The following is a 144,179-nucleotide window of genomic DNA, read 5'->3' as shown; positions in this document are numbered from 1 at the left end:
CTTAGAAAATTTTAGTTTTCATTGTTATTTTAGGAGTGTTTGTTTTTTAAGTCTGCAATAAGATTCAGTTCTGGAGATCAGAAATGAGATCTCTGCTCTCTCCTTCTACCCCTTTGGTGCTTGGCTTTTCTCTGAATATGCCAAAACTGGTTAGCTAGCTAGAGCCTGTGCTGGCCCTGCACAGGTTAGAAGTAGAAACCATGGTTTGGAAGTGGGGTTCTGGTTCTAGTTTAGAGAGCAAGGGCTTCTGGCCACAATTGGTCAGCTCTGTAATGGCTGACAAACTATGGTTAGCACAAAACACCTGATTGAGAAGAAAGCCATGGAAGAGAAGGGAGGCAGTAGTGCACAGGTCTGCAGTTCAACATACTCCTTCAAACCACAGTTTACAGAATTATCTGAGCGTCATAATGGAAAAGCATATGATCCTGAAAAGCCTAGTTGTCACTGATAAAAATGAAAGAATTGTGCTCTCAGCTATTTATTATTTTGCTACTGGCAACAGATTTTTTTTTGCAGTTGAAAATCTGTACAGCTTCTCAGTGTTATCCTGACATTTTTCACATGTAAAACCCCACGATGAAAAATATGTTTTAAAGTGTTTTTGTTTGCATGGAAGCCCTGTTTGGAAATGCAGCCATGAATGGTCCCTGCCTTGTTACCATAGTCTGCCAAAAAGGGGGTGGGGAATAAAAGGGTCAGTTCTTTCTGCTATGCACTGATTTATGGCCCTGGTGGACTTAACTACTTTTCAGTGTATAATGAGGGATTTGATACATTTGCAATGTGCCTTTATTTAGGGCAGTCCTTTACAGAAAGTTCCAGCTGAAGAAAACAAAGGGAGGTATTCAGAAAGTACAAAATCAGTTCATTTGGAGAGCTTAAGAACCGCACATGATTGCTAATAATTTTTCTTCCTCTGGTTAAACTGCCAGACTTGATGGATGTATGTATGTATGCATGTAAATATGTAAATAGGTAAATAAATGCCCATGTGTTGTATGAGGAAAATGAACTCGGGGTCAGAGTTAATGGGAAATAAAGTTTCCCTCTACTGCACCTTGTCAATTTCAGTATAATACATTTGTTGCTGTTTCTTCTGATTACAATATTGATAATGTAAGCATGTTTGGCTAGGATAAAGGCTTTAGCCATCAGTAACTTGGGGTCCAATCTCACATTCCACATCCACAAAATGAGTGTCACGGTCTGGTCGGCAGGCGGTTGAAGCCCTGGCTGAGGACGTCAGGACCAGAGGCAAGATGGTGCTGTAGAAGCAGGAACAGGTGCAGGGCTGAGGGTCCAGCAGCAGGCAGTCGCAGGATCAAGGAGCAAGGCAGAGGCGAAGGTCTGGGAGACAAGGATCAAGGCGTCGGCAAGGCGAAGGTTCAAGGATCAAGGCGTCAGCAAGGCGAGGGTCCAAGGAACAAGGCATCGGCAAGGCAAGGGTTCAAGGGTTGAGGATCAAGGCATCGGCAAGGCAAGGCAAGGGTCCTAGGGTCGAGGGTCAAGGCGTCAGCAAGGCAAGGGTCCAAGGAGCAAGGGGCCAGTTGCAACCAGGCACGGATAGCGTTGCTGTGGCCAAGAGCTGAAGAAAAATGCTGAGCTTTTATCCACCAGGTGCAGTGAGTTATCAAGTGTCCTCACCTGAGTGGCCACTCCTTGCTTCTCCAGCACAAGCTGAGGCAGGCCCCAGTCCTGCAAAGCACTACAAGCCTGATTCCTGCCCATACTCCTGACAATGAGGGTCTATTGAATTTGGTGGAAGCCCTACAATGCCAGTGAAATGCCAGCTATGCTACCAGCGTCGTGTAACTCTATACCAGCTCTAGATATAGGAACAAAGAATTTCAGTCCTCATTAACTTCAATAGTGGGAGGGAAATTTTAAAATAGCTGCCAACAAGTCAACAAGCTACTCTTTGATATCACCACAGCAGTAGGATACAGTTTAGCTCAGCAGCCAATCACAGCACACTACTGCCAGTGTATAAAATCCCACGCAGAGAGGCCACCGCTTAATGATAGAGCATGCAGCATGCAATGGTATCACTCTGACTTCATTTCACGCACACTAGTGTTCCCAATAGAGAACTGTGGTGAGGGAAAACTATGGGGACAGGCTGCTCAGTGCACAAAAAGGGAGCAACCTTTGAAAATAAGCCTGTCTTCAGAACAGGACCACCATTATGCAGAGCGAGGAAGCTGCCTCAGGCAGCAGATTTTGGGTGGCATGAACTTGTTCGTTTTTCATTCCTGTTGCATTTTTACTCCCAGGAGTTGTGAAATTTTGTGTCAGGTGTCAAAATAACTTGACCAGAGTTAGGTACCACCACATAAGGCATTTGCTGCACCACCTCAGGCAACAAAATGCCTTGGGCCAGCTCTCCTTCAGAACACATAGGAAGCTGCCTTCTGCTGAGTCAGGCCATTGGTCCATTTGGCTCAGTATTGCCTACATTGAATTGCAGTGGCTCTTCAGTGTTGCAGGCATATCTGGAGATGCTAGGGCAGGCTTCCTCAACCTTGGTCCTCCAGATGTTTTTCGCCTACAACTCCAGTTCTTCCCCAACCATACGCAGAGGAAACTTGAGCACAGTGCCAACATTTCTGTTCCTAGAACCCTGACAACTTGAGACTCTGCATACAAATGCCCAAGTCTATCCCACTCCAGCAACACATGTTGAACCATTCACAAGACCCTGCTACTTACAACTATGCAGTCAAGGTAAACACAAGAACTCACTTTGTGGTAGGAAGCGAATTTTTAGTTCTGTGAATACATCCAGTTCTATTTTGTAGCTCGAGGTGCTTTTCTTTAACCAGTACTACCACCCTTCATTTAAAAACAGAACGAGCCCTTTAATCTTGAGTTCAAGGCCACTTATCTCAATAATGACTAATTAAACCACTTTCTTTCCGGTGCTTAAAATGCAGCTGAAGCATTGTGACACTTGTTAACTGTTGACTGCTCTGTCAATTTCACGATGCCAGCAATTTTTAGCAACTATGCAATACGTCGATTCTTCCTGACAATTCACATGCAGGTTTTGGCTATGTCATTTAAAACACAAGTACATGTGTACATTAAATCCCACCAGCTTCTCGTGAATTTTCAGTGAGAAATAGATGCTTTTTTGGGGCAAATGTTATCCTAATAAAAGCTAGGAAGTCACTTGTGTCAATTGTGTAACAATTCGTGTATGGTCTGTCCTTGGGATCCAGTTCATTAACAAATGCACTGAGTTGTGTGTAAGATTCATCTACAAATAAACCATCTACCCTAGCCCAGTCCAGGAATACATTTTGCCCCGATTGTTTAATAATACTGACACCTATATGATTTGTTCTCTTGACCTCTGAATCTGCCAACACCAGCATTTTCAACTTCAGGCTGCAGACAATCTCATTGACATAGATTTAAGCCTGTGTTGTGTTTGCAGAAGAGGAGCCTGGGCAGGTTTTCTCCATGACAATTTTGAAAGGTCGCTCACCCCTGCCCTTTGACTTGCAATGAGGGGTGGTGAAGGACTAGGATGTTTACTCTGTCTCTCTTGGAAGAGGGTCACCTACATACTCAGTGAGTAATAAATTCTGTGTACATCATTTGACATGATCAATGGCTGCAGCCCAGTTTGTCTGAGGAGGAGGATGCCTTCACAAACGATTGATCTCTCATTCAATATGCAATAAAAAGTTTCCCTTTCCTTCTTCAGCCCTAGGGTCATATCCATGATTAATATTGATAGCTTGATTTCATATAAACTAGGAGACTTAATCCTGAGCTTTATTTATTTTTTCAAACTGGAAAATAGGTAGATATAATTTGACAATTTTCCAGGGTCTTGGCTTTGCATCAGCCTGTGCATTAGAGGAGAAAAAATAGTACAGGAAGTCCAATTCCTATCAGTGGAATTGCATAATCAGGAAAATGTAGCTCTCATCATTCCTGATCATTGACCACACTGACAGGGGCTGATGGACAAGCCAAATAACACAACAATTTAAACACAATGGTTTAAATGGTAACACAATTTTCTGTCATTCTTTCCAAATTTATGGCTTAAATATTAATTGACTTATTTTGTTTAAGGGACCATATATTAGAATCATTATATTTGTCCACACACAATCTATGTCTAAAAGCAATCTGTTCATATGTTGCAAGAGTAGTCATATCTTCTATCCATTGTTCAAAGGAGGCCGTGGTATTATCTTTCCAATGTATCAATAATCTTTTAGCAGAATTATGGGTGTGGAAAGTCCATTTACATTGAGCTGCTGTAAAACCACATATGGTTGGTATGTGATTTAGGAGAATATTATATCTGACAATTTTAATTCCCCCCCAAAGTAGTATTTATACATCTTAATACTTTTCTCCAAAAAAAGTGTAAGCATCAGACATTGCATAAACATGTTTCAAAAAAGTGTTTTCCTTATTACATCACCAGCCGCATGTTGTTGTAGATAGTCTCTTTTTGTACAAGCGTAGTAGAGTCCAATGTATTCTAAATACTATTTTTGTTGTATAATCTAATGACACATTACCTACCAAAGTTAAAACATTGTCCCACTGAACGGGTAAAATAGGAATCTCCGGTTCTCTATTCCATTCATTTCTTAGGTTTTGTACATCAAATTGATTAATTGAAACCAGATATCTATAATAAACAATCACTGGCTTTTTAGTCTCAATGGATTTAGCCAATCGTTCTAATATCTCCGCTAAAAGCTGCTGGTCCAAATAAAGATGTTAACATACATTGCAGCCGTAAATATTGCCGCTGGGTCAAATGCGATAACTGGTGTTGATCTATCAATTGGTCTAAAGTTAGTATACCTGCATTCATCCAATTCTTCCATACTACATCCACCGCCAACTTTTAAAGTAGGATTCCCCCAGCCTAGCATGGGGAATTTGGTCAAATACAATTTTATAAGACATAATGTTCTATATCTTTCTAACTGATGGAATTGTTTCAGGTGAACCCTGGGTTTTAAGGGATTTTGATCCCAATGCTGTCCATTTAAATAAAGGATACCCCAGGATACCCCAAAATTGCTGAGCTTTGTTAAGCTCAATTGACTTGCTCGATATGGCAGCCTTAGGATATATGTATATATGTATAATGATAATCTTGGAGTTAAAGAACCCCATAGGCATTTCATTAATAAGGAGTTTTCTTTTTGGAAATATGTTCTGGGAATATGAACTGGAATTCCTCTCAGAATATGGATCAATCTGGGAATCATATGCATGAAAATAAAAGAAAAAAGAAAATAACTACAAAAGGTGAAATCATAGATGTAAAAGCCACCTGTTGCTTACCAAATCCAGATTGAACTTTGCACACTGCTTTTTTTGGGGGGGAAGCGGGGGCGGTCCTGTTTGTTTTAAAGATGGTGAATTAATTTAAGTCAACCATACTGATACAGCATATTTTCCTTTGGGAACATTTCACATTTTCCTCTGAGAACATTTCCTCTAAATCTGTAGTTCTGATAATTACAATCTGGTCTATCGTTCTGTGATAAGCCTATAAAAAGCAACAGAGGAATTTCCAGGTGGTGAAGGTGTTGCTTGGAAGACTAAGGTTGCTCTCGCTTGCAGAAATTCTATGAAGGCATCATAGGAATGTCACTCCCCTTTAAAATCACCTACTCCAGGGTCAAGAAAACCCAGCCAACTCTGAAATGATTGCACCTAGTTCTGCTTGTTGCAGTGTGTATGAATTCTAGCCCTGATGGTCTATAACAGAATAAGGAACCTTTGCCCCTCCAGAAGCTACTGGACTGCTGCTTTCATCAACAGTGGCCATTGGCTATGCTGGCTGGGGCTGATAGGCTCTGGCGTTTAATAGCATCTGGAGGACAACAGATACCCAAGCCCTGGTTTAGAAGACAGTATACTCTGTCAGCATACTTTACATGGCTACTTCAACAAATTAGTGGCCTCCTTTGGAGCTATTGCAGCAAAGTGACCAAGAGTGTGAGCTGGGAAGTTCATAACTCAAATGTCATTGTAATAAAATGCATAGCTGCCAAGTTATCCCTTTTTTACAGGGATTTTCCCTTATGCTGAATAGGCTTCCTCGCGAGAAAAGTGAAAACTTGGCAGCTATGGTAAAATGAGATGGTGATGATTAATATAGTATGGTAACACCTTACAGGGGTGTTCATAGGGATGTGGAGCCCTTTTTGCAGCCCAGGGGCTACGTCTCCTCATGGGCAACCCTCCAAGCCTGTGGTGGGCAGGGCCAGAGGCAAAACCTTTGGACAATAGGCTCCATGCCAGCCAGTCAGAGGTTTCTACACAAACACACACATATAATTTTAACATCTATATGGAGCTGCTGGGAGAGATCATCAGGGGGTTTGGGCTGGGTGTTCATCAGTATGCTGATGATACCCAGCTCTACCTCTCTTTCAAATCAGAACCAGTGAAGGTGGTGAAGGTCCTGTGTGAGTGCCTGGAGGCGGTTGGAGGATGGATGGCGGCTAACAGATTGAGGTTGAATCCTGACAAGACAGAAGTACTGCTTGTGGGGGACAGGAGGTGGGCAGGTGTGGAGGACTCCCTGGTCCTGAATGGGGTAACTGTGCCCCTGAAGGACCAGGTGCGCAGCCTGGGGTCATTCTGGACTCACAGCTGTCCATGGAGGCACAGGTTAATTCTGTGTCCAGGGCGGCTGTCTGCCAGCTCCATCTGGTACGCAGACTGAGACCCTACCTGCCTGCAGACTGTCTCGCCAGAGTGGTACATGCTCTAGTTATCTCCTGCTTGGACTACTGCAATGCACTCTACGTGGGGCTATCTTTAAAGGTGACCCAGAAACTACAAGTAATCCAGAATGCGGCTGCTAGACTGGTGACTGGAAGCGGCCGCCCGAGACCACATAACACCGGTCTTGAAAGATATACATTGGCTCCCAGTACGTTTCCGAGCACAGTTCAAAGTATTGGTGCTGGCCTTTAAAGCCCTAAATGGCCTCGGTCCAGTATACCTGAAGGAACGTCTCCACCCCCATCATTCTGCCCGGACAATGAGGTCCAGTACCGAGGGCCTTCTGGCGGGAAGCCAAGTTGCAGGAAACCAGGCAGAGGGCCTTCTCGGTGGTGGCGCCCACCCTGTGGAACGCCCTCCCATCAGATGTCAAAGAGAAAAACAGCTACCTGATTTTTAGAAGGCATCTGAAGGCAGCCCTGTTTAGGGAGGCTTTTAATGTTTAATAGATGATTTTATTTCATTTTTCTGTTGGAAGCCACCCAGAGTGGCTGGGGAAACCCAGCCAGATGGGTGGGGTATAAATAATAATAATAATAATAATAATTATTATTATTATTATTATTATTATTATTATTATTATTATTATTATCATCATCTCCATCTTCCATTCAGGCAAGCAAGAAACATAATCACAGTTCAACAACACATTCCAGCCAGGCAAAAGCATTCAAGAAGAGCATAGGGAAGGGTTGGTGGGGTGTGTGGCCTAGGTTGTGACCTGGGGAAGGGCCTTTGAGTCAGGCCAGCAGGCATTTCGCCTCTGGGACTGAACTTTCCCATCACTGGTATACACCAATTGGTTTCAACAGCCTAAAATGCTGTATATAAAAGCTCAGTAAGGGAGAGACATAAAATCAACAGATGGCTTTTGTGTTTAGAGTGGTGGTGTATGCGGCCATTTTCGTCCTTTTGTATAAATGTTAGCAAAAGTAAACCAATGCACTGTGGGAGAGAATCAACAGCAGCACAAGAGGCTCTGCCTTTGCTGCAAAAGTTTTACAACGCTGGGATGAACTAGGATTAAACTTCTTGCTTTTACAGAGTGACAAGGAATAAGGGGTGCTGGAGAGAACATTGCTTGTGATGCAGCTGTTGCGTTGCTCTTCTAATCAAGCCGACATCCTTCAGCCTATTACTGAAAGCCTGCCACCTAAAAGTCAGATCTTCTGCAGCTCCAGAAAGGAGGCATTCATCCTTCCCTTCAAAAAAAGAATGAAGAGCACCCACCTTTTTTTTAACAGTCCTCCTTATCTGTGTATCAAATGCCATACTGAATAATGGAAAGTTTGTGCATGTTAGGTAGTGTATCATTCAGCCCTTCTCAAAATAAAGTGAAAGGATACTGTGCCATCTTTCTGGCCACTGACAGTGAGCAAAGACAAACAAAGTGAGACTTTGTGAAGCGGAATATTGCAGGACTGTTGCGGAAATACCCATGATAAGAATATGAAACTGAAGAAATGAATTCTGTTCTCCTCTTTCTCAGTGTTACCCACTATAGGGCACTCGCCCAAAGGTCATAATGCCCTGTCTAGGAAGCAAAATATGAGTCCAAACTTTGAAGGTCTTACTCAGATAACTACAGTATGCAGTGCTTGATTAGCTGAATATATATATTTATTTTAATTAATAAATAAGATGAAACCATGATCCCATTATGAAAGGAACCATAATAGCTCCTTATGGACCAAATTTTCCATAACAGGACAAGGCCCAAAGCACTAGATTTCTGTCGTCTCAAGACCTCTCTTGTTTCTTATTTTCAGACCAAACATGTATTGGGAACAACTTCTTCTGTTTTTTTTTTGTATAATATATTAGTATAGTGGTAGTGTTGCGACCCAATAATGCTTCTCAGCCCACCAGTTGAGGACCAATGGTGTAAAAATATTGCTTGCTGAAGCTAAACAAGTCTGCATCTGGTCAGTGCCTAGACAAGAGGCTGCCTGAGAATCCTCAGTAGAGTCGTACCTTGGTAGTCGAACGCCTTAGTCATAGAATCATAGAGTTGGAAGAGACCACAAGGGCCATCCAGTCCAACCCCCTGCCAAGCAGGAAACACCATCGAAGCATTCTTAGTTGTTGAACAAATTGGCTCCTGAATGTCACAAACCTGGAAGTGAGTGTTCCGGTTTGCAAATGTTTTTTGGAAGCAGCTCCCGGAACGGATTGGTGTATTTTCTGTGTATAACACGCCCCCATCTGTAAGACGACCCCTATTTTTTTGGACTGCAACAAAAAATTGAGGGGGGGGGGAAATTGCCCAGTTGTTGAGCTTTTCTTGGGGGGAGGTTGCCCAGATTTGTTGAGTTTTTTTTGGGGGGGGGGTGTCACTGCTGCCAATCGTTCTACAGCCTGCCCACCAATGAATTGTACGCATTGCTGCAGCCACCAATCGTCTGCATGCTTGCCACCAAAAGCCCACCTGCACACACAACACAATCACAGCTGATTGATTGCACGCCTCACCGCTGCCATAAATAGCCTGCCCAATTGCTGCAGCCGCAGCCAATCGTCAGCAGGCCTTGCCACAGCAACCAATCACATGCCCAATCACCGCTGCCAATCTCCTGCTGGCTGCTGCCACCAATCGCATGTCTCCCCTCTGCTATCCGTGTGTAAGACGACCCACAATTTTTGCCTATTATTTCTAAGGAAAAAAATATCATCTTATGCACGGAAAAATACGGTACATTTGAGAACCAAGGTACAACTGTATGCTGTAATAAAAGAAAGTTCATAGGTATCCGTCTTAGCAATAATGAACCAGTCCATACACATTGGTTAATAAACAAAGGCAACAGTATAAAGCACAATAGTTGTTTCAGTCCATCCAAGCTCTCCCTTTCCATGTTTAGGTTCCAGAATAATGAAGCCTCACAGTCACCAGGACATGTGCATCTTGTCTGTATCTTCTGTGTTTGCGTATGCAAGAGCACATGTTTGTGCAAGTGTGCAGCTCTGCATTCCAAATGAGTGCGATTTGATTCTGGATTTTTGACCAGATTTGTAGGGCATAGTTCCATGTGGTTGGGGAGAGTCTTTGGATCATTTGGGAGGTGCTGTGGATGTGCTGTTTAGTGCTGTGAACCATTGTTATGCAAAATATACGGGCTTTTCCAATACAGTGGTACCTCGGGTTAGGAACTTAATCCATTCCCGAGGTCCGTTCTTAACCTGAAACTGTTCTTAACCTGAAGCACCACTTTAGCTAATGGGGCTCCTGCTGCCGCCGCGCTGCCAGAGCAGGATTTCTGTTCTCATCCTGAAGCAAAGTTCTTAACCGGAGGTATTATTTCTGGGTTAGCAGAGTTTGTAACCTGAAGCGTTTGTAACCCGAGGTACCACTGTATGCTACTTCTGTGTGCTGGACTGCTTGCCTATGCCAGGTAGATCAGGCGTCGGTGCCAAACATTCAATATGTGCTGAAGCTGCAGAAAGCCTTTGAGGGCAAGAGAGCCTCAGGGTTATCACCACAGCCACAGGAAAATGAGGGTTGGAGGAAAGGCATGAACTCAACTTTGTGGTAAGAATCTTACAGCTAGGAAATGAGAGTATATCAAAGATGTGGCTCAAGATAAGGTCAAAAGGGCTCAGATTCTTTCCTATTCACCCCTTCTAACAATTGAAAAGGTACACCAGCTACCCCCACCAGCTACTCCCCCCCCAACTCGCCCACACCTTTCAGACTTGGGGAGAGATGTGTGGATTTTGTACTTAATTATCAGTGCTAGAGTATGAAGTGCAATGTAAAAATTGGCCAAGAGAGAAAACCGTGCTACTTTTGACCTAGCTTTCAGAAATGTATATCAACTGCACTGCCTATAGTGTTGCAGAAACGGCTTCATTTAGGAGAGTGAAATGAAAGCAGAGGGTTTTGTATACAGTGGAACCTCGGTTTATGAACACCTCGGTTTATGAATTTTCGGTTTATGAACGCCGTGGACCCATCTGGAACGGATTAATTCACTTTCCATTACTTTTAATGGGAAAGTTCGCTTCAGTTTATGAACGCTTCAGTTTATGAACAGACTTCCGGAACCAATTACACCCATGTTTCAGTTTATGAACGCTTCGGTTTAAGTACTTCGCGGACCCGTCTGGAACGGATTAATCCACTTTCCATTACTTTCAATGGAAAAGTTCGCTTCAGTTTATGAACGGTTACTCCGCGGACCGTCTGGAACGGATTAATCCACTTTCCATTACTTTCAATGGGAAAGTTCGCTTCAGTTTATGAACGCTTCAGTTTATGAACAGACTTCCGGAACCAATTGTGTTCATAAACCGAGGTACCACTGTATAAGAAATTATACCCAGGCAGGATCAATAAAATACTTCGGGTATTTTAATTGGGGTTTTTGATTAGGATTTCCTATTACTCTCGACTCTAATTTAAAATCTAAATGCTTCATGCCGGGTGAAAATTGCAAATGGAAATAATCTCCCTGTGATGTGACTATTATTTTAGTTTCTCAACAGAAAAGAGTGTTTGAGTCTAAAGTGACCGGGTGTCTTGCATGAATTGCTTTAATGCATGTAACTAGAATGGGAAATATCAAATACTCTGTGATAAGAGATGCAGCCTTAATATGCAGGGAACTTAAATATCTGTTGTTTTAAAGCCTGGGACCATCGGGTGCATTCTTCCCAAATGATGTGAGAGGTTGTGGAATGCCTGGGGTGAGTTTCTCATAGGCTTTGAAAAGTGTTGCAAAGAACCAAGTGTTACTTGAGAAGTGTTTTGAAATAACCAGGTGTTATCTGAAAAGTGTTTAGAAATAACCAAGTGTTGTTTGAAAAGGGATTTGGAAAGTGTTAGGAATAGCCTTATGGCTGCACGTTTTTTATTGTTTGAACAGCTATAGCACCCGCTGTATATACTGCACAAGCCCATGTACAGAGCACCAGCGAGTTGCTGGCGCACTGACCTTCATGTCATACCATTGGAGTCAATAGGATTATAGTAGCATCAATTACCATTTGTTTCCTCCCTACAGATCTTAGCTGTTGTTTTAAATAGAAACAAAATGTGCCAAAACCATTATGATTATTAGGTATGGACCAATGGGATAATGCCATTTGGCAAACAGCACGGATGGAAAAACTGACACAAAAATTAAAAGTAGCAAGAGGCCATAAGAAGCACGACAATTTTTATGTAGTCTAGTGTGAGTTTGTTGATTCTGCAAATAATGAGGCATAGGGGTGAAATAGTACCCATAGTTTGCAGCACAGTGTGGCGTGCATGGAGTACTTGTATTTTTGTTCTCCATCTACCCTCCCTCCCTGCTTCCTATAAATTCTAATTGTTATTGATACAAATTACTTTTTACTTATGGTCAGTGCTTTTTTTTTCTTTAAAAAATGTTTCGGGGTACTCTTGTTTTTGACTCAAGAAAATCATAATTGTATAGATTAAATTGGGGAAAATAAATACTGTACATGGACGAAAGTACAAAGATTCACAAAATGTTTGGGGGTGTGCTTACCCCTGTGTACCCCCAGAAAAAAGCACTGCTTATGGTGCACTTTGGCACAACTTTGATAATATATTTGGAATGGTTTATCTGAGTGTTTATTGTTGTTTTGATTTTGATTTTATGAAATTGTTGCATGCCATACGCTCTAATGTAAAAAAAAAAAAATCTCCATGCAACCATGTCAAACAGTTTAAAGATCACAGAATCATAGATAGAATTGCAGCTGGAGGGATGAAAAGGAATAAAAACTATGTGGCCGAAGAAAAAAAGAAAAGAAACAAAATGTGGCCAATTTAATTCTGAGAAAGAGGCCACAAACTCTATCCCAAATGCTAAAAGCTCTGAGGTGAAAGAATGCCTGGCTGAGGCAGCAACTTTGAGGCTCATGTTTTGACCCGGGTTACTGCTTTTTGTACAGTGCCCATGCAATGTCATAGGCACTGAAATGCCAGACTGTATCACCTCCTTTAATCCAGATTTACCCTTTTCCGGGGGAAATCCAATAAGTAAAAAACAAACATCCTGTTTGCAATATTCTAATGACTCGTTCGCAAACTAAGCCACTCATTGGCCTCTGTAAACACTCTTACTAATGCTTCCATGCCTTTCTTGTTTGCTGCACTCTCCCCCCCCCCTCTTCCACCTCCACAGTAACTGGGGATATTGCCACCAATGCTACAAACGTGTAGAAACTGAAGCACAGGATCATTGCAAGCCTTTATTAATTCTCCTGATTTGTTCAAGGCACCAAATGTGGATGCAAAAGATACACATCACATCATGACTAGCTAAAGCAGTCCCCCCCCCCCACACAAAAAATAAGGAGACTAAAAGAGTCATCTATTGTTTGCCAGGTTTAAGGCTGGCATACGTATAACAAAGTCAAGTTATTGTGCAAACCATACACAATAACTTGTCAGTCTTTCAAAAACATGAAAAGTAGAAGGTATGAAGCATGCAAGGATGTGGCCAGATTGTTTCTCACTCCAAATGAATGCTGAGTTTTTCACTACAAGAGGTTCCTTAGTGTTATTTGCAGCCATTTCCTTCCATACATAATGAGGAAATAATGAGCTGTTTTTCTAATGATGTACAAATGATGCTACCAGACCAGTTACGGATTTCAAGTTACCAAAGGGAATGAGAAATTTCCACAGCCCTTGTATCAACCCCTTTCTCTTGGTGGAACTGAAAACAAAAAATCCAGACGCGCACCTTGCATTTAGCGGCGCATCCATTATCACTCATTTTCATGTAAAATAATGAGGAAGAATTTTGACGCTGGCAATCATTTTCCAAAGTGGGAGGATTTGTGTCAATGATTCCCATTTTCTGAGTGGCTGTCTGTGGAGGACAGCCAGATGTGGCCCGTTCTGCACATGTGAAATGCATCTTTTAAAAGACCATGATTGGCCTTTTAGGTAGCCAATACAGTCTCACCACAGAGGCCCTACCCATGGCAAAACAACAAGAGGGGCAAGGCTGTCCTGTGCACGACAGCCCAGTGGGTAGGAGGAAGTCCAGCTGGTGCCAATGAGTGAAGACAACTGCAAGAACTAGGAAGTAGGGCAAAATATTCCAGTGCTGGCGAAGGAGGGGGAAGATTTTGATTGGAGACTGCAGCCTGGGGGGACAGGGACCAGGATTGGAAACAGAGGTTTCCTCCCAGAAAGAAGATCCGGCTAGGGTCTTCCCTAGCAGAGCTGAAGAAAGGCTTTACCTTCTCCAAAGTGTCACAGGAAGCGCCTTAACCCTTTCCAATGCAATCCCAAGCTGGAACCCAAGCTAGAAGGGTCAATTCCTCCCAGGGGACGGGACTGGATGAACTCCAAAACAAAAGCACACAAAAGCTCATACCAATGACAAACTTAGTTGGTGTCTAAGGTGCTACTGGAAGGATTTTTTGTTGTTGCTCCAAACAGAAAGGCATTCAGACACCATGTTGTCCCACTAGTGGAAGCCAGCCTACAACGTCCCAAGCCTTGAGACATACTTTGCTTGATCCAATGAGGCCACCATTGTTCACCCCTCACCTGGAAATGCTTCAGACTCTGAGGGCCTCTGTGGGAAGAAGACTAGTTGGAACTGAAGGAGAAGCAGATCCAACACCACTACGTGACCTGACTACAATGGATGCTTGATTTACCTTGATTTCCTTTAATGCCAATCCTGTTCTGCTCAAGATAGCAGTCCCTTGGGATCTTCGTAGCTTCTTTGCTGTAACAGTACCCTAACGAATGATGTATTTGAGCAAATCTGGGTTTCCTGGCCTTTGGGAGGGACACTTTTGGGGTTAACCATAGGTGCAACTCATGAATTAGAGCAGGGGTCCCCAAACTAAGGCCTGGGGGCCAGATGCGGCCCAATCATCTTCTAAATCTGGCCCGCGGATGGTCCGGGAATCAGCATGTTTTTACGTGAGTAGAATGTGTCCTTTTATTTAAAATGCATCTCTGGGTTATTTGTGGGGCCTGCCTGGTGTTTTTACATGAGTAGAATGTGTCCTTTTATTTAAAATGCATCTCTGGGTTATTTGTGGGGCATAGGAATTCGTTCATATTTTTCTTCAAAATATTGTCAGGCCCCAAACAAGGTCTGAGGGACAGTGGACCGGCCCCCTGCTGAAAAAGTTTGCTGACCCCTGAATTAGAGGCACTTGGCATGCATCTGCCCACAACCACCCAACATTTCCCAAACTTCAAGGGGGAAGAAGGACGGGAGGCACTAATGACTAGTTAATTTTCTAGATAATTGTGCAGATTTTTCCAACAAATTTCATTTTTTTTTACTTCGCGCTTGAAGGAGAGGGAATAGGTAGTTTTCCTATCTTTGCTTCATAATACTAAGAAGAGAAAGGAAACCTCCTGAAAAAGCCACTATCTTCTGCCAGAAGGGAAGACAATGTAGCACAATTAAGGAGTGGAGTGAACAAATTGCCTCTTGTTAGGAATTACATGTTCTCAAAAATTGTTGAGTGGGTTTATACCTCCTGATTGTTTTCCCTGCAGACAACCGCCTCCTCCACAGTGACATCTTTCAAAGTACACCCTCAAACTGGGCTGCAGTTATTAATTGTGCTTGAGAATACGACAACATCTAAAACCTTGCAACAATGGCAACACAGTCTCTTCCTTTTATATAGTTGCATGTCATCCACTGTTGTTTTTGCTTTTAACTACGTACTGGCATGTCTTACTGTTCCCTGACTTGAAGTATCTTCTGCAGTGACATCAGGCTGTTTCGGTGGTGTTGTGTTAGCATCACCACTGCTCAGCTCTTAATGATTTAGAACAGAGGTGGGGAACTTCTGGCCTTTCAGATGTTGTTGGAAACCAACTCTCATCAGCCCCAGCCACCATAGCCAGCGGATTATGGGAGCTGGAGTTCAACAACATCTTGGCGGGGGAGGAGGCACAGATTCCATATCCCTGATGCAGTCGTTTGCACGTTCCACTGAGCTTAATGAAATTTGGAGCAGAATAGAACAACACTGGCTGGAGCTCTCTCACTGAATAATCCACATGCAAGCAGTCCTATAGCTAAATACTGTATGCGATTGTCATTGAATGGCACCATCAAATGCACTTTCTTTTAATCCAATCTATTTATCAAGGACAGTCAAGGTGGGAAAATATAGCTTCTGCATAGCAATTTAGCTATAATATTGAAGAGTCGGGAGACTTAAAAGCTTTGCTTTCACAGCTGCATTCATTCAGCTACATTGTGTGCACTCTGACCTGCGTTATTTTTTTTATTTTTATTTTAAAAAGCACCTCTGTCAGAATTAATTGCAGCAACATGACCCTGGAGTGTTTTATCAGTGTATGCAATTTAAATGTAAATAACTACACTGCATTACACTGCATAATAATAATAATAATAATAATAATAATAATAATAATAATTTTATTTATATCCTGCCCTCCCCAGTCAACACCAGGCTCAGGGCGGCTAACACCAATACAATTACAATAAGACATAAAAGAAAAGAAAACAATTAATTAAAATACAGATTAAAATACAATATTAAAATTTAAAATGCAGCCTCATTTTAAGTAGTCCATAAATCCAAACCACGAGGGAGGAAAACATAGGGGTCAGACTGAGTCCAGCCCAAAGGGCAGGAGGAACAGCTCTGTCTTGCAGGCCCTGCGGAAAGATGACAAATCCCGCAGGGCCCTGGTCTCCTGTGAAAGAGCGTTCCACCAAGTTGGGGCCAATACTGATTTTGGGGGCAATACTGTTGATTTTCCCTAAGCATGTCCTATATTGGTTTGAGACTTGGTGGTCCACAGGAAACTTTCCCCTTAGACCACACGTGAACACCCTATATATAATATATTCATTTTCTCAACAATATTCTTTTACATTCAAATCATTTTCAGTTTCTATACATCTGGGATTACTTAGATCCTGGGACTTTCCCCCACCCCCACCCCCTGGTTTCCTTAAAAAAAAAATCATTCTAATTACATTTTTCTAATCCATTTTGTCTCCTTTTTTTTTACCTTAAATCATATTATAAGTGTTATAACAATCCTGCTAATGTTTTTTAAAACAGTGGTATTCTATAATTTCCCCCCACTCTTGACTAAATTTTTAATCGTCTTGGTGTCTGATCTTTACGGCCACCTTCGCCATTTTGGCATAACCCATCAGGAACAGTCATTCAGCCAAATGCACCTAAATGAGTTGTGTTCTGACCTATCAGGTATTTGTATACCAACCCAGGAAAAATAAGTTTATTTGTGGCTTTTCTCCCATTGTGGAGATGCTGCGAAATTAAGTGGGATGGAGGATGATCTGCCCTGAGCTCTGCATGAAGCAGGTGGATCTTCAATCCCAAACCCTTGAATGTTTCTCCTCTCTGGCAGCCACACTGACTGCCAACTGTGACCATTGCTGGGATGTGTTGGGTGGCAGTTACGATTGCTTTGTTTTCAGCAGCAGCAACAACAACAACAACAACAATACTTTAACCTACATTCCGTGCAAATAAATGTTTTCTATATGCAAACCATAGCTTTTTATGCAAAGAAATGCACCACGAGGGTGATTTTATTACTGAAAATGGCTAAATCTGAGGCAAGAGCCCAAAGGAGGGACATCACAGAAGAGGCAGTGTATAACAGACAGAGAATAATGGACATTGTCAGGAAACATAGGCAAACATGTGTTCTATTTATAGGAATTGATAATGCTTAAAAATAGTTTGAGAATCCCTCAAGTAACATTTACCAGGCCAATCCCCTCTCCATAGAGCTAAGAAAGAGACTTTGTGGATCTGATGTTGTACATTCTCATAAAAGAGGCTACCAGAGGAAAAACTCATAATGTTCCTTTCATTCCTATTTGTGTTTTCCCTCTGGGACTTCCTTGATAATCCAAGCAGGGCCTTTCATACTTAATTGGCATGTGACACCGACAGTTTCAATAAATTCCGTTGGTTCTTTCCCTAAGCCAGGAGGAAACCAGCTTGAAAAGGTTTCTGTCTCTTTTGTTCCATGGAATGCCCAGACTTATTCGTTTTCCATAACAAACTCCATAAATGCTCCCATTGTTCATTACAAGGCCTATTGGACAGGACTGATTCTGTAATGATATTAATATAATAATTGATGCTCACATTGCTGCAGATATGCAAGAACCTGACAAGAATCCTGCTGGATCTGACCAGAAACCTTTCTAGTCCCAGAATGGCCAACCAGATGCCTATGCTAATCCTCAGAAGTGGGACATGAGGACAATAGCACTCTCTTGCTCTGGTTGCCCAGCAAGGGATGGCAGAGGTAGGAGAGCATAGACATCAGGACTAGCACATGCATGCATACAATTTGCCTTTCTTGAGGTCATCTTAGTACTCTTCTAAAGTCTTGTGTGCTTCTATCCAAAGCAAGCTAAAAGAAAACAGGGACTTGTCAGCATACCGGACTACTGAGCCAGCTTTAACATCTACAAGTTAAATATCATTCTATTCTCCCAGCATTCACATACATAGCTGATACTCAGTCCTGGTTACTCAATTCTGCTCTATGCCTGAAACCTTCTAAAGCAGGCACCCCCAAACTCGGCCCTCCAGATGTTTTGGGACTACAACTCCCATCATCCCTACCTAACAGGACCAGTGGTCAGGGATGATGGGAATTGTAGTCCCAAAACATCTGGAGGGGCCAGGTTTGGGGGGGGGGGTGCCTGTTCTAAAGTGCAAAGATCAGAACTGCTCCTCACACCAGCTAGGTTACGAGAATTGCAAACTTCCCCCTGCAGGAAACACATATCTTTTCTGAGTGCAAGTTCACTTCTCTTCACAATTAATTTGATCCTATCTATCTCACACTTATATCCTATTCTGACGTGTTTCAGATTTAGGAAGAAGTGTATAAATGGTCATTCTGTAAATCACCATATTTCCTATCTCTTCTATTTTCTATGCACTTTTCACATTTTATGCATTACAGTACTAAAAATAGGGGTGCATCATTGAGCTAATAACATTTCAATATTCTGTCAGGTTTCCCCTTCCCCTAACAGTGAACAGATCAGCTTACAATGAGTGAAGTTCCTTTGAGACACAGAGCATGGGAGACTCAGGATATTTTGGCAACTACTTATTTATTTGCAAATATTTAGGCTAAGCGAGCGTAATGGAACTAAATTACCAAGCACACTGGCTTTGTAGCACCCTGAGCTAGAAAAATGCCTTCTTTTCAGAGAAATATTATGGCAGGACTAGGGACTGTGGCTTTCCAGAAGTTGACAGATTACAACTTCCATCAGCCCTGACCATTGGTCATGCTGGTTTGGGGCGATGGGATGGCTAGTGTTTGATTTCCTAGACTCAAACTAGAATGATGCAAGTTTTAAAAGTGTGTGAAGGACCACTGAAGAAGAAGGCTGTGATCCTAACTAACCATGTGAAAGCCAACCCAATGAAAACAGTGGCACTTACTTCTTAGTAAACATAGATATTATTATTATTTATTGAATTTATATACCACCCTATACCCGGGGGTCTCAGGGCGGTTCACAGAATAAAATCAAGATATAAAACCACAAAATACCTAATAAAAATAAAAACAATCACCCAATAGCCCCCCCCCCACAAAAACACATTTAAATCTGATCAACCATAGGCCTGGTTAAAAAGGAATGTTTTTACCTGGCGCCTAAAGGTGTATAATGAAGGCGCCAGGTGAACTTCCCTAGGGAGAGCATTCTACAGATGGGGAGCCACTGCAGAGAAGGCCTGTTCTTGTGTTGCCACCCTCCGGACCTATGGAGGATGAGGCACACAAAGAAGGGCCTCAGAAGATGATTTCAGGTAGGTTCATATGGAAAGAGGTGTCTGCAAGAGAAGATTAAGCTGCAAGAGAAGTAAATCATGCTGGCTGTCCCTTAAAGTTGTTTACAGGCAGCTGCCTTATGCAAGGTCCATACTGTTAGTCCAAGCCAGTATTGTCCACTCTGCTAGACTTGGGTCTTTCACTTCACCCGATATTTTTGACTGGAACGGCTAGGGATTGAGTCTGGGACTTCTCCTGTGTGGAAAGCATGTGCTCTGCCACTGAGGTATGTTGACGCAATACTAATATGACATCATTGCGAAAAAACTGGCATAAAATGGAAGTGGAGAGCATGCGTTGCTATGGGAACTTTATTTTGAAAAGCACTTCCCTCTACAATTTTTATACTTCAGAGCATGAAAACAGCTTTATTTTCCTGAGGTGGTGACGTTCTTGTCATTATCCACAAAGACATATCCATTTTTTGGGGTGGGTGGGTCGAAAAATAGCCCTGCATTGTCCTCTACAGTGATTAAAAGCTGAGCATAACACGTTGCCTTTTGTTATGGGTTTAACTTTGCTTCATAGTAATTTTGTCTGGTCAATCCACAGATGAATGAGAAAAAATAACACTTTGGTTGCTCAGAGACTCTGTCTCATGAGAAAAAATCTGTTACTTCCAGATGGCTTTCTTAGACAATATTTGAGCCTCTGGGGAGGCCTGTAAATAGCCAGCCTGATATTTCACAGGATCATCCTATCTGTCCTGTTATGTTTACAGTGACATACCAAAATCCTAGTGTTCAATGACACCAGTTCTGTCATGATGGAACCTGTGTGCATATGAGTCACTCACTTCAGTTCAACCCTAATATTTCAAATGAGGTTTTGTGAGAATAAGCTATTCCCTTAATATAGTCCCTTAGTGCTTCAGCAAGAAAGCAGCCTTCAGAATAACCTATCTATTTCCCAATAAATATTTTCCAAGAAATATCTCTATTTCCCATACTTATTTGGGGAGTACATCTCATTAGACCCAGGGCAGTTTCCCCACAGTGAACAGGAACACGCTGCATGGCTGGAATATTAGGCACATTTATTTGAGAGCAAGTCCTGTTTACAAACATGCTTAGGATTCTCTGGCCTGATTACCTTCAGACGATGGCAAGTTGATGAATTCTTGGTACTTCCATTTCCTGCATTTCCATTGTACAGTCTGAAGAGGAGCCCAAGCAGGTGCGCATGTACCTGGTTGTCATAGTGATGCACACCTGTGAGTCTCTCACAGAACCTCAAGGATGCACAGCCATTCATGAACTCAGCAGGGCACTGAGAAGAGAACAAAAGGAAACCATCTGCATACTCACTCAAGGTTGCTGTATCTTGCAATTAACTTGGTGCATCATTGATGGTAGAAATGTCAGTTGATGCAAGGTTTCTGGAATTTAATTTTGACAGATAAATATTACTAAAGAAACTAGTGTTTGCGGTCCAAAATTAATGCTACTGAATATTTTTGAAGCTACCAATGTAAATACAGTGTCAAAACAATTGGTTTTAAGTATGATATTGGCAGCATGAATAGTAATCCAGAATGTGGCAGCTAGACTGGTAACTGGGAGAGGCCGCCGAGACCATATAAAACTAGCCCTGAAAGACCTACATTGGCTCCCAGTATGTTTCTGAGCACAATTCAAAGTGTTGGTGCTGACCTTTAAAGCCCTAAACAGCCTCGGCACAATATACCTGAAGGAGCGTCTCCACCCCCATCACTGAGGTCCAGTGCCGAGGGCCTTCTGGTGATTCCCTCCTTGTGAGAAGTGAGGTTACAGGAAATTAGGCAGAGGGCCTTCTCAGTAGTGGCGCCCGCTCTGTGCAACACCCTCCCATCAGATGTCAAGGAAATAAATAACTACCTGAATTTTAGAAGACATCTGAAGGCAGCCCTGTTTAGGGAAGTTTTAATCTTTGATGTTTTATCAAACATCATCATTATTAATAACTAGTGTCATTCAGCCCGTTAAATAAACGGGCGCTAGAACATTCGGCCTCTTTCTGCGGTGGCGACGGCGCATGGGGGGGGCGGCTGGCCCCTCCCACAGCCGCCGCTTCGTCGGGGCACTCCGCTGAGCCCAGCTGGCCAGCGGGCGCCCAGGAGAAGGCCACGATTCAGCCTCTTTCTGTGGCGGCGCATGGGGGGCCGGCTAGCCCCTCCCACAGCTAGCCCCTCCCACGCTTCGTCAGGGTGCTCCGCTGAGGCCAGCTGGCCATCAGGCGCCCAGGAGAAGGCCGCGATTCAGCCTCTTTCTGCGGTGGCACGTGGGGGGGCCGGCTGGCCCCTCCCACGGCCGCCGCTTCGTTGGGGCGCTCCGCTTGCTGCTTGTCGTGGGGGGGGGAGCATAGGGGGGGAAGGAAAAGGAAGCAGACTCCTCCTCGCGCACAGCGGGAGCGGCGGTTGGCGGCGGCAGGTAGGCAGAGGGGTGGGGTGGGTGTGGGGAGAGCGTGTGTGTGTGTGTGTGTGTGCATGCAGTCTCTGCGTCCAATCCCTGTGTCCGTGGGGCACATGTGCAGTAGCGCGGACACAGGGACTTTATTATATAGGATATTCTGTTGGGAGCCGCCCAGAGTGGGCGGTGTGTGTGTGTGTGTGTGTGTGAAATTATGTAATTGCAATGCATTGGAAAACAGCCCAACACTGATGTTAATAATCTATTTCAGCTTCCAAAAGCTCTCAGCTAAAGGTCTTTCCAAGCCCAGCTTCCTGATTTCCTTCTAATATGAAATACCTGGGGCATTATCTATGCCTATGACGCAGCACGTGCTCTGCCATGGAGAAGGAACCAGGTGCCTGATCCCTGGATCACCTCTTTTTCAAAGCTAGTTTTTACTTCCTAAAGGACCAAGGGAAGTAAGATACTGTAGTGGTATAGAGCTTTGTCCTTGTTTGTAGCATGTGCTATGCAATTTCCGTTTGTAAAATCTTTTAAAATATGGGAGACCAGTTCAAGGTTGCATTAAACCTGGCATCCCCAAACTCGGCCCTCCAGCTGTTTTGGGACTACAATTCCCATCATCCCTGACCACTGGTCCTGTTAGCTAGGGATGATGGGAGTTGTAGTCCCAAAACATCTGGAGGGCTGAGTTTGGGGGTGCCTGCATTAAACCTTTTACACAATACAGTCAGTTTTATTCAACCTAGCACATAGTTTGAGGATAAAACCCTAGTGCTCTTCCCTAAGCACACAAAGCCCACCAGAGCTTTCTCTTCATTTCAATGGAGAGTACATATTCACCTGAGCATGAAGAAGAACTGCCCATTTCATGTGAAGGCAATGCGGATGTTCACCTGTGGATAAGGCCCAGCTACGTGAAATCACTTTATCCTTACCCTGCTTAAAAAGAATAGATTTTCAGTAAAATCCATTAAAGCAGACAGAACTGGAAGGACCATATAACTTAGCGCTAGATACTTTGTTTACACAAAGTCCCTAGATGAGTGATTAGTTTCAGTTACAAGGGATGTTGGGCACAAGGACTCAAAATATCTATTGTCTCTAACCGCGGAGAACTGTTACCATTCAGAGCAAGAGGAACTGGGCTGGCTGGATGAACAGTGTGGCTGCTGCTGATGTCCTTGGAGTCCTGCTCAAGGCCCTGACCACTAGAGGTCACTGAGTAAAATGGTGTTTAATTGGAAAGCATGAACCGGAAAGTAGCCATTGCATATGCCACCTACACCCACACAAGCATTACAGAGAAAACATGATAGTTATATACCCCTGTGTTTCATTTGTATCATTTTGCTCCCCAGACGCATGCAGTGGACCCCATGGAAGCACTTGCTGCCTGTGCATCACTGGCATGGAGATACCATATGCAACGGCAGTGACCACATATGTGATGGGTTTTCAGATGTTGACACCACCATATGGAAGTGCTATATGTTTGGTTGCTTCCACATGTAAGCCATAACATTTAAAATGTCTCTCAAAAGAGAGCAACATAAGAAAGCACATGAAGGCTGTTTTTTACGCTGGATAATGAATATATGTACAGTGGTGCCTCGCTAGACGAAATTAATTCGTTCCACGGGTCTTTTCTTATAGCGAAAAATTCGTCTAGTGAATCCCATAGGAATGCATTGATTTTTTTATATTTTTTTGCCCATAGGAACGCATTAATTGAATTTCAATGCATTCCTATGGGAAACCGTGATTCGCTAGACGAATTTTTCGTAAAACGCATTCGTCTAGCGAGGCAAGCTCCGCTCGAAAAATCCTTTCGTTAAGCGGAAATTTCGTTAAGCAGGGCATTCGTTAAGCGAGGCACCACTGTATATGGCTTCAATATGTAATCCACTCGCTTGTCATCTCTTGAGGAGCCCTTTGGGTTCCAATTACAGTCATTCCTCGGTTTAAGTACGCTTCGGTTTGGGTACTTTCAGTTTAAGTACTCCGTGGACCCGTCTGGAACAGATTAATCCACACTTCCCCAAACTTCGGCCCTCCAGATGTTTTGGACTACAATTCCCATCTTCCCCAACCATTGGTCCTGTTAGCTAGGGATCATGGGAGTTGTAGGCCAAAACATCTGGAGGGCCGCAGTTTGGGGATGCCTGAATTAATCCACTTTCCATTACTTTCAATGGGAAAGTTCGTTTCAGGTTAAGTACGCTTCAGGTTAAGTACGGACTTCCAGAACCAACTACACTCATACTTCGGGTTAAGTACATTTCAGGTTGAGTACTCCATGGACCCGTCTGGAACGGAGTAATCCACTTTCCTTTACTTTCAATGGGAAAGTTCGCTTCAGGTTAAGTACGCTTCAGGTTAAGTAAAGACTTCCGGAACCAATTGTGTACTTAAACCGAGGTACCACTGTAGTTATAACAGCCCATCCAACATATTGGTTGAAGGAGTTATATATGTAAAGTCCTGTGATTCATACATCAGACTGAAATTAATTTTAGCAAGGAATATTATGAGCTTTTAGTTATTTTTAGCATCTTATGCAAAAGTTTTTCAAGTTTCTGTATAAAACAGAAATAGACACAGTGAACTTTGGAATTAGAGGCTCAGAACTAGAATCAGAAACAGTCATCACTTTCTTAGAGCTGAGAATGAACACAGAATTGTAGCCAACCACACATGAAACCCTAGGTAAGTATGAAAACATCCATGTGGGTTTTCAGGCAGAGAAAGAAAAGGCAATAATAATGCAGGTGAATAAATGTACATTTTATTTCCTTGTGGAAAACCAAGGCCAGAAAATATTCCAGCCAATGCAAAAATAAAATGCTATATTGCCATTCAGCAAAATTACAGGAAGTTGCAGGATACGATACAGAAATGCCCACCAGAATGTTTGCCCAATAGGAACAGGCAAGTTATTCAAATTTCTTTCTTTCTTGGAAAATAGTTGCTTGGAAAATAGATGCTTGGGCATGTGTGTGACCATATGCCCAGTGAGGCTGGAGTAGGGAGCTGCCATTTTAGACAAGGATAGCATATATTATTGAAAAATAAAGATTGACAGTGCAATCCAATGCATATCTAATCTGATGGAAGTAGTCCCAAGGGAAAGGGAGTGTTTGTAGCTTATTTATGACTCCTTTTGCTAGACTAAAAGTTACAAGTCCTCCAAACAGAGCCTTACCTTTCTTTTCAGTGTTCTGATTATGCTTTTCTTACCTAAACCAGTCAAGTGGTTCAGGAGAACACAGCTGTGTAGACAAACAGGCTTCCATACAGTGCACACTATATAAGTTGGATGAAAGCACCCACATATAACCGGTAAGTGGATTGAAAAAGGCAGCCTATGACTCCCTAGCATTTAATTTTCTCATTTAGCGAACTTCAACTATCAAAAATCTATAGGGTTCTGGAGCAGCCTAAACAATTTTAAAAGGTTTATATTCAATTATAAATAATAATGATAAATGATTTGGCCCTTAACAAGTTTCAGTGCACCAATTAACACCGCATTATAAAATACATCAATTATATTTCTTAACAAAGAAATCACCAGAATTTTCACAGTTTAAAATAGCCATCTGTCGGATTAAACTTCAAGTTTTTCATTTAAAAAGAAGAATTAGTTGTATATTTTGAAAAATAAAGCTGTGGTTGCCTAGGTAATGGTTTTTTTAATTTTCAGAAAATATGTTCAGTGGATTGTTACATTTCTTTTTTCCCCTTTTACACGGAGAATGAATATCCTTTTTGTCACTCCCAGTCTCAGTCCTCATTTCAAACAGATTGGCTCAGATATTGTTTGCTACCATTATTCATTTACCTTTATTTATTTCAAACCTTTTACACCATACTCCTTGACAAACAGGTGGCACGAGTAGCAGTGTACAACCAGCAGTAATAACAACAGTTCAGATATTAAAACTAATGATCATGTTCAGAGATGCTTAGTTGGGCAATTATTTTATTTAGATATAATGTTTAAAAATCTCTGGGCATAATGTTACATCTTTTCCTGATTCCTAACTTTTGTTTGCAAGGAAGGCATTTTGCAGATGAGGAACTGAGAGTGGGAGATGTAATTTCATCGCAGCCAGTCTGAGAGGCTATGGACTAATGAGGCTTTCCAACTACCAGTTAGAAGGGAGTCCCACTCTGGAATGTGTGTATTGTGCATTCTGCCCTTCAACTTCTCTCTCCAGAGAAAACACATAAGGAGCATAAAGAGAATTGGGTTGCAAATTTTGCCCTGAGGCTAAACTACATGTTACTCTTATGTGTAGTGAGCAGCTACTAATACTATATTTTCTTTCCTGAATTAATTACAGGTACTGGGAGTTGAATTGTTACTTGTTGTTGTTGTTGTTTAGTTGTTTAGTCGTGTCTGACTCTTCGTGGCCCCATGGACCAGAGCACGCCAGCCACTCCTGTCTTCCACTGCCTCCCGCAGTTTGGTCAGACTCATGCTGGTAGCTTTGAGAACACTGTCCAACCATCTCGTCCTCTGTCGTCCCCTTCTCCTTGTGCCCTCAATCTTTCCCAACATCAGGGTCTTTTCCAGGGAGTCTTCTCTTCTCATGAGGTGGCCAAAGTATTGGAGCCTCAGCTTCAGGATCTGTCCTTCTAGTGAGCACTCAGGGCTGATTTCCTTAAGAATGGATTGGTTTGATCTTCTTGCAGTCCATGGGACTCTCAAGAGTCAGCCTTCTTTATGGTCTAGCTCTCACTTCCATACATCACTACTGGGAAAACCATAGCTTTAACTATACGGACCTTTCTCAGCAAGGTGATGTCTCTGCTTTTTAAGATGCTGTCTAGGTTTGTCATTGCTTTTCTCCTAAGAAGCAGGTGTCTTTTAATTTTGTGACTGCTGTCACCATCTGCAGTGATCATGGAACCCAAGAAAGTACCGTAAAATCTCTCACTGCCTCCATTTCTTCCCCTTCTATTTGCCAGGAGGTGATGGGACCAGTGGCCATGATCTTGGTTTTTTTGATGTTGAGCTTCAGACCATATTTTGCGCTCTCCTCTTTCACCCTCATTAAAAGGTTCTTTAATTCCTCCTCACTTTCTGCCATTAAGGTTATGTCATCAGCATATCTGATTGCTACTTGAGATCATAGCATATAGGAAGGGGGCACTTCTCTTTTCCTACCCATGTCACAATCAAGCTATAGTTAGGTACTATGGTTAAGGGTGAGTGGGGGAATCTATCACTATCATTGCATAAATGTCCAGGTTCCTTAGAAGCACATGCGCCTGCCTATCTACATCTAAGTAGTGGATGGCAAGGTGGGGTGGTGGCACCCACCTACCCTCCTGACAGCTGAGCTGCTGCTCTTTAGCAGGTGGGGTGAAGCAATGGGGAATTTGTAATGGTGCAAACCCACCAATCCAGGACAGGTGGATTGGTCCCATTGGTGTGTTTGCACTGTGCCAACTCCCATGCTGCTTTATTCCTTCTCTTCTGCCCAGTAAACAAAAGTGATTCAGCTGCCATGTCACCCACTACTAGACGGATAGGTAGATAGGTAATATGCACAAGAAGGGCCCTGCTGGATCAGTTCAAAAGCCCATCTAGTCCAGAATCCTGTTTTCAGGATAAGTTGGAAGGGACCCTGAGCATCATCTAGTCCAACCCCCCACAATGTAGGAATATGTACCTGTGGCCTTGGCATTATCAGCACCATGCTCTAACCAACTGAGCTAGCCAGGTGCTGACTGGTGCCTGTGGCAAGCCCACAAGCAGGACCTGAGTGGAACAACCACTCTGCCTACCTATGATTAGCAGCACCTGATATTCTGAGGGATACTGCATTTGGCAGTGAAGGTAGAACAGGGATGGAACAAATGGCAGGTGTGGGGGAGCTGCCTGAGGCAAAAGAGCAAAGGGTGCTCCCCTTCCCCCAGTCAAGGTGCATAGCAACCAAGGCTGGCCCAGACATTTCAGCACCTGATGCCCCAAATCCCATAAGGAAATCCCACAAGCAATAAGAATGCAATAATAAATCTCAATTGACTGCCCTTTCATGACACTCCAAATTAGCCGCCAGAGGCGGTGCCCTCATTCTGGCAGAAGCGCAGCAAGCGGCTATGGGGTTGCGGAAACCACTCCCTTTTGATACGCAGCGTTTATGTTAAATAACTGACTGAAGGGAAAGAGGAGGTCTCCCTCGGGGTATGAAAACCACAGCCGTATCCGAGCAGCTTCTCCCTCCTTCCCTCCCCGCAGGCACAGAGCAGCGCAATCTAGCAGAAGAGATGGGGTGTTCCCATAGCTTGGGATACACGACTCGTTTCTCTCTCTTGCTTATTCATTTTCCACCTCATGTGCACCGAATGAAGCGCGACGTGAAATAAATAAATAACAGGCCCGGAGAAGCTGCAGGTGGTTTTCTAAAAATTTATTAGGAAGGAAAAAGCTCCCACCGAGGAAATCGCAAATAGGGCTGTGCCTAAGTCCCCAGAGGGGAGCGCTTGCATCAAGCAGTGGAAACCACACCGCGAAGAGCACAACAATTATATGGAAACATCCCGCGTCCTCCTCCTCCTCCTCCCAACCTCACCCCGCCATTTTTTTCAGTCTATCCCCATTCCCCCCCTCCAAATCCCCTGTTGCCTTTCCACTCGCAGGACTAAACCTGCGCCTTGGCATCGCCTGCTCGTCACGGCCCGCCCTCTCCAGGCCTCCCTCAGTTCCGCGCGGTGGCCGCTTCAGTCCAGACGCGTGCGCGCGCACACGCACGCACGCCCTCACCCCTACATTGCCCCCTTCGCTTTACAGCCCCACGGGAGGGCAAGGGTCACCACGGGCTGCGGCTCGGGCAGAGGGCATGCGCAAACAGTTGCCACCAGCGAACTGGAAGCAAAGCAGCAAGAAGGCTATTTTATAAGACGAAAGGGAGCGAAATAGGCAACAGCTCTGTGGGGAGAGGGAGGCGGGGTGTGTGTGCCGTCGGGACGTGCTCTCCGCTACTGAGGAGGGGGAGCCGAGCCGGCGCTCTCCTCATTCCCCGGTGACACGAGGCGGGTCTAGCAGGGGGCCACCTCCTCCCAGCCCTTCTCATTGGCTGCTCGGCGATGCCCGTGGCTCCCGGCCCGTCCGTTAAATGGGACGCTCATTAGAGAGCAGTTTCCATTGACAAAAGCGCCGAGGGGGGGAAAGCGCGCTGGGTGGAAAGAGGAAAAGAGGACGCGCTCGAGGGGCGCATGGGCAAGCGCGGGCCGAGGCTTCCTGCACGTTGGCTTCGGGGAGGCGGCGGCGGCGGCAGCAAGGGAGAGAGTAGGGCAGGCGCACTCTTTCGCCTGAGGTGGATTATTCTGTTTTCTGTTCTTCAGCGCCTGGCCGGTGGCTCGCCGGAGCTCTCCCTTGAGACAACGTTTGGACGCCACCGCGAAGCCAAGAGGGGGCTGCGAGAGGACTAGGCTGCCCGACGGAGGGGAGGCGGGGGCTGCAGAGCCCGGCCTGTGAGGGCGGCGGCGGGCGCGCGTCTTGCGAGGGCTCCATGATTGGGAACGGAAGAATCGAGCCGCCCCTCTGCCACCCTCCCGCCCCCAACCTCCATGGGCGGCAGTGAAGATGGGGGACCCCTCTCCTCCTCGTAAGTTACCCCGTCCGCGCGAGGAACCTGTATTGTTGTTAGATCTGCCTGCCTGCCTTCTCTCTCCCTTCCCTGGGTGCGCAGGTGAGCAGCTCCATTGTGCGGCGCAGGCACCTGCTTCCGCCAGCCGCCAGCCGCCGCCACCCTCTTCTTTGGCGTGGTCTGCGGGCGCCCCGGTGGTGGCACTTGACGTCGGCCGCCGCCTGCTTTACGAGGGACGCCGCCGCAGCCCCTCGCCTCCTCCTTAGCCCGGCTCGCTGCGGCTGCTTCGATTGTGCGCCCTGCCCGCGCTGGCGCTGCTGCTGCTGCGCGCTATTATCTAAGCGGCGGCTTCTCTAGCAAAGCTGGGCAGGGCAAAAGACCAGCCCAGTCCTCGTGCTCATTTAACGACGGCGACGCTGCCTGTCTTTTTAACGCTTGCACCGAGGGGGGTGTCGGGGAGCAGCAGGTCCGGTCGGGGCTTCCCGCCGGGAGACCTTCGCCCTTGGCTTCTTGCCTCCCACCCTCTTCTCCCATTTTCCAGCCTCAATATGGCTTTCCACCGAGGAGCTGCAGTATGACTGAAGTGGGCAAAAGGGGGCGGGGGAGGCGGATGCCGGGGGCGGCTGGAAGTGGGGTGAGCTGAGAGCGCGTGAGCGGCCGAGGGGGGTCTCGAAGGCTCTGCGTGGGCGCGTGGCAGGGGAGGGGGAGGCGGAGGCAAGAGGGGAAGCCCGGCTGGAGACTTTTAGCAGAGGGGGGCGGGGAGCTGGGCGACGGAGACTGCGCTCTGCTTTTTAAAGGGACGGATAACGTGGAGTTGCAAGAAGGGACTGAGCGGCTTGTGGCTGGAAGGCACTGGCTAGGGTTGGGGGGCGGGGGAAGCGAGGTTGGAACCGGGATCCTGGCTAAGGATTCGAGTTGCCTGGGAGGCACCTGCAGTTGGAGACAACCACTAGCAAAATTCCTCGGAGAGTCCCTGTCTCTCCATCATTCTGCCTCTCGGGAGCTTTTGCATTTGATGCTCCTTCCAGCGCTCCTCACGCCCTCCAGCGTGGAGAGAGGCTGTCAGGAGATCCTCTCCGGAGTTGCGCCCTGCGTGTCTCGCTGGGGGGCGGGGGGCGGCGGCGGCGATTCCCCTCTTGCAGGTGCCCTCTCCTTCTCTTCCCTCGCCAGGTGGGGCCCGCAGCCTCCTCACCACGCTCTTTCTCTCTTTCGCCTGGCAGGTGGCTGGGCTGAGCTTCCCCGGAAGGATGCACCGTGATGACTCCCACCGAGCGGCGGCACGAGTACCGTCGACGGCCGCGGCGGCCCCGCCACCTCCTTCTCCTCTAGCGGCAGCTGCCGAGAGCTCAGCTGTAATGGAAACTGGGGGCGATGCCAGGACAGCACCTCCGAGGCGGGGAGGCGCAGGACCAGGCGGCAGCGGCGAGGTTGGAGCTGCTGTCGCTGCAGAACGCGCCGGCTTCCTAGCGGCTGCCGCGGCTGCTGCCGTCGCTCCTGCGGGTGGAAAGGGTATGAATATTGATGGAGCAGGCGGCGGCGGCGGCAGCAGCAGCGCATCGGGCATGGACCCTGCTGCAGTGCCGAGAGGAGGCCGAGCCGCGGCCCCCGCCCCTTTCCTGCGAGTGCCTTACGCCAAGGATCCCAAAGCAGCCCACCAGCGCTTCCTGCGGAGGAGCGTGGTGGACTCCGACCAGGAGGAGCCCACCTTCGAGCCGCCCGAGCCGCAGCAGCCGCAGCAGAAGAAGATCATCCTCTTCTCCAAAACCAGGAGGATAATCGCCGAGAGGGTGAAAGCAGGGCAGAGGCCGGTGGTGGAAGAGGCGCACCCCGCGGAACAGCCCGCCGAGCCGGCGAAAGCGGCGGCCGCCCCGGAGGGTCTTCTTAGTTCAGCAACAGTAGCAGCAGCAGCAGCCGAGGAGCCGAAGGAGAGCAGCGGCAAGGAAGATGCGGAGAAGAAAGAGGCGCCGGAATCTCTCAAGGAGCAGAGCAAGTCCAAGAAAGAGGAGGCGGAGGATGAGGAGGAAGAGGCCGACATGAAGGCGGTGGCCACCTCCCCCGATGGCAGGTTTCTAAAGTTTGATATCGAGCTCGGAAGAGGGTCTTTCAAAACAGTCTACAAGGGGCTGGACACGGAGACCTGGGTGGAAGTGGCTTGGTGCGAACTCCAGGTAAGTGGCAGGAACTATCTGAATGACTTTTTTTGGGGGGGGGGGAGGTGTGTGCTTAAATGCCCTGTAAACTGAGGACAGGGTGCAGAAGAGTGTCATCTAAAAAAGCTTTGTTGGAATCGTCTCTACAGCTTATCTTGTTCCTGGGCTAACTATAGCTCCCGTGTTTTCATTGGTTCCGGCCCTTCCCCCACATCATATGCATACACACTCCTCCCAGGTTTAACTCTCTCAGCCCTGTGATTTGCCAAGGGCAAGGCTAGTGTAAACTAGAATTTAAAAAATAAGCTGCTCAGCAAATGCCAAGAAGGGCCTCCAAAGGGTTAAAATGTGCCTGGACCAGATGCATTGTAGGCTACTAGAGTCTGAACTAAATATTCCACAAAATGTAGCAGTTAATCACAGCAAAACACTTTAAATTTATCTTGGAAGAATTGAAGCAGTTGTGTTACAATGTTTGTGTGAGTGTTAAAGGCACCACAGGACTATTTCTTGGTTTTACAGTGGCAGGCTTTGTCTTATTTTAGTTGTAGAAAATACCACAGGCAAGGTTATTCTATATGGAGTTTGAATAAGAAGCAAATTCCATTGGTTCCAACAGGTTTTACTCTGAAGGAAATTTGCATAGGTGATTAATTACAGTGGGAGTAATCCCAGATGACCATAGGGTTGTACTGTTTATTATGAAGATCTTTAAAATGTCCTGAATGAATTGGAAAATGGAAATATGAATGTTGCTTTGGCTCAATATGAGCATTTATCTAACTGAAGGATCTGATTTGTTACTTTTCTGTAAACACAGTAGTGTCATCTGTTCCCTCCTTCTAAAAAGACTTTCTTGTTTAACTTAAAAAGGGAATCATAACTGTGGCTAACATTTGTCAAAGGTCACGTAAATTATATCACAGGATACTGAAATGACTTATTGAACCTCACTTCCCTTTCTAAAACAGAATAGACTTTCCCCTTTTTGCTCTATGTCTTTATTCATAATAGACCTTAATCTTCTCTATCATACATGCTCAAGTGAGATAAAGCTTCTGTGATCTTTTCAGTCCACTTCTCTTTTCCCTTCTCTATTTTGGTTGCATATTATATTTATGATGTGGCTGTGGGAATTGGTCATAATTCACATTTTTGTTCTTGTGAAGCTGTTTTGCAAAAATAGTCATGGGGTCTTGGAACAAGGGTTGATTAATAGGACAAAATAGCTGCTTCAAATACCTTTTGGAAAGTTGCAACCAACAAGGAATGCATACTTTTCATTAAACTATGATAGGATGATAACTGGTTGTTACCTCTTTCTAATCACTTATGATATTCTGTATTCTGTGATCTTTCTTGCAGCAGACCTGTAATGTTGAATTATAAAATCGATGCTGACAAGCTTGTGTATGAATATCATAATGAGACCCCCCCCCTTTAAAAGACCCTTGGTCCTGAATTACCCTGCTGTTTGGAGGGGTCAGATTGTAAACTGAATCTAAAGTGTTATGTCCTGCAACATTAGACTTGGTTGAGCTACTTTTAATGGAACAAATTGCAATAATGTTGAAGCTTTTGTGCAACTGGAGACTAGTAGGAGAGCAAGCACATGAATTAGTAACAGAAGTAGATCCCATTGTTGAAAGAAAGCTATGTATATTCATAGGGTTGTATCTGAGTTGTAGATCCACTGGAATGACTGAACCTAAGTCATGCCTATTAAGTGTAGCTGATCTACTCTGAGTAGGACTAGCATTGGTTACCACACCATGTATTGTTGGCTCTACTTTATCACCAAAATCTTAAGGCAGCATCCTGTATCCATTTTAGGTTTATGAGAGAGGGAGGAAGTATTATCCAGTCCAGTTTAGCATTTAATCATTCCAGTTACACATACGAGTGCTATAATGTAGCTTGTCTGGAGTCAGTCATGACTTCGGTAGTTTTATAAAATCATGTTTAAAAATATTCCATAATAGCAGCCTATGCATCTGCAAATATTTAAACCATGGCCATCCAGTTTAATAGAGTGCAACAAAGTTGCAGTGTTAAAAAAAGAGCGGAAAACCCATCTCTTTGTTTGTTCACTTTCTAACCACATTATTCATAACTTCTATGTTATCTCAAGTAATTTCCCCCCTCCTGTATTAAAAAGCCCTGTCTTAAGATTTCCTATGTAAATAGGATGGATCGATACCCCTAATCATTTTGGTCACCCTTTCTGTACCTTCTGTACTGCTTTGATTTTTTAAAATGATCTAGTAGTATATATGTATTTTTATAAAGATACTGTATCTATAAACCCCAACAACTTGCAGTTACCAACTACCCCCAAGACTGCCAAGTACCCACTGAGATTGCCTTACAACTATTGTTCAAAGCATCCTCTTTTTTTAAAAAAAGAAGGTATATATTTTAGGATGTGTGTATGAAACAGAGAGAAATCACTCCGTGTTGGCAAATGCTATCTGTCCTATTGTGTATTGAATTGTGAATGTGCTAAGAGTTTCTTCACTTTGATTGGATGTCAAATATAAATATAAACCGACCAGGACTCTGCAGTCATTATCTGAAGCCTTTCTTGGTGTGCCTCATCCACAAAAGGTCCAGACCAGGCATCCCCAAACTGCAGCCCTCCAGATGTTTTGACCTACAACTCCCATGATCCCTAGCTAACAGGACCAGTGGTTGGGGAAGATGGGAATTGTAGTCCAAAACGTCTGGAGGGCCGAAGTTTGGGGATGCCTGGTCCAGACCATGGCAACATGAGAATGGGCCTTTTCTGCAGCAGCTCCCCATTTGTGGAATGCTTTCACCAGGGAGGTTCACCTGGCACATTCATTATACATATTTAGGTGCCAGGTGAAAACATTCCTCTTCAAGCAGGTCTTTGGCTGATTAATATTCTGTGGCAGGGTTCCCCAAACTTGGGTCTTCAGCTGTTGTTGCACTACATTCTTATCATTTCAATCATTCCTATCTACCAGGACCAGTGGTCAGAGATGATTGGAATTGCAGTCCAAAAACAGCCAGAGATCCAAGTTTGGGAAACCCTGTTCTCCAGTCTTTTATGTGTTTGTGCAAGAGGTGTTGTTGTTTTGTTTTAGCTATTTATTTTGTGCTTCTGTCCTGTATCTTGTGGACGGGCCTGAGATCTTCGGATGAAGAGCGGTGTATAAATTTAAACAGTAATAATGGTAATAATAATAAATAATATCAGGCTAAACCATAGTTTAGTGTGATGGGAATGAGTCTAGGTTACTCTTGGGTTCATGCAGTCGCTCCCATTTTTAGAAGAATTTGCTCCCATTGTTAGCTTAACTGTGGTTTGTCATTATATCCAAACCTGGAACTGTTGTTGGTTTTAAATACGGTTTAGCTGAACAAGCTAGGGCAGTCTTGCCAGCCCAGTCCTACCTGGCAATGCCAATGATTTTGTAAATCATGGTTTGAAGTTGGCATCTCTGGAAGTTGAGAATAGAGCGCTTGAGCTCCTGTGCTCATTCCTGTAGTAGTGCTAAACAGTGGTTTAGTGTTGTGTCTGAATGCAAGTCTTAGAGCCTGATAAGTAAAGTTCCAATAATGTAGAGGAGTGACAGTTACAGGATTGTATCCAATGTTAGCCCAACATTGAGCAGACCCTTTGAAATGAATGGTCTACTGAGAGTGTATCTTAGTTGGCTACAACCAAAACTCATTAAAAGGAATTTATTTCTGTGTTTACCAATCAGAGTACTTTAACAATTTTTTTAAAAATAACTTAAGCGGTTATAATTCAGTAAGCTGAACAATCCCTCTACATACTAGAAAGTTGAATAACATTACTGAACTCATGTAGGAGGATGGAAAGACCCTTCACAAAGTCAGTGATAGACCATCAGCATGTATCAAATGTCTATCCTCCTGTCTGGGGCGAGCACCAGACTTTAACAGGCCCTCAGTATGGTGCCACGAGACCCCTGCTAGGCACTTCTGCTATTCTTGCCACAGTCTCTCTCTCTGACACACTCTTACTGGCACTGCTGCCATTCATTTTGCTCAGTGTCTCCCCCCGAGACATGCTGACCCACCAGGCAGTGGCATTTTGCATGAGAACTGAGCTGCTTCTTGGTTCTGATCTCTGGTGGTGGCTGTCATGTTAGGTCCAGCAAAATACAGTTTCTAAGTACATTTCCGAGCACAATTCAAAGTGTTGGTGCTGACCTTTAAAGCCCTAAATGGCCTCGGCCCAGCTCTGAGAGCCTTCTGGCGGTTCCCTCACTGTGAGATGTGAGGTTACAGGGAACCAGGCAGAGGGCCTTCTCAGTAGTGGCACCCGCCCTGTGGAACACCCTCCCATTGGATGTCAAAGAAATAAACAACTATCTGACTTTTTAGAAGACACCTGAAGGCAGCCTGTTTTGGGAAGTTTTTAATCTTTGATGATTTTTTCTGTTTTTAATCTGTTGGGAGCTGCTGGGAAAACCCAGCCAGATGGGCGGGGTATAAATTAAATTAATATTATTATTATTCCCCATGGTATTAAGATAAAACCTGAAGTTCACAGTCCTGTCTGTCTGTATCTCTCTGTGTAATGCACATGGCTGGAAATAATACATTTGCATGAACATATTGCAGTGTTACAGAATTGTGTGAATTATTTTTTCATGTAGCTAAAGAAATGTAATGTGTGAAACAGCATTCAGATTTCTGTTGACAAATGAAACGGTTGAAACAAAAGAAGGCATGTGATGACTGTGTATCTTGGCTTGAACTCACCATGTCACAATATATCTCCAGTTATTTGTTTGAAAGAAGCAAATAGCCAAGAACCTCCATTTAGAGGGGGTTTTGTGTATAGTTGGGTTATGTAATCTTTTAAGGGCATGTTCAAAACCATGATTTTAAAAGGACAGAGCTGTGCTCTTTCTTTGGCTGGCATTTCTATCATCTTTATTTAGAATAGTTGGAATGTTTCTATGTATATCTTGCAAACTGCTTTAGCTTTTTCTGGTGGAGGAACACTCTATGTTCTCAGTAATAAAAAAATGAAAGATAGCATGGGGGATATTCTTGCTGTCTTGCATTCTGTTATACAAATACTGTAAACCTATTTAATTTATTTAAGAATAAAAACATTGTCACAGAAGTCTGTTTTATGTTGCTGCTCTTAATATGTTGGCACCTCCTCCTTGGAGGTAGGGTGGGATACAATGAAAGAATTGGCAAATATTTCTAATTCTATTAAATGGGCGGGGTGAGCAGAGGAACCCAAATTATAAGAGTTGTTCAGCACATTGCAAGCTTTCAGGAACTAGGCTTAAACATGAGCAAAAGAATAATGGGAGAACGGTGACACTGAATATACATATTTTTGCCCGATATCCAGCAGAAAATTGTTGTTGTTTAGTCGTGTCCAACTCTTCGTGACCCCATGGACCAGAGCACCCCAGGCACTCCTGTCTTCCACTGCCTCCCGCAGTTTGGTCAGACTCATGTTGGTGGCTTCGAGAACACTGTCCAACCATCTCGTCCTCTGTCGTTCCCTTCTCCTAGTGCCCTCAATCTTTCCCAGCATCAGGGTCTTTTCCAGGGAGCCTTCTCTTCTCATGAGGTGGCCAAAGTATTGGAGCCTCAGCTTCAGGATCTGTCCTTCCAGTGAGCACTCGGGGCTGATTTCCTTAAGAATGGATAGGCTTGATCTTCTTGGAGTCCATGGGACTCTCAAGAGTCTCCTCCAGCACCATAATTCAAAAGCATCAATTCTTCGGCAATCAGCCGTCTTTATGGTCCAGCTCTCACTTCCATACATCACTACTGGGAAAACCATAGCTTTAACTATATGCACATTTGTCGGCAAGGGAATGTCTCTGCTTTTTAAGATGCTGTCTTAGGTTTTTTTTATGTTGAGCTTCAGACTATATTTTGTGCTCTCCTCTTTCACCCTCATTAAGAGGTTCTTTAATTTCTCCTCACTTTCTGCCATCAAGGTTGTGTCATCTGCATATCTGAGGTTGTTGATATTTTTTCCGGCAATCTAAATTCCGGCTTGGGATTCATCCAGTCCAGCCTTTCACATGATGAATTCTGCATATGTTAAATCAGCAGAGAGACAATATACAGCCTTGTTGTACTCCTTTCCCAATTTTGAACCAATCAGTTATTTCATATTCAGTTCTAACTGTAGCTTCTTGTCCCACATAGATATTTCTCAGGAGACAGATGAGGAGATCAGGCACTCCCATTTCTTTTAAGAACTTGCCATAGTTTGCTGTGGTCGACATAGTCAAATGCTTTTGCATCGTCAATGAAGCAGAAGTAGAAGTTTTTCTGGAACTCTCTAGCTTTCTCCATAATCAAGTGCATGTTTGCAATTTGGTCTCTGGTTCCTCTGCCCCTTCGAAATCCAGCTTGCACTTCTGGGGTTCTTAGTCCACATACTGCTTAAGCCTGCCTTGTAGAATTTTAAGCATAACCTTGCTAGCCTGTGAGATGAGCGCAATTGTGCGGTAGTTGGAGCATTCTTTGGCACTGCCCTTCTTTGGGATTGGGATGTAGACTGATCTTCTCCAATCCTCTGGCCACTGCTGAGTTTTCCAAACTTGCTGGCATATTGAGTGTAGCACCTTAACAGCATCAAAGTTTCTTTATGAGTTGGGGGGGCAGGTCAAGGACTGCTACCCTACATTCTAGCATATGATCATTCAATGGTCCATTTTGGAGATGTTACAATGTTTGCAAGATGTTTAAATAGCCAAACCTTCCATTACTAATGAAGTAGTTATCTCAGCATGAGCCCTTTTCAAGCTTGCTTCTGTTTGGTCTGCATATGAAATGCTGGTGTTTATGTAAGCATGGAGCTTTGAGAATGTGGGGATAGAAATGAACTACAGGAATAAGGTCCTTTAAAAATTATGTAATGAAAGGAGGGTGCTTGGTTGCAGAAAAAACTTATTTATCAAGGACCTGCACTAGAATTTCAGCTATTGATTTCATGATAGATGCCAGGGATAGGTGCATCTTAAGGTACCTTTCTTGACCCATTCCTGAAGCTTTATGACTGCGTTATTTGCCAGATATTTGTTTTTTGTTGGGGGAGTGGAGGTAGAAGCACAGTAAATACCTAAAACAATATAGTACACAGTAAATGCCTAGTCAGGACTGTTTTTCCTATCAGAATTACAAGTACATACAGCCACAATCATGCTCTTTCCTAAGCACAGCATGCATCCCCATAACATAACCATTAGGAGGAATCTAAAGCTTAAAATGTAAATGTGTGCAATTGCTCAGATGTATATAATTCCAATGCATCTTTTTTAGGAAATACTATAACCATGTTTTGGAAAGTGATGAGTATATGCTTAAAAAGTAGGGTAGTTATGATGTGAACCAGGGGGCCTTACTGTGCAGTAGGCTGAAACGGATTTCTTCAGGTAGTGGCAGAGCTGGCCCAAGAAAGTTTGCTGCCTGGGGCAAAGAACAAGACGGGGTTTCTTCCCCAATCCTAATACAAAAATTGACTGGACTGGCAACTGAATCTTATTTCTGTACCAATGAAGCAATGGAGACATACACAGCTCTGTACTCTAATGGACAGGAATGTCTGGAAGCATTCCCTCCCAGCGGCTTCCACCTGCGTTAGTCACCTCACCTTGTTTAATGGTAGAACTGGTTGTGGGTGGTAGCAGATGAAGGCAGCAACTGATGTCTGAATGGTGCAGCAAGATGTTTTAAAATGTATAGCATAGAGGGTGTCAGTGTGCCATTTGGGTTCTGCTTCAGGCAGCAAAATGTCTTGGTCCAGAACTGTTATGAAGCGATATAGCAATGCGTCAGCTGCATGAGCTGTGCTTAAATAAAATGTCACAATCCTGGATGAGTAATGAAAAGCCATTGTTGGGAAGGTAAACAGCCAGAGAGTAATATGAGCTTTAGTCCCATTTGCTGGTCAGTGGTTTTTGCTACAATAGGACATAAAACACTTTTCAAGGATTCTGTGCGGCTGTTGAGGACAGAATCTAATATAGTGCTCTCTAGTTTTGGTCTACCTAGAGTGATTATTTTCTGCATCTGTTTGTTTTTTTGATGGAAACTCATACATGCTCTGATTAGTTTAGTTAATAGGGTCTTGAAATAATGAAACAACTCTTTTATCGAAGTAAACTAATTCTGTAAGAGGCTTAAGCTAATGGTGAGCAGGTATTGCAAACAAGATGGAGGAAGGTCAAAATGTCAACTTTTTCCTAATAGGATTTTCTGAGATGTAATGTTAAATAACTCTTGCACTGACTTAATAGATGCTTTAATTGCAGGGAGTCAAACCACATTTGATCTTAAAGCTGAAGCACAACAGAACCTGTAATGGATTTATAGCTTCAGGGAAACTTATTGGGATGGCCAGACTCTTTGTTGTTGTTTTGTTTATTTTTAAACATATTTTTAATTAAAGATTTCTTGGTTTACAAAAGTGCAATGTCTCTTTTTTCAAGTTACGTTTTCTACAGATCATTTTCATTTGTTGAGATATTAGTGTTACATTAGGGGGAAAGGGGGGGAAGAGGTGGAGGGGGCCATGGTGAGTGGGGGTGGGGCCGGGTGGCGATGCTTCTATTCTACTTAGTGTATGTGTGGGTTTTTGTGTCAGCGTCACTTGTGCGGGTTCTCTTTACTATTTGCTTGTGTTCCTTTGGTGGTGAGAGAGGTTGGGGTTGGCCTGGGGTGTGGTTGTTTGTTTGTGGTTGGCTGTGGTGAACTTTGTGGGTGGGTGTTTTTGTATCAGGTTAGCCATATTGATTCAGATGCTGTTGGCGGATTTTTGTCATTGTCTTGTTGGGCTGTGTATGTGATAAAGGGGAGCCATACCAGGGTGAAGGCGTCTTCTTCTGTTTGTCCCCATGTCAGTTTCAGTTTATTGGTTAGTTTCCTAATAAGGCTGTTTCCCATACTATTTGGTACCAATGGCCCATGCCTATTCCTGACAGGTCTCTCCAGTGTCTGGCTATAATGTTTCATGCTCTCTCATCCTGGCGGTCTGATTTGTTTCTGTCTGCATTTTTCAGGCTGATTTTATTTGTTCTTTTGAACTTGTTTGTTATGGTATGTTTAACAAAAGTTATATAAACGTCTTCATGATGCTTATCCTTCTGCCCATCTTCAAATTCCACTTCACTTCTTGTCAAATCCAAAAACTTGTCTGTTATTTCTAACTTGCATCATTGCTTCTAATGCTCTTTATCTTTGGAGTGTCCCATTTGCGCATTGTCAAAAAACAGGAGGGGCCGGGAGTCAGTACTGCACTGCCCACCTTCTCAATAGCAGCATTCCTGTTGTTCCTGCTGTGACTTGTAAATATATGCAACTCAGTTTCAGCAATGGAAAAAAGTGTGGATATGTTGTTTTTAGTGAAATGTTGGGGGTTAAAAAACTTAATGTCAAGTAGCAGATGCCAGGTGTGTAATGTGAAGAATAAAATCTGCACAACATTAAAACATTTGGAAAAAGGGCAGGCAGACCAATCCTCATCCTCAAGGTTGGCTGCTGCATAATTCTCTCTGTTAGCTTTTCAAACTCTGTGCAATGAGACGAGATCTTTTGATCAGCATGAGATGAAGCATGGGCCTTTCTGCTTTGAAAAAAGCATTACTAGTCAGAATAATGTAATTTAAAGTCCTACTGATTTCAATATATAGAATTAAACATTAGTTTAACCTACTAGGTATTAACTTTTTTAGAAAGAGAGGCATCCTGGATAAAATTTTACTTCATCTTACATTATGAGGAAGGTGAACACTTTTAAAGTTTGGGGCAAAATTGAAATATGCAACATTTGTTAGTTTAAGTATAAAATCTAAACTTTTTTACTACAAGAATAGGACTGGAATATAGTCAACAGCCTATAAAATAATACAGTTTGTTGTCATTATGAATAAAGTATTAATTTAACTTTTATAAAAATTAGAGTTGGAAATAATGCCAGTTTTTTTCAAAACTCTTAAATTGCAGCAAATAGCTTTTATTGTCTTCATGCCTACCAGTATTGAGACAAACAGTAATAAAATTTGTGCTTCGATATATCATTTAAACCCAACATCACTTTATATAGGTCAGGGCAGACTTTGATATGGTGTTGTATATTAAAAACTTAATGGTCAATGGGGATTATAAAACACGATGTAAGTTGGGGAAAATAACCGTATACTGAATATTGTAATAAGAGGAAAGGCATTGGCATGTCACTCATGGCATGGTGCCTCTAAGTATTGATCAGTTGTAATGCAATTAATATATTTTCTTGTGTAGAGCTCTGATCATGATTCTATGTTATTTCTGCAAATTACGAGAAAGCATTGGGATGAAGAAACAGTATACCGGTAAATGAAAGAAACCAGTGATGTAGTTCAAGCTGAATGTTGCTGGTGCTGTGTTATAAATATAATCACTAGTGGTATTTAAAGTCTGCTTAATAAATATCAAGATTCAGCTGCTTGATACACATTTAACTAAGGTTAGGCAATGATAGAATTAGAGCACATATTTATACAACAAGCATTAATTTATGTTATTTGGACAAACATAGCGTACAAATTGGCAATTGTACAAGAACTCATGAGTAGCAAGCTGAGTATTTCCTTTCATTTTGGTGTTCACTGCAAGTCAGTAAATACTTAATAAAGGGCTTTCAGTCTGTTTAGAACCTTTATTTTCTTTCTCACCATTGACACATTAATAGAGAAACACATTCTTATGAAATGCTTAGGCAGTTTATATACACAAAATGGAATTATTGCTACCTCCTGCAAATTTACAGTGGATAAGCCAGTTTATCCTTGTTATTCTTTCTGACCATTGCCTTGAATTGTACTGCCAACATTAAGAGCACACAACCTGGCTTTAAGTGGCAAAGTAGTTGCTGCAGCTGACCCTAAAACATTAATTTGCCATTTCGATAGAACCCCGGATTAGGTCTTATAGGAATAATAACTGTAGTATATGGAGCTATTTGTGTTGATTGAAGAAACTGACTTGATTTTCAGTATCACATGCTCAGTCTCCAGGCCCTTTATATTCTTGGACAAAAGAAAAAGCTTCCCTTACAAGAAATGGCAAAGTTAAATCACTCTGGTAAGGTTTACCTTCTGGTTGACTTGTAGGTTTAATAGCCAAAGTCTGTGTAATGTGCATATGCAAATTGGCTCGAAAGGTTGGCTTCAGCAAGTGGAAATCTGGGATATTTGAGTGTATTTGAGATATTTGAAATCTGGGATATTTGAGTGTATGTATATACATGTGAGAGATTCTGAAATAGTGGAATTATTTAGGGGGAATTATTATTTATTATTTAGTGGAATTATTTAAGGGGACCCAGGTGGCGCTGTGGTTAAACCACTGAGCCTAGGGCTTGCTGATCAGAAGGTCGGCGGTTCGAATCCCTGTGATGGGGTGAGCTCCCGTTGCTCGGTCCCAGCTCCTGCCAACCTAGCAGTTCGAAAGCACGTCAAAATGCAAGTAGATAAATAGGAACCGCTACAGCGGGAAGGTAAACGGCGTTTCCATGTGCTGCTCTGGTTTGCCAGAAGCGGCTTTGTCATGCTGGCCACATGACCTGGAAGCTATACGCCGGCTCCCTCGGCCAATAATGCGAGATGAGCGCGCAACCCCAGAGTCGGTCACGACTGGACCTAATGGTCAGGGGTCCCTTTACCTTACCTTATATACATGTGAGAGATTCTGAAATAGTGGAATTATTTAGGAATGGTTATAGTTGCAAGTAGGGACTCAGGGGGCGCTGTGGGTTAAACCACTGAGCCTAGGGCTAGCTGATCAGAAGGTTGGCGGTTCGAATCCCCGCGACGGGGTGAGCTCCCGTTGCTCGGTTCTAGCTCCTGTCAACCTAGCAGTTTGAAAGCACGTCAAAGTGCAAGTAGATAAATAGGTACTGCTCGGGCGGGAAGGTAAACGGCGTTTCTGTGTGCTGCTCTGGTTTGCCAGAAGAGGCTTGGTCATGCTGGCCACATGACCTGGAAGCTCCCTCGGCCAATAATGCAAGATGAGCGCACAACCCCAGAGTTGGTCATGACTGGACCTAATGGTCAGGGGTCCCTTTACCTTTACCTATAGTTGTAAGTATAGAAAAGTAACTTCACATCTTCAGGAGTGATATTTATTTCACATTCCAGAAACGACTGAACTACTCACCATATTCCAAATGCACTGCTACTCTTTTTGTTAAGCAGCTGAAAACTGGTATTTTTACAAGATTAGTTTTCTGTTAAAATTGTCTTCCATGACTATTTTAAGTCAGTCTTTCAATCCAAGGCCTATTGGAGATCAAGAGAGTTAATGCAAGCTGAAAATATTACTCAGAAGATGTGTACACATTAAGTTGTATATGTCTTGTTTATTTTTTATAAACACTCCTCTTAGTTCAGATGATGAAAATCAATACTCCCATCCTGGTGCTAGCCATCAATTTTAGATCTAGTGGCTACAGTACTAAAATAAAATATACATTTACTCCTATCTGTAATGAAGTATTGACTGGACTAAGGTTATCTGTGTTTATCAGAACTCATAAGAATTCTTTCAGAAAGGAATTACAGAACATTGTGAAACTATTTAGGATTAAACATGTCTCTTGTTAGTTTTGTTATTGCCATGAAGTTAGAGCTGGATTATAATTCAACAGCTGTTACTAAAATGACTTGTGAATGGCCCTTTAGGCAATTGTGGGATAAAGATTTAAGTTTCTAAATAAAATGGTAGTATATGTGGGAGGGTGAAATGTCAAAAATAGAATGCAGTTCTTTGTGCTTCTTTTTCTGATTTACAATATGACATGCCATAGTTGGCTGCTATTTACATGCAAAAAGAAGTCTAAAGTTTAATGTTCACACTAGTTTCATTGTATCCTATCCCAACACAGAGTTTATGCAGACTAGGGTTTAGTAGAAGACACAGTTCATCTATATTGCTACAAGGTTGTACTTCCACTTTTCTACTTTGCAACTGCCAGGATAGTGGTAGAGCAGGGGTCAGCAACCTTTTTCAGCCATTGGCCGGTCCATCGTCCCTCAGACCATGTGGGTGGTCGGATTATATGGGGGGGGGGGTGAACGAATTCCAATTCCCCACAAAAAACCCAGAGATGCATTTTAAATAAAAGCACACATTCTACTCGTGTAAAAACACACTGATTCCCAGACCGTCTGCGGACCGGATTGAGAAGGGGATTGGGCTGCATCCGATCACCGGGCCTTAGGTTGCCTACCCCTGTGGTAGAGGATACGGGACCCAAGAGCAGCAGTGAAGGTGGCAGAAGGGCATTGAGCCATAGAAGAGCCTCAGAAGTTCGCTATAGTTTCATTCCAGCCTGAAACTAACAAGGAGTGTTTGTAGGAGTGAAAGAGAAAGAGAAATAGCAGTTTCTGAGGTCTAGAAATGACATGCAACTTCAATGAGATTTCCTGGGTTTCTGAGTTGGAAGGGATGGTTCCGAGATAGTGAATAGAACATAAACTCCGAGGAACCTGTGTCAGGTTCAGGAAGACAGCATAGAAAACTATATGGTGAAGACAGTAATATCTATCTCCCCAGCCACATTGGATCCTTAGGCCAGAAGATCTCCCTGTCTCTTGCACAGTCCATGCATATGCACCTATTTTGTGCAGGTAGTGTGAGGGGCCAGGAATCTCAGACACCTACCTGTTTGTGACCAGTTGCGTACTCACTCTGCCATTCTGTTACATTGCCTCAGGAGTTAATTTTGCCAGTTAGAACACATTTCAGTAAGCAAACAAATCAATTAATAATAAGAATAATAAAAAGGTCTTACACAGGTGCAGTCAATGTATGTAGGAGCAGCCCAAGTAAAAAAGAAAGTCTCCTTTTCATTTAATCCACGGTGCCTTTGCTATAATTATTTCACAGTTAGCTGGTTACATACCAGCATAGGACCTCCTCCAAACCCTGGAGAGGCCTTTTCATGCATGCCACATCTTTGATTACAATTACACAAAGGCAGTGTGTTTCAGTGTCATTGGGGCCAGCAACTAAAACACTGATTGAAACCGTTTTTGGTCTCAGGACACACTTGAAGCCTTTATGGCCTGCCATGGAGTAGCAAATAGCAAATAGCTCTAATTACAACCTGGCATTGCAATCCTCCAGTGACCCATGTTTGAATCTGTGCCTATACTTTGCAAAATACAGAGAATACACAGAAACAGCTTTCTTTTTCTTTTTTTGCCTGGGCAAAAGAAAAGTGTGCTTTGGAGTGGAGGATAGCTGCCCAGAATGAAGCAACTGCTTAATAGATCCTTGAAGCTACAATTGGCACATTTTCCCTGAGCTAATATGAGAAACCTAAATCCTTTCTAACTCTCTCTTTCTCAAATTCTTTGCTGGACACTGAAATGAATGAGTTTTGAGTTTGTCGCCTTTGTACCAAAACACATTCTTTACCTGATTCTCTTATTGACACACTCATGTATACAAAGGTCCAGCATCCTACTATAACTCATATACAGTAATCTGACTCCTAAGCCTTATCTTAGTTTCCTCATTGCAGAATCATAGTTGCCTCAAACAGGTGGAAACACGTCACCACAGTTTGCCTTAGCCTGCACAGTGTGACATACGGATGTGTGCAGCAAGCTAAAAGGAGACAAATAAAAGTTTGTCATTACTACTGTAATGTTTCTGTATACCCAAGGTTGTTGGGGGAAAGGATGTAGTCTGAATAGAACTGCTCTTGAACTTTGCTTCTAAGTTCTGGCTCAAAACAGTTCATTCTACTTCATGTTCTTTGCTGAAGGACAGTTCTCCCTTTTGGATTATAAAACAATGGTATGACCCAGTCAAACCATCAGACCATCTAGCTTATTATTCTCTACTCCAGTTAACAGCTGCTTTGTAAGATCTGAAGCCAAGGCTATACTAGGCTTGCAAGAGAATAAAGCTGAAATGCTGTGTCCTTGTGTTTGTGTCCTCGTACTTACACAAGGTGTTCTGGCAAATTCTGTGCATGTTAAAAATTCTGTTTTTTTATGCATAGGTAAGTTTCAACCGATAGTGTTTTGTTACTTTACTACTACTTGTTTTGTGAAATTATAAAAATGTATTTTGCAATTCACATTGCTTACTAAACCAACATTAGTATAAGGTTCTCTGTGACATTAGTTTGTCATGCAAGGTATGCCTGCTGACCATCCCTTTTCTTCACAACTATTAGAGGTGCAGGCTTCTTTAAAAAAAACTAGCTACCCTAGTTTCATTAATGTTTTTATTATGTTTTTGTAGGATTGAGGTCACCAGCCTTCTTCCTTGGTCGAGGTGGTTCCCCTTTAGTTTAATGGTTTCCCTATTAAAAGCCCACAAGAGTCCTAAAACCCACCCTCTTCATTTGGGCAAGACTAGATGTCTGTCACACACCCAATTATTTGGCTAGCACCAGATGATCAGCTAAACCACAATGTTGCCCTTCAGCTTTGGCAGTGGCCAAACACCAATCTGCCAGAGTCCAAATGCCAGCACAATTCTTTGGGAGAGGCCAGACACCCACTTCCACTCCATACTATTACAATAGAAACTACCAATGTCAACGCAACCTCTATTAAGTGCTCTTAAATTCCATCACCAAATACTTTGAAGTTTACAGTAAGATAAACCAAACATATAATCTGCACTGGGTTAGCTAATAAGTGGAATGTATGGTAAATAAACACACCATTGAAAGTTTGATTTGTGGTGTAGCACAGAAAACATATGCTATGAAAGGAACATACACAATTTACCCTTTATTTTGAGCATGTTTTAAACTGCTCACATTTCTCGTGATGAGGTGGAGCTGCCAAATTCCCGATGTGGGACTATATAAATTATTGGTATCATGCAAAGACTTTGGGATAATTCACACAGTGATCTACGACATCAATCACTTGCGATCTGCAGTCCATTGGCAGTAGGAGTACAATATGGGCATGTCTTTAAGCCAGCAGCCTATATTCAAAACTTGACAGTGCCAAACTACCAAAGGCTGTTCACAAAAGCAAGACTGAATGTTTTCCCCTCTGCAGTGCTGGAGGGCAGGATGAGAGGAGTACCCTACCAGGAAAGACTGTGCTCGTGCACCCATGATGTAGATTCTATAAAACACATTGTGCTGCACTGTGGGAAGTTTGAGCAAGCTAGGGCTGAAGTGATTTCACCCCTGCTAGCCTTCCTCCCAGGAAAATCAGAGGATTTCTATATCAGGTTCCTATTGGAAGACCGGTCAAATGCCAGAACACTAGCAGTGGCAAAGTTTTTATCGGTGGTCACAAGAACTAATGTTTCCTATTCCGAATTTGAGTAAGATGTCTGAGTGGTTTGAGGGCGGGGTGTCCCAACTGTGTATCGCTTGGTAACGAATTGATGGGTCTATGGACCGTAATAAAGATTGTTGTTGTTGGTATCATGCAGTAAGTTTCATGAGACTTTACAGACGTGTGTATGTCACAACTTGCAATATTTTGATGTCCAATAGGCCAGTGTTTCTCAACCAGTGTGCCTCCAGATGTTTTGGGACTACAACTCCCATCATCCCTAGCTAGCAAGACCAGTGGTCAGGAATGATGGGAGTTGTAGTCCCAAAACATCTGGAGGCACACTGGTTGAGAAACACTGCAATAGGCTTTTGTTCAATGAATATCTCTTAAAAACTCATCACCACTTAGCTATATGAGCCTCCTAAGTACTTAGCTTCTATTACCAAAGCTGATTTTGCTAATGTTGAATATTGATGTCATTATTATTATTATTTAAATTTTAAAATATATAATCTTATAAAATTGTTTCCCCCTCCTGATACAGTGCAGTCAACAAAACTATCATCTTAATATAGTTAATAGGCCTTTAAAAACTCTATAGGGAACATAAGGTTATTGTGAAGCTTTTAATTTTGGATCCTGACCAAATGGAGATAATGGTTAATCCTTTTATCTTTTTTCCCCTGCTGTGGCCAATGCATAAAAGTAATGATCAACGCCAAACATTAGTATCCGGTAAAATCTAATATAAAATCTTCAAAATTAAAACACTGACTCCACAAGTCAAGGTTAATGACTTGTATTAAAAAGAAAATACAGCTTTTGTAGGAGGATAGCAAGATATGAAATCACACTATGCAAGCAACAATCACAATACTGAACCTGTCAAATAAAGGATTAAAACCTGTCACTTCTTAATGCAGTGTTTTCCTAATCCCTACTGGTAACCTTGCAGAGCAACAGCAAAATATTGTCTTTAGCAGCCAAGTGACTGAAAAACAAAACCTGTTTCCATATGTTGCCTTCCAATTGTCTTTCATTTCTGCCAAATGCTTTGGCTGAGTCAAGGTTTCACCTTCATGCAGGGACAAATTCTTGTACTGTTCAAACCTTAAGACTTCTGAAACTCCTAAGTAGATTGCCTTGATAACTTTAGTCCTGAACCATAATTCAAGGTGTACCCTAAGGTAAGCCATTTTCAAAATGAGATCTCCATCTCTTGCAAGGCTTTCCATAGCTGAGCCCTGGACCTTGTTTATATCATGTAATAATAAATAAAGAACTCTGTACTTCACATAAGCTGTTGACCTTCCACCAACAGGCAACCACAAACACCTAGAACTGGTTATGTATTTTTTCAACATGGCTTCTAGGCAGTTTTGAGCCTCAGAACCCATTTTTCTTTTTTAGAAATCAAACATAGGAGCATGCAGAATATGAAATGAACTGTGTTTCTGTGACTTAAATCTACTACCGTACATCTATTATTTAAAAGGTATAATTTGTGAAAAAGGGAAATAGTATTTTAGAATCTAGCCATGCTCTAACATTTAGCCTTGATCCATGGGTACTTCTCTGGATTTCCATAGTTGTCCAGAATATACATGTCTTCCCAGTAAGCATCCATAAGTGCCACCAACCCTACCAATAACTTACGGTAGATTTGATAGTTGAGCTATTATTTAATTCTGAATGTTGCATGACCTTCATACTCAAGTCTCAGACCTTATTTCCTGATTTTAAAATCCTCTGGCAAACATTTGCCTAACCCTCTTGCTTTTTGGTCTTACTAACACTTTTTCGGCTTGTGTTTTATATGATTTCTGAGCCTGACTACCCATTTCCTCATGGATTTGATCCTGAACTGTTATGTTTAACCACAGCGTGTGTCTATATAACTTGCATCCTGGGTCTGGTTTTGCATACCTCTGATTCTTCTTCGGATTTCTTCCTTGCTAGTCTACGGTTCTTCTTAGAATAGTAGCATCTGATCCTGCTGGCTTTTCTTTCTGAAATGTGATAAGATGTGATATCTGTAGGAACGGAAGCCCTCTCTTGCAGAGAGCAGTGATTAAGTGGGTATATAAGATGTGAGACTATCTTATCCTGGTCCCAAGCCATTTGTACACCAGTATCAGCTCCTTGAACTTTGCCTAGTAGCCAGTTGGCAGCCAGTCAAGCCTTTCAGTATAATAGCAATATTCTGCCTCAGTGAGCGTTGCTTTTTGTACTAGCTGCAACTTCTGGGCTAACCTCAGGGGTGGCTCTACAAGGAGCACATTTCAGCATTGCAGTCTGGAAGTCAACAGTGCATGGATGACAGTGGCTATCCCAGCTGCAACCTGTCCTAAGCCAGGGAGGTTATCTGAACCTCTATTTACAGAGATTGGTCCATTAAAACCCTCAGAATAAGCTGCAGTTTCTTTTAGGATCAATTATGGATCAAATAGTTGAGCTACCCAGTTGTGCAATATTCCTCTTCTTTATTTTAATAAAGCTGGAATGCTGGTTAAACAGCATATTGATTATTTGTTTCAATCAAAGATTAGCATAACAGATCGTGCTATTTTTTTGGATTTTGGATTTAGAGACTTCATGTGTACTCCACTACAAAACTTAGGGGAAACTTGGGCTTCTTTGCATGCTGGTGCCCTGCCCCACCCCTGTCTGGAGAACCTAGTGGCAAAAAAGCTAAATCCCTAGAGCTAAGAGGTGTGAGGGCATCAACATGTTTGCTGTTGTACCTCTAGCGGCTTGGGGTTCACACAGCCTCGGTTTCTGTGCCCTTTGACATGCAGGATGCCATTCATACTATAAAGCAAGAATCAACTGTAACACATATCAAAGGAATTGTAGGCCGGGTCCTTCACTTGCCCTGTTAATCAGTATGGTTAACAGTGCCTGTACTTTACACCCTATCTTCCTCTGGCTTAGCTCCATCAAAACCAGCAGCGTTGCCATCTCTTCTTGGTGTGTATGCTTTTCTGAGCTGATCTAAATGCTCAGGAAACAATATATGGCAGCTTCCCCTGGAGACTGTACCAGTTCAGAATGGAACTGTAGGAATTGCTCCCAGGTCAAGCAGCAACAACAGCAGCAAAAACCCATTTCCTGTGGGAAGTTGATATATTGTTTTGTGAAGTTGATAGCTTTGTTGATGATGCATGTAACAATACGCGTTCACATTCACACATGAAATCACAGTCTAAAATGACCACATGGTTTCAGAAATGTGTAATGTATTCAAAATATGAAAAGCATTGAATCAAGTATCAGGGTGGGGGGTTGGGGAAGATCACGTTGCACGCTTTGTGTACAGATTTCAGCCTTATAAGTCCTTCCTGATTTTTCTTCTAAATGCTTTTGATTTCAAAAACATATGTTTGGTAAGATGCCAGTTCAAAATGAAACACTGCAGTATGCTTGCCTGTCAAGATAGGACAAACTTAGACCACCGAACCTTGACGGCGTTTCTTTAACCAAAAATGGGCTTCTGTGCCTCTTGTGTAATCGGAGAATGAGTATGGTTGTCTTTAGCAAATGCATAAATCATTCCCACACTATATTTCTCTGGAGGATAATTTGCTGTCAGCGTCAGCTTTAATTGTCTCTTTATCCATGAAGGCAGATGGGAGAGTTAAGCCAAATAAGGGTGTACTGCTATTTGGCTTACTAACTAGCAACAATCACATAAGATAGGTGGGGAACATTATGTGGCACTGAAAGTTTAGGTTTCATGTCTCTGTTTCAAGTGCTGGTAGGTACTCATTCTGGCTTTTAGAGAATCATCAGTCACTTGCGCAGGATTCATTTCCACATCTTGTAAAACCTGTGCAAGACTGGTGGAAAGTGCATTATATAAACCTCCATAGCATGTTTAATCAACAGTATGGCTGCTCCCACTGCTTGTTTTGGGATGTGTCCTGGACATGCTTTCAAACAGCTGATGCACTATGCACCCAATCTTGGATTCTAATTAGGGATCCAGTACTTGGTTTTGCCAACGTGAGCCACTAACTCAGGGCTCAAATAGCAGTGCAATCCTTTACATGTTTTCTTTAAAATAAGCCGCATTGATTTCAGTGGGACTTATTCCCCAGCAAATTGTGCATAAGACTGCACCCGAACTGTGATGTGAGAAATCCACAATCAGGATTTCATGTGGGACTTTGCCAAACAGAAATGCTAAATTGAGAAAGCATGACTAGCCTAAAGCTTTCAGCTCCATAAGTTTGCCCAGAGCCCATTAGCAATGTAGGGAGGAAAAAAACACAAGTACAATAGTAGCTTCTAGGAAGGAACGATTTCAATCAGGGAAATAGCACAGGAGGAAAAGGTTAATAAACTCTGCCCCAGCACTGCTTCCCTGGTCAAAATAACAGCCTGATGTAGGATTATGAATAAATACAATTGATGATCAAAGAAACTACCTTAGTAGAAGTATATTTGTTCTGATTAAGGTATCCCCCCACTCCGAAGCAATTTCCAAATGTAATTCCCAGTGTATGTAACAGTATAAATTTGTTTGGTAGTTTGGATTATATAATATTGATGAAATGACCTCTGGTCAAGGCCAGCTCTAACACAAGGAAGCTAAGGTAGTTTGCTAATTTATTGTTGTCAGTTTATCTGATATGAAGAACCTCCTTTTATTCATACACTTTGACAAGAGATCAAGAATAGCTGTTTCCTGGTATACCATCAATCAGTGAATTTCTTCTAGGCAGTACACAAACCACAGTCAACGCCTGGAACAGGTAGTGGGACTATACTATGCATGACTGTGTTTGACACAAGGGGAAGGGCAGGTTCTGTGGCATCTGAAATAGACATATTCCTGCTTGCTTGAGTAAAATGAGTAAAACATCCCTCCCAGTTGTCCTGCCCTCACTCATCAAGGGTATATATCCATTTGTTTATCCTAGGTGGGGAACCTCCTTGCTTTAGTACACTCTGACATGAAAACAAGAAGCCAATGAATTTCTTCTAGGCAGTATACAAACCACAGTCATGGTTGAAACAGGCAGTGGGAATATAATATGTGTGGCAGGGAATAGAGCGAGCTGAAGAGCATGTTCTGTGGGATCTGAAATACGCATATTCCCACTTGAGTAAAAAGTTTCTCCCAGGTGACCTGCCTTTCCTCTTCCATTGAGGGCATATCCATTTGTTTTTACTGTGAGTGCAGTATTAATGCACCACCTTAGACTCAAGTTTCTGAAGGGAAAAAGCAAAAAAGGACTCTCTCTCCCCCCCCATCCACCCACTTCTTACCAGAATGGTGGGAGCACATTGGGTGGTGATGGCTCCAGAGCGTATCTTCCTCCCTGAAATTTGGCAGCACCCACGACTGCAGCTGCCTGAAGGATTTATAAATGGATTTATCTTTATCTTTGTCCATCTGCTCTATCCTAATAAGCTGGTTAGAGTAATTAATGGGCAAATTATTTATCTAATAATATTCTAGATGAAATGCTGTGTCTTCACATGGATGACAGAACTGCAAGAAAGTTCGGTTAAATTGACTTGAGCAGGCTATTTTTAAACATAACTTATTTCTGTCACAAATGGATTGGAAATGTGAATCTGTTTAGCCTGAACTAAAGGGGAATAAATCAATATATTGGGTGGGTGTGTAGCCATTTCTATGTTCGGGTCACCTTCAGTAAGGACCCAGTTCTGTATACTGTAGTCTATTTTATTACAGTTACAGACATACCCCACCTTCTTAAACTACAGCTGCCTCTCAATCCCACATTTTCCATTTCTCTCTGCACCTCAATGTCCCCAGGCCATTCCCTTGTTCCCAAACCATATTTCTGCTTAGCATCCTATTGAGCATTTCCCTGGAAATATTCCCAATGTTTCATAAAAGCATATGTTTTACCACACACAGCTTTTGTGCAGAGCTTTCCGTTCCCTGCTCCTTCCCTCAGTAGGTGAGTCACTGAATAAATTGCCCAATATCCTTAAGTAGGTTAGCTGTAGCTTGGGGTCCGTCCCACCCCAGCACAAAATTTACTGGGCTATGCATTTAAAATTAAAGCCTCTTAATATCATCACACTATCTGTAAGTATTTGCTTTATGTGGCGTGCATGGTTTGTGAAAACATAAAGGTTATCATTTGTGGTGATGTTGGCTTATTCTTTGTGGTTGTTTTGGCTTGCTCCGGGTGAAGCACTCAGCTGAAAACCACAACTAGGTGGAGTTCCTTTGTGTCACATAGAAGCTGAACTTTTAAGCCTCTTACAGAGGGCTTCGGCTTGCTTTCAGTGTCATGTTCACCCTTGGGTTGTTTATACAATCTGAATATGAACTTCAGCAAGGGCATTAGGCCAGAAGTGATCTATAAATACTCTTTGTATGACTGGGACATCATAGTCTGAAACAGCATTTTATTTAACCCCCCCCCCACTTCTCAAATGGGCTTTTGTGGTTCTCAGAATGTTCCTATCCTTTATGAGCTGATTCACAGGCAAAGACCCTAGCTGTATTATACAATCACACACACAATCTCAAGGTGCATTCTACTCTACTGGCCTTGATGTATCATTAATTATTTTATGATTATAACTTTGGAGTAGCATTTAGGGTTTCCAGACTCAATAGAGGACAGGACTTCTGTGCCTTTACTTGACCTGCTCTCTTTTGAGTCTGGAAACCTTAAAGAGAAACCAGCAGACCCTTTGCTTGGAAATTAAACAAAGGGTCTGCTGGTTTCTCTTTAAGGTTTCCAGACTCAAAAGAGAGCAGGGCAAGTAAAGGCACAGAAGTCCTGTCCTCTTTTGAGTCTGGCAACCCTAATAGCATTACAACTCACTGGGCATTTCAATATATCCTGCCACGATTTTTTGCCTGTCACACACTGACTTTTAAGATAAATCAGTGGTAAAAGGTATGTTTTCAAGTATATTGAATGCCTTTCTTATTGTTGCTTACCTCCACCATATCTTTCCTTTTCATGCATGGAATTGCTCCAGCTTCTTCTTTTTTAAAGTGGGGAAGTGACTTAATCAACTTGGCTTAAGTTAGGAAGAGAGAAGGGCAGGAGGGTTCTGCCATCCTTTCTGGCTTGCATGGGATTTCATTCCATTGTCAGAATCTTTTGTTATGTAGAAAAGAATCTATGAGGGTGCCTTGTTACTGATGGTGGATCACTGTGGTTGATGACATCCTGTCAGGAGTAATGATGCTGCGAGCGCCAACTGCATCTAGCCTTGACTCATTACAACAGATATGCCCCCCAAGATGCGAACAGCTGCCCTGATTGAATAGATTGCTACTGTTGCTCCAGGCAACCCTGGATCAAATCACTCTTCTAATTCTGCTTGATGAAAGCTACAGAAAACCAAGCACTGCACAGCAACAGCAGTACCACATTTTGGACCATCACTTAGGGAGAATGGAAGATCTGTGTTACTGTGTTGCCTTTGAGAAATGCACAGTGTTTCAAAGAAACCTTTGGATTACGTACTGATAGCACACTTTGATCAATGTGAAGACTCTTTAGGTCAAGGATCGAGGAATCTGACCCTCCAGGTGTTATTGGACTACAACTCACATTATCCCTGAACATGCTGGCTAGGGCTGCTAGGAGTCGGAGTCCAGTAACACCTGGAGCGTCACAGATTTTCTACCCCTGCGTTAGTTTATAAATATTTTGCACTTACAGGTGATAGAAGGTGCTCTGAAATCGGCATCCCAGTCTGAAATATAAGGCAATGAAAATTCACCATGTAGATATTTTTGTATCTTAGCATTCTAAAGAAAGTAAAATATATTGGTGCTAAGATAATAAGGGCTATCTTTTTAGTGTTTCTTATTCATCTGTCAAATTACTTTAAATATCTTTTGAACAACCATATCTCTTAACAGGATTTTTTTAAAATTGAAGGCGGCATATTGAGGTATTGCTGCACTGAATGAATGAATTATGTGGGTAGGTGGTAATTGTGCTTGTAATATAGTGAGCTATACTTTGTTGAGTCAAATGGCCCACCCATGTAGGTACTGCCAAATACTTTTCAAACAAAAGTCCATCTTTATTCTGCCCAGTACTTATTAACTGGATAAAGGGTTATTTTGGTATAAGATCATTTCTGTAATGAGAATTGAGCTTCTGGGACAAACAGCCTTCACACTTGATTCAAATGTGACTGAAACCTATTTAACAGCGCCCATATATAATGGATAAAAGAAGCATTAGTAAACACTAGAAGACTGGTAGCCAAATAATCGATAGTGGGGGGCCGGACTATATTTCGGGGGGAGGGGGGGAGAACGAATTCCTATGCCCCACAAATAACCCAGAGATGCATTGTAAATAAAAGCACACGTTGTACTCATGTCAAAACACCAGGTAGGCCCCGCAAATAACCCAGAGATGCATTGTAAATAAAAGGACACATTCTACTCATATAAAAACATGCTGATTTCCGGACCGTCCGCATGCCGGATTTAGGCGTTTGGGCCAGATCCGGCCCCCGGCCCTTATTTTGCCTACCCATGGGGTTGATGGTCATATGCTGCAATATCAGGGGAAACCACAGTTGTGAATGCCTGAACACGGTCATAGAGAAAAACGGCCTGGAATGAGAGTTCTTTGAAGCTAGGATCATAAAGCGAGTATCAGTTCTGCTAATCATACATTATGTTGGTTAGAAACTGTAATATGTTAAGATAATCAGATGCTTGCTTCATTATACCTCTTTGCCTTTGAATTTAATTAAATGAAGGCATGCTATTCCAGTTGCGACAAAATTAGGATAAAAATCCTTTTGATAAACCTTTTGATTCATATTATTCAGGTCTCTGCTCTTATGTTAAACCAGAAAGATTTGTAATCATGGTTGACCTTTATAGATATATTTGCAGTAACTCCTATTTAACTGATAGTGAAGATAATGGCTTAGGTTCAAGGATCTTACTGTGTAGGTACCTCATCTTCACATGTGCTGCTGTTGATTTTTCTTCCCACCTGTGTCTTTTTGAAAGCAATCTAAAATCCAACCCCAGAGGGTCAAGCAGGTGCTCCAGAGCAGCTTTTCTAGATGCATGGGTAAAATCCTGTGAGCAGATAAGTGGTTTTTGTGTGTGTGTTTTTCTAGCACAGCAGGATCCTTAGATCCAAGCCAGTTTTCGTGAGCCGGCTACTAATAAGCAATTTCTTCTGAAACATAGGACCGAAAGCTGACGAAAGTGGAACGGCAGAGATTTAAAGAGGAAGCAGAGATGTTGAAAGGTCTTCAGCATCCGAACATTGTTAGGTTTTATGACTTTTGGGAATCGTGTTTAAAAGGAAAGAGGTGTATTGTGCTGGTTACAGAACTGATGACATCTGGAACCCTGAAAACGTAAGCATTGGACAAATTGAGCAGTGCATAGTTTACCAAATGAGGTATTTGGGCAAATCACTTGCTTCATTTGAAAATATTCCATTATCATGAATTGAAGGCATCTTTCCTTCTAATAGCTTATCTGTCTTTGATCTTAACTGAGCTGAAGGCAGAGTTTCACTGTCTTTCTGTCCTACTCTGTTTTGTTATGTAACCACTAGCTGTTATGCCCTTATTTCCTCTTCCCCTCTGTTTTACACATGAAAGATGAATGTAGAGATTCATAGCGTCAACACAATTTATTATTAAGCCACAATAAACCAATCCTCTGCTGATGAGAGAGGAGGAAAAGAAGCATTTGGCTCATTGAAACCAAACTGTTAATTTTGTTTTGTTAATCTGAATCATGCTAATTAATGGTTTATGGTGCTGATGATCATGTTCAGCTTGATGATGGCATTAGAAGAATAAATGTTCCCCTGCTTATGAGAATACGCTGTATATTCCTCCCCCACCCCCTGATATATGAACATATGAACACATCACTCAATATTTCAAGGCCACAGCACTACTTCTTAATTACTTAGATTTGAGTTGATAGATGTCAGTAAATTTATAGCAGGGACTTCTGCCACGTATTAGCACCAAATCTGTAGTTTTGCAAGCACTTTCCAGAAAAGCAACTCCCCCTCCCCTGAGCCAGCAGAATGCAGGTATTCATACATGAGTTTCAAATTATACATGATCCCTCATATCATTTGAATGTATGGTCTTTAATGTTTTTGGCTCTGAGTGGACTGAGTTAATATTGATCATCCATGGTAAGACCTCCATCTAGTATCTAAAAGAAGATGCATATATTAACTTTTACCAAATGCAGTTATCTAAAATACATATTAATGCAACATCACTGTTGTGCGGTATTAAATTCTCAATGTAGCATTGATTTTTTGTTCTGTCTGATATGTTTTTATTCCAGTTATTTGAAGAGATTTAAAGTGATGAAACCAAAAGTCCTTCGTAGCTGGTGCCGGCAAATCCTGAAGGGTCTCCATTTTCTGCACACTAGAACTCCACCAATCATTCACAGAGACTTAAAATGTGACAATATTTTTATAACTGGACCAACTGGATCTGTGAAGATAGGAGATTTAGGACTGGCAACTCTCAAAAGAGCTTCATTTGCCAAAAGTGTAATAGGTAAGACATTTTCCCTTAGCAATTGTCTCCTCCAGTCTTATAAGCAAGGTATTTCCATCTACAAATCTGTAAATTATTATAACATGGATAAGTGATAACAGACCGTCAAAAAACAAACAAATCACTGTTTATAATTTTTGTGGAAACTACGTTGAAGTGCCTTACAAATGCTATAAAATTATCTTCCTATGGTAGTTTCTGGAATGGTAGATTTTCCTAGCTCATAATTTTTCATCCTGTTGGATTTCCTAAAAAAACAAATAATTTTCTTTGTTATAGAAGAAGCTCAGACTCTGTTTGGGCTTCACATAGCCATCATCTTGTTAAAATTATACTGTAGTGTTTTTTGTGTTTTTTTTTACCATAATTGCTTTACGCTGCAAACCTAGACATGCCTGCTCAGTTGTCAGCTGCACAGTGAGACTTACTAACAGCCAAGTGAGCAAAGGATTTTAGTCTTAATGTAATCATAACCAAATCAAAGTGCATCTTCTGTGCAATTTAGCTGCAATGATGGGACGATTGTGCCTTTTCTCAGCCTGGCATTTGTAGTAAGATTTTGGTTCTTTGAGCTCTTCAAAGAGCTAATTAATGTCCCCCCTAATAGTTTGATTCAGTATGTGGTATCATCACATTACTTTGTCTTTTTTACTGGAGCCAGCATACCAGTAATAATTATACTCATGGGGCCGGGGGGCTGATTCAACTGACTCAGGAACTCAGTGCCAAGGGAGGCCTGGCTAGCTTCATCTCTGATTGGCAGGATTAAAAATAATTTAAATAAATTGGGACTTCAGCACTCAAGATAATCTGTAATTTATTGTACTGTAATCTATTTTAGCTGGCTGTTTTATTTTAACTGTTATATTGATGTTTTATCTGCTTTGTTTGCTTGTTTATTTATTTCATTTATGAATCACTTTTCTTGAGGTATCCCAAAGCGACTTATTATATAATGACATAGATAAAACAGTTGGTATATTAAAAAAGGATAGAGGAATTGCGCATATCTTCAAATATTATCTATTTGAAATTTGTATACACACACACAAATTTCAAATAGTTTTTTATTATAAGAAAAACAATCACAGTTAAAAACAATTCCATGACAGATACCAATTGGGACAAAGATTTTAGGAGGCTTGTTGAAAGAGGAATGCCTTTCACAGGTGCTGAATTGACAATTGAGAATGCACCTGTCCGATATGCATTGGGAAGGAATTGCAAAGGACAAGTAACACCACACTGATGGCCTGATTCTGAAATCATGTGTAACGAACCTCCTGATATGATGGCACCTGCAGGAGGCTCTCTTCTGTGGAAAGCAGGGATCTGTTGGCTATGCAGCAGGGTGAAGGAATATTTTAGATTTCGTGGACCCATGCTGTATAATGTTGTGTGTACCAAAACCAGCACCTTGATCCTAGCCCTAGCATACTGGCAGCTAGGTTTTTATGGTTTTTTACTTTGCATTTCACTTCGTGACATTGCTGGAACTAGTCAGGTTGAGTCCACTAGGTTCAAAAACGCCCAGATTTGTGATGAGCCTGGGTTTTTTAAAAACAATGTAGCTTGTGCCCATTGGGGCTGGTGCAGTGGAGGGCATGGGCAATAATGGTAGGCAGAGCCAAGGTTAGCAATAGGTAAAACTAATGGTATTTGCTGCTGTTCCCCAAACCCATTTAATAGAAGGCAAAGTGGTGAGATTTGGAAACGAGCAACTTGCCCAAGAAACTGAGTACAGTCCACAACAACATATATAGCAAAGTCATAAACTTCACGGATCAGCATCTGGGATTGAGCTGATCCTGAAAGAGCAAGACACATACATGCAGTTGTCAGTCAGGGCTGTTATGCATCAGGGCAGGCAGCAGGGTAACAGGTATGGTGTCCCTTATGGCTCCAGCTTCATGCTATGAATACCTTCACCAGGTGCATAGCTGCCAGCCACAGGGCATGCAACATTGTAGGTGCCAGTCCACAGCAGGTATGATATCAACCCCACTGAAAAACAGTGGTGAGCATCCTGGTTCCTGCTGCTGCTTGAGGTGGGCCCCTGTTGTGGCCCATAACTTTTCCTATTAGCTATGAGCTTTTACAGCTTTGATATTGGTATGGGGATGCCTGGATCTGACAGCTTCACAGGGTTTCTAAGAGCATGGAGAACTGTGGGATTGTTCTGCTCCACGACTACTCCTCTGAGGAGTCGAAGGAAACCCCAGGTTCCAGGTCTGGGCAGGGCTGAAATCTGATAGGACATTGCAGTGGAGCTCTGCTTGTGTGTGGTAGCAGATTGTTCTCTGGAGGGCACTATTTATCCTTGGAATGGCACATCTCACCAGAACATGCAAGCAGGGTCTGTGGGGATTTACAGAGTTTCTCTCTCTCTGCCTGGACAGCCTCTCTTCAAAGCCTCCCCTTCTCTATCTCTGTGGGCTGGGTCGATGTCAGAGCACAGAAGGAAATCTGCAGTTTTACAGTACTTCCTGGCTCTGTGATTATAAGTGCCAGTGCCAGTCATGAGCATCTTGGCAACAAGAACAGCGAGGCAGCTGATGATGCTGGATCTTGTCGCAGCTTTCGCCCCTTGTCATAGGGCAAGTAAGGTATTGAGAGCACTCTGCCAGCATCAGGCAAATTGGCAGAGAAATGCTCTGGCCTCTCCACCGAAACTCTGAACAAGCAGTCCAGTATGTAAGGAGAAGGTGCTGAGGAGCTTTAATTTGTGGAGCCCAGTTTTGGCAGCAAGCAATGAACAGTGTCAGGACCTGGAGAGGTTTCCTAAGGATATGCTGCTGTACACACTGGTATCTGGAAGGTAGTCCCATTGAGCTCAATATTTGAGAAGAGAAACACAGTGTTCCACTGTTAATTTGTGGAATAATGCTACCTGTTTTATTCTCCGTAGCATTCCTTGGACAAAGTCTTCTTTATTTAAACCACTTTCACATTACTGAATTCATAACATTTCTCTCCTCTTTCCTAGGGATGTACAGAAAAAGAATTGATGCATAAACATATTTGAAAACACATTTTATGGGCATAGACACATGTTCTTCTGTTGTTCTGCACAGCCGCTTTCGTTTACTGCATCATTAACCAAACGTTCTACTCACCCAGATCTTTTTATGTTCTAGTTATAGTATACATCATGTTTTACAATATGCCTAATTGCTTTGTGTTACAATGTTCTGGACATTTCCTTATGGGTATCCCACTATTGTTGGTGAGCTGCATGCCTCCAAGGAAGAAGAGATTGTTCTGTTTGTTACCTGTTTGACAAGACTGTTCTGAGTGGATTTTGTTCTATACTGATGTGATTTCTGTTCTATTATTATTATTATTACCTAAATGAAAATTATGCAAGGCTTGTAAATCACCTATTTATAAAAGTTGTCATCTCCAAATTTTGAAACAGTAATTAAGCTATTTATTCAGGCTTTCACATGGGCTCAGAATTCTGTCAGTAGAATATAGTTTCCGTAGTAATCCTTGGGTTCACATTAGATGGATGTAAGAAGTGCTCCTTCGTAGTGTCAGAACATAGTGTCATAACTATTATATAAAGTAGAGTGTTAAATAATGTAGCCAATGTGATGCTTTAGCTAGTGTATTCATTGATCAATTGGTTGAATCTATTGGCTGCCTTTTATCAGCAGTGATACCAGAGTGGCACACAATAATTACACAATGAATACCAAAGCCATATACACAACACTGTCACGATAAAAGCAAACATTAAAGTCATTCAAACACATTGACATCCCAAACAGCAAACTCTCAATAGCTCTGGGTTTGATCTGGGTTTGATCAATTCACTTATTTCTAAATGTACAAAGAGACAAGTGTTCTAAGTCAAATGCTTTTTCTTTATGTTCAGGTACTCCAGAATTTATGGCTCCAGAGATGTATGAAGAACACTATGATGAATCCGTGGATGTATATGCTTTTGGAATGTGTATGTTGGAAATGGCTACCTCAGAATATCCATATTCAGAATGCCAGAATGCTGCTCAAATTTACAGGAAAGTAACCTGTGTAAGTGACTTCATATTATGGGCATTTCCTCTTTTAACTTGTGGTGTATTTTTTTATTGTTAAGTCACATTTTTGTATAAATAAGACATACGGATCAAATAAAAGTGATCATAATGTCCTGTTACTGCTGAAATTTTCAGTGTCTTCTTCATGTTTCCATATTTATTGACATGTAAAGCCAGGGAATAGGCTTTCTTTTAGTTTTATCTTGGTGAAGAAGCAAAAGCAAACAAACATTATTTATTGGTTTGGCACATCTCATAAAAGTTGGGAGTTCTGGATTCAGACGTAAGCTCCTGTCAAAAACAATGGGTTGGATCTAGAGAAATGCAAGTATACAGGAGCTGGTGGAAGTTACAATGCAATGTAATACAATGCATTGCAATGTATTTTGTACCTGTTCTATGAAGGCAATTTTATGGTTGATTGTCTGCAGTTCACTGCCATGGGTTTTTTTGGGGGGGGGCAGTGGCATAAATAAGTATATAATTTCCCCTTAGTGGAACAGCATGATGGTCTTGAGGGCATCCTGAGCAAGTTTGCAGACGACACCAAATTGGGAGGGGTGGCTAATACCCCAGAGGACAGGATCACACTTCAAAATGACCTTTACAGATTAGACAACTGGGCCAAAGCAAACAAGATGAATTTTAACAAGGAGAAATGTAAAGTACTACACTTGGGCAAAAAAAATGAAAGGCACAAATACAGGATGGGTGACACCTGGCTTGAGAGCAGTACATGTGAAAAGGATCTAGGATTCTTGGTAGACCACAAACTTGACATGAGTCAGCAGTGTGATGCAGCAGCTAAAAAAGCCAATGCAATTCTGGGCTGCATCAATAGGAGTATAGCATCTAGATCAAGGGAAGTAATATTACCACTGTATTCTGCTCTGGTCAGACCTCACCTGGAGTACTGTGTCCAGTTCTGGGCACCACAGTTCAAGAAGGATACTGACAAGCTGGAACGTGTCCAGAAGAGGGCAACCAAAATGGTCAAAGGCCTGGAAACGATACCTTATGAGGAACGGCTTAGGGCGCTGGGTATGTTTAGCCTGGAGAAGAGAAGGTTGAGGCTAAACATAGCCATGTTCAAATATATAAAAGGATGTCATATAGAGGAGGGAGAAATATTGTTTTCTGCTGCTCCAGAGAAGCGGACATGGAGCAATGGATTCAAGCTACAAGAAAGAAGATTCCACCTAAACATTAGGAAGAACTTCCTGACAGTAAGAGCTGTTCGGCAGTGGAATTTGCTACCAAGGAGTGTGGTGGAGTCTCCTTCTTTGGAGGTCTTTAAGCAGAGGCTTGACAGGCATATGTCAAGAATGCTTTGATGGTGTTTCCTGCTCGGCAGGGAGTTGGACTGGATGGCCCTTGTGGTCTCTTCCAACTCTATGATTCTATGATTCTATGATCTTGTTCAGAAAAGGCCCTTGGGAAACAGATTAAGTAGTCCTTAATTCTCCATATCTCCCCTGATCAAATCTACAGCCCTTAGCAACTACTTTTCCTTCCTTCCTTGGTATTTAGTCTGAGCTTCTTTCTGTAATATGGTGCTAATAATAGTTGCCTACCTTACAGAGCTGTTGTGATGATTATTGAGTCAAAGTAATGTGAAATGATTTTAGGTCTTAGGAAAACAGAACAATGTACATTCCAGTCATAATTATTAGTGCTTCTCTTTCATGTGAAAAAATCTTTGCCTAGTTGGGTACATTTTGTCAACATAATTTAGTTACCATTATGCCAGATTCTTGTTAATGCCCTTTGTAAATAGCCTAGAATGGATCTCTTTCATAAAGTGATTAAATCTCCATGATACAAAGTATGCTTTCAAATCTCAAAATAACTGTCCTAAGTCTGTCCACAGTGGAAAATGCAATGCTTCAAACTCTGAATGTAGAATTGAATGTTGTTTGGATGAAGAAATGTAGATGTTTGATAAAGATAGCCTGCCTAGAAAAAAAGACATGTGACATGATATGTATCGCTCTTTGTGTGGATACATGCCTTGCTTGCATATAGGACTATAGCCAGAACACAAGGCAACAGCTTATTCTTCCCACTAATCATGTTGTAGATGGGCAGTTTGCATTTTCACAAGGAACCACTGTTTCATAGGCATGTATTAGGCCCCTAAAATGCACAAACGTAAAATGTGTATACAACATTTATCTGAACCCATATGCTATCAACAAAGATAGAGAATGGTTATGAAATTTAATGGGCAAGCCAATACATGTATGTGAATTAGGCTGGTGGCCAGTTAAAAATCTTAGCTGCTTAATTTCCTGCCTTTTAACTGATTGATTGATTAAATTTAAATAAATTAGCATATCGCATAAAGCTCAGGATAGGTGCTTTATAGTGGAGAAATTATTAAAGTCATTCATTAAACTTACTCTTGCTCATTGTTAGCAGGAAACTAAGGGTTGGCATCAATGTTAGCCATACTTGGAGTAGCCCTACTGAAATTAATTGGCATGCCTAACTTAACAGGCAGCCCTGTTTAGGGAAGCTTTTAATGTTTAATACACTATTGTATTTTAATATTCTGTTGGAAGCCGCCCAGAGTGGCTGGGGAAACCCAGCCAGCTGGGCGGGGTATAAATAATAATAATAATAATAATAATAATAATAATAATAATAATATATTATTATTTTATTTTAATGGGACTACTGACTAGCAATGGATACTACCCCATTTTTATTCTTCAAAACCTCTTTAAGTAAAACATAGGGATCAAAACAACTTCCAAAAAGCATGACCTTAACTTTTATCCTTGCTGATTAAAATTGCTTTCCCCTCACCTCCACTAAAGGTCTAGTTGACTATACTACCAGTTAAATGAATTGGTAAGTTCATCCCTATTTGAAATTCCAATACCTCAAAGATCATGAGCTGCTGAAATTCATGAAGCAGCTTGTATATCCATCTGGTTTATATAGGCTTGGGTGGGCATTGTGTTAAGGATTTAGATTTTGCTTTGTTTTGCTGCTTACTGGGCAGCTTTTATTTTCAAGTTCTCTTGTCCTGACAGAATCCTCCTCCCTCCAGTCGCAAGTCATCATGTGATATTTGATAACTAAACTGATCAACAGACAAATGGTTTAAAATGCTAAGACGGTGGAAACAAGTTTCTGTTTGCTAAAATCAAAAACGTCCACTCTTCAAGAGTTTTTCTGTAGGCCATAAAACATCTCTGTAGGCCTGCCACACTGCTATTTTTGAAACAATTGATTGCTCTCTAGAGTTGTGTTTTATGGTAGGTTGAGCAGAACTGTCCATTAGTCTGCCAGTTTTGTCTAGAATTTTAACCCCACTCGCCAGTACTCCCCCATTCATGTCACCATATTGAAATTGTGTCTTATATGATACATGAAACATTTAGCCTTCTGTTCTAGGATTAAGGAGGATTCCATATCCCTCATATATTTTTGATCCAGTTCTTTAAAAGATGAATAAGGCTTCAATGGGGTGGGGGATGAATAAAGCATTAGCAGGGGGGTGGGGGGGAAGTGTTCAAAAGTATAACGAAGAACTGCTTTCCTTTTAATAGCATAAGGAAAGTTAAACATAAGATGGTCGTCTCACAAAGTGGTGACTGTTTCAGCTGAGGAGCCTCTCTCTCATGTGCAACAGCCATGCTGTTGGTTTCTGTGCCTCAGCCAAGCATTTCTGTTGATACCGTTTGTAGTGGAGCAGTTCTCACACAGAGGTGGCAACAAACCCATATGAGGATTTGCTAAAATGAGTATCTCGCTATGTGGAGCAGCCCCCTCTGTTTATGTCAAGTGGCCTCTCCATAATGACTATTTCATTAGGATAGGCACTTAATCTATCCCTACTAGCTGTTTTGTGTTCAAAATAAATATGAGTGTTTATTAGGATCAACACACATCTGGAACCCTACAGGGAGGACGAGGAAAGTATGCAGACAATTTTTAGGGGTGGGGATAATAACTGTTAAGAAAATGGTTTAATAGGTTCCATTTTTACACCCACCCAATTCCCATTTCCACCTACCCTGTAATCAGAACCATAGAGCCCAAAGCTAATTTTCATTAAAAGAAAAGAAAAAGCAACAGTACCTTTGTTACATGCATAAATAATTGGTTCTTGTTAATCTCCTCAGCTTGATGTGGTAAGAAATGCATTAGAACTTTCTGTTTCCCTACCTCAATAGAAATTAATCTCAAATAATACTGTGTAATCTACAGTTGATTCACAACAATCTTAGAAATGACAACATAGTGATGTTTTGGGACTATAGATTCACCATGTTCAACCTGGGTTGTGTGAGTGGAGGTTGTGTATGATCCTACAAATCTGATTCTGATCCTTGAAATCTGGTTACGTTGTACATCTGTGTTGAACCCCATAACTAGAGGACTGGTAACATTCTAAAATGGAAAATAGAACTGTTGTTCTTCTCAGTATCTTCATTAATTTCCTCAATCTGATGTGTTATCTTAATATTAGCTTGGATCCCAGGATGCCCTTCTGCTTGTGGAAGATACTTTCTGTGAGCGAAAGGACACTTTGGATGCAAATCCTCTGCTATGGATCCAAGCTGTTCTGTATGCACATGTGTTGATTTCAGAAGATGCCATAGAAAAGAATTCTACCATTTAAGTTTCAAATTAGTTTGATCTTTGTTTTACCATGATTACGGAATATACTATACTATTGTTTTGCAATAGACCAAATAGCTACCCTAAGTAAGTTTGCTAGTGCACCAATTCAATACTATTGAACTGAAATCTATTCTGAGTAGACCTAAGGCTGATTTGTTTTTCCTTGCAGGGTGTCAAACCAGCAAGTTTTGATAAAGTTACCGACCCTGAAATTAAGGAGATAATTGGAGAATGCATTTGCAAAAATAAAGAAGAGAGGTGTGTTTCAAATAGTAAAAAAATTTCATCACTGAGTAGATATTAAACTGACTTTTGTGTTTGTGGCAGAGAGAGGAGAACAGGAGAATATCCAGTTGATGGAACTCTAAGGCTTAGGGTTTTCCTACAAGTTTTCTTGGATAAAACATGTGATCTGGATTCTTTTCTGTTTGGCTCTGGCCCAGTTTTGTTCCCTTGGTAGCTGGACAGGGCGAGTGTTTTCCTGGTGGTTTTGCTTGACCAATCCTACTGGATTGCCTATACAAGATTAATTTGAGGGGCACCAGATTGCAGTAGTTTGGGGAATAGTTTTGCGGGATATTTGCTTGGCACAGTAGCCATTGGCATACAGTATTTCACACCATTTTATCCTACCCCCTATACTGTTCAACATCTACATGAAACCACTGGCGAGATCACCTGGGGATTTGGAGTTTTTTTTGCCACCAGTATGCTGATGATGCACAGCTCCACCTTTCTTTCCCATCAGGCTCAAGAGGGAAGGTGGAGGTTCTAAACCAGGCATCCCCAAACTTCGGCCCTCCAGATGTTTTGGACTACAATTCCCACCATCCCTGACCACTGGTCTTGTTAGCCAGGGATCATGGGAGTTGTAGGCCAAAACATCTGGAGGGCCACAGTTTGGGGATGCCTGTTCTAAACCATTGCTTGTGATCATGGAAGGACTGGATGTGGGCAAAGAAACGAAAGAGTAATCCAGGCAAATAAAAGGCAAAGCCATGCCTGTTGCAATTAGTGCCTATTTGACATGATGCCTTTATAAAATAGAAATGAATAAATCAACTTAAATAAATGAATAAAATAATTAAATAATCAGATTGTGTTAAAAGTAGACAAATTAATGGAGAACAACTCTGTTCTATCAGCCATGGTAGCAAAATGGAGCCTCCACGTTCAGAGAAAGTATACTTTTGAGTATCTATTACTGAGGTACAAATTAGGAAAAGGCCAGAGGATTATGTTTGTGAGCTTGTTGGATGGTTACTGCTGAAAAGAAGTTGCATTCCTTGTACTGATCTAGCATCACTGTTCATACATTCTAAAAATGTTGTCCCAAATGTTTAATGTACATCTACAAACTTTGTTAGAGCCTGAAAACATTAATAAAAAATGAATAAATTTATACCCTGCTCTCCCCGGCCAAAGCCGGGCTCAGAGCGGCTAACACCAAATATAAAACCACTGAGACAGACTTTTCCTCCAGGCTTCTTTCCTAAAATATATCCATTGTTTCCTTTGTTATTGCTTAGGCTCCTTCAGTTTTTGTTTTAATTACTGAACGCCCCTTTGCTGGTTTTTATGTGATACACAGTTTTGTTTTGTTTTAAAATGTATTGAAATCTGTAGTGCCTTAATACGGCTTTTGTAATTTGTCCTTGTTCCAGATATGAAATTAAAGATTTACTAAGCCATGCCTTTTTTGCTGAAGATACTGGGGTAAGAGTGGAACTTGCAGAAGAAGATGATGGTAGGAAATCCTCTATTGCCTTAAGACTCTGGGTAGAAGATCCTAAGAAACTGAAAGGAAAACCCAAAGATAATGGAGCCATTGAGTTTACTTTTGATCTGGAGAAGGAAACTCCTGATGATGTTGCACAAGAAATGGTAAAATAAACATCTCCTAACAAATATATATATATAAGTAGTACATTAATCTGAAAGGACACCAGGAGCAAATCTGGTAAAGTAAATTCCATTCCAAAGATTCAGCTCAGAGAGATTTAGAAGGCTTGGGTAAGAAATTAGGCAAATAAAAGATCCTGAATTAGAGTACTGTACTCAATAGAGTCTGCACCATTTCTAACTTTTTCTCCAGTAAGATGAGATGTGTCCAAATTAATTTCTTGGTAAAAACTGCAAAAACAAAGAACAAGGGCTATTCAAGGTTTAATACTGATACATTTAGGATAAACTTTGTCACGTTCGCTGCTGAGTTGTTTTATATACTGAACAGATAGATACCTATTGTCATTGGGTGAATATATATTGCTCCCCCCACTTCCCTCCCCCTCCATCTATGATTCAACAACAGCAACAAAATACATGTGGCACTTCAATGGCTGATTAAGAAGGGACAGAAAACAAAGGAAAGTCTAATGGGAACACCATTGCTCCTTTTTAATTTATAGATGAATCACAGTGTCAGAAGAACAGATTTCTTTGTAATATCAGGAAGGCACTGTGGATCTGTTTTCTGCTTTAGGTGTAAGGACTGAGTAGCCAATGCATAAAAATGACTACCCAAGTAGAAGGTGGGGAGTCAGTTATGAAGAAACCATGATTAAATAACCATTAGTTTTGCATTTCTTGGGTTGCAATCCTATATACACATTGTTCAGTACAATTATGTGTAGCTTCTGATGGTTACAGCAAAAGCAAGTCGGTTCTTTACATTTACATTCTTCCCACATACATATGGAAGAGGGTGATGTACTTTTGTGGACATTCAGATGATATGTAATATGAGGCGCTGATCAGAGAAAGTGTGCTTGAGCCTTTGGCAAAACACTGCTAGAATGCCTCTGGGGTCTTCTCAGGGCAAGACTGTTAGCCCTCAGTTTCCCAACAGAATAGTTCTAGTTACTTCGGCTTCATTCAGATGCATCTGCGAATAATGATTATAGTTTGTTCACAAGAAAACTTTCCCCCCCAAAAGTTATGCAAGAATTCAGTTCTTCATGGGAAGTACTCCTGAAGGAACAAGGAAGCTCTGTAGCCTTGCTTAGCCAAAAGTGTTCTGTGCTCTTCTGTCTCTTCCATCAAGATGTCTTTAATGAAAAGCAGGTTGGCTCCAGTAAGCTAGGCAGTATCAGCTGGGCCCAAATCTATTTGTTTGCTTGAGTAATAAATGAGATTTTTGCAGTAAACTCCATTTCTTTTCCATGCAGCAAGCTAATACTGATATGCCAGTTTTTAAATCAGCACGCACATATTTTAAAAAGCTTAATTAACACAAATCACCTACACCTGAGTCCTTTTGGTTCAAATATTTTAGATGAATTGAATTTATTCTTAACGGTCACAGACCAATATTTTAGATGTTTCATTTTAAAATTCACAGGGTGAATTTGTTTCAGTTTCATACCACATCTTAGAGTGCCCCTAACATAAATATGGAAATATATACATTTCTGATTGGGTGAAAGACAGGACTTAACCCAAGAGGTAAAATTAAAAGTATCAGTGCCAAGTGAGCTTTTGAAATGGTATCAGCTGAATACGCTTATATTGTAGTTAATATGACATAAGATGACTTTTTTACATAGTACCTAAAGATGACTTTTTTCCATAGTACATGGATTGGTGAGCCTACATTTGCAGGAGCATCTGCACAAATGACATATTCAGAATAGGAAAGGCATTTATTCACCCCACATATTTATCTAACTGATGGTTCCCCCCCTCCTCAGTTAATCCTCACAGCAACCCTCTGAGGTAGGTTAGGCTGAGAGGTAGTGACTTTTTGTTCCTGAAAAGCTGTAGTCTTAAGCTGCAATGCAGTTTGGAAAAATTGTAGGTTATTCATGAAGCAGACATCTGAGATTATGCCAAATATGATGGCAGTGTGCACTGGGTTTAATTATTCTATAAATGCCCCCTTCCTGTCAGCCATCTGTTATGCTTTGACTGAAAAAGTAACACTCGCTAACAACTGATTTTATACGGAGCTCCAGTGATCTTCAAATTAGAATGATTGACAGACATATGTTTAAATAGAATAATAGTTGCTTGATCTGGTGCTGGTTTTGCAGCTACATCACTATTTTATGAAAAACTGTGGCACGTGTTATATCACACTTTTTCGAAAACTCTGTAGAAAATACTCTGCTGAATGAACACCTACATGTATGTGGATTCACAGCTGAACAATCATGGCTTTATTTCAGGTTGATGCTGGATTTTTTCATGAGAGCGATGTCAAAATTGTTGCAAAGTCAATACGTGACAGAGTAGCATTAATACAGTGGAGAAGAGAGAGGATTTGGCCTCTCCTGCAATCAGAAGAACAACAACGGGATCCGGAGAGTTTAGAAAAAATGAAGATTCCACAAGCACAAGCAGTTCAGGTTATGTACCTTTCTCACACTGGTCATCACATTCTGTCAGAACCAGAAGAGCCTGAAGCTGACCAGCATCTTTCTCAGCAGAATCTTCCCACAAGCGTCACTTCACTTGCATGTAAGTTGTTTGGTTTCAGTATTCCTAGAAGCCCAAGTAACTGAGAGTATATAACAAGGCACTGGTAGTGAATAATACGTGTAAACAGTGCTTTTTTCTGGGGGGGGGGATGCAGGGGTACGCATATCCCTAAACATTTTGTGAATCTTTGTACTTTTGTCCATTTACTGTACAGTGGTACCTCGGGTTACAAACACCTCAGGTTACAAAACACTTCAGGTTACAGTTTCCACTAACCCGGAAGTAGTACCTTGGGTTAACAACTTTAATGAGAACAGAAATTGTGTGCCGCTGGCGCGGCGGCAGCGGGACGCCCCATTAGATAAAGTGGTACCTCAGGTTAAGAATGGTTTCAGGTTAATAATGGACCTCCGGAACGAATTGAGTACGGAACCAGAGGTTAACAATGTATTTGTTTTTCCGGATTGAACTATAAAATTATGATTTTCTTGAGTCAAAATGAGAGTACCACTAAATATTTTATTTATTTATTTTAGAAGAAAAGCACTGCATGTAAACTAATTAAAGTCTAATACAGAAGCATATAGGCACAGTTACCGTGCCAGCAAATTTGTACAGTGTGCAACAGGTAAATTATGCTGGAAAGATGCCAGGGAAAGAAAAACGACTGGGATGCATGGTTCCAAAAGCTCCACGTATTTGTGATTAAAATAAATAAGTGATCCATAAAGAAACGTTTTCTCAAGGGTCAGCAGTAAGCTATCATGACCTATATTTCTTGTTCAGATCTCCCTATGTTCATGGAGCTGTAGCCAAAACAGCGCTACCCATGTACAAGAGGGAGGTGCTGGCAGGCTTAAAGTAGCCCTGAGGCTTGCAGATGCTCAGAATACCTTCAGGAAAAAATATCCTAAAGTAGGGTGGAGGGTGGGGCAACAACCAGCCCCATAAGCTCACAATGGCATGGAATATTTGACTTGAAAGACACAAAAAATGACAATCAGTTGAGAAAAGAAATGGAAGGGTGTTTTGCCAGGGACCAGAGGTTCCCTTTGAATCTGGAGCACAGTGAACATTCAAATGGGGTGAGGGCTAAAGTTTTCATTAAACAGTTCAAAGAAAGCTTCAAAGCATTGCCATTATCTGACATCCTTCTTGTTCCTGGGGATGTTAGTCAAACATGACCCTGGAGCTTGGTAGCGCTCTCTGCATATCCTTGCGTAGAGCTTCAACTAACAGAGGTGTTCTTGGGACTTACTTACTGCTGAGATTACATATTCCACACCTATTATTTTCATCCCAGGTGCTGTTTCCTGCTAGAGTGAAGGACTAACTAATATATGGCAAGCAGCCACATAGATTATTATTATTATTATTATTATTATTATTATTATTATTATTATTCCCCAACCTTTTCCCTGACAGGGTCTCAAGGTGGCTTACAGATAAAATAAGAAGAGCTAAAACACAGGGGAGAAACCGTTAAAAAGCAATTAAACATTAATAGAATTAAAATTCTATATACAGTGGTGCCTCGCTAGACGAAATTAATTCATTCCAGGACTCAATTCGTCCTACGAAAATTTCGTCTAGCGAGGCACCGTTTCCCATAGGAATGCATTAAAAGTCAATTAATGCGTTCCTATGGGCTCCGGGGGGAACTGGTGGCAGCAGCAGCGCTTGTTCTCTTGGCTCGGGGAAGGCAGGCAGGCGCTTCCCCGAGCCAAGAGAGCAAGCGCCGCTGCTGCCAATGACAGAGCCGGATCGGACGAAGCTTCAGAAGCTTCGTCAGATCCAGCTCTGTCGGGCGGGGTGGGCGAAAGGCGAAGGAACGATCCTGCGACTTTCCCCCACCTCTGCCAAGCCCCATGCCGACGAGAAGCGGCGAGAAGCGGTGGCGGGGGAAGACGTTCCCCCACCACCGCGTCTTGCCTGCCTCCCCCGACATGGAGCGCGGCCTCGGAGACCTCCGAAACCGCGCTCCATGCCGGCTGTGCGCGGCAAGACGCGGTGGCGGGGGAAGACGTTCCCCCGCCGCCGCATCTTGCCTGCCTCCCCCGACATGGAGCGCGGCTTCGGGAGACCTCCGAAACCGCGCTCCATGCCAGCTGTGCGCGGCAAGACGCGGTGGCGGGGGAAGACGTTCCCCCGCCGCCGCGTCTTGCCTGCCTCCCTCAACATGGAGCGTGGCCTTGGAGACCTCCGAAACCGCGCTCCATGCCGGCAAGCGGGGGACACCTACCTAGCCCGCTCCCTTGCCTTCGCCAAGAAAGCGCCGCCTCAGCGAAGTTAAGCAGGCGGACACCTACCGGTAGTTCCTCCCCCCTAGTTCCTCTTTGTGTTCCGCTGTCAGCGCCTCTCAGCCGAGCTTCCTTTGCCTTCTTCCCTTGCTACAGCTGGTTCCCCTTTCGCTAGATGAATGCCCTGATTTTCTGATCAGAGGTTTTTATGGCCACGCTCGCAAGACGAAGCGGTGGCCATAGAAAATCTCGTCGTATAGCGAGGCAACCTCCGATCAGAAAATCCTTTCGTTAAGCGGAATTTTCGTCTAGCAGGGCATTCGTCTAGCGAGGCACCACTGTAGTAGCTGGTAGTCCCTACAGCAGGAGTCATGTAGGACGCCTGCAAAAGCTTATCTAGAAAATTACAATTCTGAAACTGTTCTGTCCAAGCACAATGGATTGGGTCAGGATTGGATCGACTTACCAGCACAATAGAATTCTGTTTCATTGCTTAAGCTTGTAGGCCACTATATTCAAAGAAGAGACAAAATATTTTTGACTACAGAAATAACTGAAATAATATCATAATGGGCAACTTTAATTTTATGTTTCAGTAAAACAGATAGAATTTCCTAATATGAGAACTACACCTCAAATAGCAATAAACATTTTAACTAAATTAGTTAAAACATCTAGCTATAAAATAATTATTCAATGAGAGCTGCTTACAAAACAAAAATATGTTTAAAAATAAGATGCCGTTTAATCCCACCACTTCCATTTTTTATTTTTTTATTTTGCTATACTTTAAAGCACCAGTATCGTATGCTATTTGGATGGTAGCATAGTGCTTTTGTGTCTAAAAGCCCTATAAATAATTTCCTTTTACGCTGCCTGTGATACTCAAAGAAGGCAGAAATGAAGATAAATAATTTAGCATCTCTGTACGACATGATGAGTCATAAAAATCCAGACTTGGCTTCCTACTGCTACTTCAGCTCTGTTTAGTTACACACTCCCCCTCCCACCCCAAATTTGTGGTTACAAATAATTTCTGTAATGGATAAAAATATCTATGCTGTAAACATCTCTACATTATAAAATACATGGAGTCTTGCTTATAAACAAATACATGAGCAAAACTTGAAGTGGCTTCCCCCACCCCAGCTAAATGTTGAAGGAAGATTGATTCGACTATGATGAATTTGCATCAGCTAATGGTTCAATTTGGCCCAAACCTATGAGAGCTAGAACTGAACCCCCCAAAATCAGAAGAAATGTAACTTCCCAAATCCTTTTATTAAGCCTGTGCTTTATCTTGATTTTGGCTCCAGTTAGGAACTGCTTGGCATAATATGTTCCTTTTTCTGCTTTGTAAAGAGAAACTATTTTAATAGTATAGTACCCGATCAAACCTGGAGATGCTGGACTGTTGATATCATCTATACAATAACATAGCATAGTGTTTAAACACTCCACACTCCAAACACATATTTAAAGCACATCAGCTAGAAGGGGGGCTGTTACCCGTTCTCTGCTAATCAACTGATCAATCTGATAGCCAGGTTCCTGGGCTCTGCCCTCCCCAGTGCTGTGTCTGCTTCAATCCCCCCCCAATCTTTTTGCTGCCACTGCCAAGATCAGTAGGGCCATTGGGGCAGGGAAAAAATTGCTTGGTTGGCTGGGATCAAATTGCTTTAGGGTTACGGTTAAGTAAGCTAGTGTTCTTGTTGTAAATGCAGAAACTAGGGGAGGAAGCATGAAACACTCATATAAAGCAGGGTTGGGGAACTTCTTTGCCCACTATCTCCCCCAACTCTGCAGGCCGCTTGGGCAAGTGACCTGTCAGTCACCTGGTGTTCTTAAGTCATTAACAGAAGGTTCTCTTGCCCACTTGTCAAAGTCTCTTCCACGGTGCTTCCCAAGTGCATGACAGCCAGCTGGCTGTTGGGTGCTTGGGGACCGCAGTACTTGGGGCTTTGCCAGCCCTATACTTGGAAAAAGCATCAAGCACAGGGCTAGCAAAACTGATTCCTGCAAGGATTGGCTATGTGGTTAAGCTCCTTGCAGGGAACTTGGTAGGGCAGCCAATCCAGCCATGTCTGTACAGCCCCACACGTATTATCACATATGGTGTCAGGTGTGGGGCCAGGTGTGCATAGCTTGAAGGGAGAAGATGGTGTGGGCCAAATTGGAACCTTACCAGATCTGACCCCTGGGTTGGAGGTTCTCCACCCCGATATAAAGTAAACTGAACTCACTCTTTCACTAGAAAATTCTCTGTTCTTTACCATGTATCATTGCAGAGCAAGTGGCACTTGAACTTTAATTCTTAAGTTGTTTTGTCCAGCAATAAATAATAATAGAACAAAGCACTCTTTGTATTTCTATCACTCAGAAAGCAATGCACCCAAATTACTTGAGTTTTTTTCCTACTACATGTCCTTCAGCTTTACTAAAAGTATATAAAATATAAATTATTTTGCTGATGGGCATTTGTAAGCCAAAGTCTGCTCACAATTCTTTTGCATGCAGCCCATATTCTATGCTTCTTTGCTCCCTTCTATGAGCAGAGGAAATATAACACAGAATCACCAACATCCATTCTCATTCAAAGTGCTGAGCTGTATAGAAAAGAGATTGTAGTGTCAGCATGACCAGGACTTTGGACTGCGCCAATAAATATCTATTGAATACTCCACATTAACATTAACTTGAATGACATGCTATGGCCATGATGATTTGCTATAAAGTCAAAGTGTAAAGACTGGTTTAAGTTTCAAAGCAGGGGAGTATGCAAGCAGGCTGCTGGACAGTTCCTTCCTTTCATCCGTCCGTCTGTCCCACTCCTACATTTAATATTTTCCCCTAATTCCACACCTACTTTAGAGGAAATTTGCAATAACAAAATTCTAGCACACTTGACTGCTTCAGTCCTGTATATATGGCCCCTTGGAATCTGTAATATCATCACTGAATAAAAGAGAATTAAAAACCCAGCAGAAAAAAAATATTCCAGCAAGGTGTTCAGCTAACACATGTCAAGTTGAAATCATAATCAAATCTGCTGTGCTATGGGTCTGTAATAGTGTCTGGTAGACAAAAACGAGCAAAACATGCTAACCTTAACATGATTTTTTTCAGTATGGCTCTATCCAGATAAAGATGGCAATGAGAAAATTGGCAGAGAAAGTAACCCAACAGCCGTTTAGTATATAACGACTAAAGTGAATTTGAGCAGTGGGCCAATTCTGAGACATGCTGTGCAAGCTGATAAATGTGTTATAATTTTAGGAGAAGGTATATGGACTACTGCACTAGAAAACCATCGCACAGGCTGTGATATTACATAGGCATTGCATTGTTGCAGACTAGCTGGGACATCAGTGAATTGGGGATCAGAACTAAGTTCCTTTGATTTTTAACACGCCCTTAATTTTTTCCCCCAATCATCCTTCAGCTGATAGCACATTCGACAGTGGGCAGGGATCAACCGTGTATTCAGACTCCCAGAGCAGCCAGCAAAGTGTCATCTACTCATCTATGCCTGATGCAATACCTCCTGCAATTCAGCGGGTTTACAGCCCACCTCTCAGCGAAAGCCAGACTTTGCCCCACGGTCTTCAGCAGCTGGGACCCTACCAGCAGCCTTCAGTTGTAAGCATAATGGTTTCCTTAAAATACTTTGTATTTATGGATCTCCACATATAACCTTTAAGAACAAATTATTTTTCAGATTCTAGACTCTGAGTCCAGTTTTCCCGCATAAATATATGAAGCTCCCCCATTTATATGAATTGGTGCCATAAAAATACATATGCTTATCTACTCAGTATGTATGTTTGCTTTAGCTAGTGTACTCTAACAAACTAAGCAGGTGCAATACATTTAATTCAACCCAAATGTGTTTATTAGTTTAACCAAATTAGAACCCCTAAATGTTATTGCTTTAAGCATTCTCTCATTTGTTGTGTTTTCCTGCTGTTTCTATAGCCACATATTATTGTTCCTTCATTTTCTCAAGAATCTTTCGGGTCAGATATTTCTTCCAGCTGTTCTAAAGGCCAGGCATCTGCTCAGTACCTGTGTAGTTCTTTCGTTGGACTGAATATTTCAGAGAGGCGAAGAAGCACTTCTGTTGTAGAAGCTCCTAAATCTAACAACCAGTACCTAGGAAGTCATTCACACTTGCTCTCATGCTCCTGTTTCAACAACCAGCAAAAATTAATGGAACTGTTACTGCAAGAAGAACAGCGAGAAGCCGAACACGAACCTTCAGTCTTATTCAATAACAAAGCTGGCACGTGCCTTGTGTGCTCCTCCTCAGAGACCCCTGGGGCACAGTGCTTCTGTACTCGACAGTATTTGCTACCTGCGTTGCACAGCAGTTCCTCCAGCTGCCGTCGCCATAGTGATTCAGTGGTGGCTTTGACACCAAATGCAGTGCCTCTCACAGCGGAACTGCTGGGATCAAGCCTAAAACCATTGCAGGAGAAGGAAAATGAAACCAGTGAATCACAGCTACCAGGATTGTGGAAGTCTTCAAATTCTGCCGAGTTTATGCTCATTAAACCAACCTGCCACGAGTGCTTGGCTCGTCTGCTGCATTCTGGAGCAGATCTGAACAAAACTGAATTATTAATGCCTCTTAAATGTGCTATACATATTCCTTCCGTCCTCTGCAATAGTCTAAAAACCAGCTCTGCATCTCGACCACATCATGAAACTAGTAAGCTTTGTGGCAAAAGTTTAGACCTGTCTTTATTAAATGAATCTGTGCAGCATCTAATTAACCCACAAAACAGCTCTGCCTCAGTAAAAACAGCAAGCACCCCTACGAAAACCCCATGTTCGGAATTTATTTCTGAACAAGCCATCAAGGCAGAATGTACCCAGTGTTGTCACAAGCTTGGTCCAGATCAGACTTCAGTGATGCAGAACGACTACCTGACTCAAGGCCTACCAAACATTGGGAGCAGCCTAACTTGTAAAAAAGATGCCAGAGCTGTGGTAGGTGGAATGCCTCATTGCTTCCTCGCTTGACTTAGAAGACTGAACAATTCCAAGAATGATACTGAATGCATCCTGTTTGACCCGGAATGACTTTATCAATCAATTAGAAAAGTCATGCTTGCCCTATTTCCCCCTTTCTCTCTCTCCAAAATTCCTGTAATAAAACCTAAGGTGTACTTAGTTTGTATGATCCCAGCATCACTTTCTTAACCCAGGGGAATTGCTTTGGTGACTGTACCAGCCTTCCTTTGTTGTTGCAATGGTTCCTCGGATAAATGTACTACCTACCTTGTAAGTTTTAATCTTGCTGCTTTATTAAATAAAGCAAAAGGCCTGTAACTTTGTGCAATTGCAAAATTCAACAATGTAGCTGGGTGCCTCAGTGCCCACCCATCATTTGATTTTCAGTTGTGAAGTATGGATGTGACAGTGACACTCCTGATAGTTTTAAAAAAGTTAAATATTTTAACTTGACATTTGTGAGAAACATTGGATGTTGCCTTTTTATCTAAATGAAAACTCTTAAAAAGTAAAATACTTTTTCATAAAGATGCACTTTGCTTAATTTTGGTCATCACAACATTTATTTATATTTGACCAGTTTTGCTTCATTTTTTTCTTCAACACCGTTTACATCAGAGTAAGACTTCAAGTAGATGACATTATGTCTTAATCATTTTGACATATAACATATTCCTATTAATCACTTACAAAGAAAAGTGCCAGAAGTCATCCTTTGTAATATGGCTTTTAACTCATCAAGTTTTCATTCAGCATCCAGCCACATACATTCTGATGTTTTGTACAGGGTTCCTGCCTTTCTGTAAAAAATAAATAAATGCTGTTTTTTTTTTTTACAAGCCATTATTTGTTTTTGGCTAGCCATTTTTATTTCTGCAAAAAAAAGCTGCTCTTTATCGACTCGTAGACTACCTAGTACTAACATGGCTGTTTTTTATTCATTCATACTCATGTATATAGTAACTTCTCCTTTTCCTAATGTGTTACAGCATGCTTTTAGTTGCAAACCCCTTCATCCCCCAAAGTTTATCAGCTGTTTTTAATCACTTGCCTGCTTTCCATGAAAGTTTAAATGTACTTTATGTGTTCCAATTCTTTTTTTCAAAAAATAATAATTTTTGTTGATGCATTTTTCATGGTTGCGTAAGCTGTTCAGATAGCAGAGTCTAGTGAATAAACAAGACTTCTCTAAGGCATCAGTGCCCAACTGCTGAAGTTACAGTCAGGGTAGGAAATATGCTGTGGGCAGGCATCAGCTCATGGGGCTATTCATTTGATTACTTTTCAGCGCCCTGGAGAGAATGAATGGAATGATTTCCTCTCACCACAACCAGTCTACATTCTGCTATACATTCTGGAAATAGTGAAACTGTTCTCATAAAGGGTTGAGCCTTTGACACCTCTCCTTTTAAAAACTAAACATTATTCTGTAATCTGACTGGTACATGAATGCCCTAGTGTGCCTGCTCTCTGCTTTATCATCTTCTTCCATGCCCTCCCATAACATCTTAGAGTCCAACTAGACAGGATACAAGAGAGCCATGATGGGATGTTCCAGCATTTCCTTTAAAAAAACAAAAAAAACACCACCCATGGAAGGAAGATAGTTTAAAAGTAGGCCGTATGTTTAGACCTCATGTAGGGGGGAAATATTAGCTTCTGCAGGGAGGGGAATTTTGGCATAGGTGAAGTTAATCTCCCTTACCCCTGTAACTGGTCCTGCTCAAATTGGCACACGCACACATACTCACACACACCCCTACACCTTCTTTGCTTTTGTTGGTTTAAGGAAGACTGTGTACACACTCCCATTTATATTATATCCACTTCTTGTTTGAGAAGCAGTTAGCCACAATCCATATCTATCCTGTCATTTATTCTGAAACACTGTGTTCTGATGCATTTCAATCCCCAAACCAGCTTCAGTCTGAATTGACAATAAGTATGAGCATTTCTGTGTTTTAAGCCAGTAATATGTACACAGTCAAAAGGTCAGGAGACCTAATGGCAAATCGCCTGTCCCACATCTGGTTTGACTCATTCTGACAATCCCAAGAAATAAATGGTCACTGCTGCACTGTAAATACATTACTTACCTTCCCTGTGGAACTGCTAGGAGCTGTAGGTGGCAGCTTGGAGATTCAGTGCATGTCAGCCTGCTTCAGCTTCCTCCCCACTCTCTATCCCCCTACCCTTCAGTCCTCCTACCATTTATCAGTACCATAATCACACTTCCAGGGTTTTCCCTCACCTGTCATCCGAGTCAGAGGGAAAAGGGAAGTATAGGCCTCACGCAATATGCTTGGGTTTTACAACCTTGCTTTTATTGCTAGTTGCTTTAGTGTGAATATTTGTTTGCTTGAACTTTCATATTTTAATATACTTCTCTTGTGAGCCATAATGGGCTAAAAGGCAGGTTGCATCAGTTGTAAAATAAATAAGTAGGTCCCATCCCATTGTCGCCTTGTCTCTCAGGCACAAGATAATTGCCTCTGTTTAGTGCTAATTGCTCGAGTAGCAAGTTTGCATGCCTTGGTGGAAACAGTGGACACCATGACACCAGCCAGCTTGGGCATTGTAAAGGCAGAGAACAGTGTAAATGAAGGCTGTAAAAAACAGAAAGCCATCTGTGACTTTCTGCTCCAATGCTCATACTTATTAAAGATTTTTTTAGAAAAAGAAAAAGAAAGAAATCTCCTTGCCCACTTACAAGGGAAGCACGGAGACCTACAGTAAACATTTACTGCACCTGCAGGTTATGTTTTGGCGTGTATGCATACATTGTTGTTTTTTTGTAGACACATTTTGAGTAAATTCAAGGTATTCATAGGATCATAGCACTGGAATTGAGGTTCCAGCAGCTTTGTTCCATCCGTTCAGCCGTGACTTCTGTGTCTTCTTTTGTGTATTTTCTACCAAGTATGGATTACAAAACTTGGGTGTTGAGTTTTGTCATCACCGCTTTGCATAGGAAAAGGTCTACTCAGTTTATGGGCCTAGCTACAAGATTGCCTTTAAGGAGTGATTCATAGCACAGCTTGGCTGTCCTGACAGCCAATAATTTTTTTATGTTGTAGTTTTCTAAACTAGTTTTTTCCCCTTTCTTCCCTTCAGCCTGGACTTCCAGCGGTTCAGGCTCCACCTGCTGTTGTCTCTCAGCGACCACAACATTATCAAGAACCAGCAATCCCATTCCCTCTCGTCCATCCCACCTCCGTTGCCCCTGTCCAGATGAGACAATCACAGCCTGTGTTAGCCAGCCAGCAGGTAAGTAGTTAGTTGTTGTTTTGCTTTTAAATGAAGATGCTGAATAAACATAGGGGTGCTTTATTACCCTTTATCTCAAGCCTGCTTGTGCATTGTTACAAATGTGGTGTAATCCTCAAATGCAGTGCTCAAATTCTAAAAGGAGTTGTTATAATCCTGCTGCATCCATTTATTATGCAAGAAAGACAGGGAGCGCTGAATTTTTAAGCCTCCATCCCTACCTGCGGTCCTTTCCGCAGCTCATCTCCTCAATTTTCTTCAATGGCCAGGAGGAGAGGATACATTTCATTCTTTGGAGATAGAAAATAAGGTTTTCATCCATCATAACTTTGTGTGACCTACCTAGTACTGACCCAGATAGCACCACTGCAGTTTCCCAGGTCCCTTCATTTCTCACAAAAATGGGGAGGTAGTTTGTGATTTTCTGTGGGTGATGTGGAATTTGAACACGCTGCTCCTCCGGTGCAGCCCTGGGACAGAATGCACAATGGAATGATGGCATGAATCACTATGGCATGATTCAGCCAGTCTGCAGGTGGTAGGAGATCGCTTTTCCTAGACTACATGGATTCCCCCCCCCCCAACTTTTCTCTTAACTGTATTAATTTATTATTTTCTTAGCACTTTAGCTGGTACAGAGAGGGGGATGGAATGTTGTTGTTGTTGTTGTCACCTATGTTGAGGTATCAGATAGTGCCTATGACAAATAAGTTACCACCCCCCATGGCCAGAGCACCTTGGGAACTAACTGTGTACTCCCTTTTTCTCTCTACCAGCAGTCCATCCCACCTCCAGCTCCTCTACAGCATGTTCTAGCCAACCAGCCCATTTGCCCAGTGCAGCAACCTGCACCTCACCTATTGCCCCAGTATCAAACTCCCAGTTCTCAGGTGGCAGCTAGCAATGCATCTCTCACACCTCTGCAGATTCCCCCTGTGCAGCAACTTCCAGCAGTCCCACCTGGCCAGGTAAGCTGACCTTCAAATTCAATAAGCATTATTCATTTTGTTACAAGTAATTAATTTTGGTAGAACTTCATAGCTAATAGTTGGTATGGCCGGCTTCGCAATTAGCGTGTGGCTTCTGTGCATTTGCATCTTGTTTAGGAAATTTATTTTTATTGCTTAATTGTATAGTGCATAAAATAAATTGAGCACATCCAAAAAAGTTAAAGGAGATACGTCATTGCGTGTGGAGGTCCCCAAACCACCCCTAAATAAATCACAACGTACACAGAATTAAGTTTAATGGTTTTTGGCATGAATTTGGCCACAACTTTATTAAAATCCAAAACAATGTGTGAGTGGTTGCGTAGACATTGGTTCCCAACTGTCACCTAAGGACAGAACTGATAATAAGATAAACTTGCCTTGTCAACACGGGGAAATCCCCACAGGGAGAGACGGGGACCGGGTGTACAGAACTCTCCCCTCTCCCTTCAGGCTCCCAGAGGCTTCAATATGCCGTCCTGGCCCCTACCTCGGGGTTATGGACACAGCATAGAGCCACTGTATACCTGACCAGGATTTCCCCACCACAATAAGATAAACTTGCCTTGTCAACACGGGGAAATCCCCACAGGGAGAGACGGGGACCGGGTGTACAGAACTCTCCCCTCTCCCTTCAGGCTCCCAGAGGCTTCAATATGCCGTCCTGGCCCCTACCTAGGGGTTACGGACACAGCATAGAGCCACTGTATACCTGACCAGGATTTCCCCACCACAATAAGATAAACTTGCCTTGTCAACACGGGAAAATCCCCACAGGGAGAGACGGGGACCGGGTGTACAGAACTCTCCCCTCTCCCTTCAGGCTCCCAGAGGCTTCAATATGCCGTCCTGGCCCCTACCTAGGGGTTACGGACACAGCATAGAGCCACTGTATACCTGACCAGGATTTCCCCACCACTCAGGCATAAACTTGGGGCCAACTAATCTTTAAGACCCTTAATACAAACATCATAACCAATGCCTAACCGCCAACCTTACAAGTTGTGACTATTTGCTATGCAGTAGGCGAAAACCCAAATGGCACCAGCCAATCAGCCAGATGGGAAAAATTCCTACCGGCCCCTGAATACAGGCGACCAAGAAAAGTCATAGCAATGTCAACACAGAGGCCTAAAAAACAGGGAGGGAGGGTGGGGATCAGAAACGCAGCCAAAGAGAAGGGTCCAGAAAAAACCAACGTTAAGCTTAAATACACCCCAAGGTTTGATTCACAAAATGATACATACCAATTTGCCCAACAACAGCCCTTAACCAATCAAACGGTGGCCACTCATGCCCCCACCTTTGCCATAGGCGTGGTTTTCAGCCCCCACCGCAAATCGTGCTCTCTGTAATGGAGAACCCGTCTTGCCTGAAGACTTTCAATCTAAATATTGACACAAGAGAGAAGGGGTGGTTATAATATGCAAACGGTATCATTTATAAAGCACAGCAAATTGTTTCCCTCTCAACAAAAATATAAAAGTAGGAAAAGCAAACAAAAATGCTAGGTTTTAACTATAAGAGAAGAAAGAGAATGTATTTGAACCAAAACTGTGGCTTGTCAGGATTGAACGTCAGCTTATTGGACCTCATCCATCATTGGTCTCAGTCACTGATTTAGCCCTTCTGTTGCCTGAGATATAAAGGAGAAACTGAGCTGGGCGTCATCTGCATACAAATGAGGTGTTGTTCCAAACCCCTGGATAACCTAGTGCAGTCAATTCATATAGATGTTTAAAAGCATGGGAGATAAAATGGAAACGTCTAAGATGCGATACCAAAAATGCTGTGGGGCTGAGGAGTAGCCTCTAAGTACCAGTATCTGGAGCTGGTCTTCCAGTTGTTGAAACCAGCCCAGACATGCCCACTGTTACTGAAAAAATCCAGAGGCACACTTTACACCATCTGTTCTGTTGAAGTAAGCCATGGTTTACTGGCTTTGTGTTATGTGCAAAAAAATGACGCTTTGTGCCTCGTCTTCCAAAGCAACTACTCTATTCCGAACTTAAAAATGGAAAGTGTAATGCTGGTGGTCAACAAAAGAGGTTTAAAGACTGTCTCAAGGCAAATCTAAAAAAAAAGTAGTATAAACACCGACAACTGGGAAACACTGGCCTGTGAGTGCTCCAGATGGAGAACAGCCTTTACCAAAGACACTCAAACTCAGAATGCAAGGGAGAAACGTGATAAGAGGAAGGCACGCTTGGCAAATCCACACCATGATCAACTCCCACCCAGGAACCAATGTCCCCACTGTGGATGGACATGTGGGTCCAGAATTGGCCTCCACAGTCAGTTACGGACTCATTGTTAAAACCATGTTTATGGAAGACAATCTTACTCGGCTATGGGTGATAGCCAACAAAGAAGAAGAAGGTGCTGATAATGCCAAGGTTGCAATTTTGATCCCCATATGGGACAGCTGCATATTCCATCCTTGCAGGGGGGTTGGACTAGATGATCCTCAAGTTCCTTTCCAACTCTATGATTCTTTGATCTGATGGCGTGGGCTCTAGCCCACAAAACGTTCTGTGCCATAATAAGCCAATTAGTATTTTAATGTTCCTCAGACTCCATTTGTTGTTATTGCTTTGCATTTTCTGAATGTATACAAAAACAACTGAGGTAGGGAACAGTGGAAAGAGACTTCCAGCCATAGGAAAAGCAAAGCAGGACAGTGAAAACAACAGAACAGCTGACACAAAGGGATTACCAAAGAAAAGAACAAACAAAGACCAATCAACCAATGAACCAAAATAGATAGCAATAAATATAATGTTTGGGCTTTTGGGGGGGGATAAATTGTGTAATTTACATTCCTTGTCCTCCATTTGGTCTTAATTTTTCTGAATTAATTAATTTAATTAAAAATGGACAAGATATGACTCCATTTCCCCCCATGAGCTCTCACTTACCTTCATCACCTCTCCCGCCTTCATTTCTTATTGTAGTGCTCAGGTTGTTACTTCCTTTAGCAGTAGCAGAAGTATAGATCTTTTTCAGTGGCTTATAACAGATTCTCTGAACAATAAGTTGAAGGTGAACAAGTACCTTTGCTCTTTTTCTGACTGTATCAAAATGGGGGAGGGGGAACCCACAATGCTTTGTTTCAGAACAGAAGATGCCTATTGAAGGCAAGGTCCCTAGCCCGATTAGATTTTTCTGCACTTTGTTTCCTATATTAAATCCACATGTTAAGTAATAGCTGACACCGCCTTATGTTGGGTTCAAATGCATTTGCCTCTTACCTGAGAGAGAGAGAGAGAGAGAGAGAGAGAGAGAGAGAGAGAGAGAGAGAGAGAGAGAGAAGGGGCTCACATATTTTGAAAGCGTTTACATTTTTTTCTTGAGTCTAAAAATTGTGTTGGTGTATCTCTCTATAACGCATGGTTTTTATTTTTTTCAATATCTCTGCAAAATATTTCTGAACAGGTATACCAGTTGTTATGTCCATTTATTTTGTTGGTGCAACAAACTTTTTAAGTTTTGAGCATTTAGTGTAATTGCTCCAGTATTTTGTGAAGGAAACTTTCTGCTTCAGAACAATGGTTGTGTACAATATATTGCACACAAATACTAGCTTTTCAGCTTTCTGTCATCATCCCCTTCCTTTCCTCAAAAGCCAGTGTAAGGTTGGGTGACTCTTCAGAGCAGCATTCCATGACACACAAAGGGTGCATAAGAAGGAAAAGATCGACAAATCCATGTCACCACAAAGAAGCACTTTGGGCACTCTGCATACTGCACATGCATTCTCGCGTGTGCGCGTGCACACACACACACACACAAAGTGGGAAATTTCAGCTGCTCTTAAAGCCCTAAAATTAGGATTCCAGGAAATTGGTTCTTTCCCCCTAAATGCTTAGCTTAATATATAAGAATGGACATATAATTGAGGGGTAGAAAGAGAAGAAGAGAGTGGTTTTGTTCCTTACTCAAAGGAAAATGGCTGACATACCTCCTGGATTTCTTCTCAGATTTCCTCCTGCCTTTTCTCCACTTGAGGAGATACTTGTCCTGCTCTTTTTCAGAAGCTGAGTTGCTTGTAGCTCGGTCTGTATCCCATAGCCAAATTAAATTCTCCTTCTACCAATCGAGGCCTCCTCAGATAGGACAAAGACTATTAGGGAGTTTGTGCTCACCAACACAAATTGCTTTCAGAGTTCTGGTGTTTACCCACAGTGATTGGCTGTTCAGAGATAGCTGAGAGAAAGATTATCAAAGGGAGATAAGAGTGGGCAGTCATCTCTGTCAAGCGCTGAATCCTAGAACATTCAACATGGAAGCAAATATGGGAGTAGAAATGCACTCTATCCCTAGATACAACAGTTAGTCACCATAAGTGATGAAAGACGTGCAAATTGTATCCTTGTATAATCAATTTTAACATTTCCAGAATTTTACACAACCAAGGGATTGTGCCTTTATTCAATAATTCAAACTATTTTAAAACATATATGCATTTTTTTTAAAAAAATGTACCCCTGTATCTTTAGAACACAAGCTAGTGTGCAATAATACTTACTGTAAATGTGCATTAAATGAGGGAAGCAGGAGCTTCCCAAAATGGTTTAGTGCTGAAAATTCAAATGCATGTCAGTTTGCATCCCTGTAATGTTGAGGATTAATATCTTCAGTAGACGCTATCTTGTGATACATATATATATATATGCAACGCTGAACACTTTTGTGCATAACTGCTTGTAATGATTAGGATTAATCATATGTATATAGTTATCACCCAGTTTTTTAAAATGTATAATAAATGTATAAAAAGTAGTACAGTACCTTGAATGGCATGCATTGGAGGCTTATTATGCAAGTTAAGTGTTTCTCAAACTATATGTAATTGCGTCCAAGCTTCTAATTGTGTTCAGTCTAACCTGCTTTGCCCATCCTGAACTGCCTTAAGGATGCTTTCTCAGCTCTTATATCCCCTGCATTGCTTCCACTCACACAAACTGCAGTATTCTATCTCCCCATCCTTTGCATACCTGCTTTCCCCACACCACATCGTCTTCAGTTGGAATAAAAAACCTACAGCAGTTGGGACCTTTCAACACCCCCATCTTCCTTATCAAGGATTCTAGTGGATTTCCAATCCTCACTTTGGAAAATGCTGAATTTTAACACTTGCAGGTCTTCTACCAATACAACATGCAAACCCTTGCACATACTTCTAGTTTGAGAAACACTGCAATATTTCCATTTGTGGAAAACATTAAGCTGCATGCAGAAGAAAATGAGTTTGCCCTGACTTAGCTGTAACTTTGCAGTGACTTGCAGTGACTTCAATATGGGCAGAATCACTGCTTGAGGCAAAACTGGAAGTGCCGCCAGGCCCGGCTCTAGGTGCAGTCCCGGTGGTGCGGGGCGCCAGGGCACCGGGCCGGCAGGGGGGGCGCTGTGTGATGAAGCCGTGTTGCGTGCTGTGAGGGCGAGGACACTGGAGCGATCTCCATGCCTCAGCACCAGGGCGCCCGACCTGCTAGAGACGGCCCTGAGTGCCGCCCTGCTGGCAGAAAAGCACCACCGCCATCAACCCTGATTTCAGGCAAGGTCACCAATTTTGGGAGAGATATTGCCCAAAATAGATGTGATCCTGCCTGAAATTGGCACTGATGGTGATGGTGCTTCTCCGCTGCTGCTGCTGCTGGTGGTGGTGGTGGAGGAGGTGGTGGTGGGGCCTCACCCTGCTTAATGCCTGGGCTGGCTCGGGTCAGGAAATTCTCCCTTCACTTCAAGTTACAAGAGTCTCTCTGCATAGCATGGCACTCTGCTGAACTGAACAAGAAAGCCTTTTCAAAATAGGAGCTCCATGTATGCTGTATGTATAGTATACATATTTACATATACACTATAGCTGGTATATATTATGCATATATACTAAATGTGTAGTATATATATATACTTTATACATGCATATTTAAAAACTCAATCAGGGCAGCGGTATTTAGAGCCTGTGTGTGGGAGATGTGCAAAACACCTGCCCAAAGAGGTTTCTAGTGCAGGTACATAGAACGAGCGATTATTAATAGATTGCTGCATGATTAGTAAGTTTCCTTTGCAATAATTTTGAACTGCTCAGATTAACACGCAGTTGCTTTCAAGTCTTCTTCCCTATTTGTGCTAAAATCAATCTTGCTTGCTCTCTGCGTAGACCCAAGGCAATGGGCGGAAATCACTATTCACCGTACTTATCATATTAGTAAGGCAAATGTGCCAGCCTGGAACGCTCTTTGCAATTCATGTAATATTATATTTTTTTTCAGATTCCTCAGTTTCCCGTCATTCCTGCAGTTACTCCTCTGGCAGGACTTGATAGCCACCCTCCAAACTTGTCTGATATACCTGCTGCAAATGCGCCCCCTATACCTGCTCCTTCTCAGTATTTTCCTCCAGCTGTGATTTTACCAAGCTTCCCCATGAACCCTGCTCTGCCACTGACATCAAATTCCCCTGCCCTGCCCATGCAAGCGGTCAACCTTCCTCATACTTCTGTGGCTTCCTTGGTCTTGCCCTGCCAAACAATTGTGCCAAATATGTCGGCTGCTCCAGTACCATTACTCGCTGTAGCTCCACCAGGAGTGTCAGCCTTGCCAGCACATCATGCAGTAGCCCAGCTCTCCCAGCAACAGATGTACCAGGCTACCCTCCAGCAGATAATTCAGAATGAAGTTCTTCCCTCTCCCCATCACACCCAGAACATGCAAGCAGTTTCACAACAGCAGCAGCAGCAGCTGCCTCCACTTCCTCAGTCACTTCAACCAAGCATAATTCATCCTTCAGAACAGACTATGTCTGCATCTGGGGCTGGTAATCAGGTAATCTGTTTGACATTGGACTTTCTTGGTACTAGAACATAGCAGTATCACTCTTAAGTAAAAGTTCTGTAGCCTGTTCCACTATAAAAGCAAATAGGAGAATTTGCCCCGTGGAAGCAGAACCAGAAAACCAGTCACTTTGGAAAAGGAATTTGTTTAATAATAGTCTTAGGGCGATGAAAAGTAGAATATAGCAAGTGGCTGGCGAATGATAATATCTTATCAACAGTGAATTTTTTTTGCTTTTGCAATTAAGAAATAAATAAGTAGGTGATCTATATTATTGCACACAGTGTCATATCAGAATATTTAGTTATATTTAAATCATTTATAATTTTGCTTATATACCACCAAAATTGCTTTAAAAGCGGACTGTTCTTGAACAAAGGGGGATTTTTACCAGGGACTAATTTCAGAAGTATTATTTTGAGGATATTTATATATAATAGTAACAAATATTATTCTGCATTGTTGCAACTGCAGAGTTTTAGGGTCACTGAAGTGCAACCTATGACATTAGCAATCAATACTAGCATTTACAGGAGATGAAAATAGGAGTATCTTAATAAAACAAGTTTATTACAGAATATAGAATTAAAGAATATTAACCACAATTTGAGCAGAAACGAGATTATAATGAGAATGAAGACTGCTTAAGAATGATAAAAATGGGATTTTTATAAGAAGCCATTGCATTTTATCATTATCGTCCACCTTCTTAAAATTCATAACATTTCATCTCAACCTATTGTTCTGTATCTTCAGCTTTACTGTATCTTAAGTTTCTGTCTTCAGCCATATATTTGGTACACATAGATTGTTTGTGAAGAACTTGAGTTCATGTGATTCCCACCTACCCTCCACTGAACCAATGGTATCACTCCCATTGGATTCCGTAATAGTTGCACCAGGCCTTGTAGCTCTCTAAGCATTGCCTGTCACATACTGATAAACATCTATCTGTTTTGACTTAGATTCCTGATTCATTATTTGTTCTCAAAGGAGACTTGTGGTACATGATGAGGAGCCTTGACCAGAAGATGGTTAAAAACACACGTTGGCCTTTTATGTCTTGCCATGGGAATGTGAAAAAAATGGAATCCCAGATTGCCTCTATTTCACTTGCACAGATCACTAAGTTAGTTACTGTCTTCAGATTTAGAAATCTTGGAACTCCCTTGGCTGTAATTTAACTGTAATGAGTTGTAGCCAATAACTCGTCCTACTCAGAGTAGAGCCACAAACAGGAGAAGTCCATTGACTGGCCTACTCCAAGCAGGGCTAGCATTGCCTAGAACCCAGTCTTTTTAAGTGGATCAAAAATATAGACTTGCCTCATCTTTCTCCAGAGCATGGAGATTGTGAAAGAACTGCTCTACTGGACTGTTGTGTCCACATATTCCTTTCAATGTAGCATTGTTCATTTTCACCCAAAATGAAACAATTATGTAAACTTGACAACATCCCTTTATATTAAATTTAAACTACTTTAAAACTATGTGCAGTGAATCCTAGAAAGGCAGGCTATGTATTTTGTTCTGTCTTGGCGTCACAACACACACTGCATATACAATGCACACGAACATCAATTATAAGGCACATTAATAGTACTAAAAGTGACTTTCTCTGTCTTCTGTGCTTTCCTTTGCTGCTGCTGCCTCTTCTATTTGTCTGTCTTCTGTATCCCATCCCTGCTTCAGCTTCCTGCTCAGGTAAAGCTTGATTCAGTCATTTGAAACTTGCACAGTTTTAGCTTCTTGTACCAAGGAGAAATATATGCATAATGATGTCCACAAACTCAGTGCTGTTATGGAGAACTTCCCTTTTGTTACTGCATTGCAAGGGATTGGACTAGATGACCCTGGGGGGTCCCTTCCAACTCTACAATTCTATGATTCTGTAAATCATAGGTCATTTGTACACAAAGAAAGGGCTTGCGGCCCAATCTTAAACACTCATTTCAGTTAGTCTCTTTAGCGCAAACACTTTGAGGCATTTGCTTCTTTAACTATGTGGGATTCAGTAATATAAGGCCTGAGCACATGATTTTCATGACAAAATGACTGGAATTGGTGCAGAAGACCTGTTGCATAGCACAAGCATTAGTAGAACTCATCCTTTAGATTTAGAACTTGGAAGAATCCATTTTACCTGAAGCTGCTCTAGAGACCATCACATACTCCACACAGGAGATTTATGGAATAAGTGGCATTATGTTTCTGTTTTCTGCCCTAAACATTTAAAGTGGTTTTCAAATGCAATAACCAAATTAATATGTGCAAGGAAACATAAGTCTGGTTTTCCCACCACCCTGTGCTAAACCATGGTTTAGTGCAAACGAGGAAATGCGTGGGCTCCTGGAGCAGAGATTGTGTCCAATTCTCTCCTCTCCAGCAATTTTGTTGCTGCGCTTTGCTACATAACCTCTCTCTGGAAGCCTGCAGTTTGCTCACTCATTCTGAGGCGTGATTTGGCTTAGTGTTACGTGCAAACAAAGGTATAGTGTGAGCAATGTTGTAAAGATGTGACATTATGCTTACTTTGTTGATTGTGTGGGGGGGGGACCCTAGTTTTATATTTAAAAAATCTACATCCAGCTTTTAGACATTATGACTTGATCCAGTTCCTAATTCTTGAACTGAGCCCCATTTCACAGAAATAACAATGTTGTGGTTGTCTGAAATGCAACCACTCTCACCTTGTACATACAGCTACACTGATGTGAGCTCTCTCACCGTGGGATAAGTTGGTAATCTTGATCATCCTGACAAGTTGTAAGGAAGGTGTCAATAGATCTGAGGTTTAGCTATGTGGTGAAATAGAAATGTGTATGGACTCTTAGAAGCTGCTTCATAAAATAAAGCATTCATGTGCAGCAACATGCCATGCAGATCTGGTGATTTAACTCACAACTTGCGTTAGTTATCTGCAGTGGTGTGTTGAAAATTTTCAGATGAGAGTGGTGAGTTGTTGCATATGAAAAGTCACTGTTTGTCTGAATGAGCCTTCCTTCCTTCCTTCCTTCCTTCCTTCCTTCCTTCCTTCCTTCCTTCCTTCCTTCCTTCCTTCCTTCCTTTGTTTTTCAAAACAAAAAGCACTCAAGTATGGTTTCATCACACTACATTGCAATGATTTGTATTAAAAAGGTTTTTTTATTTTAAAAAAACTATGAGTTTAGCTATGTGAATTATTAATATCCTAAATGGAATTGATGTTACTAACAGGTGTGTGCTATGTTGCAACAGATTATTGGACACCCTCAGTATACTGTGGATATTGGGACCCAGATGCCTGCGTTGCCAGTGCAGCCTTCTGCAGTTATTTCACCACCATTGCAGTTGCAGCCTGAAGCATTGCATCCCTGCATTGGTCCAGAAGGTCTTCCACAAGGCACCATTGCTCCATCAAATGTTGCAATGCCTATAGATCATGGGCTGCCTCTCCAGTCTACTGGTTATCTGCCGCCTCAGCCAGATAATCACCAGCCTCTGGGCCAGCAGGTCCATACTTCATGCCCAGCTATGCCACTGGCTACAGAATCTTCTCAAGAGGTAGTACTTTTTTTTGCTAATGAATCCTTAGTGCTGTTAACTATCAGATAATTCATTGGTCTAGTTGAATGAGCTGTTTTCTCAATTGCCTGGGTAGAGTCTCCTAAAATCAATTCACCTGTGAATTTTTTATGATCCTCCTCTCAATGACATTTATAAATTCTTTGAAATAATTCAAAATCTTCATTCTTCATATTTATATTCATTCCACAGCTTTCTGAGTACAATACCTTCCTTTCCATCAACTCATGCTTCTTTATTCAGTTTCCCACCACACTAGCATAGTGATAATAATATAAAGTGACCTGCATTTTAAAGATGGGTCTTTTGTTAGTCTTTGGCTGAAACTTGCCGCTGCGGAAATTACCAGCTGATTCATCTGATATCAGTGCTCGCACATGATGCTGCTCCATAGGGGGAACAGCTTCAAAGGCATTATGATTAGTAATTTCCTCAAAGAGAGGGTGTACTCAAAGATTGTTTGCTATGCAAAGTTGGCCGTTGAAATCAATGGGAATTACAAGTGCTAGGCTGTGGCTGGATTTGCACACAAATATTAATTTTGCAGCATGCCTCTGGTGAAATAACTGTTTCTTCTTTCCATTTTAGGAGCATGGAATAATGGAAAAGCAGCAGTCACTATCACAGAGCTGTGAAAGGTATTCTCACCATTTGCCTAGTACAGTGGCATACCAATAGTTAACTGTTATCATGTCTACACAAATTCCTGCAGAGGTGAAGAGGATTTGAAATGTTTTCTAGGGCAGAGGTGGAGAACCTCCGGCTTGTGGGCCAATCTTTGTCCACTCAGGAGTCCAGTTTGGCCCACAAGGCCATTTCCCCAAGCCTCTCAATCATTGTACATCGCTTGTGATGTCAACTGATAGGTGGGAGGATGAGAGTTCAGTTCTGCATTGGGTGTGGGTCAGGGGCGTACCCAGGATCAAAATTAGGGGGGCAAGGGGCGGGGCCAAGGCATGGGAGGGGCCACAGTGGGAATGTGGGCGAGGCTAAGCTCCGGAGGCACGCAAGCCTGTGGCTGCCTCCTCCGCGCCTCCCAGCTGTTCCGAGGAGGCGGCCCCAGGCTCCCGCTCTCCGCGCGAAGCTCCGGAGGCGCACGGGGAGTGTAAGGCTGGGGCCGCCACGCTGCGCCCCTCAGCCTTTTGCTTCTGGGGGGGCAACTGCCCCCCTGCCTACGCCCATGGTGTGGGTGCCTGTTCCCAGAAGGTGCACGCAGCCAAACTAAGCAGGAATTAACCTCTACTCAACAGCTGGGGTTAAATCCTGCTGGGAACAGGCACATGCAGCCAAAGTGAATATTTAAAATGCAGGCTTCTTTCTCTCCCCCCCATGCCCGGTTAGAGAAAGAAGCATTTTGCTGGCCCTATGCTTAGCTGTTCCCAAACGGCAGGGGCTAGCAAGGAACCTAGGGCTGGAAAAGCACTTATTTCCACCCTCTCTCTGGGGCTGGGGGAGAAAGAAGCCTGCATTTGATCTCTTGCAAAAAGGCATGTTCTAAAGAGTTTGTGCTGATTTTGAGGGGGAGCTTTTAAAAGAATGCTGCATGTTCATACTATTTGTCTTCTTGTCTTCATTTTACTCCTTATTGCAAAGTTACATGAGTCCTGATGTGGTTTCTGGTAAAGAGATGAGTGACAGTTTTGAAGGAACAAGTGGAAGTAGTAAACAAGAAGGAAAATCTTCCAAAAAGCATAAGAAATCAACACGTACTCGTTCACGCCAGGAAAAATCGAACAGGCCCAAATTGACAATTTTAAATGTAAGTCAGCTACATTTGCTTAAGACTTAAGACTTGCTTAAGATATTTATATTGCTGTTCTACTCACACATTTGATGGGTAAAAGATACTATTCCCGGCAACCCTGAAATTTCTGATTGGGAGAATTACTTTGATGACAGAATTTTTCTGAATGAAATGTTTTTGCCACCCTGGGCTCCTTTGGGAGTGTTAGAAATAATTATCGATTCTTTTTTTAAAATACCGTATATATATTTTTATTGAGTTTTGGATATATTTTCAAACGTAACATAACATCTCTTCTTATCTTATACAATATTTTGGCTATAAGCCTAATGATTCTCAATCTTCCTCACTTGTTTTGGTTTTTTAAATTAACTTCTTCTCATTCTCCATTATTTGATTTAAAATTTCCATCTTTCCCTTTTCTCTTGTTTTTTCCCCTGATTTTGTTGTATAAAGAATCCTCACATCACCGCTTTCCTAGTGTCCCATACTACTTTCATTTTTGTTTCTTTATTACAATTGTTCACAAAGTACTCTGTTAAGACCTTATGTGCCTTCTCATTTATTGTCTGATAATCTAATAAATTTTCATTTAATCTCCACCAGAAGGTCTTTTCCTCTATTCCTTTTATTTCACATTTAATTGTGTTATGATCCAAAAGTATCTTTGGCTGAATTTCAATTTTTGTAACTCTAAGTATTAATTCACTGGGTATCCACACATAGTCTATTCTTGCAGCTGATTGATTTGGTTCTGAAAAATGAGTAAATTGTTTTTCTAATGGGTGTCTCAGTGTCCAAACATCTACCAAGTTACAACTTTCTACTAAAGAGAAGAAATTTTTTGGGTAGTTTCCCTTCTTTCAATCTTGTTTTTCTTCTTGATCTGTCCATTTCCAATGAGACTACCCCATTCATATCCCCCATTATTATAATTTTTTTGATCCACATATTCAAACAATTTTTCTTCCAAAGATTTATAAAATTCAGTTTTGCTACCATTTGGTGCGTAAATCCCAACAATTAACAGTTTTTCGCTTTGCCATGTGACTTGTACTGCTAGGACCCTCCCTTTTTCATCTTTGAAGATTTACCGAGCTTCGAATTTGATTTTTATGTACAAAACTTTGTTGTTTTTGTTTAGTCGTTTAGTCGTGTCCGACTCTTCGTGACCCCATGGACCATAGCACGCCAGGCACTCCTGTCTTGCACTGCCTCCCGCAGTTTGGTCAAACTCATGTTCGTAGCTTCGAGAACACTGTCCAACCATCTTGTCCTCTGACGTCCCCTTCTCCTAGTGCCCTCCATCTTTCCCAACATCAAGGTCTTTTCCAAGGATTCTTCTTCCAAGGATTCTTGGTGGCCAAAGTATTGGAGCCTCAGCTTCACGATCTGTCCTTCCAGTGAGCACTCAGGGCTGATTTCCTTAAGAATGGATAGGTTTGATCCATTCTTTGTCTCCATGGACAAAGACAACAAACCTATGTACAAAACTACCCCCTCTTTTTACTCTTGTCTGATGATATAAATTCATTCCCTAATTTTTTATTAACTAAAACTCTTCTGTGTTTTCTAGCTACATGAGTCTCTTGTAAACAAATAATATCTAAATTCTTTTTCAACCAAAAAATGTTCAATTTTATTCCTTTTAGCCTTGTTATTTACACCGTTAACATTCCAAGTCCACAAGTTTAATGCCATCTTAGTTTCCGTCAAAGATGAAAGTGAAAAAAGTATTTAAACCTCCTCCTCTCCTCCTCCTCCTCCTCCTCCTCCTCCTCCGTTATTATCTTTATTATCTTCTTTTTCTTTTTATAGGTATGCAACACAGGGGATAAGATGGTGGAATGCCAGCTAGAAACACACAATCACAAAATGGTTACATTTAAGTTTGATTTAGATGGTGATGCACCAGAAGAAATTGCTACTTACATGGTAAGATCTTTCTTTAGATTCATTAGCTGAATCGATGTCGCAGCCTGATTTCTGTTTAGCATCCTATTTCTGGATGTGTATTTAGTGCCCAGTATGGTACTGATGGACACCCTGGCACCCATGAAAACCACATGCCAAGGCTCCCTACCCCTCCTATTTTTAATTATTTTTAACTTCTTTTTTAAACCTTCTGAGTTGGCTGGGATCATGTCAAAGCAAAGGGCTGGCCTTTTCAAATTGACTCTGGGACCCATATGGACCCAGATAAATTCTTAGTGAAGTGAAGATGGCTGATGGCTGATGGCAGCAGAGCAGATGCTTTGCTCTGCAGTGTGCTCATCCACCCAGAAGAAGAATAAAAGAAAAAGAGGTCTCAGTGTTGACGCCTGGTGAGCAGGGAGGGGAAGCTAAACTTAGACTATACACACAGAATAATAGTAAGAGGGATGTTATCTTACCTCCCTATGAGTGACCCACTTTTGCACTCTTCTCTTTACTATTTGGGAAGTCAGGTACTACTCTGGCCTTCATACATGCTAGTGACAATTTATTGCTGTTGCATATGTGCAACAGATGCTTCAGGTGCTCATGAATACTGCTGCTCATTTGGCTCAGAGATATTCAATATGTTATCCTTAATTGCTCTGGCACAAGCAGGGCAAGTTGAAAGTTCCCAGTGACCCATCAACTAGTCCTTGAAGCTTGTGCATATTTTGAAATGCCTCTCATGCGGTAATGCATTCATTTACTGCTTAATCAAGATAGGTCAGTTACATAAGAGCAATGAATAATTTCTGTAGCTTTGCTCAGCTCTGTTGGCCAGGGAAAAGATCTGTTCATTTCAAATGTAAAGCATAAACTACGGTTCATACACACCCAGCTCCATATATGTGGAACTTCTTTCCACTGCATGCTATTTTTAAAAGGTTTAAATTGGCCATACAGTTACTTGTTGTTATGACGTTACTACAAAGCAAACCCTAGAGAGAATGCAGTTTTTAAAAATAAATATATATATCTGTGTATCCCTATAGGTAGAAAACGAATTTATATTGCCTACTGAGAAAGAGATATTTATAGAGCAACTGAAAGAAATCATTGACAAAGCCGAAGATATGCTTAGTGAAGATACAGAAGGGGAACGAAGTTCTGATCAGGGTGCAAGCCCTCAGCAAGACACTTGCAGGCTGGAAAGCAATGAGGTATTGCTAATAAAAAAAACAAACCACCAAAGGTAGATGAAAGTCTACTCTAATTGTCTTCAACAGCTTCCACTAAAAGAACTGTGTAATAGTATAACATTTTTTGCTTATTTCATTAAGCAGAACTTTCAACCACAGATAAATGCCTGCAGACTACTAATGGTCTTTTTCATTTTAAATAGGTGAATCGGCAATCCCAGGCAAGAATGCCAGTGTACCAACAGAATGGTAAAAGTGTTTCCATGATTATATAAGTGTCAACCCCCCCCCCAGAAACCCCTGTAAAGCAATTAATCTATATTGGATATCACTGACAATTATCTACGTTTAGAGTTTATCAGCCCAGCCACTAAACATTCTACAGAGCAAGCCCCAAGTGTCATGGGGAAACAGTCTTCCAACTGCTATTAGTCTTGCTAGATGGCACCGTCACATTAAAGGGAAATGAGCACTGACTGATTGTTCTCCCTCTTGCAAGTAATGTTTCTTCCTGACTCTTACTTACGTTGGCAAATCAGTTATGAATATCATAGTAGGGCTGTGCTGGTGACACTTTCATCCTTTAGGATACCTTTCCACCTCAAAAGAGGTTTGTCTCTGCATGTGCATATATGCACTTGTTGTTGTTTAGTCGTTTAGTTGTGTCCGACTCTTCGTGACCCCATGGACCATAGCACCCCATATATGCACTACTGCAGACATAAAAGACAAGTGTAAGCCTATTAATTGTAGCTTTCTGGTAGTCTGCAGGTTTTGACAGAAGATAAAATCTAAAACATAACTTGGATATGTACACATAGCCTAAGCCTCAAAATCATGCAAATATTGCTTCTAGCTTTCAATTCACTTATTTTAGGTGCTATTCTAAATTTTATTCAGAGTAGGCCTGTTGAAATTAATGAACCCAATTTTGTCATGTTCTGAATGCAACACTGTGTTTCTGTGCACAATTGCCTGCACACGGTGAGATTTATTTCTGAGTAGGGATGGCAGGGAAATTCAATTCTGTTTGCATTTAAAAGTGAACCTACCTTGCTGAGACTTTCTGAAAAAATATATGAACCGAAACACTGTCATCCATCAAAATTCAGACTTTTCCCAATTTTGCAATGCAGTTCTCCAGCCCAATAATGTTTACAAAAAATGCATATACTACAATGAAATGTGCATAAAAATGCAATATATCAGGGGAAATTGCTTTGCAGGAATGTGTATATTCCGCAGAACTGTGTACAAAAAGGTGTATATTAGGAGAAACTTACTAATGAATTTTCATGATGACTTTTTTAAAGAAAAAAATCAAACTCCTATGGAAATGTGGAGAACTGAATTTAAGAAGGATAAGAAATTGGGAGAAACTGATATTGGCATGTTTGCTCATCCCTGTTCTTGAAGAAACATGTCTAGGATTAGGCTGCAAGCATGGCAGTAGCCATTGCTTTAGAATTCATTATTTCCATCAACCTTGTGGAAGCATCATCTCTAAGTGTGGTAGTCTTGCATTATTGTTTTTTGAATTTCTTCTTGAAATTAAAGACAGTATATCTTTTGCATTATGTGCTGATTTCATTTGAGCAATATCAGCCTCTTGCCCGTGTTTGATATAAAAATAGTGACCATTCCAACCCTCCTTTTGTGATTAGTTCTGCATACAGGAAAGCGGTGGTTTATCATTTGTCCTGTTGTGGAAAATCCAGCTGCTGAAGCGCCAGAATTCACTTCACCAGCTCCTCAAAGTGCAAAACAGGCCGATGCTCCAGGTACTTGAGAACTTTAAAGATTTAAGAACAAATCATAGAATTCCTATATGTTCCTATCCTTCCAAGCACTTACACAAAAATCATAGCATAAGATAGAAAACTCACTACCTTTTAAGAACTCATTTTCCTATTTTTCAAAAAGGAAACAAATGGGAAAGTGAAAAGTTATCACAGGAAAGCATTTAAAACTAACTACATGGCCAATGAAAATATATTTTGATTTATTCAAGATAATATCTTCAGGATTTTCATTTCTTTTGTCACCAGGATTTGATGGGCCACAATCAATAATTCAGAGGCAGTTGCATGGAGAAGCCATCCACAAATGTGTGGGTCCCATAGCTTTAAAGCAGCAATTAGCTTTCCCCGGAAAAGGCATTTATTTCAATCATTCATTACTCAAGAGAATTGGAATAGCCAAGGGCAAGCGGAACAAGTTAGAGGCAAATTAGTGTCAAAACCTTGCTACAAAAGAGTACGCATTTATGAACATTGAACTTGATCCTTTTTGTTTTACATGCGTAGATGTAATTGAAGTTCCTGTCACATAAATGAGTTTTAAAGACTCTGTAATGCATGCACCACCTTGTTATTAATCTCAATTTTCCAGTTGGTTGAAATGGGGCAGTGCATCATTACTACTAATAGCCAATAAAGGGCAATACATCTTGAAGTAGAAAAATTGCTATACAGTATATAGCTGTTATAGTAAGTGAGAGTAGTCTGTCTTTATGATCATGTTTTCGCTGTAGATGTAAAACAAAATGTACACAATATTCTTGTTTACATACAGAAAATCATCCGTTTTAAAACTGCTTTAAGACACGGAGAGCACTTCAGCTGTTGAAAGCGTTTTATCATTCTACTGTTATATTTCTGGTCATATATTTGAGGTTCCATTTGAGGCTACCAATAGAAGTGCCATTCTCTGAGCTCAGCGTTTCCTTTTCTGTTATTTACAGATGTAGAACAGTCGGACGATCAGCAGCAGAGCTCTACAGCAACAGACAAACCCACAGACACAGCCCTTCAGCAGCTTTCAGGTCAAAGGAGCGCCACGGACAGCCCCAGAGCAACTCCTCCTCCTGCTGCTGCTCCTCTGACACAAGTCTCCACTGCAGCACCAACCTCCCTTCCACAGGTCCAGCCAGAAACATCCACTGCAACACCCCCAGTGACAGCTCCATGTGCTCTAGAACAGGTTGCTGACAACACAGGCCAACCAGAGTACCCTCCGCAACAACAGCCTGTTGCATCCAGTCAGCCTGGCATACCTGCTGCCCCCAGTGCAACTTCACTCGAAGAACATCCTGAGGCTCAGCTTCCTCTAAATCCCCCGTTGCAGGCACTCCAACGAATAGATGAAAGCCCTTGTGTCCCTGAGACAGAGGCTGAACTGGGCACTGCTGGGCTTCCAGAGCCGATCCAGACTGTTCCTGCACAGGCAGCAGAAGCCTGCCCACTCCCTGCTGTCTCTGATGTGACTATTTTGGAACACCAGCCTCCAACACAAATCCTCAACTTGCCAGACAACAGTCAGCCTAGTCAGATGCCTCATTCTTTTGCAAGCCAGGCACTTCCTGTGTCTGCCGTCCCCGATCCTCTGATTCTAGCAGCACCTCAGCTTTCAAGCCCCCCTCACTCATCAGCAGCTACATCCCAGTTACAAGCAACGTCAACCCAGTCCCAGCCCACATCATCCACTGGCCTTGCAGTTAGTGCGCCTCAGCCGCCTTGTGCTGTAGAATCAGACGGTGAAGGACCACCGAGAGTTGATTTTGCTGACAACACAATAAAGAGTCTGGATGAGAAGCTGCGCAACTTGCTCTACCAGGAATATGTCCCGACATCTTCTGCATCTGCAGCAACGCCAGACAGCTTTGTACCTATAGACCAAGGAGATGGTGAATTTAACTTGGCACCTTTGCCTGCGCTTGTGTTGGACCTGAAAGTTCCTGTAGCTGGCATGGATGTTAAGTCAGCTGAGGATCAACCTGCACTCACCACGTCTCCCGTTCCGGCAAGTCAGCCTCTGCTAAGAGTGCTGGAGTTTATGGGCTTTGTAAACCAGAATTCAGAAACGAAGAGCCAATGGTAGCCTTTTTCAAACTATTACACTTGTTATGCTGTGTGGTCTGCTTCACAAAGCAAATCCATGGTTCTCAGTTATTGGTGCAAATTTAAAAATATTCTTTCTTTGTGGTATACAATATATGCCTTCCTCAAATATTGCAAACAAGAAGATAACAATAATTCATAGTCATTATCCTTAAGAGACAAAAACCAGACTTGTTATTTAAGAGGGGTGCATTGTGTTTCCAGGCTATTTGAGGTCTAAGTACCAAGATAGTACAAAGTCCTCTTAATTTTTTTTAAAAAAGTAAATTTTGCTTCCTCCTCCACTCAAAAGTTCTATGCACACAGAGAAAAATCTGGTGCGCATGATCAAAATAAATTCTAATGTATTGTTACCATTGGTCCTTACTTTCTGAACATTGGTGATGCTAAGCCTTATTTTCAACTTAACATTTTTTTTCCAACTAAGAGATTGTTTATTGGACATGAGAATGAAAATAAGGTACACTGCATTCATAGCCTTATTTCTCTCATTTGGCTGGCTGCTCATTATTTGATGTATAGGATTTTGCCAAAGGTGAGATCAAGGTAGGAATTATGTGCTCTTCCTTCCTCCCAACTCTAATGAAGAGGTCTGCATGTAGATATTGACTCTGCAATATCTTTTGCCCCTTTCTAGTGGGTTCTATTTCCCAAGGAAGATTTCATGTTCTGATAAACACATTTATCAGTACATTTATTAACTTCTTCCTGTAGTGATAGAAGTGAGGAGAGGCATGCACACATCTGATATCTGCTCCTAATCTCGCCCTGGGGCAAAGTAACAGGGACGCGGGTGGCGCTGTGGGTTAAACCACAGAGCCTAGGGCTTGCTGATCAGAAGGTTGGCGGTTCAAATCCCCGCAACAGGGTGAGCTCCCATCGTTCAGTACCAGCTCCTGCCAACCTAGCAGTTCGAAAGCACACCAAAGTGCAAGTAGATAAAGGAAGGTAAACGGTGGGAAGGTAAACGGTGTTTCCGTACACTGCTCTGGTTTGCCAGAAGCGGCTTAGTCATGCTGGCCACATGACCCGGAAGCTGTATGCCGACTCCCTCGGCCAGTAAAGCAAGATGAGCACTGCAACCCCAGAGTCGTCCACAACTGGACCTAATGGTCAGGGGTACCTTTACCTTTAACTTTAACAAGTGAACAATTTTTTATTTTTTTTAAATGAAAGCTACATGGAGCTGAGTTGTCAGAAGAATCCAGTACATGTTGGGACCCTCAACTGCCAAAAGCCTAATAGGGCCCACCCTAATATCAGTTGTTGTGACATTATTTTGGCCAGCACCATGAACACATGTTGAATATTAGCTCTTTGAATTCATTATTACATCCACACTATTGCATATTTAGTTGAACCCCACCCTATGAAACTTTTCTCCAGTGTATGGGTTCATTCAGCTAAGGGTAAAGGCCCTAGTTCCAGGGACTGGAAAGCATGAGAGAAGCGTGCATTAGCCATTTGCTAGTCCCTACACTCTAGTCACAATTCTTTAACCAGGATTGGGAGCACTACCAACTTTGGCTGACAGTGCCCTATTAGTGCAGTCTGCCACCTCCTGGGTGCCATAACCACATGAAATGCCTACCTTCTTTATAAGGTGTTCATCAGGGGTGGGCCAAAGGTGAATTACAAATTCAGTCCTTGGCGTATGGATGATTTTATAATCGTAACTGGATTCCCCGAGAATTTATACACCTAAACACTCCACACATATTATATCATGCTTATGACTTGAACACTGGAATTTAACGAATTGGTGTTTGTCAACTTCAGCTCTCTAAGAAAGACTAACATGGAGCCTGGAGAATGGAAGAAAGCAGGTTACTAGTGTGTGATATACCTGTTTTAGGATAAATATGAAATAAACTTGAGAGACGATGCATACATATTTCCATGTAACGCAAGCAATCTGCTTTATTTTGAAAGGTTAATTTGTATTTTGGTCCTTTTATTAAAGGTGAGAAAAGCAGAAGTTACTTCTACCAGCACCCAGCCCTCAGAAACAACCCATGGATCAACAAGCAGAGCAGGTAGCACCAATAACTTTAATGTCTATTCTTCCTAATAGACCAACTACCCTTCAGACCAACTAACGTCAATGACTGGCAATAATTCTGGGAATCAAATTATGTGCAGTTGGGAATGTTCCTTCAAATATAGCTTCAGCAACTACATCAGAAACTTAAATATTTGCCTTAATTCATATGTAACTACTTACTAGTTATGCATAAGGATATGTTATGATATATCTAAATTTTTAACATATGAAACATAATATGGTACATGTAAACCCAGTTTGGATAATACTTGCCTCTACATGTAATGGGTGAATGAGATCACATTAATTTGACCACATGGCCTGGGCCAATAAGCATTATATTTTGTACGGTATGTATATACACCCTATTCAAATTCGGCATAGATCTAGCTGCTATACAATCTTGTTCTACACATAGACAGAAGGCACGGGAAAGTATTTCCAAATATACTAAGGAGTGCACTCACCCCCACCCCCAATTTATTTATTTATTTATTGAGAAGAAAGTCATGGCTTTTAATAAAAATTCACATTGGGTGTTTTTGTAGGATACTGAGTGCCTTTTAAGGGGTTTTGTTTTAGTACCACTTAGAATCTGAAAGATATTGACTGATATTTCGCCATGCAGAATCTCAAGCAAATGGAGAAATGTTTTTCTTGCTATTAACTGAAATGCATTCTTGAGCATCTTTTCTGGGAGCAACAGGGTGAATAGAACAGCAGAACTACTGGCACATTAGAAACCTTGCCACTTGCACAGGTCAAGGCAGAAGGTAGAGGGGAACTTAACCCCCCCCTTTTGCTGTACCAGCTCTGTGGCAGCTGGACTCCCTAGGATCCAGCAGATTCTTGGCCAGACCAACTCTGCCCCCAACACTCTCCTGTTGGGTCCCCTGTATCAGCTATTGCTGGCGGGAACACCATCCGTGGTAGTGTTGACTCTGCCATGTTTCTGCAACTGTAGTTCAGGCCTCTGCAGAGACAGAGGTCCTACCCCCCTGCCTGCTGATGAAACATCCACTTGCTCCTAATCCCTTCAAGTATCATGGATTGAGGATTGAGATTGTACCTCTATTTTTTCAAATAAACTTATGTTTTAAAAAGAGGCAAGCATTATACAAGTGTTATTAATCCAGGGCAAAAAAAAATCATCATCATCATCATCAACAACAACAACCTGTCACAATAGCAAAGAAAAGATTTAAGGAAAAAATCATAGACATCTTTATACAGAATCTGATTGAGATTTCCGGTTGCCAAATTACCTGACCTCTGTACATATATACCTCTGACCCTTCTAAGGGATCTTAATGTGGCCGGTGGTGGCATGTGCTGGCTGCATGACCACCTGTGATCTGCATAACTTTCCCAGTATGAACTGGATGCTATAGCATAGGTGCAAAAGGTGGAGGTTTGACCATATATACCTGTTGTGTTCAAAGTCAGTCCACCCTCGTGTTTTGAAATCTAGAATACTGAAACTAATTTGTCATGGACTGGGAGGAGGTAAAATGTGTAGACACAGCCTGATCTGCTGAGGAGCTACCGTGTTTCTCCGGAAATAAGACACCGTCTTATATTTATTTTTCCTCAAAAAACCCCACTATGGCTTATTTTCAGGGGATGTCTTTTTTTTTTTCCTCCTCCTCCTGCCGCGGCTGGCATTGCTGCTGCGCCTATCACCATGTCTTATTTTCGGGGTATGGCTTATATTTCTTGAATGCTTAAAAATCCTGCTATGGCTTATTTTATGGCTACGTCTTATTTTCGGAGAAACAGGGCACATGTATTCACCTCACCCACTATGGGCCCCTCTCCTTCCTTTAGACCTTGCTTCCATAGGGCTAATGCATGAAAAATCAAGGACAATTATCGCACATATAATATTGGAAATGAGCCTAAAATTCAAGCTTACACATGTTGGATGTTTTTGTGTGTAAACTCTAGCGCAAATAAAATACCCACAGATCAGACCCTGGGGCTGATCATGTGCTCACTGTGGGTGGGGCAAGCAGCTGTGATCTCATTCCTTTATCACATATATTCAATTGAGCTGCCCAGGGAGCCCTTTTAAGGGCCAAAATATAGGGTGTAAAATGGTTTTATAAGGAAAAGGCTTTATCAGAGCTGTTAAGCGTATCCATTGTGTGCAGATAAACACCCAATTCTTTCCATTAAAGCCTTCTTAATCTTTTTCATTCAATTATACAGAGAAATGTGGAAATGCCCAGTTCATTACACTGAATTTGTGCCAGAATATTCAAAGGTGGGGGGAGAGAGCTCCTGTGCTTGGGTCCTGCTGGCAGATTTCCCACGGTCATCTGGTTGGTCACTTGTGAGAACAGAATGCTGGATCAGATGAGCCAGCATGCTCTTCTTATAGTCTTACATCTTGGCATGGCTTCAAAACTTGCATCTGCCATCATAATTTACATTGTGTTCTATAGACATGAGCTATAATCTTGCACATTACTATGACCCATTGACACCAGCATTTTAGCCTTGTGCAGCATCTATGCACGATACCTGTAAGGGTGACTCCCCCATCATCCTAACGTCCACCTCGCCAAGCACAGGGAGCAGCAGTGGGTCTGAAGCAGCCAGGGGGGAAGGGAGAGACTCGGAGGGAGAGAGCAGCCAGCGTGCGGAACGATGGGAAAGCTCAGGGGAGGAGAGATGTAGGCAAGGGCTCCAGGATGCTGGAGAGCCATTCCACCGCTTTGACCAGGAGGAGGCTGAGAGGGCATCACTCCTTCCAGCGCAAGAGTTAAGGAGAGCACTGCGATGCAGGTCAAGGGGGAGGCGTTTTGGGGTGCCCCGACTACTTTGCTGGCGTTGGAACAGACGTACGCCATTGCCAGATTCTGATTCGGACTGAGAGGTCATGTTTTAAGCTATCTCTGCACTGTAAATACTTTGCACAATAAAAGTCTTTAAAGACAAACTGGACTCAAGCGGAGTTACTCTAGGGTAGCCACGACGACCCCTATGACAATACCATTAAAATATTTGTGTGTTGTGTGCGCTTTGTTTTAAAATCTGTCTGCTCATATGTGTGTCCATTTTTGTTTCCACTGTATTAAACAGGACAAGCTGCAAACATTACTTCCGCTTCTGTTGGCACACCATCAGGACTCCCTCAGGTATTCTGAACTTACAATTTACTGGTGTATTGTTTTCCTTTCTAGATAGTCATCTCATTCTTACAGCACTTGGTGTTAGAGCACCTGCTTTACATACAGGAAGTCCCAAATTCAATCTCTCCCATATCAAGATAGGGTTGGAAAAGACTCCTGCTGGATACCCTGAGTTGTTGCCAGTCAGTATACAGAAACTGACAAATGATCTGGCACACCACAAGGCAGCTTTCCATGTTCTGGTGTAGTAATCAAAACTAGGGCTGGTGACATAGGGTTATATCCAGTGCTGCACAAGCCACTCGCCCTTTCTCTGCACCCACAGATCTGAATCAGAGGGTCCCCAATCATTGAGCAGATTTTGAGGGTGTGTGGTAGGCTGGCAGGGGAAAAGGAAAGTGAAGTTCCGTTGCATAAGTGGAAGTCCATTACACAAGTGTAACAGCAGCATTAGATACAACCCATGTTCTCCAACTAGACCATGTTCTTGTATGTTACTTCAGGTTGCTCAGAAAGATGCTTCTAAGAGGAGTGAAAAGGAAAACACTGCACCGTTACTTGAAGAGAAAAGTAAATCTGAAAAGGATGACTCTGTGGACTCGAGCTGTAGCGAGAAACAAGCTGAAACACACGACAGCACACCAGCAAAAACTATTGGCAGATTTTCAGTGATCAGTACACAGGATGAGTTAACTTTACCACCTGTGCATTCCTTGAGATACTCTGCGCCACCAGATGTTTATCTAGATGATCAACCTTCTAGCCCTGATATGAAGACTTCTTTGCGGCGTGTGCAGACAGCATCCTCTATCGATGTACTTTGTGGTCAGGATTCTAGTGATTCTGGCGATGAATCTCTTCAAAGGAAACCAGCTCCACCATCACCACAGAGCAGTAGTGCAGGAAATGACTACGTGAAAAAGACCTCATCTTTTCTGCAAAAATCTGGAAAGTCCAGTTCACAAGGCCTTGATTCTCCTAATGGTCATGGATCAAAACTCCCAACCATCAACATAACTTCTTTCCATTCACAATCATCATATGTGAGCAGTGACAATGACTCGGAGTTTGAAGATGCAGACATGAAGAAAGAATTGCAGCACCTGAGGGAAAAGTATGTTTCATTTCCATCAGAATGTCTGGTGTCATTTTGTGCGTTTGTGATATTTTTACAGCATTTAATCCATTTCTATCTCTTTCCTGCGCGTTTATTACAAGTTGGAGTCGCTTGATATTCCAACTAAATCAACTTCCTTCCTTTGGCCTAGTTCTCCTGAGCTGGCAGTCAAGTATCTGGATGGCATCATGTAAGGTTAAAGGTGAAGGACTGAAGTTGAAGGGTGGCTTCAAAGGAGGGTTAGACAAATACATGGAGGCTGTCAGTGGCTGCTAACACTGATACCTACCGTGTTTCTCCAAAAATAAGACACCGTCTTATATTTATTTTTCCTAAAAAAAACAACAACACACGGTGGCTTATTTTCAGGGGATGTCTTATATTTTTTTTATTAAGTTACAGTTTAACCTACAAGGTACAGTTTAACCTACAAGGTTAAACTGCCTATCACTGGCTTATTTTCGGGGTATGGCTTATTTTCGGGGTATGGCTTATTTTCAGGGTATGTTCTACCTCCATTGCTAAGAGGCAGCGTGCCAGTGTGGTTAAGAGCGGTAGACTCGTAATCTGGGGAACCAGGTTCGTGTCTCCACTCCTCCACCTGCAGCTGCTGGGTGACCTTGGGCTAGTCACACTTCTTTGAAGTCTCTCAGCCCCACTTTGAAGTCTCTCAGTCCCACTCACCTCACAGAGTGTTTGTTGTGGGGGAGGAAGTGAAAGGAGAATGTTAGCCGCTTTGAGACTCCTTCGGGTAGTGATAAAGCGGGATATCAAATCCAAATTCTTCCTCCTCCTCCTCCTCCTCCTCCTCCTCCTCCTCCTCCTCCTCCTCCTCCTCTTCTTCTTCTTCTTCTTCTTCTTCTTCTTCTTCTTCTTCTTCTTCTTCTTCTTTGAATACCAGTTGCTGGAATTCAGGAGGGGAGAGTGCTGTTGTGCTCAGGTCCTGCTTGCAGACCTTCCCATGGGCATCTGGTTGGCAACTGTGAGAAATGGAGAGTGGACCCAGTGGCTGGTCTAGCAGGCTGTGGTTTATGTTCTTCAGTTGGAGCAGCTTTTCCCCCTTCTCTTTATTTTATAGGTGTTTTCCATTGTTGAAGATAGAATTGTTGTATGAACCTCACACTTAGTCTGAAGTGGTAGAGTCCTGACACAGTAAGAACTAGGCCTATGTCAGAACATCTGAGAAGCAAACAAGGTCATCATGACCCATAACACTTGTGGATGATAGCTTAACAGTTTTCCTTTCCATTAACAGGACGCGTCTTCCAGCTTTCTTTCTACATGTCCCTAAAACTGTTCCTCTTTCTCTCACTCTTCTGTTGTCCTCATCTAACTTCATGTGAAGCTTTGGTCCTGCCCTCTCCTAAAACCACATAGCCATCTTCCTGTCATTTCCCCTCCTTTCCATCTCCTTATGCCTTTCATCTAACTCCTTCCCTTCTGTATTCATATATGCCACTATTCACCCTACTTCTTAGCCCAGTCTACCTCTCCAATTTCTCTTCTGCCCTTTAACGCCTCCTGGTACATTTTGCATATTTCAGCTGCCTTCTTACTTTGTTTCCTCCAACTCTGCTGTTGATCACATTACATTACATTTATTTAATTACTTGATTTCTACACCACCATTTCTCCTAACAGTGGCCACCTCTAGCATTTCACTAATGCTGCTTTCACCCCAATCACCAGTAATTTCCTTGTGGAGAAAGGAAGGATGCTCAGGAAAGCCTTGCATGACTATTTCTTGTCCAACAGCTGCCCAACAGCCCTGCAGTGCGGCCAGCTGGGCTTTACTATTCTGCAGTTGCTACCACTACCACCCTGTTTTGGTTGCCTACAACCCCAGAAAAAGAGGAGCAACCAGGACTATTCAATTACCGTTGTTAAATCCTGGCATCCTGGACCAGTGCACCTCCAGCCAATCCATCGCCATTTCTTACCATGAGTACTGCAACCTTCTCCTGTTTGGTTTTCTGTTTTCTTAACTTGGTCCCCTCACCTCTATTCCACATTCTTTCAAAATAATTCACCCTTTTCTTTGTTCTTCTCGTGTGTCATCATTCCTTTTTAAAGATCTGTACTGGCTTCCTGTCTACTCCTGCATCCTGCATAAGCTTTTCATCCTTAACTTTTAATAGCCTTCATGGTCATGCCTCCTTTCCTTTTCCTACACAGGATTTTGTGTGTGTGTTCCAGGTGGTATCATATGACTGGTTTTCTATTGAAATATTTGGTTAACTCAGAGTTTAGGATATATCTCATGCAGTCTGCATGAAAAAGACTGCCTGTGATCATAATGTGGATACTATGTACAAATTATATATTAGACATATGCTCTCTCTCGCTGTGTGTGTGTGTGTGTGTTATGCGCGTGCATGCGCACGCAAGCACACACACACACACACACACACACACACACACACAGCCTTCTGGATCAGGCAAATAACCCATCTAGTGCAGAATCCTGTTCTTACAGCTGCCCAACAGAAGCCTGTGGGAAACCTGCAGGCAGGATCCAAGCACTCGCCCCTCCTGTGGTTTCCAGCAACAAGTATTCAAAAGCATTGCTGCCTCCATCTGTGGAGGCAGAGCATAGCCATCATGGCTAGTAGCATCCCATAGCCTCCTCCTACTTAAATCCGTCTAATCCTCTTTCAAAACCACCAAGGTTGGTGACCATCACTGCCTCATGTTGGAGTGAGTTCCATAGTTCAGCTGTGTGCTGTGTAAAAAAGTCATTTGTTTTCTCTGTCCTGAATCTTCCAACATCCAGCTTCATCAGTGGTCCATGAGTTCTAGTGTTATGAGAGAGGGAGGGAAACTTTTCTCTATGTGCTTTCTGCATAATTTTATAAATGTCTATCAGGTCACCTCTTATTCACCTTTTCCCTAAACTAAAAAGTTCCCAAGCGCTGCAACCTTTCTTCATAGGGGAGTTAATCCACCCCCTTGATTATTTTCGTTGCCTTTTTCTGAACCTTTTCCAACACACACACACACACATTTAAGCAGCACTTTGAATTTGATGTAACAACCTGTTTCTATTCTTCAGACACATGAAAGAAATTACTGAGCTGCAGACTCAGCAGAAGAAAGAAATAGAAGCCCTGTACATCCGGCTGGGGAAGCCTTTACCACCAAATATCGGGTTCCTTCATTCTGCCCCGCCAACTGGCCGCCGACGAAGAACCAGCAAGAGCAAATTAAAAACCGGGAAATTAATAAATCCTGTTGTTCAACAGCTCAAAACAACAACATCCAGTACAAGTACGTACATCAGATAACTTTCTCCTATGAGTAACTTTACCAGCGCTATCCTTTTGCTGTCACATATTTATGAAGTGCACATGATGTCTAGTGAAAAGCACCTGTGTCAGTTTTACATTTTCATTGTTCTACCAGAGAGACTTAAGATTTCAAATTGAGGACAGTTTTCTAAGGCAGGTTTTTTTGTTTTTGTTTTTACACTTGCACTATTTGACCCCAGAACAAACAAGGCCTGTTAAAATGGATTTACTTAGATTGACCTTTAGCACATTTTCCTGTTGAGTAAATTAACATGTAAATCCAGCACTGAAGCAACATTAAACACCACCGCAGCAACAGCATACGGAAACATTTGCAAAACCTTATTTCTAGGTTTAAGATTGTGTCTTGATTAGAAAATGGTATCCTTCTGCCTGGTTGCAGCTTAGTCTTTATGGTCTGAGCATGGTCCAACTCAGTACTGGGGAAGCACCAGGCCCAATAGAGTTCTGCTTATGTCTCTCTTCCCCTTGGCACACCAAGCCATTAGTAGGCATGGGGAGGGTGGCATGCACACCTCTTGTTCCTGGTAATGCCCCAGCATTTGCTGAGGCAGGAAGAAGCATAACATTCAACTTCCTCCACATGCAGCTGTACCTAGGATATATTTATATTAACATCAATAATGGCAAAACACCAATTTTTGTGACCACCCTAATTCTCATACAGTAGTACCTCGGTTTATGAACACAATTGGTTCCCGAAGTCTGTTCATAAACCGAAGCGTTCATAAAACGAAGCAAACTTTTCTATTGAAAGTAATGGAAAGTGGATTAATCCGTTCTAGACGATGGAAAAAACCCCTAAAGCAGCAATTTAACGGAGCGCTTCCGTGGCTGCAGCCCAGTCGCGGAAGCGCTCCCCGGCCTCTGGGAGGCATCAGAACGAAGTCCCGGCCTCCCCTAAGGTATCAGACACTCCAGTGTCTTCGGGGAGGTTTGGCCTTCGCTCCGATGCCTTCGGGGAGGCCGGGCCTTTGCTCCGGGCCTCCAGGAGCCATCTGAGCGAAGGCCCGGCCTCCCTGAAGACATCGGACACTCAGTAGGCCTCGGGCACCTTGGTTTACTAACTTCTGGGTTAGGAGTGTTCGTAAACCGAAAATTCGTAAAGCGAGGTGTTTGTAAACCGAGGTACCACTGTAACGCACTTTTAAACCCTACAGTCTGCTTTATGATTTTGTTGCTTTTTGTTTCTGTTGGGTGGCATTCAACAAATTTTTACACAGAATAGACCCACTGATATGAATGAACGTGACCACATTATGTGCATTAATTTCAGTAGTTGTCCAGGCATTGTGTTCCTGGTCCCCAACCTCAGATAAATGAAAGACTACTAAGACTGGGTTTGGATTGAAACAGGCCACAACTTTATTGAATACAGATGAAAGAGGTTTGGCTTGGGCATGGGTCAATCAAAATACTTCCAGCCCACCCGCTGGAAGTGACACATAGGTCAATCCAGGCGGGGGTTCCTAAGACTTACATCAAATAGGGTGAACCCGAATCCCTTTAATGTGATACCCCAGCGTTTGGAACAGCAGGCAGAAACTACAACCTCCTCTCCATCCAAGACAAAGGATTGCCCCAATGCCCAACTCAGTTGCGACGATTGCTATGAGGTAGGAAAAACCACCAGGTTGGAGCCAATTCGCCCGGTGAACAATTCCTACCCAGCCCCATAAAACGGCGACCACAGCAAAGTCCTTGACTATCAACTTGAACCAAGGGTGGGGAACCCGACGAGGGAAAAGCAGCTAGGGTCCCAGGTGCGGGCTGTTTAAATCGCCAGGGAGTGGACTCGAGGGAAGCCTTCCCACTCTGCTGATTCCACCCCCTTGCCAAGCCCATGTCCTAGCCTGCATCCCCATTCACCAAACCGGGATGCAGGCCAGGAGCTGGCTCCTGATAGGCGGCTCTGGCTTATGCCCATGCCACCTATCAGGAAGGGGCACTGATGTTAGGATTCTCTCATCAGGGGGCCCAGTGGAGCCTCTGTTGTCCCTCGAAAGGGTGAGTGGACTTGGAACTCAATGAAGTGCTAAGGAGATTGCTGATGGAATGCAGTCCTCCATACCCCACCCTGTTCTGTGGAATCTTCCACCCACCCACCAACCACCCCAAGCAGATTTGAGGGAGGGGTGTGGGAAATGGGAGCCAAGCCCCCTTGCACTAGCAGGAGTCCTTGTACTGGCTTCTCCAAGTGGAATGGGGTAGATGAGTTACCTTTTTAACATTTGTTTTATTATTTCTGTATACTAGGCTGAAGATATGATGGGTGATATTAAAAAGCACGTTTAACATTGCATGTTCCCACCTCTCATTTTTGTCTGCCCCAAAGGCAGAATGTACTACCCTTAGGAATCTCCCACTTCCCGCAGTCTTTGCTGTAGCTGATGTGGGGCATTTTTCCATACTAAGTTATGAACTTTTTGTGCTTGAAACTTGTTTACATGGGGACTTTTTGCTTCCATCCCATATGTTTCCAACCACTGTCAGCAGTTTTAAAGTAAATTGGGGGCAGACGGAGAGAATCCTTGTAAAACTCTTTAATATCTTCATTACCATGCCTACTCATTGCGTAAAAGTTGATAGGTGAAGACCATCTTTTCTCCCTAATGTCTGTACTCCAAAGAATGGGACAATGAAATTCAGTATTTTAATTATTATTTCCCACTAATTTCTACTTAAAAATGTGAAGGCCATTGTAGTTCCTGGAGAAAGGGAGGATGGGTTTTGCTCAGCCATTCCATCTGATAGAGTGGCTGATCTTGCACTGTTTTTCTGAAATGATTCCTTTCAGTCTTCCCCCAACTGCCCTCAACCCAGGTGAGCAGTATTGCTTTTTTCTCACAGTGCAGGAGTGCAGTTTAATCTCTGCCCTTTATCCAGTTTCTTCTTCTTCTAGGGTTATTCATTCATAGGATGTTGGGAAATGAAGCAAGCTTCTTCAGGGAAGTGATGGTCTCTTCTTTCCCTGGAGATCATTTTAAGGGAAGGCCAGATGAGTTTCTGTGAAAATGGGTTTACGTTTGGGTGGCTGGGGGATGGGGTGCATTCCGCCCAGACTGTGGATGGATTAAGACTTTAATCCTTTATATACCTACTTGGGAGTGAATCATATTGCATTAACTTTTAGTTATTTCTGAGTGATCATGCGTAGGGTGAGGCTGCGAATAACTCTTTCAAGTCTCATGTCTCTTAAAGAATCCAGGCAATAACAACACTGTTTTGTGTCCCCATTTTGTGTCCCCATTGGGGTTTTCATCTTGTGTTTCCCAAACAGTAGTTTTTCACAAACACATACATACACCAGATTTCTAAAATACACTTTTTTGAAAATAGTTTGGATATGACAATGGAAAAGTCCTGCAAAACCTTTTCCATCACCTAATGTAGCTCTCTCAGTCATGGCATCCATCAATAATCCTATTTAGGTCTACTCAGATGTAAAATCTCACTGCATTCAGTGGGGTTAGTCAGTATACAAACATAGCTTATGTCCAAAAAATGTAAAATGGGGTGGCTCTGCAAATTTTGTTGGACCAACTTCTATTGTTTCCAGCCAGCATGACCACAAGTCAGAGACATTAGTAGACAGGTGGTGGAGCAGCTGCACTCGCCTGACCCATTGACAGCTTAATCACTGCTGTTTACTAGAAGGTGGTGCCAGGGTGAGGTGGTAGGAAGGTCAGCACGGTGCAAACACTAGATTGGTTTAGCTGGTGTGTTTGCATTGCGCCAAACTTCCCACCTCCTCACCTTGTCCTTCTTGGTAAGGAGAAGTGATTCAGCTGTTGGGAGATCAGGTGAGTACCACCACACCACTATGCCACACAATACTGGTCAGGGATAATAGGAATTGTAAACGAGGGATATCTGTAGGTCCATAGCTTAGCTCAGGCATCCCCAAACTTTGGCCCGCCAGATGTTTTGGACTACAATTCCCATCTTCCCCGACCACTGGTCCTGTTAGCTAGGGATCATGGGAGTTGTAGGCCAAAACATCTGGAGGGCCGCAGTTTGGGGATGCCTGGCTTAGCTAAAGGCCCTTAGCTTAGCTTAGCTATGGGCCTATTGCAAAGCTACTGTTTTAAAGCTACTTCTATTGTAAAGCTGCTGTCAGTGTTAGGTTTCATATTATACAGTATTGACATCAGCACTTGCAAACTGAACAGCAGGTTGGTTATCTGCAGTTGAAGTGTTTCAACTGTGCAGCTGTAGATTTCTTGCACTGCTTCAAAATATTTTGAAGCGTTCTTCAGGAATGACCTGCTAGTTGCAGCAAATCTTATTTCTTGGCGTTTGGTGATTTTTGCATGTATCCTTTTTTAGGTAGTGTATCAGACTGCAGAGACACTCTGGCTAAAGAAAATGCTAAAGCTCAGACTGGTTCTACTGAAGCAGCAGCGCTAACTTCGTCCACATCAGCCATACTTGGAAAGTCAGTTCAGACACAGCAACCCTGCTCTGTCAAGGCTTCCTTGTCCACTGACATCTGCTCTGGATTAGCTACTGAGGGAGGCGATGCCCATGAAAATTCTGCCCAAGGTGATTCTATATACTTGGGGTCATCATTCCTTCTATACTGAAATTAGCAATTATTTCAACATTAAAAGTGAATTTGTATGACGTTGGGAGTTGCAGGTTCAAATAGCTGCTCAGCGCACTGACTTGGGCAAGTTACCGTCTCGCAGTCTAATCTACTTTATAGAGCGGTTAATAGGATAAATGTGATAAGAACAGAAAGGGTTCTATAGCGATGATAACATTATTATAATGGGTCTTCAATTATTGTGAAATTGTAGGTGTCCAAGTCATTAATGCATCTTTTGATTATGAGCAAAATTTGAAAGGTTAATAGTGTGTGAAAAATGAAGGTATCACAAGTCTTAGATTCACATTATAGAAGAATTGCTAATTTTCAAGGAATTGTACATCTTTTTTAAAAAAAATAAGGAAATGGTCCTTTGTACATTTAAACAATTTGGTAGGAGGGAAAGGCTTGGCTTACTTTTCTTTTGGTCCATATTCTTAGATCCAAATCTGGTGCATAATTTTGTTCCTAAAACATTCTTTCATATTGGCCTATGCAAATATAGCATGGGAGCAATTAAGCTTTTACCACCTTGCAAGTTAGTTCCGTTATTCTCATGGGTTTCTGGCTTCACTAGAAGATCTCTATCTCATTTGAGACACAGTTTCATATAACTGTAGTATTCCTATCTTGCAGTGCACAGTTCCATAGATTAGTCACGATATGTGTAGCAATATTTGTTGCAAAGTGTAATGATGATTAAAAAAAACACCCAATACTTTACTCAGTTCTGCATGTCCTGCCAAACTAATCCTACAAAGTATCTATTTTCTTCTGCTGTTATTTTTTGCATCCTTTTGCATATAGCCAATGAACTTACTCCTCTTTGGAGATGTGGATGATAAACTAACAAAGCTGATATGACTGATGGTGACAACTGATCTCAGCTATTTGTACTTTATAAGTGTCTTTGTTTTCTTCCCTTTATATTCATTTGCAGGCTGGACGGTTTTCCACCAAACGTCTGAGAGAGTGACCTATAAATCTAGTAGCAAACCTCGTACCAGATTCCTCAGTGGACCTGTGTCTTTGTCCATCTGTTTGTATTTGTTCTTTTGTATTTTATCATAGCCCATCTTTCTTTTGTCCCCTTTTTTCCAAAACTCATTTTCATATATATACATATATATATATATCTAAAACGTTTGACGGGGTGTCCCTTCTCCCCCCCCCCCAGACACTCTCTTTGATTTCCTTCTTTAAAAGTTAATCATCATTGACACGATTTTTATTTATTTGTTTGTTATTTATTTATCTCACGTGGAAAGCTTTTGTGCACTGCTTTTGGCTCATGCCTGGGTACCAAAAGCATGTGTGGAAGATCTCATAATTTATTCTATAGCCTTATGGCAAATCTTACCCTGGGCATATCTTTATGTGATTTTACGTTTAAGTAACTTTTAATTTCCAATGTGGCAGTTATAAATGTCTGCTGTCCCAGTTCCAGCGATACCAAAAAGAAATCCAACGTTCTGTAGACGAATGGTCTCTTTCACACATGTTTGGACTATGAAGACATGCATGTAGCAAGCTGACACAATACTAGAAGGTCACTGAAGGGTATAACTTCTGCACAAGGGCTGTATTCAAACAATATACAGTACTGTTTATATCCACCCTTTTTATTACTGTTACTATTATTATTATTATTTTATTTGTTCTATCCCTTGCATGTGGAAATGCTGAGAAATGCTCCTGCTAGTTTTTTTTAAACATCATCTTTAATGAGCAGTATTTCCTCCCCTCACACACAATGTATACTTTGGGTTTCTTTAAGTGAATTTTGTTAAATGCAACTGTCGAGTTATTCTGCTACAAAGTGCAGTATGGCTTTTATTGTTAACTCACCTAGCTGGAGCACTTTACTCGGTTTATTTTTACTATGACCTTACGTGACCTCAGAGATGAAGTCAATAAGCAGTTCATCGAAGAACAGAATATTTTTTTAAAAGAAAAATTAAAGTTCTAATGGCACTCTAGAATGTTTCGCTGATACAATGTCTGGGTTGATTTGAAATAGTTGTACAACTAAAAGCAAGTAGATGTTTCCTTAATTGTACGAGTATACTAATTGGCAGTTCAATCAACTCTCACATATATTTAACTTTTTTTAAAGCAGGTATTAATTATAAGGCAAATAGATTTTTTTATTGTGCAGTCAAGATACATTGCACTGATAAGGTGATCTAGACCTTTGTTACATGTAGTGCGAAAAAACAGGGACAGCGTTTTGGTAACTAAACATCCAATTAATTTAGTGTTCATTTCCATTTGTATCAAACTTTTACCATTGGAACTATGCATTTTTTATCATTATTGAGGTGATACAGATCAAAGGCACAAGACTATTCAAAATGCATCGTCCTTGATTCCCAAATAATTATATTTTTTATTTTAAAACTTCATTAATATTTAAATATAAAGGGCTGGTGAGAACTGATACATATAGAGATTAGCGTATGAAGCAAGTCACCTTAAACGTTAACAGTGCTTTCAAGATCAAGAACTAATGGATAATATCCAACTAAGTTATACACATAATAGTTGATTTCAATGGGTCAGTTACAACATTGGATATTGCTCAGTGTTACTGAAATTTTCTCTATATAATTATTCTTGTTAACAATCTGGATGTGGTTGTAACTTTTTCTATAGTCACAAGTACATAGTCAGAATAGTTCCATTTGTCTTCTACACTTTTGCTGTACACAACCCATTGTAATTTTAAACATTAAATGTTCTTAGCATTTGGTTCCATGACAGTAATGACAAAGATAACACACAACTTACATTCTTAAACTAGTCATTTTAACTACTCATATGAGCCCTTGATTTTTTTAGCATGTATTTATTAGGTGATTTATTGGTGATCCAATTCTTTAGCAAAGCATTCTAAAGGGGGGGAAATCAATTAATTGAATATGCTATCAGATGTTATCATCTGGTTTGAAAGCAGAGAGTAGATATCATCTGTTGGGTGAACTTTGCCATTTTTAATAAATCTTTTGCCCAAAGTTAGATGTTGTTAGACTGAATCTCACATATAATTTGACATCATCCATTTCAAGTTTTCTGGCTAGTGTAGCAAACAACAACCTCAATTTTGATGCCCAGGACATCACAATGTGACCACCACAATTGTGACCATCACAATATCTGACACGTTTTATTTGTCCAACACAATCGGTTGCCTGATTTCTATTTCTTTTTTTCCCCTTTTTTTTTTAGAGCTTTACACCTCATCAGTTCCCAGAGCGGTTAACAAAAGTTAAAAACCAAAGCAAAACGCCACTGCGTAAAAGCAGTTGACTTCATAGTCTAGACCCAAATGTTTCTCATTTTAGCTGGTCCTCACCTCCATCTACACGTGCATAAGCATTGTTGAGCAAGCATCATATCAGTTAATGAACTTCAACTTCCATTAAAAGAAAAAGTAACTGTCTTGTCCCGCCCATTGTGGAGAAATACTTGGGCATGGTGGGCTTAGTCTTCTGAAGTTTCATAGCATTTTAGACCCTTGTCCAGTGACAACTTTTCCATTCTCCTCATGCTTCTTTCCCTTGAGCAAGACTAGTATGGCCACTTTTCAGTTTTTTAAAAAGCCTTACATGCATTTGGAGCAAAAAAAAATATCCCCCTATCTGAATTTTAATCTCCATAAAAAGAAAGTCATTGGAAGTACTGAGTACTTTCCAGATTCCCCTCCCTACTTTGGGCTGAAGTGTTGCTTTTCTGTAGTGCAAACTCTTTCCTTGCATTTTGCTGGGATGATGTATTGGTTGATACTTCAGCAACCATCAGAAAGGTTGACTTGTACTCTCCTCCTTGATTATATACATATCTGAAGGGCATGACAGAAACTCCATATACTGCCTTTTAGTGGGATTAAAGTGGTACCTTGAAATCATGTCTAGAAAAATACCTAATTTTGATGGCAGTTTGCGTAGCAATAGAATTTTATTTCTTTCTTTTAAAAGATGACAGATATTTTTTAAATGTGTATCTAATGTACCTTTCTATTTACATTGTAATTCAGTTAAGCTGATGCATGGCAAGAAGAATTCTTACCATGCAGTTGATGTGAATTTTGATTCCTCTTGTCCTGGAAATAACATAACTTTGCATACAGTCACCGGGGGGAAATGGGAACATGCCCAAAGAAAGGGATGTGTTAACAGTTAATAGGAATGAAAAAATATTTTCAGTTTGTTTGATTAAAGATATCATCCTGTTGGTGCTGTTTGAAAGAGTTCTAGCCGAATCAAACAGCTAATGTTACTTCCTAAAGAGAAGAGTCCCCCAACTCAAGAAAGTAATAGCTGGTCCAGCTCTACCATGTTTATTTGGACAAAAATCTCTCTCACATCATAACTGAAAGTCCCTCTTCTTTACAGGGATGGGTTGTGGAGGTGTGAGGGATACATCTGGTGTGGAAGTTCTATTCTTTACTTATTACACTTAAATTCAATATATATTGGTCATCATTCCTGAAGTAAAAATACTATTGTTGGCTTTCATACCCAGGGCATTTCTTGTCCCATTTTACATGCGGTATCAACAGATGTGGAGTAATCTAGCCTGGTTTTATTTTTCAGGCACAAAACACAATTTCTTACTTGTGTACAGTAGCATGTGGAGTCTGCTTGGAATACTTAATGACATTTAGCAAAATGCCAGTTAAATTTTTCATATGACTAAGAGAAACGGCCTCTCCCTAGTTTACAGTAGCATGAGGCTGTAGGGAAAGCAGGTAGGACTGTTTGGCGAGGCATGCTTTTGTTTAGCGTGACATCCAAACCTGGGCTGGTGGTTTAGTTCTCTCCAGGCAAACCATGAACAGTAACCAAGGTTCATCCTAGAGTTGTAGCTCATGATTTGTCTGGGAAAGTGAAACCTTGAGCCCTGGTTGGAAGAACCCGGTAAAAAGACCATGGCTTAGTTCAAGGCAGTAGAATGACTCAAACAACAACATGGCTTTGATCTATCTGGGAGCCCCTGCATTAGCACTAAGCTAAAGGTTGGCTTGATATTGAGTTTTTTAAAAAACAGTTTAAGGAATCTAGTAATTAAATAGATTCAGAGTTCTCCCTTGGAACTAACTATACTTAACATTTGGGAAATGAACAGTACATCACTGAATGTATCATAGCATCTCACCAAGCTTTTGAAACTGATGAATTGGAATACCCCCAATAGACCTATAGAATCCAGATGCATTTTGAACATATTATAAAGATTAGAGGGCTCAGTATTTTGTATTTGGACACATAATTTGAATTGGATGGTCCTCAGCTCTGCAGAACTTTCTGGTCTTGTAAAAACAATATATAGCCAGTCTAGTTTTGCCTTTTTCTTGATATTTATTATTCATTGATTAATCAGATGAATATAGTTTTGAAGCACAATTGAAACAGGCATCAACATATTTTTTTAAAATGTGATTTTTAAAATTCACCTTCAGATTTATGCAGGTGCAAATAAAAACTGCATAGCATTTGTTTGGATAGCATCAAATTTCTGTAGGTTTTGAGCTGCCCAGTTATTTCTTCTTTTCACACCTGAACTGCTGACTTTCTGTCTGTTCCTTCTTGCATATTATAATGGTTACTTTTTTGTTGTTTAAAAATGCAGAAGATTTTCCATCAGACTTTTTTCTCCTTCCCCCCCTTTTTAGTCTTGCCTAACTCTGTATGTCTTGTATCATTTTACCTTGTAGGGTCCACCCTGAAACGACTATGTCTAGGCAAAGATCACAGTAGTAGTAACTATCCCTCTCTCTTTTGTTCTTTGGGTTTTTGTTATTCTTTCTGAGCATGAGCTGCTTTATTTCAATGTAATCTAGTGGTTTATTTAAACAACAGGAGTTGCATTCATGATCGTATTAAGTTAGGCTGCATCTGAATTAAGTGCAGGTATCCTTTTGGTAGCTTTGCATGCTGGTGATGCTTTGGGATGCCTGCATGTTGCAAGATGATCTTAATCTCAGTATGTACATGTGTGTATACGAGACAAAGCTGGGTAGTGTGCTCATCTAATATGTCAATTAACACTGCTTCTTTACAATGCCGTTTTGCTGCTGGTTGGCTAATGCAACCTAACACTTCCTCACACCTGTTGAGATGCTTGAAGTACTGAATAGTTGCTGAGATTCAATCCTTGAAAAAAAGAACTTACCTTTTCACGGGTTCGTTTTTTTCAAAAAGCTCCTAAGAATTCACAAAAGCACAATTATTTTTAAAGGAAGGTGCGAGTGTTCATTCGAACAAATCACTAATAGATTTACTTATAGCACACATCACAGTCTTCGGGGCAGCAGAAATAAGATTATAGCACATTGGCTCATCATAAATAATGTCATTTCAACACAGCTTTGAACTTTTTTGCTTCAAATTGGTATTTTTAGGAATTAGAATTCAAATATTTTTCAAAAAAAATTAAAAAAGCATTCATTATAGATTCACCTACCAAACAATATTAGAGACTGTTTCACTTTATATTAGATATTGGTTTTATCATCTTGCTGTGAATAAATTAGTTCAACATTAGGTATCCGAGTTTCAGGATGTAAGTGAGATAATTGTTTCCACAGCCAAGCTACATTACATTAATACGGTATATATTGGGTATATGTAGACACCATGTTTACAATCCTCCAAATCATGGTTTGATGAATCAGTAACATGACCTCTGACTGTTACTATGTGCAATTTATTACCACTGCTGGTGCCTATAGGTATAGCACATTTATCTTTAAAAGTTTGTCATGTAAAATATTTAAACTGCTTTGTAAACTTGGAAAGAGAAACATGGGAGTTTTGTGGAAGCAAGAAGGTTTGGATGGCAGCAGATATACTCTTTCCTTGAGTTATTTAAGGTTTCTGCAGAATCAGAATTATATACATGAAGGATAGGATTTCACCAGCCTAGACTGGAAATAACGAAAACTTGAATCCTTCTTATCAGCTTTTTAGGAGGGTAATTGGGGTCCTGGATAGGAAATCTGGAAATCCCAAACCAGTCATGGCGTTGGTTATTAAAGTGGAGCCAATTATGATTGTGCAGAGCACAAGTAATATATCCATATCCCTGATATCTGTGTCATCTTTAGGCTATCCATATTTCCTTTTCTATTCTTCTCCCCTCTAACAATTCCAGTGGATTTGCATAAAGACATAATGACCAATATTTAAATTTTTTTGGATGACAAATTTATTTACAGTGCCATTTTGAAAGCTGCACCTAACTTGTGGAATGCATATCATTTCTTAAACCATTTTTGAAGCAAAAAAAGTTCTTCAGGAGAAGCAGCTGGGTGAAAACCAGATAGTTGTGTGATTGTAGAAATGTTGTGCGACGAAAACCCAAAGGGGAAAGTAGTACGGCTTTGTTGATGCGTGCAGCTGATTCTTATCTTTCTGTGGCATCTTAGGATCCTCGACAAACAGCCTTGTAGCATATCCGGACCCTCTGCCACAAACAACGCTACAGGTGCAAGTACAAGCCAACAACAGCAACAACAAGAAAGGAACTTTCACAGATGATCTCCACAAACTGGTGGATCAATGGACAAGCAAAACCGTGGGAGCTGTGCAGGCGAAACCATCCTTAAATCAACTTAAGCAGAACCAAAAGCGGCAAGACATGGAGCCAAAGGCTAACCCCATGCAGACACAGAATGAGACGTGTGGAGTAAGTGGCGCTCCTTGAAGAGCGTTACCTTTTACTTTGTGTCTGAAAGAGATTGCAGAGCTGGTGTTTGGAGGACATAAGCTTAAGGAGCATATTCCATATAAATATCCATTTCACTTCATTAACTGTAAAAAAAATAGCTTAAGAATTTTTATCTACTTGGACTTCATCTTGACACTGTTTGGTTCAGTATATAACTTTTTACAAATGGAGAATTGTGACAAAATGAAGAATACGAATGGAGAATAGTTGATACACAGCAATACATTTACTGGTAATCAAATGTTGCTTGTCTTAAAACAAATTTAAACCATGGTTGCTGAAGGTTTTTTTTATTTCCTTTTCCAACTGTGTCATTAATCTTCCAGTTGTTGGTTTGCTGGAATAGCTTCCTGGTAGCAGTGTGTAGGCTGTTCTTCTGCGAGAGACTGCGCCAGTACTTTCGCCTTTTAAGGGGGAGGATGGCAACTGGTACTGAGGTCCTATGGAGGTCTATTCAGAAGTTAAGTCCCATTGAGAGCAGTCTCACAGCAAAATCCTAGGCATGTCTGCTCAGACATGAAACCCGTTGAGTTCAATGGGGCTTACTCCCAGGTAATTGGGTATAGGATTGCAGCTTTAGTGTTCTTTTTTTACATTTCATTGATAATACTTCGTAGAACCCTAATTTAATGATGTGAATGTGGTTTAAAGTGAAAGATGGACACACTGTCATCTCCTTATCACACCACTTTCATCACTGCCACCCATTCCAATGCTACAACTGATTATTCCCAACCGCCACATGTTTCTAACTGCATGTTGCTGTTGTTACAAAGGCTAGTGCTAAATCATAACACCAGTGCTCCACTCCCCTATAGTGTACACATACAGAGATACTGCAATCAAGGAATGTCCCCATTCTCTTTTTTAATGTAAATTTGGTGAATCCACTCTATTTGAAGAGACTGGGGAAGACCCTCTTCACAGAAAAGTGTGTGTGTGTGTGACTGTTAAATGTGCACACTCCGAGTCCCAAATAACACATTGGAACTGCTGAACTACGGCACATGTCATTAGAGGAACTTAATATGCTGTGTGTTGAATCCAGTTGTGCCCTTCTGTTTGTGAAATGGATTTTGATCAAGCAGATGCTTCCACTGATAGAAGAGAAAGGGAGATTATTCCCCCCCCCCAATACATTCCTCCCCTCTGTGGCTCCCTGCGCCCACCAAAACTTATTCCAGAGGGTTGCGGGTACTGACAGAATGACATGGAAGATACCAGGGGGCTGTAGACTGGGAAAGGAGGGATGGCACAGAGAATGAATCGATGAAAGGAGTTCTTCTATTCACAAAGGAATACAACCATAATGGGACAGAGGCAGGATCTGGCAAATGCAATTTACAAAACTGCAGGTGGCATACTTAGGTTACATACATTTTTTGGACTTCCCTGACAAATTGCTGCTGTTTAGAGCTGGAAATCTGTGACCATAAGACATAGTGATGGGAAACACAAATACATACCTAAATCCAGCAGATGGAAATCAAAGAACTTAAGGGAGCCTGTGTGTGTGTGTGTGTGTCAGATTTATGCCAGAGTCAAAACTCAGAAGCCTGGGCTCACACATCATGTTCCCAGAGAAGAGGGCACAGCTGATTTTCTCCTCCCTGATCTCTTTTGCTGCCACACTAAGCTGAGCCAAGTTCAGCTTAGCATGTCATACGGGCCAAGGCACAAGGTGAAGCTGTACAAGAGTGTTTGTGGAACCCTTAGAGTCCACAATGGGCCAAGGCACAAGGTGAAGCTGTACAAGAGTGTTTGTGGAACCCTTAGAGTAGATTTGGGGTTGGAGGATTGCCTGTGGCAGACAGGGAAAAGAGAGGGAGGGGAAGTTTTGCTGTGTGAGCAGAAGTTGTTCTGTGCACCCAAAGGTTTAAGTGGATACAGCGCCTAGCTTTTTCAGGAAGAGAGCTCGAACATGAATTTGGTTTTGAATGACATGCAAAGCCAAGCTTTGCCTTCAATTAGTACAGCAAAGGAGCAGGAGCAGGGCAGCTGTGAGCTACTCCATGGTAAGATCCATGCATGGTTCAGCTTAGCGTGATATGTGAACCCAGCCAGAAAGGTAAGCCAATAAAACCTAGAAGCGAGAAGGGAATGAGTAAGAGGAAGAGCTATGTGCTCTTATCAGTTATTCAATATTGATGGATAATAATAATAATAATAATAATAATAATAATAATTTATTTGTACCCCCGTCCATCTGGCTAGGTTTCCCCAGCCACTCTGGGAGACCCCCAACAAAAATTTAAAATACATTAAAATGTCACACATTAAAAACTTCCCTGAACAGGGCTGCCTTCAGATGTCTTCTAAATGTCAGGTGGTTATTTATCTATTTGACATCTAATGGGAGGGCGTTCCACAGGGTGGGTGCCACTACCGAGAAGACCCTCTGCCTGGTTCCCTGTAAACAACAACATCATCATTAATGTTTCAGCTGGCTTTCTCTAGTAGAGGTTTTTTTTTTAATTAAATACTTCATTTTAGCGGTAGCAGCTTTCCTATGAATATGACACTTTAAATTTGTTTTAAAAATCAACAGATTGTATTGTTAAGGGAGAATAACAAAAATAAAGGAACTTGGTATAAGGAGGCTGTCTTAGCAAGGTGGGAAGTTCTCACAATCTCAGGTCTTATTTCTTAAGAGGGCTTTTGGCCTTGTTAGCTGCAAATGGTTACAAACTGTGGTGTCTGTCTACAAGAACCCGCTTCCTATATACCTTCGGTAACTGAGATCCATTTGATTGCATGTTGGCACTCACTGAAATATTTTCTCAGACACTTGCACAGCTTCCATTACTTGAGGAAATAACATGTGGTGTAATTATACTTGTGTTGCAGCACTAGAGCACCAAGACATGCTACAGGGTTAATCAAGGCAAGAAGCACGGTGAAAATATAAAGCGGTCTTGAAGCAGTGAAGCCTCCTTGCCCAGCAACCTCTATATTTTTCTCTCTCTCCCCCTTCCAGTGATACAAATAAATGCAGAAAGTAGGCTTGCACTTCCCTAATTGTTTGTCCAGTTGCAGTGGAGCAAACATACCAGGTTTGCTCAGCTGCTGAGCTATCAGGGCTTTGATAAAGCTGGTGCTAAGCTTCTGCAAATAAAGAGTTCATACTTTTGTATCCAGTCCTAAGAGAAGAAAAGGGCTGAGAAGCACTGCATTGGAAGAAGAATACGTAACTTCTGCCATATTTTGTACATTCTTACTATATACATTTGTATATGATGGTTCTATGGGCAAGTCTCTACAGATAATGAGAGTTGCATGCATGCTGTTTAAATACAGATTTCCTATTTGTCCCTCTCTTTGCCCTGCTATACAGAATACTCGGCCTGTGATATTTTTTATTCAACCAATGGTACTGTTGCTTTCAGCATCATCCTTTCTCTAAGACAAAACTTTGTATATTTTTTTGGGGGGGGGAATGGTGGTTCTTCTTGGATCAGTTGCATAAAAGCTTATAAGAATTTGCTTGTCCTGTTTTATTTGCTTATCAAAAGCACGATAGACAGTGTAACCCACATCTCTACTTTTTCTTTCTTGGATAAAAAAGGAACTCACTTCTCTTTGCTTCTGTTGCAGTAAGAACTCCTACAATAAAGTACATCAAATAAATTTGCCAATGAAGCATGAATGGCCAGCACAAATTTGTTCATTTGTTTTCAAAGCCACTGATATGCAAGGGTGGCCATGCTAGCTGTCAGGTTTTTTTAAACATCATGAAATGTGCATGGGATATAATTTTCAAGGGAGATAAGTAGTATGCATTGGTGGCAGCCCATCATCTATGAGCTTTTCATTAATGCTACTGTAACCCATGTTCAACAACTTCAGTGGTTGTGAGAGCTACGGGCTAAAAATAGCATCTCAAGCTCTACTGCATGTAGAAGTCCTTGAACTGAAAGAAATTATCTTAACAGGAGGTTGTACAAAACAATATGTGTTTTCTTTTGCATGATAATAAATGTGTCAGACCAGGACTCCAAAGGGATGAAGGTGGGGTAGGGGGGGGAAAGCTGTGAGATGGGAAGAAATGCTGAAGGAACCTAAAGAGTGCAGTTCTTGTTTCAGTGGCTGGTAGGTGATATGTTAAACAAACTGGAAACAGCAGAATTTTACATCTGTTTGAGCTTGATGCTAGCTGGCAAGGAAGCAAGAATTCTTGTGTGGGTGAAGAATGGAGAATTAAAAACAGGAGGGGGTAAAGTCCTCAGTGTTTTGTATCTATTGCCTTGCGGATAAGTTTGAGTAGGATTTGCAATTCACCGTTATCTTCCCTAATATAGGAAAGAGAATATAGTAACCTCTCAAAAATACTAGAAGGAATCCAGATAAAGAGATTGTGTAGAGCTGCTGAGGTTTACCGGTGGTTCTGTTAAAACTAGGCTTGATCCCTGTTCACATACCACAACTGGTGGTTCCTGGTGTGGCTGTGCATCTTCATTGGTAACAAAAGACACATCCAGTCAATTCTATAGGGCCCATGGGTATTGTGGACAGATGTGTGCATGCAGGTACACATCTAAATCCACACTGCAAGCATGCTAGGAAGTTGCCTTAGTGGTAGAAGCATGACTGAAATGGAGAAAAACTGGGAATTCAAGCTAAAAGGAATGGTTAGCATAGGCAGAGTTTTCTTGCTGGATTTGGACAATGGTAATTTAATCTAAGGCAATATTGGACATAATCCACAGGAAGATCAGTATGCTTATGCTGCACTGATTTCAACAAGATTTGAGCAGACTCGCAGCACAATTCCAGAAGTAAGTCGCTGTGATTTTAATGGAAATTTACAAGTGAGTGTTCGTAGGGTTGCAGCCTAGACTCTACTAACTTGTAAAGAAGGGGAAAGCGGTTTTTGAAAGAAACGTGAAGAAAGAAAAGATGAATGTTCAAACAAGGAAAGACTTGAGTGTGTGGTTCATATTAGCATTTTTAAAAATATGGAGACCTTAATAGGGAGAAACCATTTTCTTATTCTCTCTGGAAAGCAGAATCATGGCTGTGGTTGCCATGGAGTATGTATGACAAAGGCCCAAAATGAATTTACACGCTGTTTCAATATGAGAATATGGCAAGATGTTGATAGAAAGCTAAAATGTTCAATTACAAGCATCATTTTCCTTTGGGAATTTTGGAACTTATTAAAAGAAATTAAAAGAGCTCAAATAAAATGCATACCTTTAATTACAAAAGGCGGGGGGACACAAAAGGGGGTCAACATTATTGGATGTTGGAGGGAAAGCGAATGAAGAAAGCAAAATGTAAAACTGAAATTTGAAGAGCAAATTGTTAAAAATTATAACAACTAACACTAAAAACCCCATTCAACCTATGGACCAATTGGCACATCACATTAGTCACATGATGTTTTGTCATTTGTGTGCAAGATTTTTCATTCAATAGCCAGCCTGGTGGACTTGATCAAGGCCTTGCAGGTTAGGAGTGCTTTAACCCTTTCTCCCTTGCTGTGGCCTTGACCTGTTTCAGGCCACCCGCCAGAACTATTGTTTGTTTCGAGGGGAGAAAGTGGTCACAAAATTAAAAAGCTTTCACAATGTTGAAAGAGTTACTATCTAAACAGAAAGAAGAGGTGTTGATTATTGTAACTGCCAGATTAATACCAGTATATGCCAAGTATCGTGGGACCCAGGTGGCACTGTGGGTTAAACCACTGCGCCTAGGGCTTGCTGATCAGAAGGTCAGCGGTTCGAATCCCTGTGACGGGGTGAGCTCCCGTTGCTCGGTCCCAGCTCCTGCCAACCTAGCAGTTCGAAAGCACGTCAAAATGCAAGTAGATAAATAGGAACCGCTACAGCGGGAAGGTAAACGGCGTTTCCATGTGCTGCTCTGGTTTGCCAGAAGCGGCTTTGTCATGCTGGCCACATGACCTGGAAGCTATACGCTGGCTCCCTCGGCCAATAATGCGAGATGAGCGCGCAACCCCAGAGTCGGTCACGACTGGACCTAATGGTCAAGGGTCCCTTTACCTTTATGCCAAGTATCACAAGAATCCACAAATGCCCAAATAGTATGCAAAACAATGGGGGTATGGCTCTCTTATAAAAATTAGCGTGGGTGGTGTGGGTTAAATTTGGGAGCACATAATGAAAATCGGTTTGAAAAGGCTTTGCGTTATGTGGTAGTAAAATAGTTTCCACTGCTTCTATTGGTGAGGGAGCTGTGTGTATACTGTATGTGCCGGGAGGGTTGAAGTGCATACTGAGCTGGCTATTTGCAAACAAAATATCAATGCAAAGGGCAAACATGCAACCAACGTAATGTGTAGTTTGGCTCATCCAAAGATCTTCAAGGCGGTTGACTGAAGAGCAAAGTGACAGATGAGCAAAACGTATTGGGAGAAGAGAATCCTAAATAAGCTGTATCCACCCAGGGACTGGTCTTAGTAGAAAGCTCATGAGTATACACGGTGCCATTTGGATTTTCAAAAAAGTTGAAGGTCTGAGCACATTATTGATGTTTATAAAACTGCCAGTAAGTTGCCCATCCAAATGCAGCAAGCCTTTATGGAAACATAGTGATAAAGATGAGCCGTGGCTGAGCAGCTGGCAAGTGCCAGCCCCAGCTTCCCTTTTATATTCCTAGCTGGCCTTCCTCCATCTTTCTAATTTTGCCTTTCCTCCTGTTGGGTACCCTGCCTCTTCTTCCTTGTCCCATCCCCATCCTCTCACTTCCTTGTCTTTTTCTGCTGCATCACCTGCGCCCCTTTAGTTAAGCCTCAGGCTTCTGCTGTCTTCCTCTTTCCTCTTTTTTTTAGGCCCTCAAACAAGGCTTTGCTTCAGACCACCTAACTAGGCCAATTCATTCCCCACATATTAGACTATAACTTGCTATGGGAATGCATGTGAACTTCCATTATAAGGTGCCCTATAAGTAGTACAAATAAATGAATAAAGGTTCATGGAAGGTGGTTACTAAAAAACAAACAAACCCCACCAGGAATCAATGAACTTAAAAGTTAAAAGGTAAAGGAACCCCTGACCGTTAGGTCCAGTCACAGATGACTCGGGTTGCGGTGCTCATCTCGCTTTACTGGCCAAGGGCTCCGGCATTTGTCCACAGACAGTTTCTGGGTCATGTGGCCAGCATGACTAAGCCGCTTCTGCCGAACCAGAGCAGCGCACTGAAACACCATTTACCTTCCCGCTGGAGCGGTACCTATTTACCTACTTGCACTTTGACATGCTTTCGAACTGCTAGGTTGGCAGGAGCAGGGACCGAACAATGGGAGCTCACCCTGCCACGGGGATTCGAATCACCGACCTTCTGATCCGCAAGCCCTAGGCTCTGTGGTTTAGACCACAGCGCCACCCACGTCCCTATTTAAAAGTTGCACAACTGTAAATATGTTTACATACAAATTAGTAATTTACTGTATTTGAAATTAGTTTTCAAATATAGGTATGCATTTAGGTTGTATTTGGGACTCAGGACCAGCAGACTATCTGGAAACCTCTAGGATAGATACGATAGGATAGTTAATTTCTAGAAATGATGGAAGCTGGAGGTATTAGGAGAGAAAAAGCACAATATTATTTCCTTCTCAATAGTATTTAATTAGTCTTCCAGCCTTCCAGACAATGAGCTGATATTAGCCACTAGAGCTAGGACTGTATGTCAAAAATGCCTAAATAGAGAATTTTGAACCAAACCCATGCTGCAAAACAATGTTATCTAACCACAGATGGCCTGAGTACAGTAAAAAATAGTACCTGACCTTTTTTGTTTTTTGTTTTTAAAGGTTCTATGATAGAGTGCTCACTTTCATGGCACATCTCTCTTGTACTTTGTAATACTCCTGCCAATTGCAACAAGGAGAAGCTATCAACGTTCTGCAAATCTGTTGCCCATGTACAACTGCTCATTCCATGAAGAGCTAACGAAGATTTCATTTCTTGGCTAAATAGAGTCTCTTAAGATTGTTAGGAAAGCCTTTCATCTCCCTTGTGTCATTTAAATGAAATAAATATTTTGAAGTTGTCATCCTTGGATCCAAAATGGGCAGCTAACGTGAAATCCTACACATTTCTACTCAGAAGTTAGTCCCATTGAGTTCAATGGAGCTTAGGTTTGGGTAAGGAGTAGGAACCCTGTTCAATAGATATGCCTAGGATTGTACTGTTGTCTTTTTCAATCTAGATATTGCAACCAATTCCCCCTTCCCCAAATGCTTTCTCCCTATTAACAACTTTTCACTTCAGTTCATGCACATTTTCTGCCTTAAAAATTCTCACTCCATCTCCTGGGTATAATTATCCATTTGACCCTGATATTATAGACAAAGGGATTGCCTGAAAGAACCATCATTCAGGAGTAGGTGCTGACTTAATGAAATCACTGCCAGAAGTTGTAAATTATATGTGAAATTAAAACCTGCTAACCAAATCCATGGGGGAACCAGACAGATCTCTTGTACAATAATTGCTTTTGTGGCATTTGGACTATATTTAAGCTCATAATTCTCAGGAAGTCAGCTGTTCTCAGTGTTTAGAAAAGAAAGCCCTTTCTCTCATCCAGTTCTGCATTGTCTAGATATTTTCAGAGCTGTGGAGCTGAGCTATATAGTCCCAAGAGCTCTCTGTGTGTGTTCAAAGGATTCTTTGGAGAGCCAGTGAAAAGATGTTATGGGATGGCTGAAAGCAGGGAAGGGAGCTAACTGGTACATATATTTCTTCTACCTACACATGAATATATTGTGGACAACAGTTTTCAATACAGCGACACTGTTCTCCAGATTGTGTTGAAAGGAGATAGGTGTGGGACTTGGGTGGGTTGTTATTGTTTTAAGGAAAGCAATGATTGATTATCAGCTCTTATATACTGACAGAGAAATAATGGAGGTATTTTGCAGACCTCCACATTGCCTAAATTTCATGTGGAATGTAGACAGTTCAGAGGATTCCCCCTGAAGTCATTATGTCTATGAAACCTAGAGGGGTGTGTTTGTGTTAAAGCAACTGGCTGAGTTTCTGTGTTTATTGCCTCATTCACAATCTACAATCTCCTCCACTGGAGGGGGCAGAACCAGGACGTCCCCTTAGAACAGAGTAGCCGAGTGTGATGCAACTGTTGAGTTTGAAATGATAAACTGCCATAAAGCGACGATGTCTCACTGCTCAGCTAGGAGGGTACAAGCGTAATAGCTGTTGCTTTTTTATGTTTGTTTTTGTAGGTTAATTCAGTAAGAACAGGAGTGGGGGAAAAGACAATTGTTCCAGTCTCTTGCCCAGTGCCAGCTGCATTAACTCCTGGAGTTTCAACATCCCTGCCAGTGCCTATGCCAGGTACTACCCTTTCTGGCACAGTAAAACCTTATGTGATGCCTCTTTGTCAATATGGAGGAGTTTTCCCTACATCCGTTTTTGGAGTGCAGTGGTTGGGCCCAGCCACACAGCCTGGGATTGTAGGAGGCCAGAGCGTTGCGCCATTCCCACCTCTGGGCAAAAACGGCTTGCAGCTGTTTCCAGTGCCGCTGCAGCAACCCGTGGTCAGCCCGCCGGGCTCTAACATGAGAATAACCTAGCTCGGCCACCTTTCGATAGCTGACGGTGCTTTCCCGTGTGTGACCAGGGTGTGTTGACCTGCCGGCATTCAGCTCAGGCCTGCTAGTGTGCCCACCATCCATACACTGAATCAAGCAATCACTGTGAAATGTTTTCACACCGATTCGTTTGTGGCTATGGCAATATTTGCTTCTCCTTCCTTGCTGAAGATCACTTTATTTTGTGCTCTGGTGTTTGAAACCGCAAACTTCCGCGTTAATGTACTTGAATTGATGGTTAAGACAACTGTATTAATCCTGCAGGAGTATTAGTGCCTTGAATTCAAGCTTTTCAGTTCTCGCTGGAAAGATGTAAATAATAAGAATAATTGAAAAGTGTATTTTATTTACAATCTGCTTGTCTGAGGTTATTTTTTCTTAATTTGCATATATATATTGAAAAAAATGTTGAAGGTTTACATTTGAAACTCTTGCCCAGTTTTGTTCCATTTTTCTCCTGTAAATGCTTTTATTTTAACTGGTGGTTAAAGGGTGAGTTTAAAAAAGAACAAGGGTGGCTTAAATGTTTACAGAGTGAGTTATTGACAGAAGACTTTTCATTTTAACAAAGAGTAATAACATAAGTCGCTTTCTTTTGCAATAGAAGCATTTAAAAGAGCTTGAAATTAAGTTGTATATATGTGTGCAGGTAATAGCTTTGGGCAGTGCAATTCACTTTGTTATGCAATCTTTCTGGAAAAGCTGTTGCAAGTGAAAACTTCTGTTTTAATATGAAATAGCAAATTTGGCAAGCAGTTTAAGATGCTTTTCTCTCCCTCCCCCTTTTCTCTCCTTCCCTCCCTCTCTTTCTCACTTAGCCGCAAAACCAAAAACTATTCTGAACAAATTATGTTATTTAAATTCAATCCATGCATGTTTCATTTGTGAAATAAACTAATCAAAATATTGGTTATAGGAGAACCCGTCCCAAAGTTACTATTTTTTAAAAAAACATATGTAAGTACTGAACTTTACTTGCATGCCATTGCCTTTATTCCAACAGCAGTCATAGTTCAGAACCATATTTGAAGTGCTTACAGTATTTTCACTGAAGTGGAATTAAATGTGAAGCTTTCTTTATTATTATCCACCCTACTTATTTAGTAGTGTTGGTGTTTGATCACATTTGAATTTATTTCACCATTTTTCACTCTGTTTGCACTGTAGATAGAATGGGCACCTCTTTCTTTTTTTGACTTGTGCTTTTTTTCATTGAGTTCACTTAACTGTACATAGACTTTGCACCTTCACCTCTCATATAAAGGCACAAGGTAACTACCAAGGTTGATTTGCAGATTGGTAAGTCTCTATTTACTTGAAATGATAAAAAAAACTAGGACAAGCATAATGGCACACATTTTAAAATAAAAAGCATTGCAACAGAAAAGTTGAAGGCACACTGCACTCACATTCTCTCTTTATGACATTTTTGAACTACCTGCTGAAGAGTCGGAGCTGTTTTGTGCTGCCGATCTGTGAATTGTATAGTTCTATTGTACATTGAGCATTAAGAACTGTCTGAAACGTTTTGTTGGTTCCATTTAGTTTATATTATTCCATCAATTCGGTTAGAATTGAATTTTGTAGAACATGGTGCAGAGTCATCTGCCTGGGCAAAATACATGCTGTAGTAAGAGATTTCTGCTCTCTGTAACATGTATATTTCATTTGTTTGAGACTTTATTTTAGATTCATGTCTGTATGCTTTATGAGCAAAATATGGAAAATCTTGTTCTCACTACCCCCTTGGCTTGCACTGAAACCTTCGGTTTGTTGGTATTGCCTGTTGTATAGCCGTGCCCCTTGTCAGCTGACAAGTCAGTGGCACCAGCTCCTCACTCCCAAGAGATTGTATATATTCAAGAGAAGACAAAATAAAACATTTTTGTGCTTGAAAAAATTGTGGAAAACCTAGTGTGTTGCTAAAATTCTTAAGCTATCACAAGATAGCACCGCTCTTTAATTCCATTCCCTGCAGCTTCAGACACCGATTTAAGGAATCATCTGTGACCAGGTATCCTTAATTGAGAGCACTAAAAATGTCCCCTTGCTCTCTCCACCAAGTCCAATGAGTAAATCCTTCAATGGGTGCCCTTGGCAGACCTCATGTTTTTTGCCACATTGTCCTCAATGAATTTGACTTTTAGTCTAAAAATTTAGTGCACCATTCTGTTGATCCATTTCACACCCATGAATCTTATGGTAAAGGATGGGTAAGAAATCTGAATAAATAAATGTTAAGGACAGCAATTGGCTTGCTTGATAATTCTAAGCACAGAACTTTGAATATATGCTATTGTATATGTTTGGGGTGAAATAAACTGTCAACTTGGGACAGGAATGGTTAAATGGTAACAGTGGTGGCAAGCTTCATGACACAAAAAATCCAACACAATAAAAGTATATTGGACTGGAGAAATCACTGTAGGTTCAGACACCGGCTACAATTCAGCAAATTTCTCAGTAGTGTTGCTTCTTGTATCTATTTAATAGCAAAGGAGCAGCCTTGACTGGGCTCATGATCCCTGAGTAAAATAGACTCGGTTACTATGAATGAGGATGCCATTAATTCTCAAAGTCCTGATCCTGCCTTCTGCAGCTGGTACTTTTGAGCCCAGGGAGTCATGTTTGATGTTAAGAAAATGAGCTCATTCTCATTTTAAGTGAGAAAGACTTCTGCCCATATTAATGTAACCTGAATCCTGTTACATTTTGGATGGGAGAGGTGGCCTACTGAATGTGTAGTCCTGTATAGCCTGAACCACCAGAGATCTGAAAGACAGCCCTTGAATTGTATTTTAGAATTCTAAATGTATTTGCTTCCCCACCCCGCAAATTGTTTTTGTTTAAAAAAGTATGTTATGATTTGCCCTTTCACGTAGATGGATGGATGAATATGGCATGGAGCCCAGCAAGAGATCATGGACAGGGTGTATGGTCCACAGCATTCTTATACAGTACATTTCAGTTGTGTATTTAAGTCCAAATCAAGAGTTTGAATTCAATCCTAAAGGAAGTCAGGAGAGGTGCATTGATGTGTTCCAAGCAAAAGAACCTGTATCTGAACACTCATAAATGATAGCTTCAGATAGCGTATATTAGTAATTCCAGTCTTGAACTGATGGTGGTAATGAACTTCATGTCTGAATCTAAAATAAGGGATCGCTGCTTTATTACTTGAAGAAGATCACTACAGCGCTGACACAATTCCAGAGCATCAGTGATGAATGTCCCTCTGCCCTTCCAGAGCAGAAGATTTGTCAGCTATTATTTCTTTAGTTTTTTGTCTCGTGCTGAATTCAACTGCAATCAAGTTACTGGTATCCATTCTCCCTCCATCACCAAAGACCAAATACGCAGTCAGTTGGACAGATTAGGCCCTGCAGCCAGCATAATATTTCACTCTCATCTTTCTCATGATGATGTCCCACTGCCTCTATGCAAATTGAAATGAAGAAGTAACTGGCTGGGATCTCATGGGGAATGCAACAGTATTATCTAATAGTATTAGCTAAAAATCGTAGATCCAAGTTGCAAGCAAAAGTGCAGAACTGTAGTTCCAGAAAAAGCCAGACTGGCAGGTGTATATATATAAAAAACCCACACAAAACACAACCATCCATATCTAGAGGAAGCTGAAAAGTAACGAGTTCCTCTGTCCACCGGTGATAAGGGCCATCTTCAGCAGCCTTTTGGGTAAAGGGTGATGATGATGGGAATGGAAGGATATCTGCCCTGTATGTGTTTTGTTGATGGTGTTTTAGCTTCAGGGCATAAAAGATTACCAATTTCAGTCCATCCAGTTTCATGTTCTAAAAATGGTGCTGAGTATGTATATTTTGCCAACCAAATGATTACAAGTGATAGGTTCACGGAGGCCCAATAGTCTTAAGTTAGTCCAAAAACAGTTCACAAAAAATTGGGTGACTGTACTGTTAGATCACACTAGCAGAATAAGCAGATCCAAATTATGTCTTTCTTGTTTATGAGACAAATATAAATATATAGCATCTTATCAGCTATCCAACTTAACACTTCTTCTTGAGGAACCATCAGGATTTAGGTCTTTAATGGTAAAAACAAATAGATAAAGGAATGTTTTCCACTTGTGACTCAAGATACAATGCAGTGTGAAAGTTTTGTGACACATCTCAGTTTAGCTACTGGATGCAGCTGGTATTTTGTTCCTGGATCGTTGGAGATCATGAAGTTGCAGAAGAACTGACTCTATAGGAAGAACACGGGCTTCTTGGTGCACCACTAGATTGTGAAATTTGAAATGGCCATTGTTAAAACTTACTTTCAAAACAAACGTGGAACAATAACACTTAAGCATTCAGCTTTCTACTGAAAGTACACAAACATCACAGCACATTTTGTGGACCTTTTAAAATGTGGCTGCATATAGGAAAAGTCATACATTATGCTGAGGCCGCTTGAATACTAAGGAGTTGCAGGATATGAACCACACGTGTGTTTATAAGAAAACAGGAAGAGCCCTACTGGATGAGTCCAAAAGTTCATCTAGTTCAGGCATCCCCAAACTTCGGCCCTCCAGATGTTTTGGACTACAATTCCCATCTTCCCCAACCACTCGTTCTCTTAGCTAGGGATCATGGGAGTTGTAGGCCAAAACATCTGGAGGGCTGCAGTTTGGGGATGCCTGATCTAGTTTAACATCTTATTTCCAATGACTACTCCAGAAAGTTCACAAGCAGGGAATGAAGACAACAGTGTTTCTAGTTATGTTTTCAGCATCTGGTATTTGGAAGCGTTCTATTCAACCCTCATTTATTTAATTTATTTTAAGTACTGATTGCCTGCCCTTCATCTTGTAGTGACAACAATGGAAGCACCGGATCTCTCTCTCGATCTCTCTCTCTTCTGTGTTTGTGGGTGCACACAGGTCCAAGCTTTTATATTATATGCAATAAAGTTAGCATTGCTGCATAGAATTTGCTTAGAATGCACAACTGAACAAAGAAAATTTTTGATTTATTGGAACATTTTGTGCCACTATGTTTGTCATTGCATCAATTAGGGGTAAAAAAAATGTATTCAGAAGGAAAGCTGTGATTCTGTCAATTATGAAAATAACCTACATGACACAAAAATACTTTGGAAATTTTAACTGGCCTGTATGCCATGTGCTGTCTACGCCAAAAAAATGTGATGTTTTTAAATGTTGCTTTTTTAAAATGCTGGGCATGCTCATTTTAAACTTACAACTATTTGTTGTACTGTACTGCAAGTAACTCTATGCAGGGATATTTTCTGCCCTGCATGTGCCTAGAATGTCTTAACAATGCTCCAATTTATAGTTAAGAAGAGAGAAACAATAAGTAGAATTGAAGGTGTGGGAAACCACGAAAGTGAAAGGGACTTGATTATTAGCTGTTAATGTTTGAACAGGGAACCTTGTATCATCCTCTCTCTTCACCTGATGAGATGTGTGAGCTATACCTGTAGTTGGTGACAATCCATCTCACAACAGGGAACAGGTGTGAGTCCTGCCTGTGAATGTTATGTAAGAAAGAGGAGATTGGCTAGAATCCAGAAGAGTTTATGGTGAGGCTTGCTGCTTGAAAAGCCAGCACCACCTAGAGATGTTGAGAAAGCAGGTTTGAGGACTGGAGTGGTCAATTTAGAAGGTTGCAGCCCAATGCTTTTGCACCAGGGCTGGGCGATACCTGGTTTTCAACAATGCAAAATATCACCAGGTAAACATTGTGATATACCGATATATCACGAAGCCTGAACTATGTAGAGGCGAACAGTAGGGCTGGGTGATATATGGGTTTCAACTTATCACCAGCTAAACATCGCAGTACACTGATGTATCACGATGTCTGAAATAAAGATGGAGCTATGTAGAGTCATTGGCTGGCTTCATGGTTTTCCCCACATTGTGATTTTTGCATAGCACACACATCATGATTCAGGATATATTGCCAGGTCAAAAACCATGAAACCGATATGGACTTCAAACTGGTTTTGGATGATATATTGTTCAGCCCTACCGTGCTATTTTACTTGTGGCAGCCCTTTTGTCTGGGTGGTTGCCAGTTTGTTTTTTACACCCCCAAGATGAACATTTGCCATGACCACAAGAAAGAATGCCATTGTCACATACGCCGTGCTTAGGAGCACCAGTCACATTTCAGGAAACATGATGGTCATGTACCTGTAAGTACATGGCACCAATAGTTTCAGTTCCCCTTTGGAGGATAAGCCTTGAAATTCCTCCAGTGTAGAAGGCAATTCCCTCTCTGCTAAAATACGTAGTGACTAGTATGTACAGGCTTGCCACTTTGATTATAGAAAATGCATGCCTCAAGAATGTAAACTGAGAAAATGTATTTCTCTTTGCTTTAGGTAAACAACAGCGCAATCTTATGCACATCTACTCAAACATCAGTTGCACTGCAGTCAACAGGGCATACCATTGCACCCTAATAATTTCTAATCTGTGCCTGTAACTTATTCAAGCATGATCTGACAGTGGGAAAACTGTGTAGTTTTCTTATGTACTAATCCATGCTTTGACTGGGACTGCATGATGTCAGTGGATTTTGACAACAGCAATTAATGTCCAATGGGCTCTGGGCCCTATATTCCCTGCTGTGTTCAGTCATGAGAAAGGTTAGTTGATACAATCACATGAAAAAGTTTTAGATCACCTAAATTATTATTCATGTTGATTAAACATCATGCTTGAGCCTTCACACATTGGGTGTTTCCAGACAATATTGTTAGTTTACACCCGCGCGCACACGCACGCACACACACGCACAGCACAATCAATTTGCAATTGTTACTCCTTTTGGCATGCTGGAGATATTGCATTTCTCCAACACTCCAAAATGCCATATTTCCTCACTGGGAAAATGTAATTTCCACATCTCCAGCTCTCAATAGAAAAGCCATTGCTACTGTGAGTGGTTGGGTGAAGAGTTACAGGATTCTCATTTGTATCAAGGCACACAACCTCTCTTCCCATGCCAACACTTTGTGATTGTGGTTATTTGTGTGATTTCTGTCACCTGTATTTCTAGGCTATTGTATGTTTGAAGTGGGTTACAAGTTAAAAAAACACCCCACAGTATACAGAGTAATATAGCAAAATAGTCAAAAAATAAGAAACTAAACAAACAGAAACAACATCAGCATTTAAGAGATCCTATTATTCATTATTAATCATTATTGCATTTAAAGTTGCTGGGAGGCTGAGCAGCAGCTGAGTGTGTTTGACAAGCTCACATATGACTACCTCAAACAGGAGCCCTATGTACCTCTGCTATGTCTTCTCCCCCTACACACGTTGTTGTTGTTGTTTAGTCGTTTAGTCGTGTCCGACTCTTCGTGACCCCATGGACCATAGCACGCCAGGCACTCCTGTCTCGCACTGCCTCCCGCAGTTTGGTCAAACTCATGTTCGTAGCTTCGAGAACACTGTCCAACCATCTTGTCCTCTGTCGTCCCCTTCTCCTAGTGCCCTCAATCTTTCCCAACATCAGGGTCTTTTCCAAGGATTCTTCTCTTCTCATGAGGTGGCCAAAGTATTGGAGCCTCAGCTTCACGATCTGTCCTTCCAGGGAGCACTCAGGGCTGATTTCCTTAAGAATGGATAGGTTTGATCTTCTTGCAGTCCATGGGACTCTCAAGAGTCTCCTCCAGCACCATAATTCAAAAGCATCAATTCTTCGGCGATCAGCCTTCTTTATGGTCCAACTCTCACTTCCATACATCACTACTGGGAAAACCATAGCTTTAACTATACGGTCCTTTGTCAGCAAGGTGATGTCTCTGCTTTTTAAGATGCTGTCTAGGTTTGTCATTGCTTTTCTCCCAAGAAGCAGGCGTCTTTTAATTTCGTGACTGCTGTCACCATCTGCAGTGATCAAGGAGCCCAAGAAAGTAAAATCTCTCACTGCCTCCATTTCTTCCCCTTCTATTTGCCAGGAGGTGATGGGACCAGTGGCCATGATCTTGGTTTTTTTGATGTTGAGCTTCAGACCATATTTTGCGCTCTCCTCTTTCACCCTCATTAAAAGGTTCTTTAATTCCTCCTCGCTTTCTGCCATCAAGGTTGTGTCATCTGCATATCTGAGGTTGTTGATATTTCTTCCGGCAATCTTAATTCCGGCTTGGGATTCATCTAGTCCAGCCTTTCGCATGATGAATTCTGCATATAAGTTAAATAAGCAGGGAGACAATATACAACCTTGTCGTACTCCTTTCCCAATTTTGAACCAATCAGTTGTTCCATATCCAGTTCTAACTGTAGCTTCTTGTCCCACATAGAGATTTCTCAGGAGACAGATGAGGTGATCAGGCACTCCCATTTCTTTAAGAACTTGCCATAGTTTGCTGTGGTCGACACAGTCAAAGGCTTTTGCATAGTCAATGAAGCAGAAGTAGAAGTTTTTCCCTACACACAAACACACTTAAATAAGGACATTGTGTTACTGGTGTTGGGCTGGGTTTAATTCAAGTATAGTGCTAAGGATATTACTTATCTCATAGAAAGGCAGGCATGGAAGGAGCAGCAGCCCTCCAGATTTGTTGTACAATAACTCCCCTCATCCCTGACCATTGACCATACTAACTGGGGGGCAGATGGGGGCTGGAATCCAGCAGCATGTGGAGGAGCAGAGCTCCCCATCTCCACCACCACCTATTAATAATGGCTTTCCTGATCCTTGATTTCTCAATTATTTCCTTTTACAACAGGGGCCAATGAAACGAGGTCCTTCCCACCCCCCAATCTCACCATTTAATTATGTTGGTGGTCTTGCTTAACACTTCCCATAAAAGGATGAGCTTTGTCCAGGGAGGAACTGGCCTGGTCGAAACATCACCACTGCTAAGCCCATTGCTTCTATGTGCCTTATTAAGGACGGTGGAGCTATTCGGACATTGTGGTGCTTCTTAAGAATTCTGTGGCTTTATATGTAGGATTTCCTGGCCCATGGAGCAGCTCGTGCATGGCTTCTCTTTATTTTATTTTATTGTTTTCGTTCTTAAAAATAATAATCTGTTTTTCTTCTTTGTACATCCCGTCATATACATTAATTGTGGCTGCTTTCTGCCTTTTTCATCTGCCCATCTTTTGGGTACCATATGGATAGAAAATGCAGCTCAGGTTGTATAATGACTGTTGTGAAACTGAATGGCTTGGCAAGGGTGCCTCTGTTTTGTTGGATTAGATGAAAAATAAAATAAAAGGTAAACCATTGAGCTTTAAGCATGGCACTAGTGTCTGCGATTGTCATGAGTTTGGCTTGCTGTTTCTGTAAGGCACCTGAAATATCCATAGTGCAAGGTTATGTATATAATACGGTGTTTAATGTGTTTGGGCCTCTAATTCTAATCATACATGATTTTGATATTTTTTATTTTTATTTTAGATTCTGAGGAAGAGGACACCCACAAGTGACACATGTCCAAGCTCAGATATAGGGTCAACGTCGAGATCTTACTTCAACTAAGGAAGGGGAAGAAAAGCTGGGAATTGATGTCACATGTGAGAAACTCTGTACTATTCTTGTCCATTAAATTCAATTTTGTAACGTCTTTCTAAACCTTTTTTATTTATAGTTGGAAATTCAAACATTATGCAAAAATAAATAAACTATAATTATTTTGAGGAAAAGGCTTGATCCATTTTTGAGTGGGAAATTATCTGTTTTTCTTATGCTATAAGATTTAATTCATATGAAAACCCATGCAATTATTTTACTTTGCCAAATCAGCCACATTCAAATTCTACTTTTGGCTGGCAAACTCTCTTGTTCCTTTTAGGATACAAATGATACTCCACTTGGGTGGTATTCAACAAAATTTCACTCAAGAGTAGACCCACTGAAATTAATGAACATGACTAAAAGAGGTCCATTAATCAATGGGTCTATTCTGAGTAAACTGAGTTGCATACCATTCCTTAATCCAAATGTCACATTTGGTTAACATATATTTAAAAGTCAGGTTCATATAGTCATTTTGAGATTGTGGTGATGTGGCAAAGATGCCAAAATTCTGCATTGTGATGGGCCTTCTATTTAAACAAGAAAAACAGGAAATAAGGATATAACCTGAAGAAGGTTATATTCACATATGTTGATGTGGTCAGAACTAATCTTCATGCTGTGAATTTACCTCTCAGCAAGTGAACTAGTACTGACAGTTACATGAAAGATGTAGCAATCGGAATTATTCTTCAAAACTGCCTCTGGCTAAAATGGAGGTCTAAATGAGTACCTGAATGTTTAGGGGTCTTTTTGGACACTAAGCTCACGCCTGGGGAGCCACCTGCCTCTGGCA

The 144,179-nt window shown here is 41.7% G+C and overlaps 1 protein-coding gene across 15 annotated transcripts; it reads left to right on the top strand.

Moving 5' to 3' along the window:
• The first annotated feature begins 28,859 nt into the window (after positions 1-28,859).
• WNK2 (WNK lysine deficient protein kinase 2) lies at positions 28,860-143,511 on the top strand. 15 transcript variants are annotated; one of them, XR_015948226.1, is made up of 31 exons: positions 28,860-29,627; positions 30,830-31,777; positions 57,230-57,402; positions 58,364-58,584; positions 62,465-62,622; positions 67,435-67,523; positions 68,930-69,149; positions 71,432-71,723; positions 77,367-77,563; positions 82,055-82,207; positions 82,984-83,175; positions 89,472-90,023; positions 93,269-93,574; positions 94,184-94,233; positions 95,189-95,354; positions 97,158-97,274; positions 98,309-98,476; positions 98,659-98,704; positions 100,120-100,236; positions 101,199-102,256; positions 104,318-104,390; positions 107,486-107,541; positions 108,039-108,649; positions 111,705-111,919; positions 116,290-116,505; positions 117,492-117,590; positions 122,268-122,312; positions 123,981-124,240; positions 133,488-133,599; positions 140,232-140,498; positions 143,267-143,511. XR_015948226.1 is itself a non-coding variant. In XM_060271449.2 (30 exons), exons 2-30 carry the CDS (start codon positions 30,857-30,859, stop codon positions 143,293-143,295), a joined length of 6,912 nt encoding a protein of 2,303 aa, XP_060127432.2. In that variant the 5' UTR covers positions 28,860-29,627; positions 30,830-30,856; the 3' UTR covers positions 143,296-143,511. The 15 variants fall into 15 exon arrangements, 13 of the variants coding, with proteins under 13 accessions (XP_060127432.2, XP_060127433.2, XP_060127428.2 ...); XM_060271449.2 differs by lacking the exon at positions 140,232-140,498; XR_009557105.2 differs by lacking the exons at positions 140,232-140,498; positions 143,267-143,511 and having other exon boundaries at positions 123,981-124,514; positions 133,488-135,756.
• Positions 143,512-144,179: the final 668 nt, after the last annotated feature.

Source organism: Zootoca vivipara, chromosome 2 (genome assembly GCF_965207765.1).
Source record: "Zootoca vivipara chromosome 2, rZooViv2.hap1.1, whole genome shotgun sequence".
Classification (NCBI taxonomy): domain Eukaryota; kingdom Metazoa; phylum Chordata; class Lepidosauria; order Squamata; family Lacertidae; genus Zootoca; species Zootoca vivipara.
The sequence above is the reverse complement of the archived record's forward strand: the minus strand, read 5'-3'. Positions and strand labels throughout refer to the sequence as shown.

What these genes read in the sequence shown, in the direction of transcription:
- WNK2 (XM_035106304.3), top strand. Translation starts at nt 30,857, where the DNA reads ATGCACCGTGATGACTCCCACCGAGCGGCGGCACGAGTACCGTCGACG. An exon ending in AAGCGTCACTTCACTTGCAT is followed by an intron (nt 71,724 to 77,366) that starts GTAAGTTGTTTG and finishes ATCATCCTTCAG; the next exon opens with CTGATAGCACATTCGACAGT. An exon ending in TGGATCAACAAGCAGAGCAG is followed by an intron (nt 104,391 to 107,485) that starts GTAGCACCAATA and finishes TGTATTAAACAG; the next exon opens with GACAAGCTGCAAACATTACT.